This window comes from Nyctereutes procyonoides, unplaced genomic scaffold (genome assembly GCF_905146905.1).
Source record: "Nyctereutes procyonoides isolate TBG_1078 unplaced genomic scaffold, NYPRO_anot_genome, whole genome shotgun sequence".
NCBI lineage: Eukaryota > Metazoa > Chordata > Mammalia > Carnivora > Canidae > Nyctereutes > Nyctereutes procyonoides.
Window position 1 is genome coordinate 660,067 of NW_026575118.1, and position 121,372 is coordinate 781,438.

The 121,372-nt window shown below is 41.8% G+C and overlaps 2 protein-coding genes and 1 pseudogene across 3 annotated transcripts; all 3 read right to left on the reverse strand.

Annotated features, from left to right (window-relative positions):
- Positions 1-1,912: 1,912 nt before the first annotated feature.
- On the reverse strand, positions 1,913-60,399 carry PANK1 (pantothenate kinase 1). Of its 2 annotated transcripts, none has more exons than XM_055334433.1 (7): positions 59,955-60,399; positions 25,338-25,690; positions 15,831-16,084; positions 10,601-10,777; positions 9,977-10,100; positions 6,654-6,779; positions 1,913-3,428 (listed from the first exon to the last, which is right to left on the reverse strand). In XM_055334433.1, exons 1-7 carry the CDS (start codon positions 60,262-60,264, stop codon positions 3,369-3,371), a joined length of 1,404 nt encoding a protein of 467 aa, XP_055190408.1. In that variant the 5' UTR covers positions 60,265-60,399; the 3' UTR covers positions 1,913-3,368. The 2 variants fall into 2 exon arrangements, with proteins under 2 accessions (XP_055190408.1, XP_055190409.1); XM_055334434.1 differs by lacking the exon at positions 59,955-60,399 and adding an exon at positions 59,061-59,263.
- A 54,840-nt stretch (positions 60,400-115,239) lies between these two features.
- On the reverse strand, positions 115,240-115,617 carry LOC129515540 (60S ribosomal protein L37-like). The gene has a single exon (XM_055334437.1). It carries the CDS (start codon positions 115,591-115,593, stop codon positions 115,300-115,302), a length of 294 nt encoding a protein of 97 aa, XP_055190412.1. The 5' UTR covers positions 115,594-115,617; the 3' UTR covers positions 115,240-115,299.
- A 766-nt stretch (positions 115,618-116,383) lies between these two features.
- LOC129515503 (DNA-(apurinic or apyrimidinic site) endonuclease 2-like) lies at positions 116,384-118,138 on the reverse strand (annotated as a pseudogene).
- Between the last annotated feature and the right edge of the window lie 3,234 nt (positions 118,139-121,372).

Genomic DNA, 121,372 nt, shown 5'->3' on the forward strand with positions numbered 1-121,372 from the left:
TTCCCACCACTCTTCCCATTGTTTACTCCACACACACTTGAATGCTTGCAATTCCTCAAAATCTTCATTCTCATTTGCCAGGAATAAACAATGTTTTCCCAGGTATTTACATGGTGTGTTCCCAACTTCATCTGACTCTGCTCACACATCTCCTCTCATAGAATTTGTCTTTGACCACTCTACCAAAGAATTTTCTTCCCTTCCACTCTCTAAATATAATTACCTCCTCTCTAGCTCTTTACTTTACCTCATTTTCTCCTTATAATACTGATCTAGCAATATCTACTTAGTGATTATCTGTTTTCCTTCTAGAATGTAAGCTCACTGAGGATGGGTCTTTTGTTCACTTCTGTAAATATTGGTGAACGAATGAGTGACATCTGTGACACTTTATAACATGAACTGGCTTGAGACTTGTCTCCCTTGCTGAACAGCAGGGGTTATAGCCAATTCCTCTTGGTTTCCTTATCTCCTTCCTGGCACAAGGTAACTTCTTATTCATTGTATGACCAGATGATGTCGAGCATAAATTACCTATAACAACAGTTCCCAGCAAAGGGACTCTGAACCGATATATACTACCTAACCTGAAGAATACAACCATTCTTCCACAATCCCTTTATCTACAACTCTTGAGACCAGATGTCTTTCAAAATTCAGGACTGTTCACTACTTACCACCCCTAGTAGGGGCTGGGGCAGTACCCAATAACGAAACCTCAACCCATTAGTAGCTCTGCAACAAAACATGTGAAGAATCCTATAGAGTGTGATAAATAATGCTCAAGTCAGCTTTTTCTGTCACGTGACTATCAAGATACATTTTAAGAGCTTGGAATTTTGGAACTGCGGACACAGGGCTATGAACATGTACTGGCATGGGAGATCTGTATCTCTGTGCTAAAATGGGTTCCCCACATTCTAGAGGATTAGATATCGCTGATTTCACACATTAGTTTAAGATGTATTTTTCTTTTCCCAGTACAGCTAGCATTTACTATTTGTCAGCCTTTGTGCTAAGCTCTTTAAATATGGAGGGGAAAACTGTTTGCCCCATTCTATAAATGAGGAAGCTGGAGTTTATAGAGAGGGTTAGTGGCTAGCCCACACAGCTAGATATTGGCAGAGCTAGATCCACACTGAAGCTGTCTCACAATCAAAAGCCATGCTCTGGACTATCTACCATCTTGAATTCAAGATAAAAATTCTTTAACGTTGTCAAGTTTCTTCTTAATGTTGAGCCAAAGGAAAATTCCTATGATTCAAGTGAATGTAAAAATCCACAGACTACAAGTTTCTCATTATAAAAAAAGGCTGGCTATATGTAGCCAACATTTACTGAAATTTGCATAGTGGAAGAATTGATTTCCTCAGCTAACCCAATGTCTTACACATCTGCAATGAAAGATCAAGTGATTCCAGATAATTAAAAAGTTATGTATTTACATTAACTTGTCCTGATTCCTTTTGCAGAACCATAATCCCAGGTCTACTATTCCCTGATAGAGGAGAGTAGGATTGAATAGAAGGGAACAGTCAAAAAAGGCACTAATGTAGAGAATATGTACATTTTTACATTTATCTTTTTCAAGAACATCTTAGTTGCTTGAATTTTTTTAAGCCAGGTGGAAGTTGATCAAAAGTACTTGTGATGGCCAACTTTTGAAAAATTTTTCTTATTAGCAAATATAGGAATGGTATTTTGGCAATGAGTCAGTTGTATAACAACAATAAAGCTATTTTAAGAATCTCTGCATAGAGCTTGGGCTTCATTTGAAGACACCCTTATGTGAAAGCCTCAAATTATGAAATGTAGGGTAGCAAAAATACAACACACATTCATTATATGGCACAAAAGCAGATACTATGGACATGAAGATTAAGAAATGAAAATAACATATACACTAAAAACATCACAACAGAAACAGGCTTTATTTCAACCAGACAAGTGAATACTTCAATTAACAAGTTCTTCAAGACTTGAAGATAATGGCAATTAAAGATGGTGCTCAGGAGGCAGAAAAGGAAAGATTCATCATGGAGGAACTGCACTGCCTTCAAAAATCCCTTTCAACAATATGCTCAATTTGAAAGATTAATCAGTTCTAAATCATTAGACTTCATGCGTTTCAATATTTGTACAAGACTCTCATTTGAAAGTTACCCATTGGTTCCAATGACATCTTTCAAAAAAGAAAAAAAAATGTATAGATAGATCAGTATCATGATTTTTTTTTTTAAATATTAGAAGCTGGGATTGAAATACAGTTTTCAGTCTGAAATATTTCAAATGAAAAAATGTTATTACTTAAGATGCCTTGTTACAAAGCTCCTATGTACATATGTGTACAAAACAAATAGGTATTATTACCTGACACCTCAACCCATGACTTCTCCCCCATCTCCCAATGGGAACAGTTAATCAACTGGGAGACTTTACCTGGGAAGTTCCAGAGTCCTGCATAAGGATTTCCTGCCACTCATAGGCTGGGCATGAATCAAGGACATGTCATTAGAGAACATTTCAGTTTAATATAACCTAACATAAAATAAATCCAACAAAACATTGCGTATGCATAAGGTTTAAGACAAAATTGCCTATCATTTTCAACTTTTGCCTGACTCATTAAATTCATCAACACTTTCAGAGTTTTCTCATCAGGGGTACTTTCGAGAGCTTTTGATCTCCTGCTTCACTTCGCATTGAGTTGGTCAGCACCTTGATTGATACAATTAGGTTAAGGAAAGGTATTGGGGAGGGGAGGGAGTCACTTAAGGACAGAAATGGGGAAGGACTCTCTTTCTCCATAAGACATTCCAACAGGAAAAAAAAAAAAAAGACGAGAAAAGGTATATAAACAAACAAACAAAATCGTGTTCACAGTAAAACACGCCAGATTTGTAGTTTCATTTGAAACCAACAGCAAATCATGAAACGTCATGAAGAATATAAGTAAAGGTAGAATCTCCTAGAGTAATTACTAAATGAAGTTAAAATTACCACACTGATCAGTAAACCCCAGAAGAAAAATAAACAGCACTTACATTTCGGGTCCTTCTTAAACATCATACAACTTTTCAAGGTTAATGCATAAAATCCATACATAGGTTTGGCCTCGCTGCACAAAAATTTTTTTTTTTTTTTAAAAATACAGTATACAGAAAAAACTCTTGTATTCCCCATTTTGAATCATCAGCTCAAAACCCAAGAGTAAAAGATCGGCTAGAAGGTATTTTAAATTATTTACAAATCCAGCAGGTTCATCTGCCATAATGGCTTGGCTTCCGTCCCACAGCGGCATCTACCTCCCCTGACAGCAGTCCTCGGTTCCCTGTTCCCACAGAAGGCTCTTCCGCCGCCTGGCACCACTACTGGTCATCAGCCATCTTGAACAGCTCCAGCAGTGCTCCAACGGCTCCGAAATAACCCTGCGAAAAGCGAGGGGAAAACTTGTGCATGATGATCTCTAAATAGCCAAAGGCCTACTGTTTTTAACAATGCTAGGAATGCTGTCCCCTAATGTGATAGATAAGAAAAACTTAAAACCTGAACTCAGCCATGCACCGTAGAATAATAGTAATAATATTTATTGGATACACCTGTTTTTTTTATATGAACTAAATTAACTGCTGTATGTAAAGCGCTGAGGAAAATGTCTGGCACTTGGTGTGTACTACACGAGTGCTGGTATTGTTGGGATTGATCTTTGGCAAAATCCACACTATGACCCCCATTTCACTGATGAGAAATAGAAGGTAATGAAGGAAATTTCCCTTTCAGGGTCATACTCTTATGTCAGGGCTCAACCTCAAATCTGTATGTCTCCCAGGTATTTATCTCTAAGCTTCCCTCTGCAGATCTTGGAAAGGCATCTAAATCAGCCAGAGCTTCCCTTTGCTCATCTATAAAATAAAAGCCTGTTTTTGTGAAAGTGAAAGGAACTGAAAAATAAAAATGTTTAGGGAACTTGGTTTCCAAAAGGTCTGAGACTCCACTCCTGTTGCCTGATTCGACAGTCACCCACACAAATGGGTGGCAGCGTGCCAGGACAGGCACTCCATGTAGGACCTCTGCTTCTGCTGCTACCAGCTAACATTTATTGAGGTTTCATTATATGCTAGAAATTGTTTCTGAACACTTTACATTAATTCATTCATTTCATCTTCATAAAAAATTTATGAGGCAAATATTATTATCCCCCCATGTTACAGTGGCTAAAACAGATGGAGAGGTAAAGTCATTGTCTAAAGACTCCTAGTCAGTTAAGAGGCTGTGTCTTAACAGCTTGGCTGACGACTTCTCAATCCTGTTCGTTGAATGAATGAGACCAGTGAGTGAGGACTCCTGTGGCAGGACAGGAAAACCGCCACACGTGTGCCTCCCACAATTTTCTCTCCACAATATCCCCCAGGAAGACCTGCTTAAGCCAGAGGGAATCTAGGAATGCAGAACCTTTTCTGAGAGATATTTACAAGGGGCTATAAAAACACTCACTTTCATTGGCAATGAAGACCGAGTTATGATACGTGCATAGCAAAGCCAAGCCACAGTCCAAGGGGCCTTAGGATTGTACAAATAAATTCAGGTAACTAAGCTTTCACCTGCAGAAGTGAGTTTCCCCAAAATGTTGGATCTCACTCCCTACTTTACTGCTAACTAACTATCCATGTGACCGTGTAGATGGCTTTTAATTCCTGATGGCTTCTAGGGTTTGTTTTTTGCTTTAGTTGAAGAGAATCTGGACTTAGGGTTGCCAGATAAAATATAGATAAATGCCAGATAAAATAACCATGTCCTGTATTTTTAATCACTAAATATGGCAATTCTAGTTGAACTGGAAAAGCAGTTTTCTTTTTCATTTTAATTGCTTTTTTATAGCTTAGGTGCTTTTCCCCTCTTCAAACAAAATCTTACGTGGAAACGATAAATAAGCAGATAAAAATGGAGGGGCTCTGGCTGGGGAGAGAAAGTGAAAAATCAGGGACTCAAGTCCCTCAACCCCCCAAAAGTTCTATCACTCCATGCTTTAAGCCTACTTAAAAACAAACAAACAAACAAACAAAAAACAACAGGCTTTTTATCACTGGGCCTTAACTATTTAGCATTTGAGTTCCTATTGTTTTATCTGCTTTAAGAAAACAAAATATGGGCTTAGAAAACTCTAAATAACTTAGAAATGCATCAGCAGCTTTTCAGATAAATAATTTGAAGATAAGAAAATGCCACAGTAGTTATTCATTACAAGTCTGTGATATTAATTCTCTCAAAGTTTATTCTGCTACAATCCACATCAGGGATTAGGTACCCCCATGATAAATAAATAGTTGCTCTCTACAGTACTGATTTTATTTTTTAAAATTTATTTATTTATTTATTTTATTTATTTATTTATTTGATAGAGAAAGCCAGCACAAGCAGGGGGAGAGGCCAAAGGAGAGAGAGATGCATGTTCCCTGCGGAGTAGGGAGCCTGATATTGGGCTTGATCCCAGGACTCTAGGATCATGATCCAAGCCAAAGGCAGATGCCCAACCAGCTGAGCCACTCAGGCACCCCTATAGTACTGATTTTAAAGAAGGTGGCAGAAGAGGTAGGGAAAAGAGGGGAAGGTCCTCCACTCTTAGAAACCTGATTTATAGGATTGTAGAAACTCGATAGAAGGGACTCTCTCAATTAACTAATGTTCTCCATACCCTTTGCAGACAGGCTGCTAATGCCTAGGGACACCACCTTCTCTGGGCCACCAGGCTACCCTGAGCAGGCCCAGCACTTCTGTTCTCACCAGTGGAGTTGTCTGCTTGCCAAGAGTCAACTGTGTTTATCCTCAGATTTGTTTATGACAGTTTTATTGTTGATGTTATAATCTAAGTTAATTATATATCACCTAAACCAATAAAAAGAGTACAAAATAAATTGGTCACTTCTTTGAAAATCCAGTTAAGTTCTTGAAAAAGGTTGGAGAAGATGGTCACAAACCATTACTCTCTACTTGGGTGGATACTGCACATGAAAGGTTGAGAGAAAAATCTAGAAGGATTATGCCACCAACGTGCTTCATAGGTATCTTTAATCTCTTGATCCATTTTCAAGAAATAAATCACAAATCAAAGAAGGCATATAATACTTGTGGATCATGAAAAAAAGGATAACAGTGAATTCCAATCAGCAGAACCCATGGTCAAAAATAGCCTTTGGTGCTACATCAAAGTAATTGGTGAGATATTTTTAAATGATTACTCATTTTAGCTGATTTTTAAAAAAGATTTTATTTATTTATTCATGAGAGAGAGAGAGAGAGAGAAAGAGGCACAGAGACACAGAGAGAGAAGCAGGCTCCATGAAGGAAGTCTGATGTGGGACTCGATTCCGGGTCTCCAGGATCACGCCCTGGGCCAAAGGCGGCGCTAAACCGCTGAGCCACCCAGCCTGCCTTGATTTTTTTTTTTTTTTTAAACTAACCAGCTGCTGGTCCTGATTGTTGGAGAAGCAAGCTTCAATTTTATATAGTTCTTCTTTATCCTTTGTATAAATGGAAAGTTTAAATGCCAACTCTTTCTACTTGACCAATTTTAAAACTGAAAGACTCACTCAAAAGTTAGGTGACGCCAAATACACTCCATGCAGGGCAACTAATTCCATGCAGACTTGACCTACCTCATGTTCCAAAAACAGAGCTTTTAGCTGTCCTTTGGACCAAAAATCCATTGCATATGCTAGCAGCTTCATGGAGACCATATTGATTCTGAGAAAATTCCCAACAAACACAACTCTGTCAATATTCTGGAAAAAAATTAAAGAACAATTAAATAATGGTATAACTGTACTCCCAGGACCTTGCAGAGTCAACTTGTTTTTTAATTGAAATTGTTTCAGCATTTCCAAAATGAAGCCAAATAAACTTCATAGCGCATACCACAAGAACAAGAGGGTGAGATTCTGGTTGGACCAGGCAGAGACTTATGTTGGCCTTATTTGCAGGTATTATGTCAGACTGACTTAGGTCTGATATGAAATTCAGCTACAAACACACATATATAAAATTGTAACTTGAGTTCAAGTTCAGCTAAATTTGCCTTTGCATTCTTTCAATTACCCCAAACTTCCAACTATAAATTATTATAAGCAACTCATAAATGAAATGGCCATGGTATGGGTTTTTCATCTAACAAGCTTGCTCAGTTTGCTCTATGCCAAAAAGCAGGAATACAAAAATAAATGGTTCCCAGTCTCTATCCTTAGGGTATGTTTGGTCAACATGTGTGTGGGTTGAAATGTAACAGAAACTTTGTTTATATTTTTGTTGACATGGATTTGCATTCTGCACACACACTAAACACTGAGCTCAGCCTGTCTGCCATGCAGGGGCTGCTCCACCCACCCACTCACAGAGCCTGTTGCTAGGGCCACTTATGTCAAAGGGAAGAACTTCCTAGAAGCTGGCATCCTTTTCTGTCCAGTTGATCCAGACTCATCGGGGTCTAGGAACATGGCCTCTCAATTATCTCAAGTTTTGACAATGTTAAGTCGATGAGTCCATTAACTACTGTGAATATTTTCCATGGGTGGAGGGGCAGGAGGTGGTTTTAATAAGTGCCTAGACTGAGATGTAACAAGAAACAGTCAAGAGTAAGTAACTCAGATTAGAGAAGGATTTATCTAAATTTTGGAGTTCCATCTTTTCCCCTAAAACAAGGGAGTCCAATGTAGGGCTTGCTCAGAACCCCACTCCTGCATTACTCTGGTAATGAGCCAGAAGGAATAGAATGGCAATAAAAGCTGATGGACATTCTTTATGTCAAATAAATTCCAGGTGGGTCAAAGATACGACTGTGCAAAGAAAAAAAGACTAGAGGAAACCACAGAACTTTAAAAAAAAAAAATGTTGAGTCCAGTTAAAGGCTATTAGGAGGTTCTTCATAGTATCCTGCTCCTGTATGTATGTTTACCAATTTTCATAATAAAAGGATGATATACAACCAAAGCAAGACATAAAATAGTATGTAGAGGGTGAATTGCATGAGATGTAAAATTGGTGTTTTATTTAAGCAACAATGTGATACAGAGTTTGCTGCCCTTGGAAGGATAGGTTTCTGCTGTAGCGCAGACAATAGAGAGTAAGACCCCCAAAGTGAAAAACAACGGCTACTTCAAGTCAGGCTAACATTGTGGGAAAGGCACAAACGGTTGCCCACCTCCCTGGACACCCTTCTGTTGTCTTTGTAACTCTGTGTTTGTATTTTCTACTCAAAAATGTGAATAAAAAGTTCAATGTTGATGAAGAAGCATTTTACAGGGTTCCAATAATCACAATTTAAGTATCTATCTATCTATCTATCTATCTATCTATCTATCCATCTATCTAATCTTAGAGTCAGTGCATGTGGTGCCCCTGTATGAAATAGCTGAATTCAAGGACTCTCCACTCAGTGAGGGTGGTGCGGGCAGCACCAGCTGATGCTTGATCCCCAGAAACACCACTGCCACCTCCTGCTGTGCCCACTGGGAGCCTCGCCCAATGCGATCGCTGATTCCTCTCACTGGCCTTACTTTCAAACTGCCACTTTTGCTATCCTCCAGCAAAAACGGTATTGAAAGCAAAATGAAAAGTGACAAAATCTGTTGCCCTTCCCCTAGAGTGAATGTGATCATTGTAAAAAGACCTGCGGGCTCGCTCAAGGTCTGTGGAAAGCAGGGGAAAGGGTGGGGCAGGGATGTCACATCTAACTGACCTTTGAGAGTGCAGGAGGACAGCCCAAGACACACATACCAGTCAGGCCTTGTTTGGCTACTTGGAAAAACTCCCTTTAAAGGTTAATGTAAAAATAAATAAATAAATAAGCCCTCTGTTAAAATGAGTCCCGTGACCGAAGTGGACTTTGAAAGGCACGTGTCTGAGATACAGTCTTTCTTTGCATTTCAGCCTTGTATCTGAACTCCATTTCAGACAAGGCTGGAAAAAAGTGACCCCGAGCCATAGACTGGTGACACCTTCTACTCAATGTAAAGGAGTATGTTTCTCTGTAACCCCAGGGCTCAAAGACAGGGCTGGTACTGCCCATCATCAAGATTGCCTCCTGCCCTGTTTAAAACCCCAGGCTCAACTAGGAGGGGACAGGAGGCAGTTTCTGCAGTACCTGTAATACTCTATTTCTTGATCTGAGTGGTGCCTATACAGGTGTGTGTGTGTGTGTGTGTGTGTGTGTGTGTGTGTGTGAAAATCCAAGCTGTACACCCAGGATTTGATGATCTTCTATGTGTATTTCTATTAAAATCATATTTTTAAAAGCTCTATTACCGATGCAACTATGATTCTTTAACACTTCTATTACCTGTTGCATGTCCCAACCTCTTTCTTGTCTAACACAACTCAGTGAAAGCTATTGTACTTTACATGTCTTGTATTACGGAAAAGGGTTCTAGTTTCCCAACGGAATTTTGCAGTTTCAAAACATGTTCCCAAAGCTTTGTTACCAGCTCCACCCCACTCTTGTGCCTGGGGCTCTGGTTGGCCTCAGCTGCAGCAAGCTCTCTATGCTTTGATAGCCCTGTACAATGCTGCTTGAACTCCATGCCACAAGGCAACACTGTAAAGAAGCTGAAAGCAGAGAGAATATCAAATACTGCAAGTAGAACGTTTTACCTGCAATTATTTGCAAGGACGTGCAAAGCTTTTCCTCACACTTCAGTAGGTGGGTGGTTAATAATCATGGTCAGAGAGGCTATGGCATCAGTTGTGCTTTTACCTGGTCTCCATGGTTGGATGGTGTATCATTTGTTATCCAGTGCCTACTTAAAAATAAGATGCATATTCCTCTCCATTCCCCAAAACACAACCCTCATGGTCTACAAGATGTGTGTGACTAGGACAAAGGGCAGGCTTCCCAAAGGATCTATACTTTTGTAAGGGTCAACAGTTTTGCACTGTTAGAGACGATGTGCATGAATGACACGAGGCTTCCTCTGGGTTAAGGCCTTACCTCATTCAACGCACACATCCGTGCAATGGAGCCAATGTTGTTGGTGATGGTGACCAGTGTGGCTCGGGCGAGGTCTTCCTTGCTGATGGAATCTCGCTTTTCCTTACTCATCATGTTGCCAAAGCTATGTTGGAAATATTAGTGAGAATGTTCAAAATCATCCTCAGGCAGGCCCCAAGCTTCCACCAAAGTACTGTGGAAAGCTTTATGAATAACTCTGTTCAAACTTAAATGACCTGATTTGGCTACTATGGTTTACAAGCAGACAGGATTACAGTATGAATGGTTGGCTGCCCCCTTTTTTAAAGTAGGGTCAACGTAGTATGGCTATTAATGGGAAAGAAAACTTTTTAATGCTCTCTAGATATATTGACAAGAATGGAACAGGGGAAACTGCTGCAGTTTTCCAGAACCTTCTTTCAAAGTTGCCCTATTTTAAGCACAAGCATCAAAGGCTAAACATCTCAGTGCTTCATAAAGGGTGGGAGATCAAGTCTGAGCTCCAGTAACCAGAGATACTTGCACCAGGCTGGTGGGTTGACATCTTAAAAGTACTAAATGAATGGCCAGGGTGGAGAGGTTGCCTTGTTTACACACTACTGCTCCTAGCTACTTCGTCTCTACCTTGATGCTACAGCGGATCCTTGAAGGCCAAATCGTTCATAGTCTCCTCCGTAAATGTCCTTCACCAGCTTATCAACATTGGTGCTGTCGCCTTTAGCTGCCATTTCCAGAGCTTCTTCAAAGGTCTCACAACCAGTCAGCAAGCAACATAGGCCTAGGAATGTTCCACCTCCAAGACTGAAGGAACAATAAGGTTTATTTTTAAATTTTACTTTATTATATGCCCATCCAAGTCCCCAACTACATCAAGATCACTAATATGGGTTAATAAAAAGAGGGAAGAAAAACAAAAGGGCACTTGAATTAAAGTGTAGGGTGCAATAATCTTAGGGTAGATTAGATTTTTAAAAAGGGCAGAGGCTAAAAAGAAACATCAAGGAAAACTTGTCCCTGAATTTAAGAACAAAACCAGAGAAAGACTCTCACTGATTTCCGTTGTGAGACCTTCAGCTAGCTGCTAACCTAAGTACCTCATTCAACCTTCTCACCTATAAAATGGGGCCAAATCGGGATCTCTCTTAATTGGGGGGGGGGGGGTCTGAAAGCAGCAAATAACCAGAAAAATGGCTGCTATGAAAAAAACAACAACAAAAGAATGTAGCTGAATACAAATACTTGGGAAAAGAAATCATGTGTATGTGAAGTTCAGAAGTGCAGAGCCAGACTGACCCTAGGGCTGTTAGGAGCAGCCAGCCCAGGAGCCGGATCTTTTACCTCAACCTCGATTCTCTAGCAGACATTATCTCAAAAAATTTCTAAAAGGAAGCCACTGATTGCTCACATATGGGCTTTCTTCTGGTAGATTATGGGAAAGAGGGTTAATATTTTACCAACTACCCAATGATCAAAAGTATTAACAAAGGTCATAAAAAAGTTCCAAGGCTCAACTATGTTTTAAAAGCTTTCAGTCATTTTGGGGAAAATTCCTCTAAAATCATCTTTCAGACAAAATTAGAAACTAATTATGGTAGTTGGGAATGAATTTGTGTATTAATACCACGGTTATGTGACAGAGCAAAAAGGAGACTGAGAGTAGAGCTATCCCGAGTGACCTCCTGACAGGAAAGGGAGCACTGGCGTGGCCTTCGCTCTGTTTACCCGGAGCAGAGGCAGGAGAGCAAATGAAGAGCCAATGCACACATTAGTTTGTTCTCAAGCTCCAAGAGCTGAGAACATGCGTGTTGGACCGGGAATCCCATGCGTGTTGGGGTACTGGCTTTCAGTTCTAAGAGGAAATTCAAGTTGAGATTAAAGTTATTTTAAATTTAAATTTGAAGAAAGAATCTTTAGGGGAAATTATATTTACTGTCAATAACTGTTAACAAGAAGGTGCCAGACTGTAGACAGGCACACGGTTCTTCAAATTATATCTAAAGTGAAACTGTATGTAACATTTCTTAAGTAGTGATTGTTACAAAAATACTTGACTGAAATGATAGCCCCTCCTGGAAAATTCGGTAGCTAAGCACCACCGGTAGCAGCTACCCAACCCGGAGGTGTGGTACCAGATCAAGAGCTCCACAGACGTCACCACCTTGACAACTCAGTCACAGTAGAGAATTTGATTTCCTCTACTAAAGCTTATCATCACTTACATGTAACAGCATGTGTCATATTATCAGTTTCGGCCTGCCCTACAGAGCTCATGTATTTTAATAGGAACAATTTTTGGTTTGTGTGCCATCTGGGTTTGTCTCTGTAGATTTTCAAGGCTTCTCTCACACCTCTAGCTGCTTTCATCTACACTAATAACATCTCTTTGAACATCAGATATTCATATTAATCAAGGCATTCAACAATCTCCTCCAAACATAGGCAGCGGAAGACATTGGCTGACTTAGAAAGAAGGCAATTCATCAGCTGATGTGTTGGTATGAGTGAGGACGGACAAGTGCTTTGTGTGACTGGAAGATGACCGATGACTCCAGACAAAGCATGGGAGCTGCGTGGGGAAAGCAAGCATGCATTTGCACAGCTGGCACACTGCAGATAGGAGGAAAGAATGCACAATCGCAAAAGAGCACTTTATTCATATCCTCAACCTGCTAACCGTTGTTAAACCAATGTGGTTCTCTCACTCATAATCAGATACATCTGTTTGTTTCAGCAGACACAGTAAGACCCTCAGCATATCGGAGACAAAAGCATATGGCTTAGAGACAGCTGTTGAATAGCATCATTATTTTTTGAAAGACCCAACAACCTTGTAGTGAGGGATTTTAGGGAAAAGTAGAAGAAACCTTCAATTACTGAGTGCTTGTGCTCTTAAAATAGATTCCAAAACAATGAGACGAGCTGTACTACTTCTTTCACCAAAGTTTCAAAATTCTTTACATTCCTCTTTTAATAATCTGCACATTGCAACAGTGTTGGCTGTAAAGTCCTCTTTTTTCTCTGGCTGCTACAATAAAATTAGAGTACTGTCAATAGAAAAAAAGTGTTGCTCCTTAATCTAAAATGCAATAAAATCACACATAACACGAAACAAACCATTTAAAACCAGATGTCTAAAAGAAAACTGATCTTCTGGAATGACGTGGCTTCCTAGAAATAAAAATGTTCAAGGAGAGAATAGGGCATAATATAATAACAAAAACCCTGGAGTTACACCTGTCAGCTCACAATAGCAGTAATAAACGTAAAGCTGAAGCTATTTGCTCGGATCAGTGATTCCCAAAGTGTGTTCCACACACTGATGTTCGCTGTTCACCGTAATGGTTTGTATTAGTGGTTTTGTAACTTAGATCAAAAGAAGCCTTTGGCAGAACAACTCTGGTTGGACAGGGAGAAGCTGCAGCCCACAGAGTGGATGTTTCCTTCCCTTCCCCTGCCTGTGGCAGCTCCAGAAAGAGCTTTCTATTTACCTTCAGTCTGCTATAGCACTTACTAGTGCTATAATAGCCAAAATTACTAGTGCTATAATAGCCAAAATTACTAGTTGAAAAGCACTTGCAGGGTAACTTAGACATCCAGACAGGATTTGTTGAGGATTGCAAAACATTGATCATTAATGGGCATTTACCAAATAGCTGGAATTTATGAGCGTGATTACACATGTAATAGAAGCCAAACACCACAGTGAGTTCATTAGCTGCTGTTAAAGATGATCCAGTTTCATGGAACTTCCAAGTTTGAGAAAATACAAAATGTGATGTGATTCATGATTTCGCTAAGTGTTAATCAATGAAATGATAAATACCTCTCATTGAGGATAGTGTTTAGCTTGTTGTTACCTTGGGACTAGCTCTATCAATTCAATGACTCCTTCTGGGATAAAGTCTGGAGTTACTTCAAAATTGTACTCTAATGAGATCGCCATCTAAGGTAAAACTAGCTTGGTTGAAATATTCATTTATCTTTGATGCTCCTGACAGTCCCTGTGAAGCCCTGGGACAGTTGTGATTTTTCTGTTTGCAAGAAAGCTTAGTTCTGTATGCTCAGCGAGAAAAGGTATACCTAAGGGTAATTAACATCCTATATTCTGGGGATCCCTGGGTGGCTCAGCAGTTTAGTGCCTGCCTTTGGTCCAGGGTGTGATCCTGGGGACCCTGGATCAAGTCCCACATTGGGCTTCCTGCATGGAGCCTGCTTCTCCCTCCGCTGTGCCTCTGCCCCTCTCTCTCTCTGTCTCTCATGAATAAATAAATAAAATCTTAAAAAAAAAATCCTATATTCTGAACATAAGCAGGATTTAGTGAGGGTGTGTGTACGTGCACTTGCGCACCAGGGTTTCTCAATAGAAGTACTATATTGACATCTGAGGCTCAATACTTTTTTTTTGTTTTTTGTTGTTATCTGTGCATTGCAGATATTTAGCAGTACCCCTGACCTCTAGCTACTAAATGCCAGCAGCACCCACCTCCAATAGGGACAGCCAAAAAATGTGTCCAGGCATTGCCAAAATTCCCCCCGGGGCGGGGGGGGGGGGGCGGGCAGGGAGGCTAAATCTTCCCTTCCCGGGTGGTGAGTCACTGAGGCAGACCCATTACAGGTCATGGATATACAGTAGCAAAACTGTGCTGCTTCTCCTAATGGATGAGGGAGGAGTGCAGCAGACTTTCAGGGCTGGAAATGTCCACAGACACTATCTAAGAAATGACCCCCTTTGTGGTACAAACAAGGACGTGGAGGCCTAGAGGAGGAGTTACATGATATCTTCATCTTTAAAAACCAGTGGTTTAAAAAAACAAAACAAAACAAAACAAAAACCAGTGGTTTCTGGGACGCCTGGGTGGCTCAGCAGTTGAGCATCTGCCTTTGGATTGGGGCGTGATCCTGGGGTCCTGGGACAGAGTTCCACAGCAGGCTCCCCTCTGGGAGCCTGCATCTCCCTCTGCCTATGTCTCTGCCTCTCTCTGTGTGTCTCTCATGAATAAATAAAATCTTAAAAAAAAAAAAGGAAAAAAAAATGAATGGTTTCAACATCACGTCCCAAAGCACATTCCACATGGCACTAGTTCCTTAAGTCACTCCTCTAAAAACGGGTTCTGTGGTCTCGTAAGTGGGAGAAACACTTCATACCATATCCTTCACTTGTAAGTAAGAAAAACTTTTAAAAATTACATTTACACTAGGACGTCTCAAAAATTTCTGACCCTGGATCCTCTTCCCATGTTCGATCGCTACTAACAGGAAGCTGAGCGCCTCTGCCCTTAGGGCGTGCATGCGCTAACAACCAGGTACTCTGCCCCTCTTGCCACCTGTCTGTGGCACTCCGAAATTCCTTAAGAGGCATGCCAACTATTCCAGTTTTCAGATGGAACATTTAACTGAGGGTAAAAAACCTTTTTTTTTGTGGTAAACCCAGTTTGGTTTACTGGTTGAAATGACAGATGATTTCAAGCAATTCATCCTGTGCTAGGCACCAAGGAAATTCTAAAAGAAGGCTTCTTCTGAAGCCCTCTCTGACCATCCGAGGCATCCTTTCTTCTGGATCCTACTTTCTTACGGTCCCTGCCATTCATCTGGCACTTAACACATACTGCTTTTTGGGTTTGGTGGGTGTGGCCTTCTTCCCTCAACCTGACCAGTTTTCAGCAGGCTAAGGATTATGTTTTATGAACCTTCACATAAATTATCCTCTTGCTATGTTAACATATGCAATAAGTCCTTTTTAAGCTCTTTCTTTTAAAAGTGTGTTCAACACAAATAATCTTTTTATAAACTGGTCTTCAAGATAGAGGCCTGGGTTTAAGTACAGAAAGGTTCTCCTAGCAGAAACCATGTTTACCTGGTCCCTGTAACTCTTTTATAGTTGTCCTTGGAGTATACTGCTAGAATGCTGACACCTGAGCCCATGTTCACCAGCAACATAGGGTATGGGTTATCAAGGCAGTAAGGCTTTTTTTGACACAATTCAGGATTTGTGGGATTTTCAAAATAGTAACATTCCGGCTTGCCGTTGAAGCCGACGGAGTCAACATAAAGCAGGCCCTGAATCAGACAGTCCAGTTCATCCAGTTTATGGAGCTGCAGGTCAGCAATCTGAAAGAGAACAAAACCTCGTGAGAGAGGCTATGACTACCTTAGGGGCTTTTAGCTGTACTGAAAATATGTCATTAACAGTAAAAGCATGGAAACGTCTTTAAAACTCCAAGTTGTGAAACCTTGTTAATAATTAGCCACTCAAAAAAATAAATAATAATTAGCCACTCAGGGACGCCTGGGTGGCTCAGCAGTTGAGCCTTTGCCTGGCTCAGGGCGTGATCCCGGAATCCCGGAGTCCCGGGATTGAGTCCCACATCAGACTCCCTGCATGGAGCCTGCTTATCCCTCTGCCTGGGTCTCTGCCTCTGTGTGTGTGTGTGTGTGTGTGTGTGTGTGTGTGTGTGTGTGTGTGTTTCTCATGAAGAAATAAATAAAATCTTAAAAAAAAATAATTAGCCACTCTGCCAGAAAAGTAACCTTTGCTGGATATCATGTCTGCTCACAGTGGGAACTAAAGAACAGAAATGGCCTGGTTCCTGGTAAAGTATCCAGGAGCACATATAATGAGTTGAACTGGTGGGCCCTAAGAGGTATGGCCATGTCCTAATTTTTAGAACCTGTGAATGTTACCTGATTTTGAAAAAGGGTCTTCACAGATGTGATTAAGTTAAGGATCCTGGGATGAAGAGAACATCGTGGATTATCTGTGTAGACCCTAAATCCACTGACAAGCTTCCTTATGAAACACAGGAAAGATCTGATGGACAGAGGTGAAGGACATATGAAGACGAAGGCAGAGATTGGAGTACTCCACGACAGGCCAAGGGATGCCAACAGCCACCAGAAGCTGGAAGAGGCAAGGAATGGAACCTGCCTGAGAGCCTTGAAAGGAGGTGTGGTCCTGTCAATACCTCGATTTTGTTCTCTAGAACTATGACTGAATACATTCCTATCGTTCTAAGCTACTGCGTTTGTGGTTATTCGTTAGGGCAGCCACAGGAAACCAATACAGCATATACTAAGTCCAGGGCTCTCCTGTAGGGGGAGGAGAACGAGAATGTTCTGAAAGCAGAAACCCACACTTCCCACACACGAGGTCCTGAGCAAGGCCTGGTGAGCCTGGATCCTGGAGACAATTCCTTTTGAGCCTACACAACCCAACAGTCCTCTTCCCAAGCCTGGGCTTTGTAGGTAGATAGACCCAGCTTTGAATTCTAGCTCTAACACTTAACTGAGGTTTGTGGGGCAAGTTTAACTTGAGAAGCCTCAGTTGCCTCTCTGTAAAATGGGGATAATGCTCACTGTACAGTGTGGTTGTAAAGATTTCATGATAATAATATATGTACAAAGAGCTCAAAAAATGTTGGCTCTTTTATGAATAGTGGGGGTGGCCCAAAGTTCTTTTCATGATCCCATGAGAAAAACTCCCATTCTCCCAGGTATAGGGGGAAAAAAAAGTAGATGAGGATGAATTGGCTGTGAGATAGATGTAGAGGAGATAGAGTGGCCACTTTGCATCCTCAAAAGTTTAATTCTTGGTCTCCAAGAATAATATTATTGCCAGTCTACATGCTTGGGTTGACGATCATTTCTCATAGACAAAAAATAATAATAATATTAATCTATAATCACCAACATGACACTAAAGCAACAAAGGAAGACAATTTATAAGGACTATCTTAAATTAAAAAAAATCTTTAAGAAGGGCAGCCCCAGTGGCCCAGCGGTTTGGCGCCACCTTCGGCCCAGGGTGTGATCCTGGACCTCAACCCAGGATTGAGTCCCATGTCAGGCTCCCTGCATGGAGCCTACTTCTCTCCCTCTCCCTCTGCCTGTGTCTCTGCGTCTCTCTCTCTCTCTCTCTCTCTCTCTCTCTCTCTCTCTCTCTCTGTCATGAATAAATAAATAAAATCTTTAAAAAAATCTTTAAGAAAATAATACCTAATATTTATTGTTTATTACACTCCAAGAACATGTAGTATATCATTTAATTCTCAAAAAATTCTCTAAGTAGGTGTTTTATCCACTTTATGGTTAAGGCTCTCAGAGCTTCAACAACTTTCCCTGAGTGATATAACTAGCAAATAGCTCCCAGGGACTCACTGTTCTCTTGTCTTCATAATGTGTAGTGCTTCTGGGATCTGGAAACGACCTAAACAAGTACTACCCTAGGATACTTTGCCAAAGAGGCATCATCTTCATTACAAAAGTTAATAGCTGGAAGAACACTTCTGACTTCGTATCACTCATCTGAATGTCCCATTCAACTAACTCCACAAAATCTACATCTAATGAACAGAATTAGTTTGAATAGAATACCAGCATGATGGTATAAGTTTTCTTGATACAAAAAAACAACCATTCTGGTTTGTTTGTTTGTTTGTTTTAATTTAGAGATCTCACTGACTTTATTCAATGACTCATGAATTGGGCAGCATACCATCTAGCAAGTAGAAAGGAAATCCCTAGAAACAATCACCGTAAATGACACCTGCTGATAAAGTAAATCTATCTTATAAATGATTCCAAACTTTTCATTTTTTACTGAGTGAATATTTTGGGCGAGATCCAAGTAATTACACATGTCTTAAGGGGGTAATACTTTAGGTATAAAACTATCTGGAGACCTGAAAGGCTGTAGTGAGACACAGTTGTGTAAATGCCATCTTTGTCCTCCGTTCTTCAGCCCTAATTAACCTCTTCCACTTACAGCACTAATTAGAACCTGGCTAGTTTTCTGGTTCATCAGGTGCCCCTGAGCACGATGCTCAAAGGCCTGTCCCATAAAAATCACTTAATAAATATTTGTTAAGTGGGACAGGGAAAGTTGTCACTTCTTGGATCAAGCCAAACTGAAAAGTAGCAATTTCATCAGATAGTTGTGGGACCATAGGTTAACCTGCTTAAAAATTAATCAGAGGCCCATCAACAATATTGACAGCCAGGCCCAGAGACAACATCACAAACATAAGACAGAGACACAGTGTGTCTACCTAGACATCCTGAACCTATGCTGTGGAAAAAGAAAAAAAAACCTATCAAGGCAAATAAACTAAGCACATACAACTTTGATCTGAAAGGAAACAACACTTATCTTTCTCATCAAACTCAGCTTCAAATAAAGTGCCAGCAGCAAACAAACATCTGTGCTGTACATTTTACTGCAGGATGGATATTTCTGAAGCCTGGTCATGCATTCCCAAACTGGGAAAGAGAAATATTTGTCACTTCCACTGAGACCTTAGAGACCTCCCTCAAAAGTCATCACCATACAGAGAAAAGCCCAGGCTCCCAAGTGTAAGCAAAGAGTCAGATCATTACTTGGATATTCAAACAGGCCATCTGAAATTCAGAACAGGATGGGCATTACTCCTCACAGGTTGTAGTTTGTAAATACAACAGAACTGACTTTGTGGAACATTCAGCACATTCAAATCCTAGCTATGAAAAACCCTCTTTCTCTGGGCTTAGTGTTCTTTCTATCAAGGGTAAGAAATGCAAATGCCTACAGGAGACAGTAAGGAAACCCCTGGAAACCTCAAAAGGCAAGAAGAAAAAAGTGAAAGTGAGAACTTTGTTCATGGAAAGTCACTTTAATGGATATGGACAATAATAAATAAATGTACAATCTCTAAAAAAAAATGAAAAAGAAAACATAAGAGTGAAGCCCTTAGCTAGAATGATGGGGATAGTAGTGTACAGGGGATTGTTGTGCATACACATATTTACAATTTCACCTGCAGCTCATTGTTGCCATGTCAAAATGGAGGATCAGCGTAATTAATTAGCTGACACTAATTTATGGTTTTTTTTTTTTTTAAATATAGCAGGCCAACCAAACATATCTGTGGGCTGATTCTGACTTCCATCCTGTTAATTTTATAGATATTCTAATGCTAATTTCTATGATGGGCCTTTTTTAAAAATTTCATTCCCCTTAGCTACTTTTTAAAATTTAAATTCAATTAGCCAACATATAGTACATCATTAGTTTCAGAAGTAGTGTTCAATAATTTATCAGTTGTGTAAATACCCGGTGCTCATCACATCACGTGCCCTCCCTAAAGTCCCTCACCCAATTACCCCATCCCCTCACCCACTGACCCTCCAGCAACTCTCAGTTTGTTTCCTATGGTGAAGAGTCTCTCATGATGGATCTTAAATGATGACAGATCTGAAATATCAGATTCAGCAAACATGCAGATGAAGCTATAGCTAATGTGAACATAACCTTGTAACCAAGGTGTGCTTGTAAATGTTTAACAACCAGCTCTCTGGGAGCTAAAGCCCTGGTTTTGAGTATTTACCAATTTCTGTGGTATAATCGCCCCATGATGGCTCCACTCCTAGAAATTCTGACTGTATTTCTAACAATATCCCAGGTTATGTTGATGCTGCTGGTCCCCCGACCACACAGTATTAGGAGTTGAAGAACTGGGATTAGTCCATGACCCAGGTACAGTGAGAAGAGGCATTTGATAAGGTCACATACTGTCCCTAATAGCACTTGTCCTTGCTAATTCACAGGGCTAGCTTCAAAAATCAAATGAGATACCTATGTGAAAATGTTTTGAAGATTTTAAAGAACTATATACATGGATTCTAATTATGTGAGAAGTAAAATAATTCGAGTCTTATCTCAAGATAAAATGCACTAATCTGCTAATCAAAACATTATTTCCACATTGAAGATTCTAATTTATAGAGGGAGCTCAGTGATTCCTGTATGCTAATACTGGGAAAAATATGGATCCCAAACACAAAGCATGCTCAGAATACGTTGTAAAAGGTTGTCTGTATGTTCTTCAGCTCAGTCTGTCAAAAATAACTAAATAAAGAGTTAAATAAATAAATGTGGTAAAAAAAAAAATCCCAAGAGATTCCATAGCTACTCCTATGGGGGTATTCTAAGGACCTGTCCCAAACCAGTTATATTACTTCTCTGTAGTTGAGAAATAAGTCACCAAATTGTATTTCAGAAATGAATAAAATACATATTAGTATGATTCCTTATACTTCCCAAGGTGCTTTTGAGGACACTAGCTCCCTAAATCAAACCGGAAGTGGCAGAAAAGGTTATCTTACTAAGCCAAGAATGATTCACATATAAAATAGTTGATTCTGAATTACAAATTTTACTCAGGGCTCTTTTTTCTTCCCAAAGGAGACATAGGAGACCTGAGAGAGATGAATTTCTAACATGTTCTGTGAGTAAGAAATATGACAAAGCCTCAAAGATGGCTTCTTCCTCCCTGCACCCAATGATAAAGAGGCCAAGATGAGTGGTCAAGTATCAAGCCAGACCCAAGTGGAGAAATGACATGGTCTACCAAAAATTATGCTGCTACAATGACATGAATCAGTCCCTGGATTAATAATAGGAACCAAGCTAATAAAAGTCCTTGAATGGTCCATTTAGATTTAGAGATTCACATATCCACAATTGTCCTCCCTCTTCCTGAGATTTTTTTCCCAGTATTCTTAACTTTTTTAGATTGTTTCCTTAGAGATTTCTGGTTCAAGTTAAAAGGCCAATTCTTCAGCTCTCACACCCTGAGAAAATATAATAAAGCAACCAGAATATCCTTTTCTGTTCCCTAAATATCATTCAACCAATAAGATTATTGCTATTCCCCGTTTGTTAGGGGATATGTCTTTTTTGAAAAGTAAGACATAAAAGTAAGAAAAGTAAGACAGTAAGAGTCACTTCTAACTTCTAGTTAAAGTTAGTCTTACACTGAACAAAACTCCTAAGGAAAAGTATCTATTATAATGAAGATTTAGCTGGACAAAAAGGATGGGTTTTTTTTCCCCCATATGTTCTCTATTATTGGAATATTTTGCATTTTAAAGAACTCTTACTGAAGTTAGGAAGTGTAGTTGTGGGTGAAAATATTAGATTTGGTACATAAGATACTCTAGTGTATTCTTCAAAATAAAACTCACAGAATAGAGACAGGGGATAGCTAAGTCTTCCCCTTAAGGATCATTTTCTTCAATGGTGGGATTCCTCATTGGCTTTTCAGTTTTAGGCCATTTATAGTTAGATTACGTTTTTCTTTGGTGTTCCACTTTGGTGTATCATTAATTCAGAAAGCTAAATTTTGCCAGTCAGAAGTTTATTTGTGACAGTGATCCTAAAACATTAAAAGAAGCAGAAAGGAAACAAGGAAGGAAGAGAGGGAAGGAAAAAAGAAATGCCGTTTTGTTTGGTTGAAAGTCTTCTACACAGGGGTCTAACCTAATGCTTGTCTCGTGGTTTATAGCTCTCTCTTGTACATTTGAAATTGGATGAAGACTAGTTGACATTGTCTGAGGATTTAAGTATATTTACTATACATAAAAAGGACATAGTCATTAGATGTAATAATTGCTAATGATTCAGGGTCTGTTGAATGTCTTTTAGTTAGTTCTAATTACTCAGGTTTTTAAAACACTTCTGTAAAGCCATCTTATACCAAAAAGTGATTTTATAGCAATGACAGGACTTTATTATTATATATATGCGCATTGCTTTACTTTGTCAGAATGCTTACTGTATATAGTAGTAAATATTGATCATTTGCAACCATGTAAGCACCTTCAGTTTTCTATTCTGGAAAGGAGAGGTGGGAAGAGCTTGGCTTTAGCACACCTAAGGATCTTAGCACTTACTATTCCCTCTGCTTAAAATACCCTTCCCCGAATACTGGCCTGCTTTGCTTTGTTACTTCTGGTTCCTGCTCCTTACCTTATCTCACTAAAGCCCTCCCAACCCTCCTAACCCCTTTTACCCTGCCTTTTTTACCTTCACACACACACACACACACACACACTGGATATCCACTATACACACACACACACACACACACACACACACACATGAGATAGATAGATAGGATATATGGTATATTCTGTACTTTTATATTCATCTGTTTATTTAATTACTGACCAGCCTCCACACTAGAATATAAGCTCCTGGAGGGTGGGGCCTTTGTTTTGTTCATAACAGTACTTGGCACACAGAAGGAGCACAACAAATACTTGTTGGATGAGTGAATGAATGCCTAGGAAAGAGGATGATAAGACCTATCCATCTGCATAGACTTTGGAAGGATAAAGGCACATTCACTTAGTGCACTGACAAATAGGCTATAGGAAGAGATCAGTTCTGTCTTCACTTCGTCTAAGACTGAGCATGGAAACAGGAGGCAGCCCTCTTCTTTCTTTTATGGATGTATGTCCCTAGCAGGCCAAGCTGTTTGGTAAATACTCCAGACTTGCTCACTGCTCCAGTCTATTCATTAGAGTCCAGAAGCTGCCTGAAGGAGTAGAGGCTTCTTTACCTTGGTTATAAGAAAATATGACCTATCTCAGTTCAGAACCTTGAGAAACACCTTGCTCACAGCCAACATCTACTGAGTGACTTTCTCCCAGAATGTACATTGCCCTAATGAGGAACGGAGGCAGTGAGGATGTTGCATAAATGATCCAGGTCACCTGGGTTCACTCTAGGCTCTTTAGTGAAGGTGTCCCCTGATAGGGTAACCTGGTGAACTCCTAGCATTAGGCTGGGTGAGCATATTCTTCTGAATTAGAATTGAGCTGACACCCTAGCTCTGACTAGGAGGCATTACTAGAGCCTCTTAAGCTCTCCTTAGCTTTAATTTCCTTATCCAAGTAGCACAAGAATGCTATACTTCCCAGGCTCCAAAGGTGACTTCAGGTTCTAATGTCCTAAAACTCCCCCCTCCTCTCTTCACTTTACTGCCACCTTTTTGCAGATGATAATACTTGAAGGCTCCAGAAGGGATATGTCTCACCCAAAGTCATCCAGCTAGTTAAATGCAGAGACAACACTAGAATTCAGGTTCAATGCTTTTCCAACTATGAACTCAAATTTAATTTTCATGCCCCCCCCCAAAAATAATTTTCATGCCCCCGGACTTCAGCCTTTTCAGTTTCAAAACTCTTTGATCATTGGGCCCCTTTGGTGGGAAAAAGATGCTATGAATCCTTTAGGTGACACTCAAATTCCACTGATGTGTTGGGAAAAGGAACACAGGAGAAAAAGCCAAAACCTGGTATCATGAGTCTCATCCAGGATACTGTGCTACGACTCCGTTGCCAGCTCCTCTAGAAACTACTTGGTACAATTAATGAGATAAATGATGTTACTTTTTATGATACAAAAAAAATTTGCATTCATAGCTTTTTAAAATGCCATGAATAATGTATTGATTCATTAATTTATTCATTAATGATAGACTTTACAGCAAGACTGGATTACACTAGTTCCCTGACAGAATGTCAGTAATTTGCACTCCAGGCTTTGAAAAAGTGTATTTTACAACTTATCTCACTGTATTTTTCAACTTTCTGGCAAGACTAACTCCCAAATCTTCCAAACTTTTCTTCTCTAATGCCCAGTCATTTCTGTTGAAACTAGCTAACTATTTTCTCTTTGTTTTCTACATCTTTTATTGCACTTTATTCTCATTTTATTTCCTGTTAGTTGAGGCTGGACAGTGCAGAGATTATCTTGACTGTAAAGATGTAGAAATTGGAACACACAATTGTTAAGAGATTGCTAAATAAAGAGAAACATGAGATATCTTACTCATCCATGTCCTCTGTTTAGCCAAATTTGTCAAACGTAAATGAGCAATGCAGAGCTGGTATAGACTGCTACTCAGGAGACAGCATTGTTCTTATTATGTAAATCCACACACCTGAAATCTTACTATTAAAGGAAGTCACCTATAAATAATACCAAATGTTTTGCTTTTGTTTCAAACAAAACTTCTGAATGACATTCATAAAACAGAAAAGACACTTAGAGCCAACAACAGGTAGACAGCAGTAATCCTTTCTTATAGGAGTTACAGAAAGCCTTTCTGGCAGGCCTGCATCTCTGCAGCTATAAAAGCGGGATGATGATTATGCTTTTCATGACACCACGGTAAGAATCTGGAAAACTCTAAAACACTTCCGAAAGGGAATGATACCATCTTATCTGACTATCATAAATAAAAATAAAAAAAAAATTAAAAAAAAAAATGATGATGAGAGCTAATATTTATAAGCATTTGCTAAGAAGTGCTGGGTCCATAGGATCTCATGTTATCCACTCTGTGACACCCCTACAGGCACAAACTATTCATACACAGGAGGAACTGAGTCACAGAGAGGTGAAGGTACCCTGTCCAGAGTCCCAAGGCTAGCAGTCAAGTTCTTCCATATGAGAAGCCATGCGTTTGGACATGGGAGAGGCTTGCTTTCCTTCTCTGAGAGGGGGTTTTGCTGTGTAACAAGCTCAAACTTGACATACCGTTCTGAAGTCCTTTTCAAACTTGAAAGCCCCGCCTCCGGTGGCACAGAGGGTGGTGTGAAGGCTGGAGAAGTTCTTCTCGCTGCCCATCTGAATGAACCTGTGCATGGCACAGCTGGGGAAGCGGATGAAGTGCAGGTTCCCTTTGCGCCCACACATGGTCAAATTTTTCAGTTCTAGGTGAACGTCTCGGATCCCGGTTTTCCCATAAGCCGTATTAGAAGTCAAATACTTCCTGATGCTCTTCAGGTTCTCCACCTCCTCTTGTTCCTCTTCAGCTGTAATATCCTTCGGTTCGAAGTAGACCAATTTAACCAGCGTTCCACCGATATCCATGCCGAACCATGGGAATGCTGGAGGACAGAAAGACAGTACTGTTGAATTCTACGCTTTTAAAGAGATGCTCAGTTTCTGAATATTCGAAAATAAAATGCAGTGACATCACCTCTGTATGTGCACTGAACATCCAATTCCCCTTACTACCACGATATGTGCCTAAGAGACAAGCAAGGAGAAACCCACCATTTAGATGGTGCCGGGACTCCGTCTACACTCCACTCAGAGTCTGCCTCAGGAGTGAGGCTGAGAAGAGGAACAGGACTTTGCAGTGCCCTAGGCCGATCTCAATTCCCAGGGCTTCTCAGGGCTCGAGTATCTTCTCAAGCTGAGTACAATTCCAATTCCTAAAGATCTATTTTTGCATACATCACAGCACCTAAATGCTAGCTATTTTATCAGAATCTCAGCCAAAGAAACAGTGATCTGTTCCAAGCTGGGGAAAAACTGGCTATGCTAGGTGTACCACAAGGCGGGTTGGTCTCTAACCCACTTGGCCCACTCCTAGGGTACTTTTCAAAGACAACTGGTACAGCATTCAATTTTTGCCTCCACCAGCTGACTGTGTAAGACATGAGTCTGCTGCTTTAGTCTACAGAATAGGCAGGAAGGAGGAAGGGAGAGTAGGTTGAGAGAGATGATGACCCTATGGTGGCATAAATCTAAAAAGAAAAGTTCCCGTTATAGTGTGTTTCTTTTTCATGAAGCAGAAACACTACCTTCGCATCAAAATGGCCTGCTAAGGAGTCCTCAACCCAGCTCAACCCATGCTAGAATCGCCTTTAGCATCCCGAGTCTCCTCTTCTCTCCCACAGGTTGATTTAATTCAGCGGTGCAATTTGGGCATGAGTATTTTCTGAAAGTTCCCTCATGGTCGCAATCTGTAGGCTTAGGAATTGCTGAACCAGAAGAACCTTGGCCTCTGACAGGCAAGCCCACCAATAAGCACAGTTCCTGACCAGGTCTACAACATGAAGGCATGCCTTTAGGGAATGATGTGTGTGTGTGTACATTTTATATATATATAAAATCTACTCCAGATGTTTATCTATAACAAAATAAATCTCCATCATAGTTATTTTTATTGTTATCAAAAGAACAGGCTGAGCTCCCTGAAAAGGCCAACTTCATTTAGAGGTGACCTAGAAAGTTACTGCTGTGTTGTCAGATGCTCTGTGATGAACACACAGCAAACCCGAATGAGACTGCAGAATCTGGGGTCTCCCTTTTCATTTCCTTCAGCAGACTCCATGGGCTAAATCTGCAACTGTAATATTAAAGCAGAGTTTAAAGATACAGGGAGCTCAAATGACTTCTTTCCAAAAGTTTATTTTATTCAGCCCTGGAGAACTTCCATATGAGCCCTAGTCAAGTTGTGCATGTCACACCCAGAGATAACATTGCCAGGAACACAGGGGAGACCTCCAGAAGTTTTTTCTGTGCTGCCCTACTACTTAGCCCTTTAAATCAGTAAGTTAGGGAGGGTGGAGGGGGCGGTACATAGCAGGAAGCCATTCCTGTACATGCAATTATTTCTCCAGTGCTTCTAGCTGTCATTTTAGCTGTAATCCAAGCCAGCGGCTCCACCCTTGGAAGCAGTAATTCTTAACAAATATAGAAAAATAAGGGGAATCCCTGGGTGGCGCAGCGGTTTGGCGCTTGCCTTTGGCCCAGGGCTCGATCCTGGAGACCCTGGATCGAATCCCACGTCAGGCTCCTGGTGCATGGAACCTGCTTCTCCCTCTGCCTATGTCTCTGCCTCTCTCTGTCTCTCTGTGACTATCATAAATAAATAAAAATTAAAAAAAAAATTAAAAAAAAAAACAAATATAGAAAAATAAAATCCGGGCAGCCCGGGTGGCCCAGTGGTTTAGCGCTGCCTTCAGCCCAGGGCGTGATCCTGGAGACCCGGGATCGAATCCCACATCGGGTTCCCTGCATGGAGCCTGCTTCTCCCTCTGCCTCTCTCCCTCTCTCTCTGTCATGAATAAATAAATAAAATCTTTAAAAAATAATAAAAATAAAATCCCAAGTTCCCTAAAAGTTTAAGAGCAGCAGATTCCATTGACAAGACCAAGTTAACAAATCTCCTATTATAATTGTGGAAGTTTGCAAAGCAAATCCCCCACAGCCCAGTGCAGGTTGGGAAGCTTGCTTGTCCTAGCAGGGTAGTAGAAAACTGGAAATAGTTCATCCCTACCAGTCAATTCAACTCACAAATGACATTTCATGGTCCATTCTCTAAAACTCACATCAGCATGGCCCACAGTGTAAGGTAATAGGTAAAACCTCAAGTCAGAATTCACAGCTGCTTCCCATAAAGAGCAGTCAGTAACCAGCTCACTGTCACTCCCTCCACCTCTCAATTCCCTTATCTGTGAAAGGAATGGATTGCAGTAGAAAGGTCTCCAGTTCTCTTCCTACTATAAACTTCGATGGATTCCTTCAGAAGTTTAAAAAAATCACAACCACCTCCAATCATGTAGGCTGGCCAGAGCCCTAGTTTTAATCTCCACTGAAATACTTTATGACGTGTCAAAAAGTGCCTGGGCTATGCAATTAGCATTGCAGGTATAATCCATTCTTATCAGAGTAGGAAAGACACTACTGGACAGGATGGGAGAAGGGTATTCTGGAACATTGCTAGGCTAATCATTTTGAAGAACTTGGGGAAACTCCTATTAAAATTAAAAGCAGGGATCCCTGGGTGGCGCAGCGGTTTGGCACCTGCCTTTGGCCCAGGGCGCGATCCTGGAGACCCGGGATCGAATCCCACGTCAGGCTCCTGGTGCATGGAACCTGCTTCTCCCTCTGCCTATGTCTCTGCCTCTCTCTGTCTCTCTGTGACTATCATAAATAAATAAAAATTAAAAAAAAAATTAAAAAAAAAAACAAATATAGAAAAATAAAATCCGGGCAGCCCGGGTGGCCCAGTGGTTTAGCGCTGCCTTCAGCCCAGGGCGTGATCCTGGAGACCCGGGATCGAATCCCACATCGGGTTCCCTGCATGGAGCCTGCTTCTCCCTCTGCCTCTCTCCCTCTCTCTCTGTCATGAATAAATAAATAAAATCTTTAAAAAATAATAAAAATAAAATCCCAAGTTCCCTAAAAGTTTAAGAGCAGCAGATTCCATTGACAAGACCAAGTTAACAAATCTCCTATTATAATTGTGGAAGTTTGCAAAGCAAATCCCCCACAGCCCAGTGCAGGTTGGGAAGCTTGCTTGTCCTAGCAGGGTAGTAGAAAACTGGAAATAGTTCATCCCTACCAGTCAATTCAACTCACAAATGACATTTCATGGTCCATTCTCTAAAACTCACATCAGCATGGCCCACAGTGTAAGGTAATAGGTAAAACCTCAAGTCAGAATTCACAGCTGCTTCCCATAAAGAGCAGTCAGTAACCAGCTCACTGTCACTCCCTCCACCTCTCAATTCCCTTATCTGTGAAAGGAATGGATTGCAGTAGAAAGGTCTCCAGTTCTCTTCCTACTATAAACTTCGATGGATTCCTTCAGAAGTTTAAAAAAATCACAACCACCTCCAATCATGTAGGCTGGCCAGAGCCCTAGTTTTAATCTCCACTGAAATACTTTATGACGTGTCAAAAAGTGCCTGGGCTATGCAATTAGCATTGCAGGTATAATCCATTCTTATCAGAGTAGGAAAGACACTACTGGACAGGATGGGAGAAGGGTATTCTGGAACATTGCTAGGCTAATCATTTTGAAGAACTTGGGGAAACTCCTATTAAAATTAAAAGCAGGGATCCCTGGGTGGCGCAGCGGTTTGGCACCTGCCTTTGGCCCAGGGCGCGATCCTGGAGACCCGGGATCGAATCCCACGTCGGGCTCCCGGTGCATGGAGCCTGCTTCTCCCTCTGCCTGTGTCTCTACCTCTCTCTCTCTCTGTATGACTATCGTAAATAAAAAATTAAAATTAAAAGCACATCTACATTTTTAACCCAGCTAATTCCTCTTCTGGACCATATTTAAAAAGCATGAGGATTTGAGGATAGGTATGACCCAGCAATTACACTACTAGGTATTTATCCAAAGGATACAAACACCATGTTCCGAAGGGGCACCTGCACCTCAATGTTTATAGCAGCAATGTTCACAACAGTTAAAATCTGGAAAGAGCCCAGATGTCCATTGGCAGATGATGGATAAAGAAGATGTGATATAATATATACATTAAAATATTACTTAGCCACCAGAAGGAATGCAATCTTGCCATTTCTAATGATATGAATGGAACAAAAGAGTATTATGCTAAGCAAAATAAGTCAGAGAAATGCCATATGATTTCACTCATATGCGAAATTTAAGAAACAAAACATGAACATAGGGAAAAGGAACGAAAAATAAAATAAGATAAAAACAGAGAGGGAGGCAAACCACAAGAGACTCTTAACTCTAGGAAACTAACTGAGGGTCGCTGGAGGGGAGGGGGCTAGGGGGATGGGTGATGGGCATTAAGGAGGGCACTTGATGGAATGAGTTCTGGGTGTTATAAGCAACTGATGAATTACTAAATTCTACTCCAGAACCAATAATACACTGTATGTTGACTAAATTGAACTTAAGGAAAAAAGAAAAAACAAAACAAAACAAATGTTCATTGCAACACCCTTTACAGTGATCACATTAAAAAAAAATAAATAAAAACAGGGGCTTCTGGCTGACTCAATCAGAAGAGCACGTAAAGAGCAGATTCATAAATTCAAGCCCTATATTGGGTGTAGAGATTACTGAAGTGAATTAAAAAAAAAATCACAAAAAAGAAAAATCTGAAAACAAAGTACATGTGACAGGAAAAATGTTCAACAAAGTTTATTGTTTCCTTTTTTTAAGTTCCTTTTTTATTTTTTTTTAAGATTTTACTTATTTATTTGACAGAGAATGCAAGCAGGGGGAGCAGCAGAGGGAGAGGGAGAAGCAGGCACCCTACTGGGCAGGGAGCCCCACCTGGGGCTCGGTCCCAGAGTCCTGAGATCATGACCTGAACCGAAGGCAGATGCCTGAGCCACCCAGGCATCCCATACATTTATTATTTCCAAACCATGGAATACTGGGCACCCATTGAAAAGAATGAATGAGATCTATATCAGTTGTCTGAAGGGATATCCTTAAGCTTCTGTTAATGAGAAAAGTGAAAGATGCCTAGAAGTATAAATAATTTATTTACACCTTATTTGGTTTGAAAAAAAAAAGGAGGGAAGGAAGGCAGGAAAGAAGTAAAGCAGGTGGAAGGCAGACCACTATATTTATGATTGTATGAGCCTGCGGAAAGATATAGAAGGCTATTCCTCCAGGTTGTTAATATCTTTAGGAGGTGGAAGGATGGGCAGGCTGTATGGGTGGAGGCTAGAGATTAGGGGAGGGGATGGAGAAAATTCTACACTCAGACCATTTGGTAGATGCAGAAGTAAAACACAAACAAACAAAAGAACTCAGTGACAATAGAAAATAGGAGACATCTCAGCAAGGAATGGACAGAACAGGCTGTGTGAAACCCAGGAAATAATCTGGTTCTGTAGTAGAAATCCAGTATTCACCCAGCCACAGCTGTCACCAGTCCTCTGAAATGAAGACTCCCTCCATGACTTTTTATTTGGTTGGCTACTGGTAAGTACAAGCAACTGCGAAGAGGTCTCACTTAAAAATGTGGCAGGGGGGATCCCTGGGTGGCGCAGCGGTTTGGCGCCTGCCTTTGGCCCAGGGCGCGATCCTGGAGACCCAGGATCGAATCCCACGTCGGGCTCCCGGCATGGAGCCTGCTTCTCCCTCTGCCTGTGCCTCGCCTCTCTCTCTCTCTGTGACTATCGTAAATAAATAAAAATTAAAAAAAAAAAAAAATGTGGCAGGGGACACCTAAACATTTGGTAAGTTATTTAGAATCCTGCTGTCTTTCCTGCTTTACTTCCTGTTCATTTCAAAGCTTTTGTTGGCAACTCAACAAAACAGTGGGGAAAAAGTATAGAATTCTGAAAATTCAGTTATATCAGCAGTTTTGCTTAAGGTAAAAGGGAATAAAGATCGGAATGCTGCATTAGTTTAAATGGCAATAGAAATGCCTTTCACGTACTTATATTCATTTCTCACCTTCATGTAAAAAATAAATGAAATAAATGCTCTTCTATTCACATTTTAATACTCGTATAGACATTGTCAAAATTTCTTGTATAGAAACTGTAAGATTGGGCAGCCCAGGTGGCTCGGAGGCTTAGCGCCTTCAGTCCAGGGTGTGGTCCTGGGGACCAGGGATCAATTGAGTCCCGCTGTCAGGCTCCCTGCAGAGAGCCTGCTTCTCCCTCTTCCTCTGCCTGTGCCTGTGTGTGTCTCTCATGAATGAATGAATGAATGAATGAATGAATAAATAAATAAATAAATAAATTCTTAAAAAAAAAAAAGAAACTCAGATTTTGAATGCACAGTTTTATTCATCTTCCTGATGTCAAGGATATCAACCATAAGCCATGGATGGAGATAAAAGACCAGGGAAAGAAAGAATATACCAATGTAGCTATCAGCTATGATTCACGTGTTCTTTAATCCAGAATATCCAAATGCTTTGATAAATTCAGCTGAACCACTGATAAGTCTGTTCTGTGTTTGCCAGAAGTGATGCTGGTTCTAGATACAGAATGTCTGCATTCACCCTTTATTCCTTCAACCAGATGTCATTTTTTAAGAATTTCTAGAATATCCATCAAAGATGTTCAACAGGAGACAAGGCTTAAAGGACAAGGTGCTACAGATAAGTAGTGGATTTTAGGTCCATATTCTTTCAGCCTATTATAAAGAATAATAATAATAAGGAATAAAAAGAATTATTTCCTAAATAAGTTCTTGCACAGGTGCACTAGGAAACATACGCAAAGATGTTCACTGCAGCAATTTTTAGTAACAATGTAGACATCCATCACTATGTAAATAAAATGTAATATATGATGGAATACTACACAGCTATGAGAACCAATTAGATTTATAAGTCTCAAGATAGATAGAGTCCAGGGATGCCTGGGTAGCTCAGGGATTGAGTGTCTGCCTTTGGCTCAGGGCATAATCCCAGGATCCGGGATCCTTACAGGCCTGTGTCTCTGCCTCTCTCTGTGTGTCTCTCATGAATAAATAAATAAAATATATATTTTTTTAAAGAGTAGATAGAGCCCAAAACACAATGCTGAAGGAAAATTGCTTTAACAGTGAGCCAACGACATATAGGTTGTCACTCCCAAGTCAGAACATTTAATTACAAGCATGAGACCCTCCAGTGCTTTCTCACAGCGACGGGAAGCATTCTAGATGTTGGTTGATCTGTCAGTTTAGGTCCTGGAGTGAGGATGTAGGCCGTCTTAAATGCACATACAGCATTAGCACGAAATGAACCTTTGTTGATTAACCCATTCAGCTTTGGTTATGGTCTGTTACTGCAACACACTGAGATTTGACTGGTACTTGAAATGGTGTTGTTTCAACAGCATTTGGAAGGCCAAGCAGCCAGGAGGGAGGAAACGGATTTTGGAGGCTGGCAAAGCATTGGGTAAAACCATCATGTATGATAATTTAGAAGGCAGATAATATACCTAGATAATTAGTAGATATTGTGGAAGAGATGGAAAGCCAAATGTGAGTTGCGTGTGTTACCATTGGCTGCATTTTATTTTTTAATTCTTATTTATTTATTTTAAAGGAGGCTCCCTACTTTCAATTTACAACCCTGAGATCAAGGGTTGCATGGGCTTCTGAATGAGCCAGCCAGGAGCCCCTGTTGGCTGCATTTTAATTTTTTTTTTATTTATGATAGTCACAGAGAGAGAGAGAGAGGCAGAGACACAGGCAGAGGGAGAAGCAGACTCCATGCACCGGGAGCCCGACGTGGGATTCGATCCCGAGTCTCCAGGATCGCGCCCTGGGCCAAAGGCAGGCGCCAAACCGCTGCGCCACCCAGGGATCCCTGCATTTTAATTTATTTTATTTTATTTATTTCTGATAGTCACACACAGAGACACAGGCAGAGGGAGAAGCAGGCTCCATGCACCGGGAGCCCGACGTGGGACTCGATCCCGGGTCTCGAGGATGGCGCCCTGGGCCAAAGGCAGGCGCCAAACCGCTGCGCCACCCAGGGTTCTCTTGGCTGCATTTTAAAAGGTACACACAGAAATTGAGGGTTGCTGGAGGAGAGAGGGATGGGGGATGGGTAATTAACTGGGTGACAAGCTTTAAAAAGGGCACCTGATGTAATGAGCACTGACTGTTACATAACAACTGAACTCAGCCTCTGAAACTAACAATACACTATGTTAATTAATTGAATTTAAATATAAAAAATAAAAAGAAATTTACCGTTAAAAAAAGTGTGCCCAGAAAGTAATTGACTGGTTTACAAACAAAAAGAAGAGAGAATAGGGTCCATTAAATCAGACTTGCAGGGTTGGAAAAGCAGCTGCTTCTCTTCCCCAACAGATAAACAATGAAACAGAAATGAGAAAGGCTTTGCTTGCAAGAGGTCAATTAGCACTTAGTTGTGAGGCGAGGTTCAAAGCAGGAGAACTGGCTATCACACTCTTAACACTTTTAAAGGGTTATGAAGTCTCCAAGTAAAGATGCAGTTATGGTCAGGGCTTCTTAGTTAATTCTTTCAATTAGAATACTTCAGGGAAAAGAGATCGGAGGTGTGGCTTCCCCACCTAAGGCTGACAGGCTCAAAGTATCATCAATTAAGTCAATAAAGAAATGTTGAAAGCAAAACTACAAAAGCATCCAGTGAGCAGAAGTATGCCAAGGACAGAGGGCTGGGCATATGAAAATAAACTAGAGTTAAGTAGATAGGAAAAGAGTTGTACTGCCAGCGAACGCCTGAGCCCCCAATCCTCTAACGTCAGCTGAAAAAGCATAATCTTCAGTCTCACTTTAGTTGTGATCCAGGAGGTTATTGGAAAAGCCAAGTCCTAAAGAGAGCAATGGATTGGGGAGCCCCCTTCCGAGAAAACAATCAAGACCCCAGAGGAACATCCTCTACTTGCAAGTCAGGGAGCAATGGAGCATAGATGGATTTCAGAATTGCTTCGTCAGCATTTTAGAACAATGAGGACCAACGAATGGATGTCTCTCATTCACCTCTTTTCTGAGTAGGAATGTATATTGGGTTTTCCAATCATTTTTCACCATTATTTATTAATATACGATGTGGGGGAGGGGCGCCGCAGGTAACTGGCCTCTTAGTTCAGAAGTCTCTAGCTCAAGAGGACCCACATCCAGAGTTGATGTTGAAACCACTTTGTATCACCCCTTAACTTAGGTCCTCCTGCACATCATCCAGATGCCATGACTGGGTGCAGCTTCAGGGCTGTCTACTTTGGGGTGGGAATCCCTGTCTGTTGCCTGCAGTTGGGGAAAGCAAGGCAAGTATCTGGTAATCAGAGAAGTACATTGTGGTAGCCACTAGTGCTGCTGGCCAAGGATTTCTGGTTCTTTTCCTTTTGGGCCCATGGGGTCACACTGCAGGTCCTGGCCAGTTTATAATTGAGCTGGGCAGCGTGCCTCATCCAGTCAGTGAGTTATGCATGGACATGGTGTATGTCACTTCCAGGCAAGAGCACTTATGGCTGGGGTGAGACCCTTCAGAACACTTTCTTTGTTACCATGACCAGCAAAATCCAAGATAATGATTGTTTGATCATCTGAGTCAGAGTGATGATGAGCCAGAATGGAGCCCCCAGCCACTCCCTCAATGGGTTTATAGTGTGAATGAGAAATAAACCTTTATTGTTTTAAGGCACTGAGATTTGGAGATCATGATGCAGATGGTTTGCCTATCCTGACAAGTATACCCTCCATCAAAATCCGGCTATTTTTCCCCCCTGTAACCTTCCCTCTCCTGCAGAACCAGATCCAGAGACTGCCAATATGGCTGACAAACATGTGGTAGCTGTGTGTTAATAAAACATTTAACATTGCATTTATTTCGGGGATCCCTGGGTGGCGCAGCGGTTTGGCGCCTGCCTTTGGCCCAGGGCGCGATCCTGGAGATCCGGGATCGAATCCCACGTCGGGCTCCTGGCATGGAGCCTGGTTCTCCCTCCTCCTGTGTCTCTGCCTCTCTCTTTCTCTCTGTGTCTACCATAAAAATAAATAAATAAATAAATAAATAAATAAATAAATCTTTAAAAAAAAAAAAAACATTGCATTTATTTCTGTCTAAAAAAAATTTTTTAAAGATTTTATTTATTTATTCATGAGAGACACACAGGGAGAGAGAGAGGCAGAGACACAGGCAGAGGGAGAAGCAGGCCCCATGCAGGGAGCCTAACGTGGGACTCCATCCCAATCCCGGGTCTCCAGGATCAGGCCCTGGGCTGAAGGCAGCGCTAAACCGCTGAGCCATCTGGGCTGCCCTGTCTAAAAATTTCTCCAAACACAAACTGAGATTGGCAATCTGGTAGTAATTTAAAACTATGGAGCCTGCTTCTCCCTCTGCCTGTGTCTCTGCCTCCTTCTCTCTCTCTCTCTCTCTCTCTCTCTCTCTCTCTCTGTCTCTCATGAATAAATAAATAAAAATCTTTAAAAAAAAAAAAAAGCCTGTTTCTTAACGATTTTTTTGGAACACTTGAATAGTCTCTGAGAGGAACCTATACTTCCTGCAGTAAATTTAAAGGGTTACACAGTGAATTCCAAATAGCATCAATGAGCAAAGATCAAAAAACAAAACAAAACAAAAAAAACCCTCAACACTAGAACACAGAAAAGGTTTCCTACCAAGTCAAAGAAACAATTTTAAAAGGCTAAGGGAGCCCGACACTAGAAAATCTATGTCCTCTTGAACAACCAGCCAGAGCTTTAAGGTATTTCTGATGAGGCAAAGTTCACTAATACCAATATTTCTTCCTGTGTGCAAGATTAGTGCCTTTGGGCTCCCTGACTCAGCAACCAGTTGCTGTCTTGCACAGCTTAACACATCTCTCGAGGTTCCACCAGGTTGGAATTTGTTGAAATAATTATTAATAGGGAACAGTGGGATTTCTTTTCCCACTAACTTCTGAATAGATGTTTTTTTTTTTTTAAGATTTTATTTATTTGAGATAGAGTACGAGAGCATGCAAGCAGGGGGAGGAGCAGAGGGAGAGGAAGAAGCAGACTCCAAGCTCAGTGCAGAGCCCTACATGAGGCTCTATCCCAGGATCCTGAGATGATGACCTGAGCCGAAATCAAGAGTCGGATGCTTAACTGACTGAGCCATCCAGATGCCACACAGATAGATCTGTTGAGCAAATTAATGGGTAGAAAAGATATTTGACGTTTGTATAATCAACAGGAAAAAAAAAAAAGAAAACTTCTACAACACTGGTATTTTTACACTACATGAAGACTAATTATTTTGAAGTTGCTTAAGGACCTCTACCTGTTAAAAAAAAAAACCCACAAACTTTGTTAACTTAGATCTAAGTGTGTAATAGAATTGTATTTCTTAAAAGAATTAGTTCTCTGAGGGCTAGGCTTGCCTTCCCTATGTCTAAATTTAGTTGATAGTCTAATGCAGTCTTTGTTGATATACTCATAGAAACATTTAACTTTAATAGGTGAAAGAGACTTTAGGTCAAGTCCAACATCCTGTTTACAGATAAGAAAATTATGGCTCAGAAAGATCAAGGATTGCCCAAGGTCAGCCTCAGTAGTTTGGACCCATTTATTTTCAGCTTCATGAGCCATTAAGCTCCCCATTTTGCAAGACTTGTCTGAGTTGAGTTACCTGTCACTTCTAGTGACAGCAGCCCACCAGACAGGATGGTCATGGTGAGTTTTCCTTGAGCCACTGACTAAGCTATAAGGTGGAGGCTGGCTCCCTGGTCACTGAAGTCCTGCCCACTCACATCAGCCTAAGCACATCATCCTAGACACACAACACAAAGCCCTCCAAAACCATGCTTTTCACTGTGTGAAACAGAAGAGTGGAAAACCTAAGAGCTATTTAAGACTTTGAAGAAAGTGTAGAATTTAATAAAATGGTTTCTGTAACACTGTAGAGGAACCATAATTATTGCACATAGAGCAATAATTAAATATTCTATGCATTAAACATTAAATATTCTATGCAAAGAAACTTGAGTCATGTTTTCTTCCAAATTAATGCACACCAGGTTCCCTTCCTTTGAACTTTAGTCACGTGGCAATTCCTAGTGTTAGCAAGGGTTTAAGGACATAAGCACTTACAGAGCACCAGTGGGAATGGAAACTGGTGCAATCTTTCCACAGGGTTCTTGGAAATAGCTATGAAAAAGCTCCAGATTCCTCATATTTTTTATAATACATCAGTTCCACTTTACCCTAAAGAAATTATGCATGCATTCAAAAATTTATCTTAAAAAATCACTTCACTTTTACTAAGAGTGAGAAAATTAATTATTGTCCAAAAATACAGAATGAGTTAACTAAACTGAATAAACGATTACTGATTAACATAAAGGAACAAAATACCACCATTAAAATCATTTTGTAGGATGGCATTGAATGATGTGAGGAGAATGTTCTATGTTGTTAGGTGAGGGATCCCTGGGTGGCAGCGGTTTGGCGCCTGCCTTTGGCCCAGGGCGCGATCCTAGAGACCCGGGATCGAATCCCACATCGGGCTCCCGGTGCATGGAGCCTGCTTCTCCCTCTGCCTGTGTCTCTGCCTCTCTCTCTCTCTCTCTCTCTGTGACTATCATAAAAAAAAAAAAATTATGTTGTTAGGTGAAAAAGGCAGGTGACTCAATGGTACACTGTACATGATTACAATTTTGTATGAAAGTTATATAGCTATTTGTGCACAGAAAACAAGACTAGAAACTTCAGGTGGATATGTTAACAGCTGTTATCTCTGGGTCGTGGATTAGGCTAATTTTTTTCTTCTGGCTTTTCTGATGATGCTTTTCAATTGTTTACCATAATACATTTAATCTTAATAATCAGTTATTTTATTTATAACATTTTATTTATTTATTTATTTATTTATTTATTTATTTATTTATTTATTTGAGAGAGAGAGAGAGAAAGCATGATGAGGGGGAGGTGCTGGAGGAGTTACTTGGGGAGAGAGCAAGAAGCAGACTCCCTGCTAGTAGGGAGCCCAACCTGGGACTTGATCCCAGGTTGGGCTGAGATCATGACCTGAGGTGATCAGACACCTAACTAATTGAGCCACCCAGGCACCCAATAATCAGAGTTATTTTAGAATTCTCAATCCAAAACTTCACTCTAATGTTGCAAAAGAAAAAGAAATTATTTTATGTTTGCTTCAGTGAGCTGACAGCAGATCTGTAGTCCCACCTGTGTGCCTGCATTCCCCAGGTCAGCAGCCCCTTCCTACCTACACAATACCCTGCCCAGATCAAGCCTCTTACTGAAATCCATTAGACACAAGCTATCAATGACAAGGAAAGCCTGGGGAATAAAGTTATTGAATCAGTTAGACACTTGACAGGTGGGAAGTTAGGGTAGAAAGAGTCCTGATTTACCCACCTGCACTACGGGCAGGGCAAAACTTGCACGTTAAATTTGGCAATGCAAAACGCACTTATGGGGGATTATGGGGTGGCTCAGTGGTTGAGCATCTGCCTTTGGCCCGAGGCACGATCCTGGAGTCCCGGGATCGAGTCCCACGTCGGGCTCCCTGCGTGGAGCCTGCTTCTCCCTCTGCCTGTATCTCTGCCTCTCTCTCTCTATCGTGAATGGATAAATAAAATCTTTAAAAAACAAAAACAAAAACGCACTTATGGGGGCAGAGATATGTTTGTGGGAAAGGATCACCGTGGGAAAGGCCACACATCCCTGTGTGACAATAACCATTCTTCCACTGGCACAGCCTCTGACTCCTGTCAACGTTCTCCCTCTCACTGGGATAGAAACAAAAGGGCTGATCATATGATCATATTTTCTTATATGAGAGTGAAAAAGGGAATAGCAAGGATTCCTTTCAGAACTTCTGAGGCAGCAGAAATATCACATCAGCCACCAGAATTAAAGCCTGGATTTCACCAACTCCGCCCTGCAGGCCCAGGTGGTCTGTTCCGCACAAAGGCTAGGCTTGGGTGCCTAGGGCCTGCCATCGTTTTTGGGTACTCGTGAAAATGGTGTAATTTCTCATAAAACAAGAAGAAAACATATAAACTTTCAGGTCAAAGAAAATGTAATATGTAATATCAACACATTCATCTTTATACCAACAGTGTTGAAAATTACAACTTGAAATGTTTTATGGAAGAAGGAGCACATAGAGGCCAAAGTGCTAGGGGTTCATGAAAGTGAGTCTCTGTTTACATTTTGCTTCACAACCAGTCACAGGTTAGACCCGACAGGAGCCCCAGCCTGAGTCTGCTTTGCATTTGCAATGTGAACTAGGTAACTATGGTTTGTTTACAATAATTGTACTTCCTTAAAGCAACTTCAATTTTAGTATTTTGTGCAACTAAATTTGAAGTGAAAGCTTTATTGCACTTATTTTTAAAAACGACAGGCTATATTCAGCCACGTGCTTTCTCAAATTTGCCTTACTATAAAAACTGTCAAAGGCACTTGTTAAAAATATAGACTCCCAGGCCACAGCCTGGAGATTAAGATACAGAGGGACTGGAGAAAACGTTTTTGGGGTGGAGGGGGCGGTGTAATTCTCACTGGCCAAGTTCAAAATCCCTCTGAATGGGTTCCTCTTCCTGTAACTGTGAAGGAGCTCTGAGGTGGACGGCTGGGGGAGTGCCTGGTAATGACCTGGTAGATGTTCCCATTCCCCAAAGGGACCTGAACACACCTAATTGCTTGTTAGTGAAATTATTAATGGATAATTTATATCATGAGTGCTGCAGGTGATTTTTACATTTTAAATACAGCTTTTGAATTTCCAGGTATCATCCACTCATGATGAAACCCATGGCCATGGGTTTTCTAGAAACATTCCACAGATGATCAAATTCCGTCAGTGTGCTCCGCTCCCAGTGGCTGCCATTTTAAAGGTAACCATGCATTCCTCCATAAAGAAGTTAGCTCACACAACAGTACTGGTGTATTTAGGTCAGGTGAGCAGATGTTCTTTGATTTGCAACCCATGTGGATGACCTTGACAAAGACAACCACATGAAATCAGACAAACAGAAACACCAACATAAAAGCTGTGTTACTTTTTTTTTTTTTAGGTTAAGGTTGGAGAGAGGGGGGGAAAAAAAGGTCTTGCAGGGCTCCATTCTGGTGTTACCCATTAATGTTTCTCAGCTTGGACCTGGGCCAGGAGGAAGCAGGGACAAGGTGAAGCTACAGATGGGGGGATCCAAAATGTCAAACCCATGCGATTAAAACAACTTTTCCTTGAGTCTCTTTCTCAAGTTGCTAAGCAGCTCAGTGAGGTGCAGTCCCTTTCTCAAGGTCCTGGAGCCCCTCCCTGCCACCCTCATGAGAGACAATCAGAGCAAGAGGGATGTCACTCTAGTCACCCCCACAGTCAAGCCCTGGATCTCTGTCCTAGGTCATAAGGAGGGGAAATGATAGCCAAGTGAAAACTGTGTCCCATTCCGCAGTCATGTTGTCAGGCTGAGGAAGTGGAAGGGGGGGAAGGACACAATTACTGCCAAGTTCATTGTCCCTATTTCTCATCAAGAAGCTGTCTGTCCTGCCCAATATAGAGGCAACAGAAGGTATCAACCTTCCATGTGGTCCTTGACTCTAATAATGCCACGTTTGTCATCAGAAATACAGTCCCTAGAGACACCTGGGTGGCTCAGTGGTTGAGTGTCTGCCTTGGGCTCAGGGCATGATCCAGGAGTCATGGGATTGAGTCCCACATCGGGCTCCCTGCATGGAGCCTGCTTCTCCCTCTGCCTGTGTCTCTGCCTCTCTGTGTGTCTCTCATGAGTAAATAAAAATAAAATCTTAAAAGAAGAAGAAGAAGAAGAAGAAGAAGAAGAAGAAGAAGAAGAAGAAGAAGAAGAAAAAGAGAGAGAGAGAGAGAGAGAGAAATAAATAAATAAATAAATAAATAAATAAATAAATAAAGGCCCTGAACTAAAAAGAAGATTCTGCATAGATGTGCCGAGGGACAAAAAGTGGCCCTGTATTATTATCTCCAGTGTGATCATTTCAGCACCCAGAAATGATCGGAGCGTCCACCCAGGAATGGGTTCTGCCAGCTACCTAATGCCTGTACTGAGGCTCAAGAGGGCAATCTCATTACCTGCTTAAACAAATCCCGGTTTAAACCATCAAGAGGTTTAGCTTTCTGTCTTGACAAGCCACCAGAGCGTACTTACCTACTCTAGGGATGCTATTGATAATTTAATACCAGGGAGTGGTTAATTAGAGGCTTCGGGGAGAAGCACATTGCTAGTGGCAACACCGGGTGGAACAACAGGTTTACCAGAAATAGGCTCCATTCATTTAGTTCAGCCCAACCATGAAAGTCTGGCAAATTTTTAAAGTTGAGCTGAGTGGTGACTGAGGAAAGATGTGCAACTGCTCACATGGCATTGCAAGCTAAAAGCAAGAGGAGATCATAAGCCCCTCTTCAAATAATCTGAGAGCAACTACATGTTGATGGATCCACAGATTCAAAAAGAGACATTTATGCGGTATTGTGGCACAGTGCTGCGATATGGCAATAAGCCTGTCTCCCTTGGCACTTTCATTCTGGTCTGCAAAGACTGATTGTTAATCAAGAAAAATCAGGAAAGAGCAAAAACTTGCTATGAGTGAAATCTGCGTTGTCCTAGGACCAGACACCATTTAAAACAATCCTTTAGTATTTATGAATGGCAGCTCTGAGCAGGGTTTGCTCTCAGGCACAATAACCATCACAAAGTAAAGCTTGACACTTCCTAGCCATTCAAGAACCTTATCATTAAACTGGAGATGACACTCAATCCCACAAAAAAAGTTTAAATCCATAGGATGTGAGTGCTGGAGGGACATAAGAGCTGTTGAGCTACTACAGCTCAACATGCACATGTGCTGCTACATGCACATTAACATCACAATGAGGTATCACTTCGAACCCACTAGAGTAGCTATAATTTTTTTTAAAGATTTTATTTATTGGGGGATCCCTGGGTGTCTCAGCGGTTTAGCGCCTGCCTTTGCCCCAGGATGCGATCCTGGAGTCCCAGGATTGAGTCCCACGTCGGGTTCCCGGCATGGAGCCTGCTTCTCCCTCTCCCTGTGTCTCTGCCTCTCTCTCTCTCTCTCTCTCTGTCTGTCTCTCATGAATAAATAAATAAAATCTTAAAAAAAAATAGTGGGGTCAGTTTGGAAAACTGACAGTTCTGCAGGAGGTTAAAAGTAAGTTAGCATATGATGTTGCAAGTCTACTCTCAGGTACACACCCAAGAGAAATGAAAACATGTCCACATAAAAACATATGCAAATGTTCATAGCAGCATTATTCATAATAGCCAGAAAGTGGAAACAACCTGAATGTCCACCAATTGATGAATGGATTAATAACCTATGCTATCTCCATGCAATGAAGTATTATTCAGCAATTAGAAGGAATGAAATACTGATATGCCCAAAGGCAACATAGACAAACCTTGAAAAATACTATGCTAGGGGATCCCTGGATGGCTCAGTGGTTTAGCGTCTGCCTTTGGCCCAGGGAGTGATCCTGGAGTCCCAGGGTGGAGTCCCATATCAGGCTCCCTGCATGGAGCCTGCTTCTCCCTCTGCCTGTGTCTCTGCCTCTCTCTCTCTCTCTCTCTCTCTCTCTCATGAATAAATAAATAAAATCTTAAAAAAAAGAAAAATACTATGCTATATGAAAGGAACCAATCACAAAAGACCACATATTGTATGACTCCAATATATGAAATGTCCACAATAGGTAAATCTGTAAGAGACAGACATAGTGGTTGCCTGGCACTGGGAGTTGTGGGGGCAAAAAGGAGTGACTGCTACTAAGCTTTCTGGGGGCAGGGAAGGGGCAATGGAGTGTTCTAAAACTGATTGTGGTAAAAGTTCCACTCTGTGAATATGCTAAAAACCACCTAATTGTACACTTTAAATGGGTGAATTGCGTGTGAATTGTATTTTAATAAAGCAGATATTATGGATATATAAAGCTCTGGCCTAATCCCTTCATTTTATATATAACTTTTAAAGCATAAATGCCTGGGACACCTGGGTGGCTCAGCGGTTGAACGTCTGCCTTTGGCTTGGGGCATGATCCTGGAGACCCGGGATCGAGTCCCATGTCGGGCTCCCTGCATGGAGCCTGCTTCTCCCTCTGCCTGTGTCTCTGCCTCTCTCTCTCTGTGTGTGTGTGTCTCTCATGAATAAATAAATAAAATATTATATATATATATATATATATATATATATATATATATATACACACACACACCAAATTGGGGTACCAGGGTGGCTCAGTTGGTTAAGCAGCTGCCTTGGCTCAGGTCAAAATCCCAGGGTCCTGGGATGGAGCCCCATGTCAGGCTCCCCTGCTCAACAGAGCATCTTCTTCTCTTTCTCCCTCTGTCCCTCTCCCTGCTCATGTTCTCTCTCTTCCAAATAAATAAAATCTTTTTAAAAAATAAATAAAATATAAATCCAAATTATAATTGCTTTTGAAAAAAATCTAAAATGTATGACCCACTTTCCCATATTTTTAAAGAAAATAAACAAAAATTTTTTTAGCTCTTCCTGATGATTGATGGGCATATGAGAATCAATTTTTGTGTCCACTATATATACTGATGCCCTCAGGAACCACAGGAATCTGTGCTTGCCAGGCTGCTATGGCTTGAGTATTCTTTTGTCTCTATTATAGCTTTCTTTGTCTTGCTTTTGGGCTAATGCTGTTAATTTCTTACTGCTATCAATGTTACCAAGGTATACCTGTCCCAAACCTTCAGTATATGAATACAGAGAGACCAGAAAAGCAAGTCTGTTAAAAACTGTGCCTTTGGGGCAGCCCAGGTGGCTCAGTGGTTTAACACCACCTTCAGCCCGGGGCATGATCCTGGAGACCCCGGATCGAGTCCCACATCAGACTCCCCGCATGGAGCCTGTTTCTCCCTCTGCCTGTGTCTCTGCCTCTCTCGTTCTCTGTGTCTCTCATGAATAAATAAATAAAATCTTAAAAAACAAACAAACAAACAAAAAACCTGTGCCTTTGGTAAGAGTAAATAGACTCGGACAGAGAGCACAGGAAGTGCTCTGAATGCAAAATGCAAAAGCGTCTCCAATTTTATCTACTTTCCAATGCGGATTTTGGTTGCTTGGAAGCATTTTGCTTCCCTCCAGGTTCTCAGCTGCCTTCTGGCTTATCGCTGGCAAGTTTCTAGAAGTGATGATCACTGTAATAAGTAATAAGTGTTTCCTTTTACTATAACAATTTTTATCAAAGCACAGCTAAATGTAATATCTAACTGGAAAAAGAGGTTACAACTTTAAAAATATAAATATATTTAAAAATATAAATACGACCATTCAAAATATTTTATTTATCTGGTGACATTTAGTCTGGGGACAGAGTGCCCTTCTCCATCATTAAGGTGAGATTTTCAAACAAGTTAGCACTGGAAATTTTTTATTACATCTAAACTCTGGACCTCACATATGAAAGAGATAAGAGCGTGCAGCCCAGGTGGCTCAGCGGTTTAGCGCCGCCTTCAGCCCAGGGCCTGATACCTGGAGACCCAGGATGGAGTCCCACGTCGGGCTCCCTGCATGGAGCCTGCTTCTCCCTCTGCCTGTGTGTCTACCTCTCTCTCTCATTAATAAATAAATAAAATATTTTTTTTAAAAAAGAGAGAGAGATAAGAGCAACATCATTACATTGATTTATTTTACAAAACACATTACATATTTAACATAAAGTTCATCCATGAGAACAAAGCTGTTTTGATGAATGTAAAGACTGGCCAGTTATCACTTATAGATGATAGGTGTAGTCTCCTAAATTTCAGCATCCAATTTATCTTTCTACTTTGTTTGGATTACACAATATGGAGAAAAGTATGACTCACAGAGAGTAGGTGCAAATTCTAACTGTTTTTTGAACAGCTTTCCTTGCAATCCGGGGATTTCTGGAATCAAAACTGATTCAGTAACTTGGAAATAATTACTGCAAATGTTTCACAAAAAGCTAAACACTAAAAATAACAGCTCAGTTTGCTTGTAAAAAAACATAAAAATCAGACAAAAGCATCTAAACCTTAAAGTGAGTGCTAAAACTCTAAACTGGACAGGTTATTCATTTACTTGTTATTATATAAGTGACCTATGCCAGAGTGAGAGCATTTGCCAAGCAAAGAACTAAGCCTTGCCTAAAATTTAATTGAGTGTGGTACATTTGTACTGAAGTGGTATATTAGCTTGTGCAATTTTATTTTTTTTATTAAAGATTTTATTTATTCATTCATGAGAGACAGAGAGAGAGAGAGTGAGGCAGAGACACAGGCAGAGGGAGAAGCAGGCTCCATGCAGGGAGCCCGACATGGGACTTGATCCGGCGTCTTCAGGATCAGGCCCTGGGCTGAAGGCAGTGCTAAACTGCTGAGCTACCAGGGCTGCCCAGCTTGTGCAATTTTAGATGGACATATGTACACAAGCCAAACTTTTTAAAAGACTTCAGAACTGGGATGCCTGGGTAGCTTAGTGGTTGAGCAGCTGCGTTCGGCCCAGGGCGTGATCCTGGAGGCCCGGGATCGAGTCCCATGTCGGGCTCCCTGCATGGAGCCTGCTTCTCCCTCTGCCTGTGTCTCTGCCTCTCTCTCTGTGTCACTCGTGAATAATAAATAAAATCTTAAAAAAAAAAAAAGACTTGAGAACTAACAACGTGCCGATCAATGGTCTGTTTGTAAAAATTCAGAAGAAGATTATTCCAAGGTCTGTGCTGAAGCTTTACATGCAATATTTAATTTTAATTAAACAATAAAATTTTAATTTTATTCCAGCATGGTAGGCATTCTTATTATGCCCATTTTACAGATGACAGACTGAGGATGAGACGTTAAGGAACTCACCCAAACATTAGTTAGGTGGTTTCCAACATGCTTTTTAATTACAGCTCTTAAAGAGGCAAAAATATTCTTAAGGAAGAATTTTGAATAATATATCTGGGCCTTTTTATGAGTTCCATCCTGTACATAGCTGATGCATAACAAATATCCATTAACTAAAAAACAAAAGAGCAACAACCATTTGTACATCATCACTTATACAACCTAGTATAAAAACAGATATCAGCAATATCCCTAAGTTATTAGAAAATGTCACATGATACTCAGTATTCTGTCAAAGAAGACAAAAATTTATAAAATGCATATGAACCCTTTTTTCATAAAATTGAAAAACTCATAATACTGACAAGAAGTAAGCCAGTCCTGGCAGTTATACAGATAAGAATTCACCGATGTTTAACTGTTTTGATCTCCAGGAATGCTTGACAAATAAGAGTGATATACTAAATAGATTCAGGATCTTTTTCTTTGCTTTTGTGGTTAATTTGAAATGCATAGTCATAGGTCTAAAGATTGTCTGGAATGGCAAATCTCACAAATTTCAGCAATACCCTTCCTGTCAACCTCCTGTAAATCCCAGGTTCAACCCTGAATGTAGCACATCCAGACTTGGTACCTGAGCCCAGTCCTGGTTCCTATCTGTCTTCAGGGTGAGTGCTGGCTTGCCTGCTCTCACCCTAGTAATGCAGAAGAAAGAAGGTTGGAATACTGTTCCCAACCCTCAATCTCAAAACAAAAACTACATAGGAGATACAAATCTAATCTATGGATTCTGGGGTGATCCCCAAGCACCTTTATGGCACAGGATTATTTCATTACAAGAATGAAGCTTCAACTCTCAGACCTTGAAGAAATGGTTAAAGATTAATCATAAACAAATAATAACAGGAACTGGCAAAACAAACAAACAATCCTCTTCCCCAAACTGAATCCTTCCAGGAAACACAATATCAAATTTTCATCTATCAACAAACAAGATGCAACAATTTTACCTGTGCTTAGGTAACTGAATTTATTCCTCTAATTGTGCATCATAAAACATTATCATTTCAGCTGAAAATAACACTTGTTAACTTTTTCAGGAATGAACAGATTGGGGTTATGTTTTTAAAAGGAGTTCTTTATCTTTTAGAAATACATATGAAAACATATACCATCAAAACGGCATATCTGAGATTTGCTTCAAATCATCCAATTTGAAAGGAGGGGGTTTGGATGTAATAGATAAAATAGATTGGACATGAATGGACGGGTAGGCTAAATGATGAGTGATTAGCACTTCTTGGGTATACACTTTGGTTTTGTATAAGGTTTGAAATTTTCCTAGATAAAAAGCTTTCTTTAAAATCCCAACACTGGGGATCCCTGGGTGGTTCAGCGGTTTGGTGCCTGCCTTCAGCCCAGGGCGTGATCCTGGAGTCCTGGGATCCAGTCCCATGTCGGGCTCCCTGCATGGAGCCTGCTTCTCTCTCTACCTATGTGTCTCTCATGAATAAATAAATAAAATCTTTAAAAAAATAAAATAAAATAAAATCCCAACACTTGGGCAGCCGGGGTGGCTCAGCGGTTTAGCGCAGCCTTCAGCCCAGGGTGTGATCCTGGAGACCCAGGATCGAGTCCCACGTCGGGCTCCCTGCATGGAGCCTGCTTCTCCCTCTGCCTGTGTCTCTCTCTCTTTCTCTCTCTCTCTCTTCCTCTCTCTCTCTCTCTCTCTCTCTCTCTCTGTGTGTGTGTGTCTCATGAGTAAATAAAAACTTAAAAATATATTAAAAAAATAAAATCCCAACACTCTCCAAATATTCCTACAAGACAGTGAGTGGACAGTGGAGCATTCATTCATGAGTCACCTTTGGAGTAAAATTTAAATGGGAATGAATGGGGGAAATCCCTTTCGCCCCACAGATCCTTCTTGTGAAAACAAACATACCACACTCCTTGGCTGAGACAAATTTCAACCTGCCCGCCCTAACCAGAAACATGAAGATACTCTAGCAACTCCACCCTGCCATTTCACCAACAATAGATTAACTATAAATCACCCTAGAAAGGTGCAAAGCTCATTGTGGCCAGACTTAAACCAATTTTAAGAAGAAATGTTGGTTCCCAACACACATGTAATGAACATGTAGCTCAAAACAATTCAAGTCATTCGAAATAAAAACAGTAGTAAATCATAAAATGAGTATAAAGAATCCCAAAGTTATTATTTTCCTGTGATTAGCACTTTGGTGCATGCATAGATATATACCAATTAGTCATATATACTATTTTCTTCTTTCCTTAATTCTCCTGTTTCATTGCTGGTACACTAACACCTGCTTGTTCTAACTACTGGGTGATCCAGCACTGATTCCCAACCATATTTGGGGTAGGAATTTTTTTTAATTTTTATTTATTTATTCATGAGACACACACAGAGAGAGAGGCAGACACAGGCAGAGGGAGAAGCAGACTCCACACAGGAAGCCCAATGTGGGACTCGATCTCGGGACTCCAGGATCACTCCCTGGGCCGAAGGCAGGCACTAAACCGCTAAGCCACCCAGGGATCCCCATAAGGGTAGGAAATTAAGAGGGAGAGAGGGAGGCAAATAACAATGTGATTAAAAATTCTACCCTTACACCATAGTGGGCCCTCAGATATTTGTAGAATACTTCTTTCCTGAGAATGAAGCTCCGTTGTCTAACTCCTCATCATCTGGCACTGTCCTTACTTAGCAGAGGACATGCTGACCTCCCCTTCTCTGACTCAAATGCCTTAATAATTCAGCTTGTATTACTGATGCTCTCTGGCACTTTGCTCTGCATGACCCAGGACCTGTTTTCTAGTCAGTGGTGTACTGGTAAATGTTTAGCAACTGGCTTTCGAAAAATAAAGCCTTGATTTTCACTGTTCACCAATTTCTCTAAATGTAAATACACCCACCGTAGCCAAGTTCAAGCTACCAACACAAGGATACTGAATGCAGAGTTAGGAAGTAACGTGTACAGCCGACTCACAGAGCCTGTTGGAGCTGGCACTAGCACACCATGGGACTTGTCATGGTTTGCCTAGGATAACCCCAGTTTGTGCCTGTGGTCCTGGCATAATTATTCATGATATTCCTTACCACTTCTTAAAAGTGTAGATGATAGCACTGGGGCTCAGTGGGTTGACTGGCTGCCTTTGACTCATGATCCCAGGGCCCTGGGATGCAGGCCCTTGTCTGGCTTCCTGCTCCTCGAGGAGTCTGCTTCTCCCCCTCCTCAGCTAGTGCTCTCTCATACACGCTCTCTCTTTCATAAATAAATAAATAAATAAATGCTTTAAAAAAAATTAAATGTTGGGATGCCTGGGTGGCTCAGCAGTTGGGCGTCTGCTCTGGCCCAGGGCATGATCCTGGAGACCAGGGATCAAGTCCCACATTGGCTCCCTGTGTGGGGCCTGCTTCTCCCTCTGCCTGTGTCTCTGCTTCTCTCTCTGTGTCTCTCATGAATAAATAAATAAAATCTTTAAAAAAATACAATATACAAAAATTAAAATTTGATGATATGGGCCTAGGTGGCTCAACACATCAAGTGTCTGCCTTCAGCTCAGATCATGATCTCAGACTCCTGGGATAGGGCCTTACGTGCTCCCTCTCTCTCTCACTCAAATAAATAAATAAATAAAATCTTTGAAAAACAATAAGTGTTGATGACATATTATACAGTCATTCCAAAGAATAGATCACATTTGGGCCACTTCCTTACAGTAAAAACCTTCCATAAAAGATAAGAAGTATCCTCTTGACCTAACGGATATTCCTTTCCTTCCCCTAAATACGTAGCATGTCTTTAGATGTTGTTCACCAACCATTGGTAGCTGGGAAAATATGAATAGTAAATAGAAAGCCTCAATTATGTTAAAGTCCTTTGATGCATACACAGAGTTTAGGGACTTTGGAAATGCCACAGTATTTGAGTAAAATCAAGCCAGGCAATTGGCATCAGGCTACACTCCAGCTTGGGATCACAGGGAGCCAAGTATCACATCCTGTGGGCAGAGTGTGGCCCACAGGAACAAAAACTGGTTAGCCTCCATGGGACCCATAGGCTTACTAAATCTCAGTGCTTGGGCAGCTTGGGTGGCTCAGTGGTTTGGCACCACCTTCAGCCCAGGGTGTGATCCTGGAGACGCAGGATCGAGTCCCACATCAGACTCCCTGCATGGAGCCTGCTTCTCCCTCTGCCTCTGCCTCTGCCTCTGTGTGTGTGTGTGTGTGTGTGTGTGTGTGTGTGTGTGTGTGTATAATAAATAAATAAATAAATAAACTTTCAAAAAATTAAAAAATAAATAAATAAATCTCAGTGTTCAAGGTTACCCAGCCCAGTACTACCTAATCCCCTTTCTGACAATCCCAAGAGGCCATCATCCTGTCTAAGCTTTAATACTTTTGGCAACCCAGTACAACCAATACTGAATCACAAAAATGATGGCATCTGGCAGGTGAGTGTGTGGGTCTTGGTTTTTCAGAGGGTAGGACCCCAAGGAAAAGTCAAGATAAAATAACTGTCTTTATTTTTTTTAATATATATTTATTTATTATTTATGATAGACATAGAGAGAGAGGCAGAGACACAGGAGGAGGGAGAAGCAGGCTCCATGCCAGGAACCTGACGCGGGACTCGATCCTGGGACTCCAGGATCGCGCCCTGGGCCAAAGGCAGGCGCCAAACCACTGAGCCACCCAGGGATCCCCAATAACTGTCTTTAAATATCCAGTGAGCCGTCACATAGAAAAGGGACTGGATATAATGGACTATCAAGGTAGAAGTTGTTATGGGAGTATGATTTGACTTCATGTAAGGAAGGGCATCTTAACACCACCAGCCATAAGAGCTAACATTTATTGAGGCTTCCACTGGAAGCCTCATCACACTGCTGACCCATATCAAGCTTTAAGTCACACAAGTCTACTCCTGCCTCTCTCAATCCTGGACTGTCTACCTCAGGCTATAAAGGAGTTGTCTGTCCAGAAGCCTCAGACGATTCTTAATAACTGACACTACCCAGGCTGGACCCAGCTCACAGAGGCTCATGCGGGCTCAGACCGTCCAGAGGTGCAAGCTAAAGGCCCTGTGGCCCAGACTCAGCATAGAGTCAAGGCCAGGTGCAACAGAAGGTTCACACTCCAGTCCCAAAGACAACAAGTACCCAGAAATAGCCATTTCATCATCTGTCAGAACAAAGTTTGCTGGGCTGCAGGGTAGAAAGGCCTCAAAATTCCATGCAGCTGTTCTGAACTCTGAAGCCTTGTCCAACTCATGCAGCTTTTATATAAAGGCAAAGTGCTCCCTTTCTTAATTCTTCTCATCTCTTTTGTGCATGAACTGCCTCACTCAAGGACTGAGGTATAAAACCGTAAAGATCAAAGGAAGAAACTTCCTTTTTTAAAAATAACTTTGTCCTGACACTAGTTTAGCAGTAAAATGAATGACAGTCTTCTTAGTCCACAGTTGCCAACATTACCCTCAGATGGGCCATGCTGTATGTGTTCCATCTCTGGAGCTGCAATAAAGCAATTTACGAAAGTGACAATGAGGTCATGAATTGTGACACAAGCCATGTGTCCTGCTTCTGGAAATGTCAGAGGGAATTAGGGGAGCTTCCACTCAGGATATGTTGTTAGGCCAGTCTGGAAGGTACCCTGAAACCCCAGCCCAATCTCAGTCCAGGCAAGATGAGTTCAGTCCAGGAAAGATGAGTTCATGGAAATTCTGAGATTTCACGAAGTTTTGAAAGCCTCTGTGATAAATAAGAGCAATAATATTGATATTAAATGCCCTTTATTAATAGTTGCTCCTGATAATAGCAAAATATCTTTTACTATGTACATACCAGGGTCCAACCATTCTCTTCTACACTTATCTGCGTTTTTCATATTTGGTCCTCACAATGAATAAGATGGGCACCATTTTCTCTATTCAAGAAGTACTCCCAGAAGTTGAGGATCTCACCTTAAGGCTATACTGTTATAAACAGTGCTGGAGTGCCTGGGTGGCACAGTCAGTTGAGCACCCAACTCTTGGTTCGATCCCATGGTCCTGGGATGGAGCCCCACGTTGGACTCTGTGCTCACTGTGGAGTCTGCTTAAGACTCTCTCTCTCGGGGATCCCTGGGTGGCGCAGCGGTTTGGCGCCTGCCTTTGGCCCAGGGCGCGATCCTGGAGACCCGGGATCGAATCCCACGTCGGGCTCCCAGTGCATGGAGCCTGCTTCTCCCTCTGCCTGTGTCTCTGCCTTGTCTCTGCCTCTCTCTCTCTCTGTGTGACTATCATAAATAAATAATTTAAAAAAAAGACTCTCTCTCTCTGCCCCCCCTCCCCACTCTCTCTCTTTCTCTATCTAAAATAAATAAATTAATCTTAAAAAAAAAAAAAACCTACAGTGCAATGAGGCTCTGAGTTTAGGTCTGGTGGCTCTAAAGCTCTCTGCACTGCAGAACACTACTCATACTTCCTGAGAGTCCTCTAGGATCCTGAGTCTACCCCAGCAGAGTCAAAATCTGAACTCATATAGTTTTACCCTGAGCCCTTGTACCCTCTCAGTTTCTTCACCTGAAAAAGGAAGAGGATGATAGTATCTGTCTTACCATAGTCTGAATATCTTATAAACAACAGAAATTTATCTTTCACAGTTCTGAGAGTCTAAGGTCAAGGTTCTGGTGGATTTGGTGTCTGGTGACAGCCTGTGTCCTAGATGGCTGTCTTTTGGCTGTAACCTCACATGGCAGAAGTAGGGATGGAGGGGGGGCTAGCTTTCTGAGGTCTCTTTTATAAGGACACTAATCCCAATCATTAGCGTTCTAGTGTCATTACCAATGACTACAGGTTGTTGGGCAGGATACTTCATTCAATTTTCTGAGACTCTCTTTCCCCAACTGTAGAATGGAGAGTGGGGTTGGTAATTTGCATGCTTTCATAAGAACATGTACAAAACAATGGGCAGATAGCTGTTGCTCAATAACAGCTACTCTGATTACTCAAAGTGACTACCGTAAGTACTCACTATTGTCATGAGTTTTTCCATCCTCTTTTCAAACTATAAAGAAATCTGCTAAAGGTCCAGATCATTATTTTGATGTAACTGCCTCTAAAACTAACATTACCTACCTCACTCCTTCGAATCGACAGCTCCTTTCAAATATATTTCCAAGAGAATATGAACACACACACACACACGATTACCCAGCTCTAAGCATTTAAGAGATGTCATGAATTAAGTAATGAGATACCAAACTTGACAGTGGCACTATCTAGAGAAAAGGTCTACTTAGAAATTCTGTGCACCACACTGGGTACACTATATCTGATTCAGAATACTGCCATCCCAAGGTGAATACCGGCCTACCTATTAAAGCTAAAGCACATATAACTAAATATCACAGAAGTCAAACCTTGATTTACTTTTACTTTCATGGCATTTGGTTTGTATTAAAACCATACACATGCATACAAGCCAGGCTACCACAAAAAACAAATCAAACCAAACTTTAAAACTGTCGATTAAAACCTTTGTTTCCCTACTAATTCTGTTTCTAAAACCATGATGGATTTTGTTTTATACACTTCTTAAGTGTCCCACATGCTAAAAATGAGCAGCACTCTTTCCATTTTTGGTTACTATGACAAACAAATATGCTTTGTTTTAATGTTGAAATTTACTTACTGGTCTTTTGAGGAAAAGTATTCACATTCTAACAGATCCTGATATTTGAATTAACCACTCAGATGTTGGACACTTGGGCCTTAAATTCTTTTTTTTAAAGATTTTATTTATTTATTTATTAATGAAAGACACAGAGACCAATTGACCATGTCCCAGAAGGTAGCAATACTATAGTGTGCTCTTGCCTTCCATTTTTTTGTCTTTTGTTCTTGAATTTGCAATGTTTCCCTTCCATCTAGAAGCACCGAATATGTTGTCTTTTTAAAAAGCACATATATCTACACTCTATGCAGATATAACTGGAAAATTCTACCTATTACCTTTGTATCCTGGTTTTTCTAATTAGCCTGATTCAGAGTTAGTGGAAAGCCTAAATATCAAAGCTAAATAACCTAATGTTTAGAAAATTAAAGACTTGTACTTTCACCATGGTGGCTAGCTAAAACTGTTAACAGATTTGGTTTCTTCACGGGATGCTTAGGTGGCTCAGTGGTTGAGCATCTACCTTCAGCTCAGGACATGATCCTGGAGTTCCGGGACTGAGTCCCACATCTGGCTCCTGCATGGGGCCTGCTTCTCCTCCTTCTGCCTATGTCTCTGGCTCTGTGTCTCTCATGGATAAATGGATAAAATCTTAAAAAAAAAAAAAAAAAAAAAAAAGATTTGGTTTCTTCAGTTTGTAACCATGAGTATGTTATGTGTATAATGAACTCTCACCCATTTTCTGCTAGTATTCTTCTACCTAAATGATTTGAGAAGCCAGACCTACCCACTCCCACCCCACAGGAGGCTGCCGGCATTGATCCAGTCCTTATTTCTGCTTGTTGCCACACAACAGAAGAGGGAATGGACAGGGCAGCACTCACCCTCCTGACTTCTGATGATGCCCAAATATTTGCCTTTCTGTAGCATAGTGTTCAGTGACTCCAACAATCTCCTTTGAATTTTTTTCCTCCTTCCACTAAGGTGGCTCATATAAGTGTCCTTGTGGTCTAAAATACCCAGCATTTCAAGGCAACATCTAAATACTACTTTGTTCCATTTCTGTTCCTCCTCCAAAAAAAAAAAAATGTATTCACATTCTCAAAATGTATTTACAAAAATAACTTAAGGAGCGTCTAGGTGGCTCAGTTGGTGGAGGGTTGGACTTCTGTTTTCAGCTCAGGTCATGATCTCTGGGTGGTGAGATAGAGCCCCAAGCTGAGTTCCTGCTCAGCGGGTGTCTGCTTGACATTCTCTCTCCCTCTCAAATAAACAAATTTTTTAAAAACAAACAAAAAATACTTAAGAAAGAGTTTATGTACAAAGTTGTTGCTGCAGCACTATTTATGGTATAGAGACCCTCATAGCCTAAAGCTATGAGAGAAAGGTTAAATAAATAATGGTATATCCATATCATGAAAATTGGAAATATAATACAACTATTAAAATGATGTTTTAATGCCATAAGAAAATGTTTATGCTAAAATTTTATTTTTAAATAAAAAGTTATCAAAATGTATTTTTTAAAGATTTTATTTATTTATTCATGAAAGAGAGAGAGAGAGAGGCAGAGACACAGGCAGAGGGAAAAGCAGGCTCCATGCAGGGAGCCCGATGTGGGATTCCACCCTGGGACTCCAGGACCACGCCCTGGGCCAAAGGCAGACGGTCAACTGCTGAGCCACCCAGGCATTCCTGTTACAGCTTATTAAATAAAACACTTTGGTCTTTCTTATTCTGAGCCTGTATTTTTTTTTTTTATACTAAGTCAGTCTGAATTGTCTCTGCCAGTTCAATTGTCCTGTCCTATGGATTAATAGTGGACAGTATTTTGTATGGAGGTGATGACAGTTGGCATTCGCTGAATAACTGCTATGTGCCAAGCAGGAATCTAAGTTCTTAATATACATTATCTCATTTAATCCTCACATCAACCCAATGAGAGAGTACGATTATTGATTATCCCCATCTTATACTGGAACTGAAGCAGGAAGGTAAGATAACTGGCTTTAGTCCATCCAGCTGCAATTCAAACTCAAGCTCTCCCAACCCGGGTGGCTCAGCAGTTTAGCACCACCTACAGCCAGGGGTGTGATCCTGGAGACCCAGGATCAAGTCCCAAGTTGGGCTCCCTGCATGGAGCCTGCTTCTCCCTCTGCCTGTGTCTCTGCCCCTCTCTCTCTCTCTCTGCCTCTCATGAATAAATAAATAAAATCTTTAAAACAAACAAACAAACTCAAGCCCTCCTGGGTATGAATGGCTACACCATTTACAATACATTAGGTCCTCACAGCATTTTATTAGGACTATTATTATTTGTTTCAAAATATTTGAGAAATGTACTATCTCTATAAGGTGTCATTTATGTGTGCTTTGAAGAATCAAAGTGCCAAGAGCAGGCCAAAGGAATCTCCCAGTTGATACTTTATGGAAAATCCACTGAAGGACTTTTGCCAAAGTCTATCTTATGGATGGAGATGGCTTATCTCAATGAGGTGGGAGTTAATGTCATTTGTACTTTTTCTCTGTGACATCAATCAAATGTTCATATACCCAAGGTGCAAGGCATAAGAGAAAAAACTATGTTATCTATAGTCAGACTTCCAACTTAATAGAGGAGATAAGACAAATAACACACATGAAACAATTGGCGCAAGTCAAAAAAAAATTCCCCAAACCCCCAAACATAGTTAAATGCTAAAGCATGTGGCAGAGTGGATAACTAGTGTAGAGTCATGTAGAAAGAACTATCAGCTCTGAAGTGTCATAGAATTTGAAAGATATAAGAAACCACACTTGAAGATCATCTAGCCAACTCCAATACCTCAAGATGAGAGCTAGTAACTTAGTTAAGGTCACACAGCTGCTGAGTAGCAGAGGGAAGTCAAGTAACCAAGGAAGCCTGATGAAGCAGTTAGTCTTAGAAAAGCTTTCCAAGGACAACTAGTAAGGAAATAGTACTTTCAATGAAAACAGTGGACAATGTTCCCCTTTCCTGGCTTAGCAAAATCAACCTGCCACAGGTCTGGTGTTTAAATTATAAGCTTGTGAAGAGTCCCTGCACTGAGATTTAAATTTTTTAAACAATTAGAAACTATTGAATTATTTGTTTCATTCTGCTCAATGAATGTTTTTTTTTCCTTATTGTTTTTAAACATAAAGAATTTCAATATGTACTGCACTCTAACTGCAATATTACCAAGCAGAAACATACCTACTCACATAAGCATTCCAGATGCTTATCTGAGAGAAGTAAGATCTGGCTGTCTTTAGCACACTTCTGGTTTAAATAAAATCAAGTATCTAATGTTGTAAACTGCTAAGTAGGAATTATTTGCCTAGCTTCAGGGCTTCCACCCCAACATACTCTTACATTTTATTTAAAGCATCCAATACTTTGTTATAGCTGCTCACAGAAAATCTATCCGTCATTAGAAAATAGGGATATACTTAACTCTCAGTGTATTAGAGAACCTAAATATGAATGATTGAGCATATCCTTTTTCATAAAAAGATACCTAAATATTAAAAAGATACGCAAAAGGTAACTTAGGCAAGGTATAAAGACATTAAAGTGTCTAGTTTTTACAGAGAAATTTTGGTGGTGAACACAGCAGATGTGACTCAGAACACATAAAATTTATTTCGGAAATGTCTGTTCAAATTTGAGAAAAGAAAACATGCATGGTAGGATAATAAAAAGTCAGTTTCGATGGATCCCTTTTAAAAGTTTATGTGTCCTGGTCACTGAACTTAAAATAGCTAAGGTGTTTATTTTTTAAGATTTTATTTATTTCTTCATGAGAGACACACAGAGAGAGAGGCAGAGACACAGGCAGAGGGAGAAGCAGGCTCCAAGCCGGGAGCCCGACGTAGGGACTCAGTCCCTGGACTCCAGGATCACGTCCTGGGCTGAAGGCGGCGCTAAACCGCTGAGCCACCCGGGCTGTCCAGGTTTTTACCTTTGTAAAACATACAAACCACTTTAATTTTTGACACCAAAGATACAGGCATAAAGTCACATTTTCTTGTATTCTAAAATAATAATCCCTGTAGGTTTGCAAGCTCAAATTAAGGCTCAAATTATTTTTTCTATGCTTCCAATCTATTATTAAGAGTGTACTTTAAATTCCTCAAAACTTATTTCAAAAGGTGTTATGCCCTCATAGACCATATAAGCTAGCTGTATACACAAAACTCAACACAGTTCTCTTTCAATATATTTTAGCTATTTACGTTGCAAATTGTCATGCAATTTGTACATGTAGATCAGAGAAATAACTAAAATGTTGTTTCGAAAGAACTAAAACCAGTTAATAAATCATAAGTAATCAATATTAAGTCAATAAAGAAATTTTCTAACAAGTCTCAAAAAGAAAAATAATAAATAAATAAAATAAATTCAAGCGCTAAATAGATGTCCTCCTTACAACCATTACCAAATCTTCTGTGTGGCTTCAAAGTTCCAGACAAGACTTTAACTTTCAACCTAAACATTTCAGATCTACAAAATACAAGTATCAGAGTCAACGGCCCCGCACATCACAATACCTTCCAAGTCCCATAGATTTTAACTGAGCGCAGGAAAACTAAGAGTCTAAGCAGAGACACCAAAGTTGGCCAAATATCAAGCTTTTATAGATAAATCCAAAACCTATACTAGCAATTTCTCCGTATCAGATATACGTAAATGGTGTTTGAGTGCAATCACTAATTAGTATGCATTCTACTTACTTTGCTTTTTGCCATTTATAAGCTTCATTAAAGACACCAGTTGAATGAGGTTCGGCTCAGATATGAAAAACCAGTTGTAAACTCGATCTACAAATTTACATCTCACAACGTCCTGCGGGGAAGGTAGTCTTTATAAACTAACATCATATGCAAGCTCGGACCGTGAAATAACGCATTTCAGCCTTTTACGCTGCACAGTACCATTAGAAATCCTCAACTCTCTATCTCCTCAGTTCCCGAAAAAAAAAAAAATCCACCTCCAATTCTCATTGGTCCACATAGTTCCGGCCCACATGGTATCAGTGGGTGTGTCATTGCCGACAGGTCCTCTCATTGGCTACGAGGGAAAAGCCTTTAAGAGGCTGTGATTTGGGGGGTTGTCAAACTCCACGCCTCCAGGCCTGGCGCTTGCCAATAGACCCGAGGTACTGGCGGCTAGTCTGCGATTCAAAGGACAAGGTGGCTGCCTGAGCGCCATCCCCAGAATGATGAGGGGCAAGGAGATGCGAGAGGGTGGCTCCGGCTGTCCCTCCAGTCTGCGCCTACTCCCGGACCCCGAGAAACGTTCTCACACGTGCATTTTCCCAACAACGAATTAGGAAGGCGGGCAGAGCAGTAGCCTTTTTAGAGCCGTGACTGCAGGAGCAGCGCCGGATCTGTATTCGATCGGCCCATTCTGCAGACCGAAGCAAGCAAGAGTGAGGCTCAGGCAGCGATCTCTAGTGCCTGGAGCCCCTGGGGAAAGAATCGGTCCCGGGAGCCCCCCCGCACAGCCCCCGCCAGCGGGCGCCGAGGCTCCCCCGCGCGCTGCGGTGCCTGCCCCGCGGCTCCCCGGTGCCGGGCCCGCGGGGTGCGCCTGCCGCGCGCCCGCGCTCCCCTGGCCGAGGGACTTACGCGGCCTGTGCTTCCTCCCAGAGTCCATCCTCCTCCGCAGCCGGCATTTCTTGGCCGGGGAGTCGTGCTGAGGGGGCGGTGGCTGCGGCTGGAGCTCGGGCAGGAGCGGGAGGCGCGGGGGCGCCGCGTCGCCACCGCCCGCGGGGCCGCGGCTGCAGAGGCGCGGCGGCTGGAGCGGCGGCGGGTGCAAGCCGTTGTGCAGCAGCCCGTTGACGGCGGCGGCGCCGGGGCCGGGGCCGGGGCCGGGGCCGGCGGGGGCCCCCGGGGCGTGCGTGGCCGAGGGCTCCGGCCGCCCGCCCCGCTCGCCCATGCCCGGGGCTGGTGCGGCGGCGCGCGGCCCGCGGCTCAGGCGGCCTCGCTGGAGGTCATTCTCGGGCGTCTTTATTTCCCCGGATCCTCCCTGCGGTTTCCGATTCAGCAGCCGCAGAGCCGGCGCCGGCGGACGGCGAGCCCGGCGCTCCTCCCCTTCTCCCACCGGCTCCCCCCGCGCGCCCGCGCTCTGCCCCGCGCGCGCCCGCCCCGCCGCGCCGGCCCGGAGCATGCCGGCTCCCCGCGCGGAAGCGGGGATCCCCGCCGACCGCCAGCCGGGGCCCCCACAGCCCGCCTCCCCCCGGCCCCCCGGCCGCGCGACTTCCAACGCGGCTTGCTTGCCTCCCGGCCCCAGCCCCGGCCCGGCCCCGGCCCGGCCCGGCCCCGGCCCCGCTACTGAGCATGCCCAGTGCTGCCCGCCACCGCCACCGCCACCGCCACCGCCACCGCCACCGCCACCGACGAGTTTCAACATGGGGACCGAAGTTCTCAGGGTCTGCAAGGAGATGGGCGGGTTGGGCTTTGTGTCTCGGAGCAGGAGAGGGGACTGGGCGAGGCTGGCGCCAGAGGAGCCGGCAGCTTGGGGACGAACACCGAGGACCCAAGGGTTTGTAGAGGTTTCAGGTCTGCTAGTCCTGCCCGCAGTGGGCTAGACACCTTTGCAAGGTCATTCACGGTGTCCCCTACGGCGCCCCTCCTCGCCTTGCTTTGCGAGTGTGCGTGTGTTCGGTTAAGTGACCAAACTACTCACAGGCCTGAGTGGAGGGAGGAGAACGATTATTTATAGAAAGGCAGGCCGATCTGGGAAGCAGGGGGGTGAGATCTCTTCACTGGCACACACACAGACACCATGTGGTTCCTGGAGTTGCCTTTGCAGGGAGGAAGCCTGGGAATACAGTGTAAGGACAGCGAAGGACACAGCTGCACACAGGATGAACCCGTGCTGGAAGACACCACGTAAACAGAAGCGGTCCCAAGCTATAAAAAGCACTTTCCTCACCCAGAAAGGACGTCAAGAGACAATGTCATCCTATTTATAGAGTAAGGAGTTGCCTGTGTTTGAAGGAGGGAAGGCAGCATGGCAGGGCGGTCAACGCCATAAGCTTTGGAGTCAGAGCTGGGTTCAAATGACGGCTTAGCCACTGAGCAAACCCATGGAAAATTGCTCGGGTTAACACACCTGACAATAGGAAACAGGACTGGACATGCTCAGTAGGCAGGACAGATTTGGGTGGTGAGGACCTCACCGAAGTTATGTAATGCCTTGAGGCCTCAGCTTTCCAATCTAGAAGGAGCTGTTCTGAGAAATCTACCTAGTACGATCCCGGCACACAGTAAATGCCTCAAAGAGGTAATTATTTTAATTACGTTGTTATTAGCAGTTCATCCCTCAAATGAGGGGAGCAAACCATGCTCACAGCCACATTTACTGTATGATTTCTTTTTTCCCCCCCATTTGAAAGCAGTTGTTTATTAACTGACCAGATTACAAAAATAATCATGGTAGATACCTTAGTTCATCCTTCCAATAAGCCTATTGGTCTGGTCTTCCCTGTTGCCAGCATCTCCACCTTCTACAAAATGAGTGGTCTTTTTCTTCATTCTGCCTCGTGGAGAAGATAATTTGAAAGGCCATAAAAACTTGTTTGCTTCTTTGAAACGTTTTCCAACGATATAGATCTCGTGACTCAGATCCTCCATGCAGATGATGCCATATTTATCAAGAGATCGGGCAATCAATGTGTTATCATCTCTCAGGGCAATTCGCTTCTTATTGATCCTGCCATAACCATGCTCATAGATCAATTCACTCACTGACTTCAGGTTTGGGTACCCCCATGCTATGTAAGGTTCCACAATCCTTAGCATGTTAACTGAAGCCATTGAAGATCTGGCGTAGGCGAAGAAGCTGCAACACCTTTCAAACCTTTGGGCTCACACCATTGATACCTCTGATCCTGATGACAAATGCCAATTTGGGTTCTGCAGGCATGTAGAAATTGCCAGCTTTTCGAATTCGAATGACATCCTCGCCATTCGAATCTCAGTTCTGTACATCTGCCTGTATGCTTTGTGGTAATGCTTAGCTTTTTCATAGATAAGCTTCCTCCTAGACTTTCTTTTTTTTTTTATTTTTTTATTTTTTTATTTATGATAGTCACAGAGAGAAAGAGAGAGAGAGATGCAGAGACATAGGCAGAGGGAGAAGCAGGCTCCATGCACCGGGAGCCCGACGTGGGATTCGATCCCGGGTCTCCAGGATCGCGCCCTGGGCCAAAGGCAGGCGCCAAACCGCTGCGCCACCCAGGGATCCACTTCCTAGACTTTCAAAGCATCTTTTGGGCAAACTTTTTTCTCAGACGCTTGATATTCAACTCTGCGAAATTCCTTCGCGTTTTCTTAAGGGTTTCTGGCACAACAGGAACCTTCTTTTTCTTCTCTGCACCCTCCATGGTTCCAGCCCTGTGTGATTTCTTATGTATGATATTCTCCATCATTTGTATTGACTAAACCTACAGAAGAGTCAGAGGCCAACAAGTGCTTGCTTGCCAAGCCCCTGGGCCTCAGTGCATTCAGCAGCAGCCGGAGCAGGCACCTTGGAACGGCAATTGCTTCCAGGAGAGCCCTACCCAGAACCACAGCTTTCGAAGCATAGGGGCCACTTGAGAACTCTAGTCCAGCTACTCATTTTTCCAGATAAGGAAATTGAACCACAGAGATGGCTGAGATTATTAAGAGCAAAACTAGGGCTAAACCCTAAATCTTCTATCCCTGACCTTATGATACTATTTGAGACAGAGAAAAACCAGACTTGGGTGCAATGGCCCCTGCCTACCTCTCCTGCCTCATCTCCAGCTCCCTATGCTCCTGCTATAGGGCAGCCTGCCAGTTGCTCAAACAACTTATTATCCCTTTGCACTTGTATTTCCATTGCCTGAAATTCTCTTCTCCCAGACCTTTCTTTCTTTCTTTCTTTCTTTCTTTCTTTCTTTCTCTTTCTTTCTTTCTTTCTTTCTTTCTTTCTTTCTCTTCTTCTTTTTTAAGATTTTACTTATTTGGGCAGCCGGGGTGGCTCAGCGGTTTAGAGCCGCCTTCAGCCCAGGGTGTGATCCTAGCGACCTGGGATTGAGTCCCACATTGGGCTCCCTGCTTCTCCCTCTGCCTGTGTCTCTGCCTCTGTGTGTGTGTGTGTGTGTGTGTGTCTCATGAAGAAATAAATAAAATATTTTAAAAAAAGATTTTACTTATTTATTTTGGAGAGAGAGCTAAGGAGAGAGAGATGGAGAGCATGCATGAGTGGGGCAGAAGGGTAGAGGGAAAGGGAGAAGTAGACTCCTCACTGAGCAGGGAGAATGATGTGGGACTTGATCCCAGGAACCTGGGATCATGACCAGAGTGGAAGGCAGACACTTAATGACAGAGCTACCCAGGCGCCTCAACCCTCAGACTTCGTTGTCCACCAGATTCTGACTCAATCTTCAGACCTCTGCTACAACCTCTAATATTTGGAGAAATCTTCCCTGACCCTCAGGACTAGGATCAGGTGTTCCTATTCCCTACACTGTATCTTCATGACTCTATTGGTTTGTAATTCTACAATGTATCTGTCCCCTTGTCAATGGGGATTATAATAGGATATCCCTGAGTTGTTAGAATGATGAAATGAATTAACATATGCAAAGTACCCAGCACATCATAACTGCTATGAGAAAGCTAGATATTGTAACCAGGGCACAGGGGTGCAAGAGCTTGGCTCAGAGGGTCCCAAACAGACCAGGCCTAGCCACTTGCTGCTGACAAAAATCCAAAGGCAGAGAGATGAGTGGTGGTGCAACAAGAAAGGGATTTATTTCAGTGAGGCCAACACCAGGAATACCTTGGGCTAAAGTCTCAAAGACTGTCTCCAAAGTGCTAAAAATACTTCCAGGTTTATATAAGGAAAATGTGGGACAGAGGTCAGTGGGTAAATGCTGCTGGGTAGTCAAGGTCAAGTTGATCAGGTTTTCTTGAGGTCAATCATTCAGGCCTTGTTGGTACAGGGCAATCCTTACTGCTTTAGGAGTTTTGGTTCCCATCAGGGGATGCTTGACCTAGAGGGTCTTTTGCCTGACTTAAGAGATAAAGCTGGAAAGAAGAACTTAATCAATAAGAAAGTTTGAGGTCAAAATGGAGGGAGTTGAACTCCTCTTTAATATTACTATTTGACTGTCTGTATCCACTACCCCCATCCTCACCCTCCCCACAACACACACACACATACACACACACACTGTGATCACCATTAATGCAGATGACTCTTGGGGATCCCTGGGTGGCTCAGTGGTTTAGCGCCTGCCTTAGGCCCAGGGTGTCATCCTGGGGACCCAGGATTGAGTCCCACATCGGGCTCCCTGCATGGAGCCTGCTTGTGTCTCTGCCCTCTCCCTAATAAATAAATAAACAAATAAACAAATAAAAGGCAGATTACTCTTATTCCTCATGTAGCCTTAGGAAACTTCTGGTAATTATCTGTGACTAAATAAATGACTTGCATGATATTTTACCCAGGATGTCTCTATTTTCTACTGTAAATTTGCTAAAAAAATGTCCATTGCTATTCCTAAATATTCAAAGATACAGTTTTCAAGTTCCCACATAACTTGAGCTGAGTAGTTTAGGAAACAATTTACATCCGAGATGCAATCAGAAGCTTTAGCAGTGCAGTATCTCCAAGGACAGACTCTCTCCAGCTTGATTCCCAGGCATGGTGAGGAAGGCCTGAGCCAGGTGGCTCAGACCCAGGCAGGGCAGTACTGGTACTGGGACAGAACGTCCTACACCTGTTTCCTTTTTCCCCTGTCCTTGTCAGCCTGGTGTCCTGGATCCGTCACACTGGGCATGTGGTAGAGAGGAAGTCAGGTGGTATCTCACAGGATTATTCAGGATAGGTGTATCTTGGAAGTGTAACTTTGAGGTATGACCTCTCGTGCTCTAGCAGGGGCATGGAATAAATGTTTGGGAAAGAGTAAAGGAGGAAGGAACCCAAAAGCCACTTCTTCTCTTTCTTTGTTCATTCATTGATTGACTTGCCAGTCATTCATTCATTCTGGACTACGTAGCAGGCAGTAAAACAGATGGTGGGAATATGAGACAAAACAGATGCCTTCACTGCCCTCTATGAGTTTATAGTTTGTAACAAGAGAGATAAGTCAATGGTTCTCCATCAGTGTACACAAAAATAACCTAGGGAGTTTTTTACTTTTTAACTCTTCATTGAAAATAACTTGTGTACAGAAATGTATGTATATCCTGAGGGTAGAGCTCAGTGAATTTTGCACAAATAAACACTCTGTGTAATTAGCACCTGATCAAGAAACAGAAGTTACTAATAATCTAGAAGACTTTTAAAGAGCAGATTCTAGGCCCAGGTCCATGCACTGCTTTGGAGCACAGGAGTCTGCATGGTGATGATGATAATGATGATGATTAAGTATTTTTAATTTAATTTTTTTAAAGATTTATTTATTTGAGACAGAGCGCACGTGTGCATGTGCGCACAAATGGAAGGGGTTTGTGGGAGCAGAGGGAAAAATTTCAAGCTGATTCCCTGCTGAGCATGGAGCCCCACACGGGAGTGGGGGGGGCGGGGGGGTGGAATCCCACAACACAAGATCACAATTTGAGCTGAAATCAAGAGTCGATCACCCAACGAGCTGAGCCACCCAGGTGCCCCTATGATAAGTATTTTTTTAATTAAAGAAGCAAAACAGTAGCAAAAAAACTTTAAAATTAAAAACAAGATTATGTTGTAGATAGTCCTTGCTTGGAAAAACAATGAACAAAGCAAAGTGTATCACCTCTGCCACAACATAGACATAACCGCAGAGGACTACAAAGAGTGAGCTCCTAGGAGGAGAGAGAAGGGAGGTATGCTAAAATGGAGGTTAACACTGGCTTCAGGGAGGAGATAACCCTTAAACTGAATTTTGAATAATAATGGGATTTCTTTAGGAAAGGTTGAAGGAAATCCATTCCGGAGGGAAACGGAGACTCTGTGGGTGGATCTGAAACCTTCTGGCCTGTTTGGGAATCTGCCAGGAGTTCAACAAGGTTGAAGGACAGGTTAGCAAAGGGAGGAAGTGAGTGCTTGCAGCTGAAAATGTTTAATGGGTCCAAATCTCAGGTGGCTTCCTGCCAGTAGTAGAGTTTGAAATTTTTCCTGAGGCCACAGGAAACCATTAAAAAGTTTTAGGCTATAGAAAACTATGAGATTTGCATTCTGGAATGGAAAGATCTCTGGTAGCTGACAAGAGAACAGATTTGGGGAGGAGGTCCTTATTTAGGAAGATGAGATAGAAGGTTATTGGAAAAGTTTAGATAAGTGGTGATAAGGGTCTGAGTGAAGGACAGCAGTTGGAATGAGAGCATCGGGTAGATTCAATCATTTTTTAAGCGTAGAATCCATAGGACTTTGGTGGCCATTTGGAAGGTCCGGGACAGGTAAAACTTGGATGATTTCTGTTTCCAGTTTGGGCAACTGGCAAAATGGTGGTTTCAACACGCAAGATAAAATACACAGAAAAGGAGCAAGACCTTCTACCTATATTCTCTCTGGATCTTGCATTTTTAAAAAGATGATCCTTTTTTTTTTTTTTAATATTTTCTTTATTCACCAAAGACACAGAGAGAGAGGCAGAGACACAGGCAGAGGGAGAAGCAGGCTCCATGCAGGGAGCCTGATGTGGGACTCGGTCCCAGGTCCCCAGTATCACACCAGTGGCTGAAGGCGGCACTAAACCGCTGGGCCACAGGGGCTGCCCTAAAAAGGATGATCCTTTAGGGATGCCTGGGTGGCTCAGCGGTTGAGCGTCTGCCTTTGGCTCAGGGCATGATCCCTGGGGTCCTGGGATTGAGTCCCACATGGGGCTCCCTGCTGGGAGCCTGCTTCTCCCTCTGCCTATGTCTCTGCCTCTGTGTGTGTGTGTATGTGTGTGTGTCTCATGAATAAGCATAAAAAAATCTTAAAAAAAAAAAAAAAGGATGATCCTTTGAAAATATAGATCTGACCCTGACATTTTTGTACCTAATTTCCTTCGTGGATGACCAACAATTCATAAATTCTAAACTCTTATGGGGCTCATCCAGATCCTTCATTCCCTGCCTTCCTCATCTCTAAATATTTCTTGCCATTCACAGTTACACTCCATGTTCCTATGAGATCAGCAGATTCCCCCCCACCCCAGGATGGGTATGTGTGGGGGGGGTGCTCCTCTGGTGTAAGCCGCATCACTTAGTCTCTATCTCAGTCTAATTCACACTTACTACATTTCATTGCAAAACAAGAAATTTTTTTTGGTCTCCTCAAGGATGAGCAAAGAAAACAAGCCCCCTTCCCATCCAAGATGTGTTCTTTTTGACCACCTGGGTGTTTGTAAGTTGAAAGTTTGGATTAGAAAGCAAGTAGGCTACATGGTACATATATACAATGAAATATTATCCGGCCATTAAAAAGAAAGACATCATACCATTTGTGATAACTTGAATAGGTCTTGAGGCCATTATACTAAGTGAAATAAGTCATACAGAGAAGACAAACACCATAGGATCCCACTTTATATGCAATCTGAAAAACAAAAACAAACAGAACTCATAGATACAGAGAACAGACTGGTGATTGGAGGTAGTACGGAATGGGTGAGGGTGGTCAAGAGGTACAAACTTCCAGTTATAAAATAAATAAGTCATGGGGATGTAATAGTAACTAGGTAAAAGTGCTGTGTTGTATATTGGAAAGTTGCTAGGAGAGTGGATCTTTCTTTTGTGTGTGCGTTTATTTTTTAAAATATTTACTTATTTATTAATGAGAGACGGGGGGGGGGGGGCAGGGACATAGGCAGAGGGAGAAGAAGGCTCCATGCAGGGAGCCGGACGTGGGACTCGATCCCGGGACTCCAGGATCACACCCTGGACCGAAGGCAGGTGCTAAACCGCTGAGCCACCCGGGCTACCCTAGGAGAGTGGATCTTAAAAGTTCTCTTTACAAGCAAAAAATTTGTAACTGTGTGTGGTGATAGATGTTAATTAGATTTATTTGTTGGGATCATTTTCCAATATGTACAAATAATATAGTCATTATGTTGCATAACAACAACAAAACAGGCAAGAAAGGAAGTAGGCTGCATTTACACATGTGTGCTACCTACCTGGCCCCTGAGGCACTTCTGACAGCTCTCAGCCTCCCAAATCAATTGTAGGGGCCACCACCTTTGAATCCCCAGGACTCAGTGCCAAGCACAAGTGGGTTCCCATTTCAGTTCTGAAAAAAAACGTGAGTGGAATCATCGGAGAATGTAGTTCTCATGGAGCAGGGGAAGGTGCTGAGGCTTCAGAGTGGGAGGCGAGGAGAGGCATCAGGTATGGGTGAGCAAGGGCCACAAGCTTCCTTGAGGAAGTGGGCAGGGTTTCGGAAATCAATAATGATTGGCCTATGTCTGTGATTGACTTTGGAGTGGACAATGAAACATGGAGAAAATCTGGGGGGACTTGGGGGAAAGATTTCCTTTCAGAAAAATAAGGAGGTCAACGATGTGGATTTGTAACCTAGATTTTAATTACTCTAAGTAAGACTGGTTATTTTCTAAAGACAAACAAAACCTGCCTGCCATGCCGTCATAACATGTTATCACTGCAGAAATTCTAGTTATTTGCCAAAATGGAGATAAAGTCAAACATGCTCAAGCTTTCATTCAGGTAATTACCACATTGATGCTATAGTGTGAGCATGGAAATAAGGTACGACTCAAGATATGGTGTTGTAAAAAGAATTACTAGGGGTGCCTGGCTGGCTCAGTCATTGGAGCATGCGACTCTTGATCTTGGAGTTGTGAGTCCAAGTCCCACATTGAGTGCAGAGATTACTTAAAAAAAATAAAATCTTAAAAAGTATTATTAGAATTTTAGCTGCCAGAATATTGAGCAAAGATAAACTGCTTAATTTCATTTTTGCTTTTGTTACAGGTGTTGGTGGTCTGCTTAGAGATTTGCCATGAGGTCACCTCATATAAGAGATACAAGGGAGGTGCTCGCTTCGGCAGCACATATACTAAAAAAGAGATACAACGGAGGGGAACCTTGGTGGTCTGCCTGAAGAAACCTCCCCCCTTGTAAGTAGGGCCAGCCCTAATCCAGAAGCAGCCCATCCAGGCGCCTTCCTGAAATTTTAGCAACTAAAAGCATTCTGTTCACAATAAGAAAACCATTTCCCCCCACACCCTGATTGGAACGTCCCTGAATAGGTTCATGTTGGCCCTCCCCGAAATCAACCTGGATGCCATGCGACTCCCGGGGTTCTTTTGCCTTTAGGCGGTTTCTTTCCTTTTGCCTTTAAAAGATCCCTGTAATTGCTAATCCGGGCTCTTTTCCTCCTTGGAGGTGGAGAGCCCGTTTGCGCAAACGTTCAATAAACCCTCTTGCTGACTGCATCTGCCTGTCTGGGGTCTGAGTCTCTGGGGCGTCCACTGGGACACGTTGGCACCCGTGAGCCAGGGTCCAACATTTGGGGGCTCGTCCGGGATCTGAGACGCCCCAGACTCAATCCTAAGACCGGTAGGAGGTAAGACCGAGCTCGCTAAATGTCATGTCTGTCTCGTCCGTTTGTCTGACTGGCCGGGTCTGTTTTGTGCCGGGTCTATATTGTGCCTGCAGGACGCTGTACTCTGTATTCTGTATTTGGACCAGCGGGGGAGGCAGACGTGCCCGAGACCCCTGGTCCCCCTCCGGAGTCGGACTCCGGAGTGGTCTGGAAGAGGAACGGAGCCCCGGCACTCCCTCCTCTTCGGGGAAGGTCGTTGTTGGCGACCGCTCCCATCTGAATCTGCCGCGCCAGTCCTGTCGTTCGTGTGCGTCTGTTCGTTCCGTGTTTCTCTTCCTTTCCTGTCCTCCTCCTCACCGCTCACCTCTTCTCTACACCCATGGAGCAGACTGTAACCACCCCTTTAAGCCTCACTCTAGATCACTGGAAAGAAGTCGCCGGCCGGGCACACAATCTTTCGGTCGAAGTCACAAGACGAAGATGGGTCTCCTTCTGCTCCTCAGAGTGGCCGGCTTTCAACGGGTGGCCCAGGAACGGAGCTTTTAATATTGACATTATCTTGCAGGTGAAGGCCCTGGTCTTCCAGCCAGGACCCAATGGGCACCTCGATCAGCCGACCTGGGATGACCGCCAACAGCTCCTGCAGACTCTCCTCACCACGGAGGAGAGACAGCGCGTCTACATCGAAGCTCAGAAAAACGTCCCAGGGGCGGATGGGAGGCTGACCCAGCTGCCTAATGAAATTGAGGATGTTTTCCCCTTGGTTCACCCGACCTGGGACTACGACACTGTTGCTGGTAGGGCGCGGCTCCGTCTGTATCGCCAGGTACTCCTAGCGGGTCTCAAAGGGGCAGGGCGTCGCCCCACCAACTTGGCAAAGGTACGTGCTATAGTGCAGGGAAAAGATGAGACGCTGGCAGGTTTTCTGGAGAGGTTAATAGAAGGCTATACTGGCCACCGTAGTACAGGGCTCAGGGCAGAGTAAGTCAGGACAGAGTAGGGACCTGGGAGACAAAAGAGGACCACGGGTTGAACGAGACCAGTGTGCCTACTGCAAGGAAAAAGGACATTGGGTTAAAGATTGCCCAAGGAAGGGCCAAACGCAGGGACCTAAAAAGAAGCCCATTCCTGTTTTGTCCCTAGAAGATGAAGATTAAGGTTGTCAGGGCCAGGAACCCCCCCCCCCAGCCTCAGATAACCCTTAAAGTGGGGGGACAGCCGGTGACCTTCCTGGTCGATACGGGGGCTCAACATTCAGTTTTAACTGAGGCAAAAGGACCCTTGAGCTCTAAAACGTCTTGGGTTCAGGGGGCAACTGGAGGCAAGTTATATCAATGGACAACCGAACGGAAGGTCCACCTGAGCACTGGGCAAGTAACGCATTCCTTCTTACTGGTCCCAGACTGCCCTTACCCTCTCCTAGGCAGAGACCTTCCTTCAAAAGTAGGGGCCCAGATACATTTTCAGCAAAAAGGGGCCACTATTACTGGCGCAGAAGGGCAGCCCCTCCAGGTATTGACCTTGCGCCTAGAGGATGAACACCGGCTGCACGAGGACTCTCCACCATCCCCTAGATTCTGAATGGCTCACTAACTACCCTCAGGCCTGGGTGGAAACGGCCGGAATGGGACTAGCTGTAAACCAGCCGCCCATAATTGTAAACTTAAAACCCTCGGCCACCCCCATATCGATCCGGCAATATTCAATGAGCAAAGAGGCCAAAGAAGGCATTCGGCCACATATACAGAGACTATTACAATTGGGCATTTTAATACCTTGCCAGTCGCCCTGGAATACTCCTCTATTACCCGTAAAAAAAACCCGGCACAGGAGATTACCGGCCGGTACAAGATTTACGAGAGGTTAACTGGAGGACAGAGGACATACATCCCACGGTGCCGAATCCCTACAACTTGCTCAGCACCTTATCCCCGAGCCCTGTCTGGTATACGGTGTTAGATCTAAAAGATGCATTCTTTTGCCTAAGGTTAAGCTCTCAAAGCCAGCCTATTTTTGCCTTTTGAATGGAAAGATCCTGAGACGGGATTCTCAGGACAACTCACTTGGACAAGGCTGCCACAGGGATTCAAAAACTCCCCCGCTTTGTTCGATGAAGCCTTGCATCGGGATTTGGCAGATTTCCGAGTTGGCCATCCGGACCTTGTCCTCCTGCAGTACGTGGATGATTTGCTCCTGGCAGCTAGGACAGAACAGGATTGTGTAAAAGGTATGGGGGCCCTGCTTGAGAGACTGGGAGAACTGGGGTATAGGGCCTCCACCAAAAAGGCCCAAATAGGCCAGAGACAAGTGACCTATCTGGGATATCTCCTGGAAGGAGGCCAGAGGTGGCTGACGGAGAGCCGCAAAAAGGCTGTAGCCCTGATCCCAGCACCCACTAATGCCAAAGGACTACGAGAGTTCCTCGGCAGTGCTGGGTTCTGCCGCCTCTGGATACCCGGGTTTGCGGAGATGGCGGCTCCCCTATATCCTCTCACGAAATCCAACACCCCCTACCACTGGGGAAAGGAGCAACAATTGGCTTTTGACAAAATAAAAAGGGCCTTATTGACCGCCCCTGCCCTGAGCCTCCCAGATGTAACCAAGCCTTTTACGCTATATGTTGATGAACATAATGGAATAGCCAAAGGGGTCCTAACTCAAAAACTGGGACCCTGGAAAAGGCCCGTGGCATACTTTTCGAAAAAATTAGACAGCGTGGCTGCAGGATGGCCCCCATGTCTCCGAATAATAGCGGCTATGGCAGTCCTGGTAAAAGACTCAGACAAGTTGACTTTTGGCCAACCCCTCACTGTGGTGGCCCCCCACGCCGTAGAGACAGTCATCCGCCAGCCCCCTGATCGGTGGCTCTCAAACGCCCGGGTCACCCATTATCAGGCCATGTTACTGAATTCTGAGCGGATACGGTTTGGAACGGCTACATCTCTAAACCCGGCCACCTTGCTTCCAGAAACCGAGTCCGCCTCCCTAGTAATGCATGATTGCCACCAGATCCTAGCTGAAGTCCATGGCACCAGAGGGGACTTGACGGACCAGCCTTTGCCAGATGCTGAAGCAACCTGGTACACCGATGGGAGTAGCTTTCTACGAAATGGTGAGCGTAAAGCCGGGGCAGCCGTGGTAGATGGGAAAGCTGTCATTTGGGCCAGTGCCTTAGAGCCTGGGACTTCAGCTCAAAGGGCAGAGCTTATAGCCCTAACTCAGGCCCTAAGAAAGGTTTGGACTGCCCAAGGTAATAGGGTCGGACAACGGCCCCGCCTTCGTCTCCCAGGTAAGTCAGTTGGTGGCCAGATTACTGGGGATAAATTGGAAATTACATTGTACATACAGACCCCAGAGCTCAGGTCAGGTAGAAAGAATGAATAGAACAATTAAAGAGACCCTAACTAAATTGACATTGGAGACTGGCACTAGAGACTGGGTCCAACTCCTCCCTATGGTTCTGTTCCGAGTCCGGAACACTCCCGCGCGCCATGGGCTAACTCCTTACGAGATTCTCTATGGAGGTCCCCCACCAGTAACGGACTTACTAGATTCTGCTCTTGACCCTCTTGCTAACACTCCCGGTTTACAGGACAGGCTAAAGGCGCTCCAGATTATCCAGCACCAGATCTGGAAACCCCTTGCAGCTGTCTACCGCCCCGGAGACACAACCGGCCCACACCCGTTCCAGATCGGTGACTCCGTCTACGTCAGGAGACATCAGTCCCGGACGCTTGAGCCCCGCTGGAAGGGCCCATATACTGTACTACTGACCACCCCAACCGCCTTAAAGGTAGATGGCATTGCTGCTTGGGTCCACGCCTCACACGTCCAGCGCGCCCCATCAACGAGCACCGCTGACGCCAGCCAGGACGGACGGGACGAGCCACTCCAATGGAAGCTCCACCGCACCCAAAACCCGCTCAAGATAAGACTTTCAAAAATTGGGTATCCCTGGGTGGCGCAGCGGTTTGGCGCCTGCCTTTGGCTCAGGGCGTGATCCTGGAGACCCGGGATCGAATCCCACGTCGGGCTCCTGGTGCATGGAGCCTGCTTCTCCCTCTGCCTGTGTCTCTCTGCCTCTCTCTCCCTCTCTGTATGACTATCATAAATAAATAAAAATTAAAAAAAAAAAGACTTTCAAAAATTGTTCAATGACAGTTGTTATATTCCTACCTCTCCTAGCGCTCTTCACCTCCGCCAAAGGTGACCCTCATGCCCTCAAAAGGTTAACCTGGCAGGTACTAACGTCTGGGGGTGACGAGGTCTGGTCTATAACTAAGACCGCCCCCGTGGGAACCTGGTGGCCTAACCTATATCCTGACCTATGCAAGCTAACCATAGGGGCCCCTAGCCCATGGGACCTAGAGGGATACTTCGACACCTCTAGAGCCCCTAACCAAGAAAGCCCTCCAGGGCGACTGGGATTAGACCCATGGGGAGGATGTGGCACGCCTGAAAGAAGGGCCATGCTAAGCACTCTTCCCTTTTATGTCTGTCCCGGGCACCACAGAGATCGCAGGCTAAATCCCACCTGTGGAGGAGGGGAATACTTCTATTGTAAAAATTGGGGGTGCGAAACTACGGGGGATACAGAATGGAGGCCCTCCTCCTCCTGGGATTATATCACTGTCAAGGCTAACTATACTCACCCGACATGTAGCAAATGGAAAACCCTTAATTATGGGCCCTGCCAAGGGTGGTGTCATCCCCTACGGATATCCTTCACGGAGCCCGGAAAAAGGGCTACTTACTGGGCCAATGGATATACGTGGGGACTCAGGTTATACAAAGAAAGAACAGATGATGGTTTTATATTCAGAATTAAACTAAAAATAGAATCCCCAGACCCTGTGGCGATCAGGCCTAACGCGGTCCTCGGGGAACAAAGAGCTGCCCCGGCCCTAGCCGCAGGGAGTGCCGCACCCACTAACTTCGCGGTCACTCCAACCCCTCGGTCGTCACCCGAGGCGGGACAACGACTGTTTAATCTTATCATAGGGGCATTCCTGGCCCTTAATCGAACCAGCCCCGATGTAACTAAATCCTGCTGGCTCTGCCTTGCTTCTCCCCCTCCCCCTTATTATGAGGGAATTGCTACTTCAGGGACCTATAATAACATCACTAGCACTCAGGGATGCACACCCGACTCCCAACCACAATTCACCCTTACAGAAGTTTCAGGACAGGGAACCTGCATAGGAACACCCCCCCGGGGCTACCAGAGACTCTGTAACACTACCACCCCGATTTTGGGGACTGATTCTTACCTGGAGCCCCAGCCGGGAACTTGGTGGGCATGCAACAAAGGCCTCACCCCCTGTGTGTCGGCTAAGGTTCTAAATAGCTCAAACGACTTCTGTGTCCTGGTGCAGATCATACCCAGGGTGTTCTATCACCCTGCTGAAACTCTAGAAAATCAGTATGATAAACATCCCACCCGTTTTCGGCGCGAACCTGTCTCCCTAACCTTAGCCGTTATGTTGGGACTAGGGGTCGCTGCTGGGGTGGGTACTGGCGCAGCTGCTCCGATCCAGGACTCACAACGTTATATAGAACTCCAAACAGCTGTAGATGAGGATCTACGGACACTAGCGCAGTCCCTTTCTAAGTTAGAACAGTCCCTCACCTCACTTTCAGAAGTAGCACTTCACAACAGGAGAGGCTTGGATTGACTATTCCTGAAAGAGGGAGGACTGTGTGCGGCCCTGGGAGAGGAATGCTGTTTCTATGCAGACCACTCTGGAGTCATCAGAGACTCCATGGCCAAACTCAGGGAAAGGTTAAAGGTTAAATAAAAGACAAAGGGACCGGGAGGCCCAGCAGGGCGGGTTTGAAAGCTGGTTTAATCAGTCTCCCTGGTTGACCACCCTAATCTCTACCATTCTGGGCCCTCTAGTTATCCTGCTCCTGCTGCTAACTTTCGGCCCCTGCGTCCTCAACCGGCTGCTCCAGTTCATCCGAGAAAGATTGTCTATTACCCAAGCTCTGGTATTAACTCAGCAATGTCGGGCCCTCCAAACTGAAGAAATAAATGTTCCCTAAGATTTTAAGGTTAAAATCAGCCCAAACAAGAGGAGGGAATGAAGAAACCTCCCCCCTTGTAAATAGGGCCAGCCCTAACCCAGAGGCAGCCCATCCAGGCGCCTTCCTCAAATTTTAGCAACTAAAAGCATTCTGTTTACAATAAGAAAACCATTTCCCCCCACACCCTGATTGGAACGTCCCTGAATAGGTTCATGTTGACCCTCCCCGAAATCAACCTGGATGCTATTCGACTCCCGCGGTTCTTTTGCCTTTAGGCGGTTTCTTTCTTTTGCCTTTAAAAGCTCCCTGTAATTGCTAATCGGGGCTCTTTTCCTCCTCGGCGGTGGCGGAGAGCCCGTTTGCGCAAACGTTCAATAAACCCTCTTGCTGATTGCATCTGCCTGTCTGGGGTCTGAGTCTCTGGGGCGTTCACCGGGACACGTTGGCACCCGTGAGCCAGGGTCCAACATGCCTATGTCTTTGCCTCTCTCTCATGAATAAATAAAATCTTAAAAAGAGAGAGAGAGAGACATCTGGGTGGCTTAGCGGTTGAGCATCTGCCTTCAGGCTCAGGGAGTGATCCTGGAGTCCCAAGGATCCAGTCCCACATTGGGATCCCTGCATGGAGTCTGCTTCTGCCTCTGCCCGTGTCTCTGCCTCTCTCTCTGTGTCTCTCATGAATAAATAAATAAAATCTTAAAAAAAAAAAAAGTGAGATACAGGGGACTATTTTGGAGTATAATGCTATTTTCTGTAACAGTGATTTTCACACTGCTTTCTGCAGGACCCTAGGGAGCAATGCTGCCTGGGGGAGTCAGAGGCCACCATAAACAAGCCAAAACTGCCTGAGTCTCAGGATGGCTCAGTCAGTTAAGCATCTGACTTTGGCTCAGGTCATGATCTCAGGTTCTGGGACCGAGCTCCACTCAGTGGGGAGTCTGCTTGACCCTCCCCCAGCTCGTGCTCTTTCTCAAATAAAAAAATAAAATCTTAACAACAAACAAAACCTGCCCTGGTGAATTAATAGTGTTAGAGTGAGGTTCTGATGACCCCTTCATCAGGGCCTCCATCTTTTCCTTTCTTCAGAATTGAGCAGCTACTACAGAGCAGACACCAAGCAAAGTACCAGGGATACATTCTTGACCAAAACCAAAGTCCCTGCCATTGTGCAGATTACAGAAAAGACATGCAGTAAGCACATAATCACCAAAAAAAAGCAAAGGCCTAAAGTACTTTCTGACAAGTGGAAAAAGGACTTTCAGTGCCATGAGGACACATACCAGGGTGACCTAGCCTAGTCTGAAACTTTAGCAGAGGAAATGGTATTTGAGCCGAATTCTACTTTTTTTTTTTTTTCCAAATAGGTCCTATGTCCAATATGAGGCTTGAACTCATAACCCTGAGAATAAGAACCCATTTGCTCTACCAACTGAGCCAGGCAGGCACCCCTGTGCTGAATTCTAAATATTAAATAAAAGCTAACTAAGGTTGGGGTGAATGTAGCCTATTCTTTCTACATCACAAATTTAGTAGGCACTTCATAAATACTTGCTGAATGAAAGAATGAATTGAAGGGCACCTGGGTGGTTCAATGGTTGAGTGTCTGCCTTTGGCTCAGATCATGATCTCGGGGTCCTGAGATCCAGTCCTGCATCAGGCTCCCTGCAGGATCCTGCTTCTCCCTCTGCCTATATCTCTGCCTCTCTATGTCTTTCATAAATAAAAAAGATTTTTAAAAAAGAATAAATTGACCCTATCCCTCAACTGAACAAAACAAATATAACAAAAATTATTCACTGGAATGAATCACCCACGGAAAGATTTAGGCCAATCCTTTTTTCTTACTGTTCTTTTATATTGGTTGCTTTTCTCTCTGATGATGGAGTATTTTCCACCCAATACTCTCATTGCTTGTTTAAGTTTCTTATTTGTTTTGTTTTGTCTTTGGTCAACAGAGATGGAAAAATATAGCAACAGCACCACCAAGAATAACTGTGTATACAAGAATGGAACACACACATAAATAAACTTCCTGTCAGTCACTAATATTTTTTGAGCACCTGCTAATTATGATTTGGTGAAGGGGGATAGGGTGTGACTGCTAGAAATTTAATAGGCTATAATCAGAGTAACCCCAAGTATTGGGCATAATTTCAGGAGTGGAGCTGGGTTTAACAAAATTATTGAGTTAATTGAGGACTCAACATTTATTGAGTTGTTACAGGTCATACATTGTGCTAAGCATGTTATAAGTATCATCTTTTCTTTTAATTTGCACAGTAGGCATGCGAGTTGAGCACTATTATTCTCTTCATGCTCCAGACAAGGGAACAAAATCGAGAGCTCATTAACTTGCCCAAATTCACACAGCAGCAATGTAAAACTGACATTTAAATTCACATTTAGGTGGCTCTAGAACATGTACACTTCATAACTCAACCACAGTGCCTCCCAAAAGGCAGTGTTTCTACTTCTTATTGCCTAGAGTTTATGCCATGGTTGCAAATGTCTGCTACATACTCCACTACCTGCACGGTGTTGCTTTTCATCATAGTTGTTGGGTCCCTTTATTTCTCTGCAGTCTAGATTAAATCTTGTTTACAAAAGAGACTTTTTCCCTTTTAAAAAATTTCTGAGAGGGACACCTGGGTGGCTCAGTGGCTGAGCATCTGCCTTTGACTCAGGTCGTGATCCCAGGGTGCTGGGATTGAGTCCCAAGTCTGGTTCCCCATAAGAGCCTGCTTCTCCCTCTGCCTCTGTCTCTGCCTCTCACTTTGTCTTTCATGAATAAATAAATTAAAATCTTTTTAAAAATTTCCTAGTTATAAGTAAGAAATTTTCTATTTTCTCTTTATTCAATAAGTATTTTTAAATGATGCGACCACGTGCAAGCCACTGTTCCAAGTCATGAGGTTGTAGTGGCGAACAATGCAAAAAAAGGTCCCTTCCATCATGGAGCTTACATTCTTCTGGGTGGGAGGTGGAGGACAGGAGATGGGGACAGGGGAAGACAGAAAATAAACAAGTAAATAAATATAGATTGTGTTAAGTAATGTAAAAATTATTTTTAAAAAATATTTTATTTATTTATTCATGAGAGACACACAGAGAGAAAGGCAGAGACACAGGCAGAGGGAGAAGCAGGCTCCATGCAGGGAGCCAGACGTGGGACTCCATCCAGGGTCCCCAGGATCAGGCCCTGGCTGAAGGCGGCGCTAAACCACTGCGCCACCCGGGCTGCCCAAGTAATGTAAAAATTAAACAAAATGTTGTGAAAGAGAATAACTTGAAGTGGGGGCCAGTTTAGATGGGGGAATTTGGGCAAGCCACAGTTGATGCTGGTACCTGAAGTTTGAGAGATGAAGATGGGAATGTCATTTGATTTGAAAGAACATTCCAGGATATGGAAGACAAATTGTGTGTGTGTGTGTGTGTAGACATTTCTTCATAATCAAAGTTCCAGTATTTGGGGAATGCTGGTGACTAGGGTATATGCACCTTCCTTTAAGAATGACAGCAGCGCTAGGGAGAGTTTTATATATTAGGGTCTCAGAATTCAGGACACTCAGATTTGTTGTATAGCCTCCTTGTTTTCCAGAGGAAATTCCTGCTGAAGAGTGAAGGTTCTTTATCTGCAAATAATAAAAGTCACTTGAATTCACTTCAGCATAAAATGAATTAATACAGTGAACTGAGCATCATGGGAAAGGCTGAAGCAGCAGCCTCCAGGCTATTTCCAGTAATGACTCCCAGAATTCCACTGCAGAATCAGGTTACTCAGGGAACTGCGATATGGGTGGGAGCTGCTACTCCTGGTACAATGGGAAATCGAGGAATCATGGAGTTATTCCTTCTACTGCTAGTCCTAGGACTGATTGGCTCAGGCTGGATTGACACCTGCAAAATGCATGCCAGTATTCTGTCTCTCCAAATCCATGCTTACATGAGTTTGACTGTTTTAGGTTCCTCATGTTAAGTCATACCAGGTAGTATTGTCCTTCTGTGTCTGGTTTATTTCACTTAGTATAATATCATTTAGGTTTATCCATGTTGCTGCAAATGGCAGGATTTCCTCTTGTATAAGGCTGAATAATATTCCAATGAATTTATATATTAATTTTAAAAAATTATTTTATTTATTTGTTCATGAGAGACACAGAGAGAGAGGTAGAGACACAGGTGAGGGAAAAGCAGGCTCCTCACAGGGAGCCCAATGTGGGACTTGATTCCTGAACTGGGATCACGCCCTGAGCCAAAGGCAGATGCTCAACAGCTGAGCCTCCCAGGAGTCCTATACATTTTTTTAATCCATTTGTCTGTCAGTGGATGTTGCAGTTCTTTCAATGTCTTGGAAACCATGAATACTACTGCAGTGAGTACAGGGAAGCAGATAGCTGGCTAAAATTCTGATTCCTTTGGATACATACCCAGAAGTGGGGTTGCCGGATCATATAGTAGTTCTGTTTTTAATTTTTTGAAGAACCTTCACATTGTTTTCCATAGTAGCTGTGCTACATTAATTGAAATAGCAACATGTGGCTAGCAGCTACTTTATTGGACAGTATTGTATACAGTGGAGATAATAGTTGTGTCTACCTCATTTATTCAACAAATACTTACTGAGTATCTTCCATGAATATCTGCAGGTATTGTGCCAGGGAAGATGCCATGAAGCTTACAATCCAGTAAGGTAGTCATAACAAATAAAATAACCATAGAGTTTATGGTCTGTAGTTTAAAGGAAGTCGGTAGGATAGAGTTCTGCAGAACAATAGGGGGTGAAGTCTTTAAGTAGGGCCCAAGGGAAGCCTCTTTGAAGAGGTGATGAATGACCCAAACTTCATCCACCATCATCATCCGGCTCAGGGTGGCCATATGACATAACTCTGGTCAGTGAGATAGAAGTTGAAACTGGCCAAGTGATGTTTCAGGAAAGCTTCAGTTTTTCTGATAGAAAAGGAAGTGGTGAACCAATGTAAGCATACCCCCAAAGGTCAAAGTATGTTAACTGCAATGTATTAAAATATGTCAAATATGTTTATATCTATAAATTCATGAAGACAATTTTTTAAAAAAGGATCTCTGATGTTGGAGGATGCTAGTGAATCAACTCATAATTTTGAAAACTAGCAAACTAAAGAAAAGAATCAAGTATTTACTTTTTCTTTATTGTCTGTATCCATCGAGTAATCTAATAATAGAGGAAGGAAGTTTCTCTTTTTTTTTTTTTAAAGATTTTATTTAGTTTTCATGAGAGACACAGAGAGAGAGAGAGAGAGAGGCAGAGACACAAGCAGAGGGAGAAGCAGGCTCCATGCAGGGAGCCTGACATGGGACTCGATCCTGGGTCTCCAGGACTACACCCTGGACTGAAGGTGGTGCTAAACCACTGAACCACCCAGGCTGCCCCAGTTTCTCTTTATAAAAGTATTCCTAAAAGAAAAAAAAATTTAAAAAAGTTATTCCAATCAATACATGAAGAAAGAATGATAGAATTAAAATATCAAAATTTTATAACCTAGTGAATTAAGGTCTAGATATTAATCATCAAAAGCTGCTAATATCACAAAAAGATAGACAATCAGACATTAGGTGACTCCAGAGAGCAGAACACACTACCTCCTACAAAGTGGTCTTCAAACAAACGGACAAGCAAACACGCAAACAACCAAACAAAAACTACAGTTAAATAAAAATAAGCCTGAGTCTAATTAAAGCTGTAGATCCAACTATTATTTCACAAGATACAGTAGGCAGAGCACATCATCAGGATTAAATCAGGAAAATCCTGATTGTAAGAAACTCTGGAGACAAATGACCTGGTTTCTCAAAAATAAATTGAGAGGGGGAAGAAAAGGATTCTATAGGTTATAATTACATATCAATTGTAAGTATTGGTCTGATTTGGATACTTTAAACTATTAAGAAATATGAATTTTCTGGGACAATTGGGAATTTGAACACTGGTTCAAATGATATTCAGGAATTATTCATTTTGTGATGATAATAGTATGATTATATTTAAAAAGAAAGAGCTTAATATTTTTTAAAAATTATTTTTATTTTTATTTTCATTTATTTATTCATGAGACACACAAAGACATAGGCAGAGGGAGAAGCAGGCTCCCTGCAGGGAGCCTGATGCAGGACTTGATCCCCACCTGGTATCATGACCTGATCCGAAGGTAGACACCTAACCACTGAGCCACTCAACCGTCCCAAGAGCTTTATCTTTTAGAGATACGTAATGCAACACTTTGGGAAAAAAAATAATACAATGTCTGGGGCTTGCTTCAAAATACTAAGTGGAGAGGGAGAGGTATGTGGAGAGGGTATAGGTGAAACAAGATTAGCTGCAAGTTAATAATTATTGTGGCTGCATGATGAATCCATGAGAGGCTGTTACACTATTATATTTTTTATATCTGAAATTCTGCATAATAAAAAGTTAAAAAAAAATAAAAAGCTTTAACCCCTATCTCCCCTTCTTCTCCCTGGGATATGGAGTTAAGGCCTTAAGGTGCAGGAGCCATCTTCTGACCGTGAGGCAGTAAGGATGAGGCCATACATGGGAGGTCAATATATGAAAGATGGTACAGCCAAAATCTAGGAGGAGGCTAAGTCCCTCTGATCACATGGAGCTGCTGTGCCAGTCCTAGAATACTGACTTCTGGAAATGTTATAAGAGACAAACCTCCATGTGTTTAAGCCTCTCTTAGATGGAATTTCTTTTATTTGCAGGCAAGGACATTCATAATAGATACAGTTAAGATCCAGGAGATGAGAAAGTGCAATCTAGATGAAGAGCAAAGCAGAGGGCACCACAGTCCAAATGCTGTGGGATAGGAGAGAGTTTGGAACTTCCTGAAGGTCAGGGTGGCTGAAGTGTCATAAAGGAGAAGAGTGGGGTAAGATGCAGTTGAAGGTGTAGGCAGGAGCTTGCAGGCTAGAAGCCTGGCAGTCCATGGCAAGCAGTCTGGATCATTCTAAGCATAAGGGAAACCACTGACAGTTTTGAAGTAGACAGGTGACAATAACTTATTTATGGTGAGAAAGATAACTCTGGCTGTTACATAGGGGGAGGCCAGCAAGCAGGTGCAAGAGGGAAAGCATGGAGAGACTAAGCAGGAGGCAGCTGTTCAGACGAGAGGTGACGGGAGTTTGGATGCAGAGATGGACAGACAGGACAGTTTTGAGACCTACTTTGGAAGTAAAATCGGCAGAAATTATAAAATTAATGGGGAAAATTAAGGAAAGGAAAAGATCTAGGATAATATCTGATTTTCTGATTGTAGCAAGAAAATAGAATTGGAAGAAGTAAGCTTCAAAGTAGTTACATGAACTAGGCAGGCAGATATGTGAGTCTGGAGATGATAAGACAGACCTGAACTACAGATAAATATTTGAAAGCATCAGTGTAAATTGTATTTTTGTGGTGGATGAGGTCACCCAGGGAAATAAGTAGGAATAGAAGAAAATAGGATCCAGGATCAAATCTTGAGAAATATCAACATTTATACATGGTGTTGAGAAAGGGGAGGAGACTGAGGACTCACAAAAGAGAAGGAAAGCCAGGAGATTATGGTTTCACTGAAATTGAGAGAGGTGAGCCTGCTGCCACTGAAAAGTCCAGGTGAGCCTGCTGCCGCTGAGAAGTGGACAAGAAAAGAGTAAAGTGGACATTGCTGTTGACAATAAGAAAGTCACTGGTGATCCTGACAAAAACAGTGTCAGAGAAGTAGTAGAGCTGGAATCCAAATCTGGGTGAGCTGACGAGTGAAGAGGTGATGGAGCAGAGATGGTGTTTGTAGAAATTTCTTTGAGTCTGCCAGAAAGGGAGCAGAGGAACAGGGTGGTGTCTGGAGGGAGTTCAGAGGCTCAAGTAAGGTTTCCAAAGATAAGAAGAGATAGTGGAGCCTATTTGAATGACCACAGAATGATCACTGGAGAGATGGTGGGATCTAGAACACAAAGGGAAGGACAGGTCTTTAATAGGAGGAGGGGGCCTTCCTCCACTGTTGAAAAGAGAAATAAATGCAGATACAGGGAGAAGTCTAATGAGGTAGTTTCCCCCTCTTTTATCAGTGAAACCTGAGGTGAGGTCAGCTTGGAGTCAGGGTCTGTGGGAAGTTCAAGGGAGGAAGGTGTGAATGTGAAATAGCACAATATTCAATTTATTCTGAAATTGCTAGGCAGTGTTGAGCGACCACTTGAGGGTAGTGATAAGAAATTTAAAGTCATTTTTGAGGCTCAGTAAACATTAACTGTCATTATGATGAAACACCAGGTGGGTAAGGCTCATTGAACCCTAACAACACACTAAGTTCAAAGAGGAGAAAATCCAGTGCCTCTAAGTTCATTAAGTTGCTGAGAATTATACTAGTTTCGGTGGTGGAGCTGGGATTTGATCCTGCATTTGGTTAACTTTAACGCCAGAGTCTTCCCTACTCAGTGAGGCTGAGGTAGCATTGTCTATCAGGCAGTAGAGTGGCTGGAGCGTCCTCTGGGAATCCGGGGAGCATTGGCTTTCACAGATCACCCCTGGTCCTCTGGGGGTAAGGCAGAGGGAGAAAACTTGGCCAGGAGAAGCCTGCTGCTGCTGCTCCATAGAGATCACACCTGTGACTTTGGATCTAATCAATGGCAACGGTGAGGAAGTGCTTTTTACACAGGAGCCAAGTCAGCAGTTAGAGGAGGAATAGCACTTATTTTCAGCCAGCGTTTCTCACTCACATATCTTTTTCAAATTCCATTGGGGATAAGGAAGATTTTGTTTGTTTAGCAGCATTAAACAGCATTTGTTATGTTCCTGATTTTGTGGATCTGGAGTTCAAACTGCACTCAGGGGAAATAGCTTATCTATTTCAGATGCCTGGGTGGCTGGGGTAGCTCAAATAATTCCAGATGGTGGGATGGTTTAACTGGGGTCATCTATCAGAGGCCTGAATTCTGGTTGCAGTCTGTTTCCGCCATCTATCTCTACACAATGTCTTCTGTGGCTGAAATGTCCACAGTAGCTCCTTCATTTCCATGTCTGGCACCTAGGTTGGAACGCCTGATGTGGTTTGGGCTGGCTGGCTATTGCTCTGTCTCCAAAGGCTATCCCTGCTAGGCTAGCCTGGGCTTCCTCACAACACAGAGTCTCAGGGTAGTCAGACTTATGTGGTGGCTGGCTTCAACAATGTATCTTCATGAATGGATAAAGAAGATGTGGTCTATGTATACAATGGAATATTACTCAGCCATTAGAAACGACAAATACCCACTGTTTGCTTCGACGTGGATGGAACTGGACGGTATTATGCTGAGTGAAATAAGTCAATCAGAGAAGGACAGACATTATATGGTCTCATTCATTTGGGGAATATAAAAAATGGTGAAATGGAATAAAGGGGAAAGGAGAAAAAATGAGTGGGAGATATCAGAAAGGGAGACAGAACATGAGAGACTCCTAACTCTGGGAAACAAACTAGGGGTGGTAGAAAGGGAGGTGGGCAGGGAGGGGGGTGACTGGGTGACGGGCACTGAGGGGGGCACTTGATGGGATGAGCACTGGGTGTTATTCTATATGTTGGCAAATTGAACACCAATAAAAAATAAATTTAAAAAATGTATCTTCATACTGCTTAGATTAACCTACTTTGTGACATGAAAGAAAAATCATTGAGAAGATTGGTGCTGTAATTTGGCTGCTAAGTCATCAATGTGTGTACACTTTTGAGAAGAAACAACACAGAAGTGTTTTCCATTCTTTCATCCTAAAATGAGATGGGAGATTGTGTTGTGAAGCTAGGCCAGCTGCCAACCAAGGCTGGTCCATACCAGGTTGCCCCTTCTTGCACTTGTCTTGCAGCCACCTTCAATCTTCAGAGTACTTGACCCCATCTGCCTGATGCTGTATCAGCTGGGATGGCTGATGGCCTTGAAACTTCCACCTCCTTAGCACAAGCTATATCATGGTAGTAAAGTTGCTATTAGACATATGAAGATCCAAAAAATGTCCTCATCTTTTTTTTAGAGGGAGATCAAATTTCTTTCTTTCTTTCTTTCTTTCTTTCTTTCTTTCTTTCTTTCTTTCTTTCTTTCTTTTTTTAGATTTATTTATTTAAGAGAGAAGAGAGCATGAGCAGGTGGTGGGGAGGGGCAGAGGGAGAGAAAAAATTCTGAAGCAGACTCCCTGTTGAGCTCAGAGCCCAATGCAGGACTGGATCTCAGGACCCTGAGATCATGACCTGAGCTGAAATCAAGAGCCACTTAACCAACTGAGCCACCCAGGTGCCCCAAATGTCCTCATCTTGTAATGCATCTTTATACTTAGGGATTTATTTTGAGCCAAATTCAAAAACGGAAAATAAGCTATACATAGAATTTTGTGATAAAGTGCTATCTATATCAGAGAAAGAGACAAAGAGAGGGTGGGAGGGAGGAAAGGTAGGAAGAAGAAATAGATTACAAGTAACCTATGAATATGACAAAAAAGGAATGATTTACTTTATTTGTTCAAGGGTTAGTACAGTGTAGTGATTAGGAGCATGAAATCCACTGCCTAAGTTAGAATCCTGATCCTGCCACTTACTAGCTGTGTAATGATTTGGGGGAAGTTATTTAACCTCTTTAGTTTTCTCATCTTTAAAATGGTAATAATAATGATACTTTATTAGGTTGTTTACAGGATTAAATAAGATAATATGTGGAAAGTGATTTGAATACTGCCTGGAACTAATGCTGAATTAGCACAGTAATAATTTTTAAATTATTGAAATAACATTTCCTGAGATGTACTATGTGCCAGATGCTAGAGTGCTGGAAGTAATAAGTTGAAGAGAGCATAATACCTACGCTGGGGAGAGAGCTAAGCATGGAGCATGCACGGGAAGTACAATATAAAATAGAGGCATGTACAAAGATATCTAGGAGTATGGAAGTGGGAGCACCTCCCTTCTTTTGGGTAGGATTGGAGATGCTCAGAGGAGGAGGCAATGTTTATGCCAAGGCTTAGAGGATAAGTAGGAGTTTGCAGAATGGAGAGGAGAGGGGAAGGGTGGTGGGTGAGTTCTGGGCAGAGTAAACCCTATAGAATACACTGTGTGCATTTCGGTGAACACAGGGAATATGGATTGGGGAAGGGGAGGGGCGGAATGAGGCTGAAAATGCAGACAACAACCCAAACCTGAAGGGCTTTGTGAGCCATTGGAGTGGTTAGGCCTCTAACACATAGTTGGTTGGGAATCATTGAAGACACTAGTTTTAGGCCTGGCTGCTGTGTGGAGGATGGATTGTTAGAAGACCACTAAAAAGCAAGGATACCAGTTGGAAAATCTTTGTAGTAACTTAGGCAAGAGAGTATGCTGTTCTCACTAGAGTAGGGGCAGAAGCAACATAGGTGTATAGGTTTCTGGCATGGGTGTCCGAGTGGATTGGAGGAATATGGTTAGTTAGGTGAATGTCATATATTTTTCAAAGTGATCACAAGGAAGACTATGTAGCAAGATGGAAAAATGTTCATCATGTAATATTAACTGATGAAAGCAACCTACTAATCATGTCTGTACCATTGATGACTTGGAACCAAGCAAACATATTCAAAGATGAGGTGAGGAAGGGACAAGAAATAAAAGAGTTTGCTTTTTGAGGATATTAAGATTGTGGATGATATTTTTCTGTTTTAATTTATAGAAATGCTCTTGTATCTTTGAAGAAAAAATAGTATACAAAAATTATGATGAAATATTGTTGTTGAAATTTTGCCTTGTTGTAGATTTCCTTTAATTCCTGAATTAGTTTTTTGTTAAGAGCTTAATGGAGATATAATTCATATGCCATATAGTTCACCCACTTAAAGGGTACAATTCAGTGGTTTTTAGTATATTCACAGAATTGTGCATGCATCACCAAAATCAATTTCATTTTTTTAAAAAGCTTTTTATTTATTTGAAAGAGAGATAGAGAGTGTGCGCACAAGCAGGGGGAGGGGCAAAGGGAGAGGGAGAAGCAGACTCCCTGCTGAGCAGAGAGCCCCAACCCCAAGACTCTGGGATCATTACTTGAGCAAAGGCAGATCCTTAACCGACTGAGCCCAAGTGCCCCCAAATCAATTTTAGAACATTTTTACCACCCTGTAAAAAAATCCATACCTGTTTGTAAACACTCCCCATTTCCTCTTAACCCCTGGTCTCACTCAAACATTAATCTATTTTCTATCTCTATAGATTTGCCTATTCTGGATATTTCGTATAAATGAAATCATACAATATGTGATCTTTTGTGACTGGTTTCTTCTGCTTAACATAATGTTTTCAAGGTTCATTCACGTTGTAGCATGTATCAGTATATTTCTTTTCATGGCTCAACAATATTCCACTGCATGAATACATCATATTTTCCTTATTTATTCATTAATTGATAGACATTTGGATTGTTTCTACTTTTGGGCTATTATGAATAATGCTACTATGAACATTTACGTACAGGTTTTTGTATGCATGTATGTTTTCATTTCTCTTGGGTACATATTGATTCAAAGTATAAAAGTGCAAAGGGGCACTTGGGATGAGTTTTGTGGCAATGGATATATTCTGTATCATGATTGTAGTAGTGGTTACATATCTATAAACATCGGCCAAAGCTCATTGAATTGTATGTTTACCTTGATGATATTAATTGCATTTAATTTATATCTCAGTAAAGCTGACCCTTAAAATAAAGTATGGAATGGTAGGGAGTCAGATTTGGAGGCATATTAATATATGTAATGTTTCAAAATTATATAGTGCTTTTCTAAATACCAGTATTTCAGATACATTGTCTCATTAAAACCAACCAACCAAACAAATGTACACAAACTATGATTATTACAATAAGTCAATGAGATAAGTAAGGTGTTATTGTGTCCATTTGAGAGACGAGGAAAATAGACCTGCAGAAGTCAGTTAAGTGGTCTGCTCAATATCACAGAGCTGCCAAGTGGCAGAGGCTGACTTTCTTCCACCTTTCACATCGGCAGTTGCCAAATGTTTAACCAAATTTGCTTATAAGAGTTGAAGGAGAAAGAGGCTACATCTGACTAGATTTCATATTTGGACATAAGAATAAAGTTCCCCCACACACTGGCTCTTCCATGACCTAGAATGATAATAAAAAAGTGATAACTTAAATCACAACAACTAAAATGGAATCTCTGAGAAGCAAGAACATTTAAAAATGTTCCACCTTTGATTGCAATGCTCTTTTAAGTTGCCCTAACCCTTGAGCTTTGATTTTGAGAACAGAGTGTTCTACATTCTTCCTGTTTTTCCAAGTTTCTGTACGTCCTGTGCTTTCTTGTGCTTAGATCCTTTGCCTATGCCCGCCTACCCTGCAAGTAAGGGTAGGACTGGCTCCTGTAAGGCTGTCTTTCTCAGATCCCCAAGTCACTTGCCTTCCAACTGGCGTTAGTCAGTGAGAGGCACTAGTGATGGGATCATAGAATCTTCCTTTCCTTTCCTTGGGTGGCTCTCCAAAGCTGCCACCCCTCTTCCGAGCTCTCCAGCACCGATGGGGATATGTCTGCCTTGACACCGATGGGGATATGTCTGCCTTGACTGTCTCTTCTGCTGGGTGATCTTAACTCCTGGGCTCCAATTAAACCACCTTCTCTCTGTGTTTTACAGTCTAAGGCTAGTGGTGGTTTCATGCTGTTGCTAATGTCTGCGTTGCCTCACTGTCCTCTGATTGATTTTTCTGCCTCTTCTTTCCCTCACTATGGTGTTGCTCTTCTAAACAACCAGGGTGGTTTCTCTCCCCTGGTTGAACTTTGGATGATAGACCATCTGTGATCATGGAGTCAGGATTGGATTTAGGCTTTATTCACTTTAAGGCTTTACCCATTTCAGTTGACATCACTTTCTAGCCCACCCCTCAGGCACATTCAGACATGACATCATTATTTCATTATGGGTGGGTATATCTGTGTCCAAAAGGCAACCTTTAGAAAATTAGAATTTATTTATCAAATTGACTGGTCTGCAATCATCTAACTGAAATAATGTATTTAATAGGCCTAGAATCTCTAGATAAACATTTAGCTGCCCATTTGTTGTACAACAGTTATCATGTTAAACTAGTACAATGGAGATTTTATTAATCAGCATAATTAACACTAGTTTCTGTAGTAAATAATTTCAAAATCTCACTGGCTTAATACAATAAACATTTATTTGTTGCTCACAAAGAGTTCAGTGTGATCAGTTGGGAGTTTCTGCTTTGTATAGTCTTTTAGGAACCTAGTATGACCCTAGATGTTGACATCAGGCTTGCAGATAAGGGACAAAAAAAGAGCATAGAGGATTGTGGGAGATGTTTTATGGGCTAGGCCTAGGAATAGCGTATAGCAACTCTGTCCACATCTCACTGGCCAGAACTTAAGCAAGTGACCCCCATTCTATCATAGAAGAGGCTGAGAAATGTAGTTTAATTTAATTCCTAGGAGGAAAAAGAAATGAGCTTGGAAAACACACGGTAGGTCTGTCACAATTTGTTCTCTGGCAAATAAATTTCCCTTTCACTCTTCCTCCCATATATAGGGTAAATTCCTCCCACCCCCTGAGAATGTTATCCCAAGTCACTGAATCCAGCTAAAAGCCTTGGGAGATGCTCAAGCATCTCCATCTGGTATACATGTGGTTATTTTTGGTTGAGTACTTTAAAGCTAAGAAAAAGAGCTGTCTGTCCCCTGCTGCTTTCTCATCCTCAAATATACAATAGCAAGCAGAGACAAATAACCTTAATGCCCATACGGAGAGGGAAAAAATGAAAGACACAAAGTCAACACTGGTCCAAAGCTGTAGAGCAGACGTTCTTTTCTCTGACCAGGAAACATTGTGAAATTCTTTGAATATACTCTATGTCCCCTCTATGATATGAATTACTTCATCCATATTGGATGTTTGCTCTGCCATATAGATGGTGCATTCAAATAAAATTTGTCTCTGCTAATAACTTTTGTTCTAGATAGATTCTAATTTAGATTCTTCTACATGGTTAAAAGAGAGGCAAAAGTTTCTCTTGAGCCCACAAGGTCTTGACTGCCTTCAGCTCAAAACAGTCTGCATGCTAAAGTGGCATTTTAGGGAAGACTTGTCCTTAACCCTTTTATTACAATAATAATCTTTATCATTATAATAATAGCTATATTTTACTGAGTATTTATTGTGTTCCAAACACTGTACAAAGTGCTTTATGTTTATTATATTCATTATAAAAACTCTATAAGTTAGGCTCTATAATCTCTATTTTACTAATAAGGGAATTGATGCTCAGAGAAGTTAATTTGCATATAATCGGGGATCCCTGGGTGGCGCAGCGGTTTGGCGCCTGCCTTAGGCCCAGGGCGCGATCCTGGAGACCTGGGATCGAATCCCACGTCGGGCTCCCGGTGCATGGAGCCTGCTTCTCCCTCTGCCTGTGTCTCTGCCTCTCTCTCTCTCTCTCTCTCTCTCTCTCTCTCTCTGTGACTATCATAAATAAATAAAAAAAAATTAAAAAAAAATTTGCATATAATCACACAGCTAATACCCAGTGGAGCCAATATTTGAGTTTGGGTCAGTCTGACTGCAAAACTCCTGCTCTTAGTCAGTAGATTATACTCTCAGATTGCAAGATGTTTCTCACCTATTTCTGGAGAGTCTTTCCAAACTTAGTTCTAAAGCTCAAATCTTGACCTCACCATTTGGCCAATACCAAACTAATAATTGCTGTAGGTAAGAATCACCAACAGGTGGTAAAATTGGTGGGACAAAGTTTGATAAAAAATAGGATATATGCATATTTTCAAATATCTCAAACCAGATATTTATTAATTATAAAAAGAGTAAGAGTAACATTATAGTGGAGAAACCAGGCACACAGCACTATAATGAAAGTTAACATATTAACATGTGACTCCTGAAATGATGTAGTGAGAAAGGCACAACATCACTTCTGTGGTATTCTTGCCAAAAATGTATAACTTGAATTTAATCATGAGGACATTAGGTATACCCAACTTGAAGGACATTCTACAAAACAACTGACCAGTACTCTCCAAAAGTGTCAATGTCATAAAAGACAAATACTGAGGAACCATCTTAGATTGAAGGAGACTAAGAAAATATACATTGTGTGATTCTGGATTGGATGCAGAATCATTAAAAAACCAAAAAACATTAGTGTGACAATAGTAACACTTAAATAGGATCTGTATATTAGTTAATAGTATGATATCAAAGTTAGTTTCCTGATTTTCATAATTGTACTATCTTTATGTAAGTTGTGAATCTCAGTGGAGGAACATGAGAACTGATTTTTATGTTTTGGTTATGAGTTATTGCTTGGATTTCTGTTTCTTTCTTTTTTTTTCCTTTGGGAACTTTTTTGTAAGTCTGAAATTATTTTAAAATAAAAAGTTAAAAAAGCCTTATCTCCTCAGTTTACTTGTTAAAAGTTGTTTACCTATCAAAATCATTTCTGAACTAAAAGTAAATGGACTGTAAGTACGTCTCCACCAGCTTTCTCATCTGTTCTGCATTCTGTGTTCTCTCTCTAATAGGCTGTCACGTTCCTTTGTCCAGATGGTGCCATGCTCAATGGTGCCAGATCTAAGAGAGAGCTATTTACACCCTAGATAGCATACACTTGTATATTCATTATGACAATTTTCTGGCAAATGAAAGAAAAATGTTTTGTGCTAACAAAATCACTGTCTTATGACAGTTTACCATCATATGGAAGTAGTATCCTGGGATGCGCATTTCCTCTCCTAATTCACATAATAGAACATTATGGGCCAGCAGTACACCTGCAGGTACTCCACTCCCTCCAAGGCTACCACCAAGTTACAATCTTTCCTCCTCTCCATTAGATCTTGTCACAGGCTATCTCCTGGCAGGAGGGATAACCCCTTTCCTCACGCAACTATCAGCAACAGAATGGAAACCTTCTGTCAGATTTTGAATGTCCTGAGGTGTGATGTCCCCAGGTTGGTTGTGGGACCAGACAATGTATAAAGAGGAATTGCAACAGGAGCAGTTATTAGACCTCAGAGTTGGGAGACAGTTGATTCTCAAAGTTTTTTCCCCCAAAGGTTACATAGCAGCAGAGAGTGTTATATTGGGTAGGATGCTGTGGACTGCCAACTACAGAAAAATCCAGTTTGAACTAGCTTAAATATGAAGAAGTTTATTAACAGGCAGTCTAGAGCTCAGAAGGGTTCCAGGCCAAACACCATGAGGGCTCCACTCCATTTATTTGATATTCTCTTAGCTTAGTCTTCCTTTGTGTATCAGTTTTGTCTCCAGACTAGGGCTCTCATTGTTAATAAATGCCTTATAAGAACCAATGAGGCCATATGTTTCTTTGTTCATATTCCACAGAAGGAAAAGAAAACCTTTCACACAGTCATACTACAGAAACCTTTCCCTTCAATCTGATGCAACTTAGGTCACCTGCCTGCTCCTCTAGCAATAATACTCTTCAAGGGAAAGCTATACTGTGTATGACTTAAGTCCAAGTTCCTAAGCCATTCAATGGCAAGGTAGTAGGATTATCAAGAGGGGTTTAGAGTAAGCAAGATACACTTCCAAAGCTGAGGATAAGGTCAAGGCCCATTGAATCTTCTGAAGGAAGAGTGAACACCTGATCCATCATGGCTTTGTCAGGAAAAGGAATGGAGACAATGGAAGCTGAAAAAGTGAATTCCTGCCTCTTGTGAATCTAGGGTATTGGTCCAACGTGACCCTCTATAAACAGAATATGTTTTTGCCATTTCTTCTTTTTTTAAAAAAATGGGTTATGCCACTGTGGAAAATAGTGCAGAGGCATCTCAAAAAATTAAAATTAGAGCCATCATATGACTCTACAATCTCACTGCTGGGTACATATCCAAAGTAACTGAAAGCAGGATCTCAAAGAGATAATTGCACATCCATGTTCACTATTCACAATACTCAAGAGGTAAAAACAACCCAAATGTCTACCAATGAATGAATGAATAAACAAAATTTGCTATATATAAAAAAGGAATATTATTCAGCCTTAAAAAGGAAGGAAATCCTTGTCACAGGTTACAACATGGATGGACCTTGAGGACATTATGCTAAGTGAAATTAGCTAGTCACAGACAAATGCTGTAGGTTTCTATTTATATGAAGTATCTAAAGTCAAATTTATAGAAAAAGAAAGCAGAGGGACACCTGGGTAACTCAGTTGGTTGAGTGTCGGACTCCTGGTTTTGGTTCAGGTTGTGATCACCTTGGTTGTGAGATTGAGCCTTGCAGGGGCTGCACACTTAGCAGGGTGTCTGCTTAGATTCTTTCCCTCTGCCCTACCCCCCACTACGTGTACACCTACGCATGCATACACAGTCTCTCTGAAATAAATGAACAAATCTTAAAAAAAAAAAAAAAAAAAAGAGGGCAGCCCGGGTGGCTCAGTGGTTTAGCGCCGCCTTCAGCCCAGGGTGTGATCCTGGAGACTCCGGATGGAGTCCCACGTCGGGCTTCCTGCATGGAGCCTGCTTCTCTCTCTGCCTGTGTCTCTGCCTCTCTCTCCGTGCCTCTCATGAATAAATAAATAAAATCTTAAAAAAAAAAAAAAAGAAAGAAAGCAGAATAGGGATTCCGAGAGGCTGGGGGAGGGGACAGGAAGAGTTTTCCAATGGGTTAAGAGTTTTAGATTTATAAGATAAAAGTGTAAAAAAAAAGATAAAAGTGTTCTGGAGATCTATTTCTTTCTTTCTTTTTTTTTTAATTTTATTTTTTATGAGAAACGCACAGAAAAAGGCAGAGACATAGGCAGAGGGAGAAGCAGGCCCCCTGTGGGGAGCCTGATATGGGACTAAATCCCAGAACTCTGAGATCATACCCTGAGCCAAAGGCAGACACTCAACCACTGAGCCACCCAGGTGTCCCTGGAAATCTATTTCATAACTATGTAAATATACTTAACACTAGTGAATGTAGACTTAAAAACAGCTAAGAGAGCATATTTTATGTGTTTTAAAAAATAACAGTACAATCTCTCTCTTTTTTTTTAATTTTGGAAAAGAACAGGTTGTAAAAGTCCCGTCATAAATCTATTTTAAACATAAACTATGTTTCTGATAAAGAAAGCAAAGATACAGAAAAGGAATAAAACTCATTTCAAATAATACAAAAAGAAGAAAAATAAAGAAAATAATGCCAACATGCTTAATGATAAACTCTTTTCTTATTTTATTAAATAAAATACAAGCACAGGATTACACATACTTAAAATGCAGCATGGAAGCAGATACACAGTCCTATTATAATGCAGCCAAATGATAGACTATTAGACATCCATTAAGAAGGCTTGTGAAGCCTCTATTTTTTTAAAATAGGAGAAACACTTATTTTATAACAATAAGCAAAAAAGATGGGGTGACAGGGTAGCTCAGTCTGTTAAGTTTCTGCCTTTAGCTCAGGTCATGGTCACGGGGCCCTGGGATCAAATCCTGCATTGAGCTCCCTGCTCAGCAGGGAGTCTGCTTGTCCCTCTGCCCCTCCCCTTTACTTGCACCTGCCATCTCTCCTATATATAAATAAAATCTTTAAAAAAAATAAGCAAAAAAGAAAAGAGAGAATGCAACAGTTGCCCATGACTACAAAAGAAACGGGCAACAGTAATGATGGTGGAAATGTGAAACATATGTATACAACACTACTCCAAAAGAGAGATGAAAATACAAACAGTGTTATTCTTTGGGTGGTAGATCTTCAGGCGAGTTTTTCTTTGTATTATCGCTTTTCTTGAATTTTGTCCATAATTTATATGAATTTATACGTTTAAGATGTTTAGTTTGAGATGTTTAGAAATAAGGTAAACACAAAGAGTGTGGTGGGTCCAACAGTCTCACTTATGAAAACCTGAATGTTACAAACCCTATTTTGGCTGTTCAGAGGGCTCACTCCACCTTGCCCATCCCTGCTTTTTCATTTTTAATGTGTTTTTGACTGTTGAGGTCAATATAGAAATATTATTTTTTAAATATTTAATTTATTTATTCATGAGAGACACAGACTGAGAGAGAGGCAGAGACACAGGCAGAGGGAGAACCAGGCTCCATGCATGGAGCCTGACGTGGGACTCGATCCCGGGACTCCAGGATCACACCCTGGACCGAAGGCAGGTGCTAAACTGCTGAGCCACCCAAGGATCCCCTAAAAATACTATTGTAAACACAAAAATAAAGACGGTTCCAAAATTCAGTGGCTGTTTTCTCAGTGATTTAATTCCTTAGCAATTAAAAAATTGATTTCTGGGGCACCTGGGTGTCTCAGTCTGTTGAGCATCTGCCTTCAGCTCAGGTGGTAACCTGGGGTCTGCAACAGGCTCCCAGCTCCATTGGGAGCCTACTTCTCCTTTCCTCTGCCCCCTTCTCTCTCTGTCTTTCACAATTAAATTAATAAAGTCTTTTAAAAAATTGATTTCTGAGTAATAACAAAAATCACAAATAAATTAATTTAGAACAAAATAAAATTCTTGGTTGAAACAGGATTAAAATAAGTCTTCCATCTAGAAATATGAAATTATTGTTCAAAGGAATATAACTCAAAAATCTCCTGAAAGCACATCCATATGTAAAGTCATTTCATTTACTCCTCTTTTTACATAATGCATGTATTACAATTTGATAAGCTGCCTGGGTTTGTTCCATTTAAAAGCTCTTTGATAGCGTTGTCACTGTGTTTCTGGCAAGCACAGCTTTACGTAAGCATAAACCATATGGAAATTCCAAGATTAGAATAATTTGGATTCTATCCTTGGGACACACTGTTTATCAGCGTAAGATGATGGAATGTCCCTCTGTAAGGTGAGATGGGTGTGGGTTTGGATTGCAAACCTCTCTCTGTGAAGACTCAACTTGCAGGATCTTGTCCACTGGCGATTTCTGTCACAGAGTAGCCAGGGCTGCTCCCAGCTGGAATCTGCAGCTGGGGCTCTCCTCTGCCCCGGGGCCTCCTGTCTTGCAGCACCTGGAGCACACATGTGTTCTATTTAGGTGGGTTACAGACCTGGGAGAGTGTGGTGAGTCCTAGCTCTGCCTTTTACTGCCATGGGCATCAGATCGTTCATTTACCCAATTTTTGTGGTAGAAAAATGTATTGAGAATCAATTTTTCATGTTCTCCATATCCTGTGCTCACCACTCCCTTACTAAGCAGGCTCTTGGTATTTTCTTGCCTCAGAGATTTTTTTGTTTGTTTTTTGTACAAGAAAAGCAGACATTTCCATGGAGCAGCTTTTCTTCTATAAAAGTTCAAACTCTGCTAGATTCTGCTAGGTGTTTCTAGGAAGAAAGGAGAAACGGGGACTCTTTGAAGACAACAGGAAGGAAGAGGCAAATACTTACTCCCTGTCACTAAAAAAAGGATGTCAGGGGAAGAGAGGTCTCCCCCAGAGGAATCTGTGTGAGCTCGGTGCAGAGGCTGGAGGAGAAAGCCAGTGCTCAGAGAGGATGCTTGTGCAGCGAGGTGTATCTCGAGATACTGAATCCCAGGGAATGGCACTCCTGCCCCTCAAAGATCCTCAACATCCTGTGTCACACAGAGCCAAGGTGTGTCCCAACCCGGAGAAAACTTTTCCGGTACAGTAAGCAGGCATCTAGTGGACTCTTGTGCCCATTGAAAAGACGTCTCTATGCTGTTGCCCATGGGGCAAGATCCAGAATCCTTCAAGGAAAGCCCCTGGATGGCTTAGATGTCATTTCCTGCCATTGCAGTGGAATCATGCTAGGAGTTGGTTTGAATTCAATTGAAAAAATAAAATAAATGGACATTTCTTACACATTTGGTGTTGTGCATATCCCTGCTATGTGTGTCTGAGGTTCTATTGCTTCATCAAGTCCTGGAGATCAAAACACTTGCCTCACAGGTCATTGAGGGGATTGAGGTTAACAAGTGAGGCCCAGGAGAATGCTTAGGCATATTTACTAGGTGCTCACTTGCTGCTGATTCTCTAAAATATATATATATATATATATATATATATATATATATATATATATATATATTTTACTTTCTTCCAAGAAAGTAAAACAAGTACAAATGGCAGAAGTTAGTGCTAGGACTTGTGGAAGGTCTTGGGCTGGGGAAGGTTGCGAGGCAAGGTTTTTAATAGTAGCAATAATGATGGCTGCCATTTATTAAGAACCTATTATGGGTCGGACACCCCTGGACTACAAATCATGTCAGTGATTCTTAAACTGTTCTGCAGAGTTGTAAGATGGAACCCATGGAGGGTTCAGAAGCTACAGTGGAGTGCAAGAGGGAGACCAATGAGTTCATATTCTCTACTTCAACTATATTGATTTTGCTTTTACCTGTCCATTACACTGATCCTCTACATATGATTTTATTTGAAATGTAGTGTGTCTGTTTGTCTCCCCACTGAGACTCTCCCTTCCATTTCATGCCTCTCCCACACAGCTTTAGCTCACTGGCATCCAACAGCAGTGCTCAGTGGAGAACGGGAACCAATCACCAATCAGGTTAGAAATGGGTTCCCATGAGGGTGAGGATTAACTATTCCTTCCAAGAGCATCTAGGAGAGAGCTATGCCATGAGCTAATGGGGAATAAGAGGGACTGTTCTGATGGGAGAGCAGTGAGGACAAGGGGGAAAGGAAGGCTGATCAGGCAGAGAGGCTGCTGGATACTGTCACCTGGGGCCCAGGTGGAACAAGTCCTAGAAATAAAAAGGATCAACTGAATGCAGTGTAGGAAATCAGATTTGGTGAGATCAAATTGGAGAGATATGGGAAAATGCTCCCAGTATAGTGTTAATTAAAAATAACATGGCCACAACCCCCCTGTGAATATAGGTTGGTCCTTGAATATGGGAGTGTGTGTTTACTTTAAATCCATTCTATGCCTGCTGCTGTGAGGTGCAGAACACACAGTGGAGCACAGGAATGGATGCACATGGTTTCTACCCTCACAAGGTTCACAGTTTAGGACAATAGATAGCTTTGAAGGGAAACAAACATTCAAAGTGATTATCACTGGTTGTAAGATTAGAAGTGAGTTTATTTTCTTTTTCATAAGTAATATTTTCTCTATATTCTACATAGTTATTTATGCCTTTTGTAATGAAAGAAAAGCACTAAATCTTATAGACACTACACATTTATAAAACAAACTTTAAAAAACAAAATGACAATTTTATTTATTTGGCTATGTTCAAGGTTTTACAATAGCAGCTGAGGGTATACACAGAGGGCTTAAAATAAATCTGTGCACACAAGGAAGATTAAATCATTGATTATGATTAAGTCAGAAGGAACTGAGGAAATGGTTAGCAGACAGATAAGCAATTATGTTTCTTTGTCAAATAAAATAAAGGCTGACTGGAGGTGTATGCATTTTATAAGCCACAGTATAGTTTGTTGTAGTGGAACATTTTTCTATCCTCCAGTTTGGGAAAGGCTTCCATCTCTTAGATGAAGATTTATAATATACTCTAGTGCATACTAGCAGCATATTGCCAAAGGATCTCTTAGGGTGAGAAAATTTGAAGAATTCTTATTATTACCTATTCAAGGTCAACTTATTTTTTTTTTTTTATTAATTTTATTTATGATAGTCACAGAGAGAGAGAGAGAGAGAGAGAGAGAGAGAGAGGCAGAGACACAGGCAGAGGGAGAAGCAGGCTCCATGCACCGGGAGCCCGACGTGGGATTCGATCCCGGGTCTCCAGGATCGCGCCCTGGGCCAAAGGCAGGCGCCAAACCGCTGCGCCACCCAGGGATCCCTCAAGGTCAACTTATTAACTTCAAAAAGACCCTGTCCTACATTTTCCTTTTAAGAATAGGGGAATGGAGCAGTAATAACAGCAATTACATTTTTTAAAAAGACTTTATTTATTTACAGTGGAATATTACTCAGCCATTAGAAATGACAAATACCCACCATTTGCTTCAACGTGGATGGAACTGGAGGGTATTATGCTGAGTGAAATAAGTCAATCGGAGAAGGACAAACATTATATGGTCTCATTCATTTGGGGAATATAGATAATAGTGAAAGGGAATAGAAGGGAAAGGAGAAGAAATGGGTAGGAAATATCAGAAAGGGAGACAGAACATAAAGACTCCTAACTCTGGAAAACGAACTAGGGGTGGTGGAAGGGGAGGAGGGCGGGAGGTGGGGGTGAATAGGTGACGGGCACTGAGGGGGGCACTTGACGGAATGAGCACTGGGTGTTATTCTGTATGTTGGCAAATTGAACACCAATAAAAAATAAATTTATTATTAAAAAAAAGACTTTATTTATTCATGAGAGACACAGAGAGACAGGCAGAGACATAGGCAGAGGGAGACGCAGGCTCCCTGCAAGGAGCCTGTTGCGGGACTCGATCCTGGGACTCTGGGATCACGACCTGAGCCAAAGACAGATGCTCAACTACTGAGCCACCCAGATGCCCCCCCAGCAATTACATTTAATGAGCATTTACTCTGTGCCAGGCATTTTACATTAATTATCTTATTGGGTCTTCACAAAAATCTCCAAGGTAGGTATTACGGGTCCACAATGTCTTATCTAAAACCCTGGGGACCCGATATGTTTTGGAAATCTGAATTTTTTGGAACTTAAAAAGAAATTTGGAAGATGGAGCATATACTACTAACTTTGTAATATTCCAAATTGTTATGGAGCACAATATTTCTACAGAGAAATGTATGAAAATTTGCACTAAGTGGAAAAAAGACTATAAACAATGTTACAATTTATTTACATAAATAAATTTATTGGAAAATGAAATTTGTTAGTAAATAAATTTATTGGTAAATAGAATAGCAAGATAATATAGACCGTAAGTAGTTAAGCTTCTTGTTTCTTATGTTGCTTATGTAAATATTTTTTGTAAAATCTTTTTTTTAAAGAACCACTTATTTTTTATTATTTATTTATTTTTATTTTTATTTTTATTTTTATTTTTTTAATTTTTTAAATTTATTTATGATAGTCACACACACACAGAGAGAGAGAGAGAGAGAGGCAGAGACATAGGCAGAGGGAGAAGCAGGCTCCGTGCACCGGGAGCCCGACGTGGGATTCGATCCCGGGTCTCCAGGATCGCGCCCTGGGCCAAAGGCAGGCGCCAAACCAGTGCGCCACCCAGGGATCCCTATTTATTTATTTTTAAAGATTTTATTTATTTATTCATGAGAGACACAGATTGAGAGAGAGAGGCAGAGACACAAAGAAGCAGGCTCGATGCAGGGAGCTGGATGTGGGACTGGATCCAGGGACTCCAGGGCCACGCCCTGGGCTGAAGGCAGGCGCTAAACCGCTGAGCCACCCAGGGATCCCACTTTTTTTTTTTTTTTTTTTAGTTTTTATTTAGTTATTCATGAGAGACAGAGAGAGAGGCAGAGACACAGGCAGAGGGAGAAAGGCTCCATGCAGGGAGCCTGGTGTGGGACTCATCCCAGGACCCCAGTATCATGCTCTGAGCCGAAGGCAGACACTCAACCACTGAGCAACCCAGCTGTCCTATTTTTCTAGACTTTCCCCAGTGTAACTGGCTTCCTTAACTTAGGTTTCAGTCTAAGCAGTTTCTCTTTACTTGAATAAACTGCCATTATCTCTTGGTCACTGACAAATGCACATTGTTCAAGGCTAGCCATTCATCGGTCACATGTTTTCACCATATGCTCTATGGAGATTTTTTCGCACATGCTCATAGCATCATCATTATTACCTCTATCTTCATAGTACTTAACACCATCCATATTTAACACCATCTCAGCAATTTTCCCATCACTGAAAGAACATATGATGGGCACATTATTATCAGCATTCAGCATTTCTTCAATGTTAGCTTCTTCCAACTTACTTTCGGCTGATAAACTTTTGGCATAAATAAAGAGTTTTGATAATGTCTTCTTCTCATTGCAATCTCTGAATCTTTTAAAATCTTCATTGGCCAGGCCATTTTCAAACATCACTGGAACCCAAAGCCTGTGCCAAGCAGTAGTTAATGTTGACTTATCAATGTCAATTCCACGCATTAGCAACTGCATCAATGGCGTCTTTTTTTTTTTAAGATTTTATTTATTTATTCATGAGGATACACAGAAAGGAGAGAGAGAGAGGCAGAGACACAGGCAGAGGGAGAAGCAGGCTCCATGCAGGGAGCCTGACATGGGACTCCATTCCGCGTCTCCGGGATCACACCCTGGGCTGAAGGTGGCTCTAAACCGCTGAGCCACCCGGGCTGCTCCAATGGCATCTTTAAGACTAATTTTGAAAGGAGGTCTTGGATTTCCAGGCATCTGTTAGCTGAAGCAAGCATGGTGTTCAGAAAAAAAAAGTACTTATACTTGCTCTTCTTAGAGTATAGAGTTCCTTGGTTACAGGCTGTATTTTGGATGTCATGTTGGGGAAAAAGTAAATGCTATTAAATTAATAAATTAATTAAATTAATTAATATTTTTATGTTACTTTCCATGAGAATTTCAGGAGGGGGATGTGAAGAACAGTTGTCTAGGAACAATAAAATTTTGCATCTGTCTTGCATCCAGCTTGCTTGTAGTGACTTTGTGCCATTGACACAAAGTGCTTATTGAATCAATCAGAAAAGATTTCTCGTTACCAATGTTTTCTTGTTTGCATAACGATGCACAGGTAAATTGCACACACCTTTTAAACACCTTGGATATAGGTTTTTCCCAATCACTGCTGATCTTATCTTGTGTGTGCCTGTACCCTTAGCACACTTGATAGTAAAACTTTTGCTTGGCATTCTTGAAATCTGTTGGTGCTCTTTTGTCAGCCATTGTTAAGGTTTTCTAGGAAAATAGTACCAGGACAGAGCTGTTTCATCAGGATTGAAAAGTTGTTCAGGACTAAGATTTTAATCAGATAGTATCTTAGCAAAATCATCAATGTAATTTTCAGTGGTTTCATGATCAGTAGGAGCTTTTCCACAAACTTGATACCAAGACACTTTTTAAATTTCTGCAGCTAGCCTTCTGAATATTCACACTGACTTCCAATGCTCAGTTCTTCATGGTATATTCTTGTTTGTTTAATGACCAATAAACCAGTCAGTGGCATATCTTTACTTCTTTATTGTTGAATCCATTCAATCAACACATGGACAAGATTTTTGTCTTTGGCCTTATGTTTTTCTATTTTTCATCACTTCTTGGTTATGACTGTCACTACACAATTTCAACAACTCATCTTTCTGCTTCTTGAAGTCACAGATGGTGGTGGTTTCCACAGCATATTCTTCAGTAAAACATCACACAGACACACTGGCATCAATCTTCTGTAGTAATTTCACTTTCTGAGCTCTGGATAAGGACTGATGCTTCCTTTTCTCCTTTTCACTGTTAGCCATAGGCATATCTTTAACTCCTTTGGGCAATTTCACAGGAAAATTAATCCCCAAGGCACAAAGTGTCAGCAAACAGCAGAGGATGTGTGTGAACAGGAGTGCTGAGACATAATTGAAGCTTCATGTTTGTCCACAGTGGGCCTTGTTGCCAAATAGTCCTGGTGCCAGACTTACAAAAATACTTGTGGGTTTCAGAGAGTTTTTGCTTTTTTTGTTTTTATCCTATTTTGGAATTGTGGAGTAGAGAGTATGGACTTGTATTAAAAAATATCATTTTAATGATCTTTTCGACTGAGGCTCAATTAGTAAGTTGCCGAAGGTAATGCAGCTATTGTCTTTTTTGCCTCTAGTCAGTCTCCTAAAATTTGGTCACTTTACTGAACTTTTTATTTTGGTATTATTGTCTGCCAAGATGATTTGAGTTGAAATACTTTTTTTTTTAAAAATAAGTATGATTATTTTTCTCATTTTTTTTCTTTTTTAAGATTTTATTTATTTGAGAGAGACAGAGACAGAGACACAGGCAGAGGGAGAAGCAGGCTCCACGCAGGTAGCCTGACGTGGGACTCAATCCCAAGTCTCCAGGATCACACTCTGGGCCGAAGGTGGCGCTAAACCGATGAGCCACCTGGGCTGCCCCGAGTTGAAATACTTTTAACAAAGGAACCTAATACTCTTGGCTCTTTGGCACAGTCAGTAGCTGAGCCCCACTGTTAGATAATGTGAAGATGTCTTGGCAAGAAGTGGTTAGAGATGCTACATTTATAGTCATTGAATACAGAGGTTTATTTTTGTACCAAATTATCTGTTTGGTACTTATCTGTCTAGTTACTATTGCCCTACAATGAGCAATCAGGAAAAACAAAAGGAAACCATTCATTTCCGATTACCTCCCAAACACTTCCACAAATTTCCTTTAAGTATTCACTCATTTGAAAGGTTTTTGGTTTGTTTTTTAAACTGTTCCACAAATTATATATCCCAAGGGAGACTCAGAATTATTGTTAATCAAGTTCAGAATTAAAACATATTTTAGACATTCTACTAATATATTTCCTTCAATTTAGAATTCATGAGAATTTTGAATGACTTCTGTGGTTTGGGCCCTATTTCACGTGTTATTTTACAAGTTCTTTTTGGAGAGCCAATTTTTGTTACTCATTCTCATCACCTCCATATTTATCTAGATGTTTATCAAAAGTCTACTATGAACTACAGGTTTCCCCTGCTATCTGAAAGTAGAGCATTCCTATGAAACCTTTCATAAGCCAAATAGCATAAAGCACAGATACAATTATCATTAATTTGTATGGAAAATTTTTTGAGTATGTTCAGACCCCAAAAATAACCTCTCCTAGGCTTTTCTGATACCTCAGGATACAGCTAACAAATGCACAAAATAAATCTAGATGAAGCACAAATGCTCACAGACAAGGCCATTCAAAGCTATGGTGGCTGGAGCTTGAGATGCTAAGTGTAGTTTCTGGGGGAAGGAGCTTTGTGGTGCCACTCTCAGCACTGGGGCCACTGCTGTCTCTGTAATGACTAGCTCTGAAACAAATGCTGAATGCTATTTTTGCTTTTTCTCATGACAGCAAAAATCCTCGTTGGATTTCTTTTGGTTAGCAAGAAGAGGTGCTAGTAAAGATCTTTTGTTAAAAGTGAAGCAGCAAAATGTAAACTTTCAGGGGCGCCTGGGTGGCTCAGTTGGTTAAGTGGTTGCCTTGGGCTCAGGTCATGATTTTGGGGTCCTGGGATGGAGTCCCTGCATTGGGCTCTCAGCTCAATGGGGAGTCTGCTTTTCCCTCTTCCTCTGCACCACAATCACTGCCCCCTACCCCACCCCACTCATGCTCTCTCTCTCAAATAAATAAATAAAATCTTTTTTAAAAATGTGAACTTATGAAAAGTGAGGGGTGCCTGTAGAAGATTGAAGACTGTTGATTCAGTCCCAAGTCCTTTTCCAAAATTTTCCCATTAGGTGCAAGAGCAGTCCTTAGGACTGTGGGATTTATGAATAAGTAAAGCACAGGTCTTGTAATCAGAGAAAAATTTAAAATCTAGTAAATAAATATGAGACATGTATAAAGTCCAATGAGGATCCTCTCCCTTGGGAGAGGAAGAGATCATATTTGCTAGGTGGGGCAAGATCACTGTCATCATTTTTCAACACTAGTCTCTCCTGTAAAATTGTAATGATGACTACCATTTATTGGGTATGTCCTGTGTGCCAGGCTGGCACACAGAGAAGCTGGCATTTTAAGAAGCATCAAATTCAGTAAGGTCTGTTGACCTTGCCTAGTATCACAGACTTCTAACTGACAGAGTCTGGAAACTGTCTCTTTGACTCTAACACCCTACTTACTTTTTCCTTTCACTTCAACATACTCTTTCCTTTTTCTTGAGCCTCTCCCTTCACTATAGTCTAATCTCCTACTCTATGATGCATTGTTCCAAGGAGTGAAAATCTCCTGGTATTTGCCCAACAAAAGAATAATTCAAACGACTGGTTTGGGGAAAGTCCCCTTGAACAATTAATCAAAGCATATAGAAACCGTCCTGATGCTTATCTTTCTTATACACGTTTCTATTAAGGGTTGCTTTAGAAGCAGAGTATTTTGGCCAGTGCTGGGATATTCTGAATTAGATTAGAATGGGCAGTAGTGGTGACTGTGTCTCTGGCTCTTCTTGGACTACTATCAAAGAATGCGATGCTCTTGAGAGAGAGTTCTATGGTAGCAAAGGAAAGAGTTTTTTTTTTTTTTAAAGCCTTTTTTTTTTAAGATTTTTTTTTAATTTATTTATTTATGATAGTGACAGAGAGAGAGAGAGAGAGAGGCAGAGACACAGGCAGAGGGAGAAGCAGGCTCCATGCACCGGGAGCCCCACGTGGGATTCGATCCCGGGTCTCCACAGGATCGCGCCCTGAGCCAAAGGCAGGCGCCAAACCGCTGCGCCACCCAGGGATCCCTTTTTAAAGCCTTTTTAAATGTAAGCAATTCTTTTCAGCTATTTAAAAAATACTCCTCTTGGCACTTGTCTTTCGCTGGAAAGAAAAGCACCTCCAAACAACCTGAACAGTAGTGGTAGCAATGCTGATTATTTCTTAGTGTAACTGAAATGTTTTTTAGAAATACCAACTTTTATTATTACTACTTTTTTAAAAAAAGATTTTTCAAAATTTATTTATTTATTACAGACACAGAGGCAGAGACAGGCAGAGGGAGAAGCAGGCTCCATGCTGGGAGCCCGACGCAGGACTTGATCCAGGGACTCCAGGATCACGCCCTGGGCCAAAGGCAGGTGCCAAACCGCTGAGCCACCTAGGGATCCCCCACAGATAACATTTTTACAAGATTTCTCACAGATTAGTTATGTATTATCCAACAACGAAGTTAAACCTTTTTTTTTTTTATCAAATCAGATCATGCGATATTTATTCTGATTATAGTCAATTTCCATTTTATTTCATCTTCTCAATTATTTAATTTTTACTATCTCTTAATAACAACACGTGAATTTGCTAGCTGCTGGCCCAATTAGTTACTAGCTACATGACAGAATTTGGCTATATGCTCATCATCTGGGTTTCCTCTTCCTGAGCGTGTAGGAAAACCGCAGTTCCCAATCTCCCCTGCAGTCAGATTGGGTTCCTTCCAAAGAACACAAGCAGCAGTAATGTACATTACTTCCAGGCCTAGTTAGAAATCCTTCTGGCACCCTTACTTAAAGTTCTCTCTTCCCTTCTGCTAGGTCCATAGAGGTCAATACTGCAGATCACCAACTGAAAGGAATAAAGCCAGAATTTTGAAGGCAGTTGCCCGGGACAGTCACCCTACTCACAATGGGGCTATGTATGAAAAGAATGAGAAATAAAACAGTGTGGAGTTTTTACAGTACCTGGTTTTATTTACTCTAACAGTATGTACCTTTACCTTTTATTAAACACATAAGAAAAGTTTAGTTGTGATATCTAATGCAATTAATGACTTTATCTCTGATTTTTAAGCATGCTTTCTATGAATGCTAAAAAATTTAATATCAGAATTCAAATCTTGCTTCATCAATAAGTTCTAGTTTTAGGTGGATACTATAGTGCATTACTGCAAATTAATAAAAATATATTACTTTAATTAATGTAAAATTAATTATATTAGATCTGTATCATTTTGATCTTTTAAAAAATGATTTATTTATTTATTTTTGAGAGAGATGGAGAGAGACAGAGAGAGAGAGAGAATGAGCATTAGCAGGGGGGACAGAGAGGGAAAGAGAATCCTCAAGCAGACTCCCTACTGAGCATGGAGCCTGACTTGGGGCTTGATCTCACAACCTGAGATCATGAGCTGAGCCTAAATCAAGAGTCAGCCATTTAACTGATTAAGCCACTCAAGCACCCCAGTGTCCTTTTAAGCTTGACTGCTTTTGGAAATATATTGTATAGCACAGATTCTATAACTTCTCAGTGTTTTTGATATTATACTTTAAAAAGACAGTAACACATTTATTTAAACTGAAAAATAAAATCAGACATTTTCTGACAGAAAATAAGTCTTAGAATGTGTCTTACAAACAGCCTGACAGTAAAGACTCACTTTGTCAATTAGGTTATATGACTTTTTCCATACATTCAATAAATCTTGGCATAAATATACTTCAAACGTGATGAAAGAAATTTTATAAAAATATTGCTTTTGCATAGATATTGAAAACAATATTTCCAATTTTTACTGAGTATGTTGGTGTTTTCTTTTTTAGATTTTATTTATTTATTCATGAGAGAGAGAGGCAGAGACATAGGCAGAGGGAGAAGCAGGCTTCCCACAGGGAACGACTTGATCCCAGGACTCCGACCTGAGTCAAAGGCAGATGCTCAACCATTGAGCCACCCAGGCACCTTGAGTATATTGGTTTAAATGCATGCCACTGAGTAAGAATAAAAGATATAATTAGTAGTTATTTGTTAATTTTTGATAAAGGCTTTTTGGTGTAGTTTAAGAGATCGAGACTTTAATATTTGTGTAGTAAAACTCTTTCTAAATTAGAGCTTTCAATAAAATTAAAAAGAGGACCTAATCGAACTGTTACATGTTAAGTCTTTAAAGATAAATTCAGGTAATAAGTCACTATTGTTTTTGGCATCTAATTTGAAAGACATTTAAAGAATTGGGTAATGTTGTCATAAAATCTTTCTATTCCTACATTATTTTTGTGTGTAAGGCAACATTATGGCTTACATATATAAAAATGAAAAACAGCAATAGAAGTGGTCCCATGTTAGATATAATATTCTTCCATAAACACATGGAACTAACAGAAAAATAAATCTCCATTAATCTCAATAAGAGGGATCCCTGGGTGGCGCAGCGGTTTGGAGCCTGCCTTTGGCTCAGGGCGCGATCCTGGAGACCCGGGATCGAATCCCATATCGGGCTCCCGGTGCATGGAGCCTGCTTCTCCCTCTGCATATGTCTCTGCCTCTCTCTCTCTCTCTCTCTCTCTGACTATCATAAATAAATAAATTTTGAAAAAAAATCTCAATAAGAGGTACATTTCTGAAAATTTCTACTTAAATGTTAGTAATTATAAAAAATATTTAATATATTTATACTGTTTTAATTACTTATATAGTAATTGTCATGATAACTAAGAACCACTTTTAACTTAGAAGAAATAAAAAAATTAAATCTATATAAAGATTTTTGAGAGACATGATAAGGTGATTAATAAAAGTCTTTTTAAACATGAACACTTCGTTAGGGTAAAAAAACTTATATTTTTAAAATTCTGGGGGAAATGGGATGAAAGGAGTTCTGGAAGTAAAAAGAAACAATGCGGATTTTCTGATTGTTAAAGAGGAGCTTGTTCATGTATTTTTAAAAACTGTGTGCCACTCTCAAAATTGCTAACATGAGATCATGCTGTACTAATTGGTATTTTTTCTTGTGTATCTATTTTTGAAAAAAATTGGTTTTGTGCTGTGTATTCATATTGTGACTTTGCCATTCACTAATGATGAATATTTGGACATGTCACTTAATTTTTCAGAATGCTGTTTTATTGCCCGCTATAAAATGAAAAAGTTGAACCAGATCCTTTGTCCCTTACATGTCCCTAATATTCTATACCTCTGTGACCAAAGACTCAAAAGTATTCCCTTAGATAACTGAAAACAAAAAGTATGTAAATATGTATTTTTCTTTTTCTTTCTTTCTTATTTTCCTTCTTCTCTCCCTCTCCTTTCTTCCTCCCAATATCACTAAAGACCTGTTGGCATATAGTGAAGATTATATTTTTTGAGGAATTTACTGAAATTGGTCTATTTATCATCAATCAATCACAGTAATTTAACGGCTTTCATTAACCAAAAATAGCCATACTATGCATGACATCATTATTTTCTCTAGTAATTGAAATCTGAAAAGTGTAATATTTTCTAAAATAAAAAGTTCATTTTGGCATGACCCTACTTCCTCCTTCTGATGAAGCTAGAATCTTAAAATAGGTCATCAGAAATAAAACTCTTTGGAGTAGATAAATGCACCAGAAAGTCTATAATTATTGTTGAATATGCATGTGAGGTCCACTAGCGCTGCCTCCTCTGTGCTATTTTCAAAAAAATGCAAGATATGATCTATAAATAGTACCACTTTGGTTTTAATTAGTTCCATTTTGGTAATGGAATGTTGTGGTTTTTCTAATTTGCTACATTGTGGGTAGTGACAAAAGGTTTTGAAATGTTAGTGCTGAGGTTTTCTTTCTTGCCCCACACTTCCACGTGGTTAGATCTGTCTCTGTTGACTTGTAGAGAACTAAGAGTGTTATATTAGGAATACAAAGAGAGAGAAACAGTTAATATCCAATTGACTGACTTCCTAAAAAGGGAAGAGTAGAAAAGAGAGCCCATGTGAAGAGACGGTTGCTGGTCAGTGCCTGCAGACAACACCAACATTTGAATGAGTATGCCACTCTGTGTAGAGGAGCCATAATTGCTGTTGTAATCGCCGGGAGGCCCTTATAGCACTTGTACTTGGCTTCTTGGATCATCCAGGTGAAGTCCCCTAAGACTTTGTTAGGCTCCCACTTGAATTGCTCTCTGTGGACTTCACCCTTGTCAATAGGACACACTTTTCGAAACAGTATAAATTCATTCACCACCAGAAGACACTGAAGATGGAGTGGAAGCAGAAGCCCCAGCTTTGGCACTTGGAAGGGTCTAGACAGTGGGAAACCCATTTTTGGTTAAATGTGTATATATTTTTATTAGGAAATAATAGGGTCTTAAGGCTAATGAGATGGCATATAAGAAAGTACACACACACACACACAAAGAAAGTACACAGCATTAATTCATTTATACCTTCAAACAATAGACTTGTATTGAATATGTAATGAAAACTTATATAATAGCTCATATTTTGAAACAGGCCCTGTGCCTGGATACTAGAGATACAAAAAGAAAAAAAAAAAAAGGCTAAACCATCATAGTCTTCAAGGACGTTATAGAATGTTAGAGGTGGGGAGAATACCTGTAAGACTTCATTCACTGAACAAATATTTACTGAGCATCTACTATTTACCAGGCACTGTTGTGGGTACTAGGGATATAGTGGTGAACAAGATGGATGAAGTCCCTGTCTTATAAGCTTACATTATGGTGGGGAAGATATAGCATAAACAAATAAATAAGGTAATTTCAGTTACTATAAATGCTATGAAGAAAGTAAAATAGGCCAATGTGATAAAGTAACTGGTTGGGGAGTGAGGGGGGCAATTTTAGGTAGGGTGAGCAAGACAGCCTCATTGGGGAAGGTACGCTTGAAATGATCACTGAATAAAAAGAAGGAGTCTCACCAAGACATTTGGAAAGAACAGACAGAGGGAACAGAAAGTGCAGGAGCTTCCAGACAAGTGTTAGTCTAGTGTGTTCTAGTAAGATGATCAATGGTATTACCTCTGCAGGCTCAGGAGTGGGGAGCTTCATTCACTTAGGAGATGATGGGGTCGTTACGGCTTGACATACAGTAAGTACTTAATAAAAGAATGGTATCTTTCCTCTGACGGTTTACCTTTAAAAATGTTTATTGCAAATTTAAGAAGAGTTTATAATACCCTTTCCTATTCCATACCTCTGGTCCTGCTTCCCAGAGGCAACCACTTTTACAATTTGTTTTTACTTTTGGCAATTACCACACATATCTTTGAATAGCATGCTCCTAATCTGATTTCTTCTTGTGTCAATTAAAGATATCATCTATTCACTTCCTGCAATAAAAGCATTTAGCTCAAGATTCTTATGGTTATTTTTTCTTCCTCTACTGGTTATCTCTGCACCTATATGTAATAAACTTCTGTCCTGATCCTTCATCTTTTGAGTACCTCATTGTAAGCCTGAGATGTTATACACCCAGTTCTCCCCATTGCTTCTCTTTCTCTACTTTTCCCTGCATGTGTCTACAACCTCCTGTGGCTCATAGAATATAATTCCCACTCTCTTTAGCATGTCATACAGGGCCCTTTAGGATCTAGGCATAGCCTACTTTTTTCATCTGTCGTCATTCATGTTATCAACACTCACAGTCATAGTGAACTATATACTCACAGTAGTACGTAGTTTTAGAAACATCTGAGTGCTCTTGTCTTTGTTCTCATTGCCTCATATGTTTTCTTTTCTCTCTCTTTTTAAAGATTTTATTTATTTATTTATTTTCGAGAGAGTGTGCATGAGTTGGGGGAGGGGCAGAGGGAGATGCAGGCTCCCCACTGAGCACCAAGCCCTACATGGGGTCCCATCCCAGGGCCCTGGGATCTTGACCTGATCTGAAGGCAGAAGCTTAACCGACTGAAACACCCAGGTGCCCACCTCTTGTGTTTTCATTGTCTGAAATGGTCTCCCTTTGCAGTTCCCTGCAAATCCCATTCATTCATTTTGGCTTACATGGCACTTTAAGAAATCTTCCTTGGTAGATGAACTTTATTAAATTGAAAAATGTGTATTGAGCAGCTGTTTCATGCAAGGCACTGTTCTAGGTGTCAGGGTTTTAGTGGCCCAAGACACATATTCATGAGCTCACATTCTAGTGACTTAAGAGATAGATTTAATAAAAATAACCATTATTATAAAACCCACTACGTCAAGATTGTACTGAAAACTCGCACATGCTATTTATATCTGTAGAACTTCATGAGACTTTTTTTTTTTTTTTGAACTTCATGAGACTTGAAGTAAAATATTCTTCCTGAGGAAGTCACTTCCTGTAAGTAAGCTTCAGAGCTCTTACTCTTAAGCTATACTCACTCTGCCTCCAATTACTAATTGTGCACTTCTATCACAACATTTGTCATACTGTCTTTAAATTGTGCATGGGGTTCCCCACAGAAGTCACAGGGCATACAACATTATTCTTGTTGATTATTTTCTTAGTGTTCTCAGACGGTACAGAAGTGGTACCATTCTAGATGCGCAGGAGAGAAATTAATGCATTACACACATTGGATACCTTAGAAATTAAAGGTTAATTCTTTCTTGAAATCTCAGACTGAGAAAGGCTTGCTTTAGACTGAAGGCCTCTTAAAGATAGAAATGTTTACTGCATATTGGGTACTTGACAAATTTTTGTTGAATCTGTCACTCAAACCTTTGTAATCAATATATACTCCATTTCGGAGCTGGAAAACTATGGTAGTCCTCCTTTTGGAAGTGGCTTTGCACAGAAGCTAGGCACTGGGACTTCTAGTAGAATTATAGGGGTGTTGGATCTAAACTTTGAGAGGCCGTACACAGACCGTAGTGGTTAACTGTACACACTCTGGAGCCAGGCTATCCAGATTCCAATTCCAATTCCATTATTTACTATTTATACACATTTAAGAGGTGACTATTTAACATGTCAGACACTTTTATAAGTACTCTACAAATACTACCTGACTTAAACTTCTTAATGCTTTCGTGTTAACCTCTGTGGTAACTTTATTCTTCTTTAATAGCTCTATGCCTCAGTTTCTCTCCCATTCAAGGGGGATAATAATAACAAAACACCTCACAGTGTTACTGTTAAGATTGAGTACAAAGTGCTTAGAACAGTATCTGGCACATGGAAAGTTAGTTGTGACTGGTAGCCACTACCCGTAGAGACTGTGATGAGGAAAGGAAACCAGCTTGAGGTATCATAAAATTTCTTCATCTTGTGCTAATGCTCACTTCAAGGGGACAGATGGAATTATTTGGAATAGGGATGGAATTTGAAGCATCTCCCAGTCAAGTTGGCTCTGTTTCTAAGGGAAAACCCAGGGGCTGGTGCTGAAATGGAAAATACAGGGGAAAAAATACCTCTGAAATCTGTCCAGTTTGCTGTATCTGCTCTGCCATCTCCTGAGTCCATATTATTATCTTTTGCTGGGATATGTGCAGCGCGACTCTTCCTTGGCTGCCCCCAGGAGATTAATCTTTTCTTTTTCTTTTTTTTTAAGACTTTATTTATTCATGAGACACACACACACACACACACAGAGAGAGAGAGAGAGAGAGAGAGAGAGAGAGAGAGAGAAAGAGAGACAGAGGGAGAAGCAGGCTGTATGCAGGGACGCCTGATATGGTACTTGATCCTGGGGCCGCAGGACCACACCCTGAGCTGAAGGCAGATGCTTAACTGCTGAGTCACCCAGGCTTCCCAAGATTAATCTTTTCAAAACATAGAAGCAAATTAGATTGTATTGTGTTCATGCTTAAAACAGTCTCCTGGTTTCCTATTGTTCTTAGAATAAGGACCCAAATCAGTACTTTGTTGAGTGAGTCTTACACGATTCAGTCTTGGCTCCTGCCTCCAAACTTGCTTCTGGCCATCCCTCCCCATGGTTTTCCCTCACCAACCCCCATCAGCTTTCATTTGTTGTGTGATAAATATCTATTTGATCACCGTGGATTTACATTGTCATTGAGGACACATCAGTGAGCAGGAGAAACACAGTTCTTGTACTCAAAGAACTTATATTTGAGGAGGTGTGTGGGGGGTGGACAACAAAAGCCAGACGAAATATATTAACTGCTAGTTGTAAATATGAAAATAGAATTGAGCTTGCATTGAGATAATGTGGACAGGAAGTCTTAGTACTATTCTAGAGAAATCTAAAGGAGGATGAGCAGGGAGCCATATCATGCATGCGGAGGAGAGAATTAGGTGGAAGGAACAATCTATGCAAAGGTTCACGTATGCTAGGGAGAACCTGGTGTGTCTGAGGTACCTGGAGCGGATTGCCTTATTGCACAAAGAGAAGAGGGGAAATGAAGTTGGTTGGTGGGGATCCAGGGCCTGGTGGGCCACAGTAAACAATTAGAAATTTTTTCCCTTTTATTTTTTTAGAAAACCTCAAAGTTATTTTTAAAAATTCAAAGTGTGGCACAATGTACACCGTTCTACCTTTCATTTAGATTATTAACCTCATTTCACCTAGATTATTATACCTTCCATCAATTATTAACTTTTTACCACATTTGCTTTTTTGGTCCTATTTTCCCCATTCTTTCTATTCCTATCTTTTGTTCCTCTTCACATCCTGTTTTCTTTTTGTTTTGTTTGTTTTTTTTTTTTTGCCAAATCTTTTTTTTTAAGATTTTATTTATTTATTCATGAGAGACACAGAGAGAGAGAGGCAGAGGGAGAAGCAGGCTCCTCATAGGGAGCCTGATGTGGGACTCCATCCCTGGACCCGGGATCACACCCTGAGCCCAAGGCAGATGGTCAATCATTGAGACACCCAGGCATCCCTTGCCAATTTTTTTGAAGGTACGCTGCTGAATATCGAAGCAAATATCTTCCCAAAACAATTTTCTACATAGTCACAAATTATCACATGCCAAAAAATTTAATACCGATTCAGTATCATTTTATAGTCCATATTTAAATTTCTCCAATTGTCTACAATATGTTTTTCTGTAGTTACTTCTTTAAAAAAAAACCCAACTATGAAACTATGAAGCAATTAAGATTTATGAATTCCATTTTTTTTTTTTTTTACTTTTTAAAACCAGAACGTTTATTTTGACTAATCGTTGAAATCCTTAAGATGAACTGGATGCTGCAACAGCTGCCCTCTTGGGCTTAGGTGTCGTTCCTTCACGGAATCCATGCCTGAATCTGCGGTATACAATTTTTAGGTGCCTCATTCGACCGGTCCCAGTGGTATTCCGTCTTTTAGCCTTGGCACTCCAGTTATACTTTCTCTTCCGCTTGGCAGGGTAGCCACACTTGCCGCAGGTGGACTTCTGAAGGTGGTAGGCCTTAGAGCCACAGCGGCGGCACAACGTGTGCGTCTTATTGCCACACTTTCCGAACGATGACGTCCCCTTCGTCATCTTGTTTCCGCGGCAGACCCCAAAGATGAATTTCATTTTTAACATTTGTCTCCTGACTAATGCAATCCTCCACCTTGGTTTTTTTTTTTTTTTTTTTTTTTTTTTCCCTGATACTGACACTTTTCCTCTGACACTTATTGAAGAACCTAGGTCTGCTATCTTGTAAAGTGTTCTATGTTCTTTTTGTTATGTTTCCTCATAATTAGATTTAGGGTAAACATTTATGGCACAGATATTATCAGGTGATATATTGCTTTGTTATTGGTGATGCTAAGTTGCTCATTTGGTTAAGGTATCTAATAATAAATCTCTATGTTGTAAAATTACCCTTCCTCTTTATGATTATGAATTAATCTCTAGGACATTCTTAGAGATAATGTTAATGTCCTGTTCCCCAACAACGTTTCAGCCCATGATTTTGGCATCTTTTTTTGTGGTTGTTGTTTTGTTTGGTTTAGACACAGATATATTTCTCAACAAGAAAGGGGTTTAAAATCAATTTCCTGGGACAATTGGTTCCTGTGCACTTCTGACAGGAAGGTGGGAAGTGGAGTGGAGAGCTGGGTCACAGCATTAAGGAACAAGAAGCTCACCAATGAGTAGGAATTAGGCAGGAGGAAGAGAAAGAGAGGCCTTAAAGGAAGAAGAGTAAAAGGAAAGGGAAGGGTTCTTCAGGAAGTAAAGAGGAAGAGGAGTCTTTGGGGAAGGAGAAATAGTCAACTTAGGAGGGAGCTGGCCTCAAATTACATACAGGGTTGACGATGCCAGACATCCCTAGGCCTGGGTTGGTTCAGCTGGGCCTGCTCCAGAGGAAGAAGTTACAGTGGGAGGAAGGGTCAGTGGGAGGATCTTGGGGCCTAGCACACATATAGAAGTGGCAGCCCAGATTGTGTCCTGGCTTCTTCACAGTTTGCATCACACATGGCTCCCTGTGGCCCCCACAGAGGGGCATGGGTAGGGGCCCCCCAAGCAAAGACTTCCAAAAAGAGGTCCATACCTCCTTCTCATCCTTGGCCTCTGAAGCACTGACTTGCCCCTCCACCACTTTGGCCATTACCTCCTCTTCTGGAGTCTTTGGGGTCATGAGGGCACCCACACTAGGAAGCTCCAAGTTAGGAGAAGCTTGGGGATGATTAGAGAATGGCTGGAAGTAGCTGGTCAGGTTTTTTTGGCCTCTGCTAGAGCCAGTTTGACTTAGCCGAAGCCTGGTTGAGCACACATGGGCTTTGTTTTGGTGCATCTGTACCTGGGTTTGTTTGCTGAGTTGCAGCACTGATTGCTTAAACACAGGATCTTGTTTGTGATGAACTAGGAAGCAAAGGATCTTGAGCTGGGTGCCTGCAAACTCAGGGAGGTAGTGAGTGCACAGAGGTGGGCACTGTTTTGCTGGCACAGAGGACACACTCAAGACTGCACCCACAGGGCAATGGTCAGAGCCCATCACCTCAGGCAGCAGGAAGGAGTCCTGGAAGGTGTCAATTACTAGGGTCCTGTCCCGCAGCACATAATCAAACCGGGAGCCATAATTCAGATGGTGGGCACCACTGACTGCTGACTAGCAGGTGAATGCCCCCTCCTGCTTTGGCTGGAAGCAGCGGTAGCTATCAATGAAGGGCTGGACATGGGACCCAGCCTGGCATCCCAGGTTACTGAGCAAGCTGTCCATCCACTTGCACCTTGGGTCCTCTTCAAAGCATTCCAGGTTGACTGCATCTCAATGGTAAATGGGGGCAGTGGGCTGTATTCAGGTCACCCAGAATGATCACATGGCTGCCAGCTGCCAGGAGGGCTTCTGCTTGGATCTGCAGCAAGCGATAGAAGCACATTTTAAAGGTCAGCCGCTCAGGTTTCCCAGCATCTGCATGAGAGCAGTACACGTTGATTAGGGTCAAGGTCTTCTTCTTTCCATGTCTGGATTTTTTTTTTTTAAGATTTTATTTATTCATGAGATACACAGAGAGAGGCAGAGACATAAGCAGAAGAAGAGAAGCAGGTGCCATGCAGGGAGCCTGATGTGGGACTCAATCCCGGAACTCCGGGATCACGTCCTGAGCCAAAGGCAGATGCTCAACCACTGAGCCACCCAGGCATTCCCCCCATGTCTGGATCTTATGCTGTGTCAGGAGGGCCTGGCCCTCACTATCCAGAGCCCAAAGCTCCTCTTGGGTGAATTCTTCCATGTTTCCATAGCAACCCACGTCCCCATTATGAGTGGCAAGTAGGCCACTCAGGCCTTCTTCAGCAGCCATGGGAGTAGTGCTGTCCTTACAGAAGGCAGCTATACCAGAATAGCCACTGCGGTTGCGGCTGAAGCTGAAATAGGAGTTATAGACCTCAATGACAGCCAGGAGCTCTGTCAACACTGACCAGTGCTGTCTGACCAGTCTCTGATCACTTTGGTCTCCTGAAGGCAGACGATGTCAGCATCTAGCTTGTCCAAAATGTGCCCCATGGCCATGGCGGCACAGTTGCTGGGCTCCTTATATAGCATCCCTTGCAGGGGGCTCCTGATCCCATTGATGTTCCAGCCCACCACACGCAACATCTTGACGGCCAACTTCAAAGCCTCACAGTTTGTGCCCAATGTAGGGGACACAGGACAGCTAGGCGCCCCCAACCTAACCAGATCACGCCTTCTGCACACATTCGGTATCTTTCATCCACTATTCAGTACATATTGATAAGGCTTACCCATATCAATTTTTATTTATTTACTTATTTTTAAAAGATTTTATTTTTTTCATGAGAGACACAGAAAGAGACAGAGAGAGAGGCAGAGACCTAGGCAGAGGGAGAAGCAGGCTCCATGAAAGGAGCTCGATGTGTGACTCGACTCCGGATCCTGGGATCATGCCATGAGCCAAAGGCAGACGCTCAACCGCTGAGCCACCCAGGCATTCCCATATCAATTTTTATATTGGGAGTTGCAAAATGGGGATTTTCTATTTATTGTTTCATTTGTATTCATGAACTGGCATTCTCATGGAAAGAACTTTTCATTTTTATTTCAGTTCTCCCTCTTTTTTTCATGGAGAGAACTTAAAAAGTCTCTCAGGACTTGTTTTCGGACAAGAACATTCTGGGCTCACTTTGTAATTTCCTGCTGCTCCAGATGTGAATCAGTCTTCTCTCTAAGGGGCACTGATTCCTTTTAGTGATGAATGGTGTTTAGAAACCATGCGGGTAGCTTGATGCTAGGTGTGCTTGTTCTTACTGAGGTGTCAGGCTTTCCATGCCTCAAGGCTCTGTCAATGGATCAATTAGGATTAAAGAAAACAATGTAACTTTATTCTATTACACCAGTTCAAATCCAACACTATGGGATTCTTCCTCAGCTTCTATCAGTCCATATTTGTTATCTTCCTTCTCCCACAGTGAGAACCTAGGTTCCAAGTAACATGAATATACTTACTAGTTTGCTTCTTCATATAATGCATGCATGGTAGTTTCAAAATTACTACATCAATATCCCTTTCAACGTCAAATCCACTAAGTGAAGTTATTAATTTCTTTGTACTTTCTTTTGCTCTTACGCTGTATCTCACAACTCCTAACTCCGGTTCAGTGGGTATTGTGCTCAATTAATTGACTGAACATTTTTTTCTCTGTCTGGTTATACTGGCAATTTGATACTCAAGTATGTTCATTTCTCCTTTCTTTCATTTCCAAGGCTTTAGATTTAATGTTTTGAAAAGGCAAAATTATATTTAAAAAAAAAAGATTACTCAGAGAAGCCGCTCTGTGATTACTAGCCCTTACAAACCGTCCCACCTCCATAGGTAACCATTTTCAGCTAATTTTTCTTTCTTTCTTTCCTTCTTTTTTTTAAATTTTTATTTATTTATGATAGTCACAGAGAGAGAGAGAGAGAGGCAGAGACACAGGCAGAGGGAGAAGCAGGCTCCATGCACCGGGAGCCCGACCCGGGATTCGATCCCCGGTCTCCAGGATCGCGCCCCGGGCCAAAGGCAGGCGCCAAACCGCTGCGCCACCCAGGGATCCCTCCTTCTTTTTTTTTAAAAAGATTTTATTTACTTATTTGACAGAGAGCACAAGCAGAGGGAGAGGCAGGCAGAGGCAGAGGGAGAAGCAGGCTTCCTGCAGGGAACCCAATGTGGGACTTGATCCCAGGACCCTGGGATCACAACCTGAGCCAAAGGCAGATGCTCAACCACCGAGCCACCCAGGCATCCCAGTTATGTGTATTTTTTAACTTGATTGTCTCTCATTAGAATGTAAGCTCCTTGAGGGTTAGTGTCTATTTTGCTTGCTCTCCTTAACTGTTTGCCTAACTTACAGCCTAGTTTTTGGTACATAGCAGGTTTTCAAGAGCTGGAATCAATAACATCTAGTAAAAGCAATAAAGATAGGGGCCCTTGGGTAGCTCAGTCGTTAAGCATCTGCTTTGGGCTCAGGTCCTGACATCAGGTCCTATTATTGAGTCCTGCCTTTGAACTCCCTGCTCAGTGTGAGGCCTGCTTCTCCCTCTCTCTGCCCCTCCCCACAGTTTGTGCACGTGGGTACTCTCTCTCCCAAATAAGTAAATAAATACAATCTTAAAAAAAAAAAAAAAAAGTAGGGCAGCCTGGGTGGCTCAGCGATTTAGCACTGCCTTCAGCCCAGGGTGTGATCCGGGGGACCTGAGATCGAGTCCCGCATTGGGCTCCCTGCATGGAGCCTGCTCTCCCTCTGCCTGTGTCTCTGCCTCTCTCTCTCTCTCTGTGTCTCTCATGAATAAATAAATCTTAAAAAAAAAGTAATAACGATATCATGAGGTAGGACAAGAAACACAGATTTAGAGGTAGACTTGACTGAAAGAACAATGGAGACTTTGACACAGAGCCTGCTAACGACTTGAGTTCCAGCCCGGACAGGAAAATATAGTTTTTATTTTATTTTTCCTCCTTTCTTCCCTTTTACATTGACTTTCTCTGTTCATTTTAACTGCTGGCCCTGCATCCTCTCCTTTGCTCCAAACGGGTTCACTTCAAATGATTATTTTTGTGGGGGAAAGAAGGTGAACTGAATGAGGAGATAGTGGGAAGTTGGCTAGGGGAGGGGGAAATTGAGGGCGATATATAAAATGATAAGCTCATTAGAGTAGGTATTTTAAAACTTCTCCTAACCAGGTAAAATAGTAAAAAATAAAACCACATGTAAGAGGCTGAGTCTCTGAAATCATTTTGCTGACTTCAAATCCAAGCTCCTCCATTAACAGCCATATGCTTTTTATTTATTTTTTTTTAATTTATTTTTTATTTTTTTATTTTTATTTTTTTTAGCCATATGCTTTTTAATGAATTACTTAACCACATGAACTCAGTTTCCTTGGAATCTACAAAATGCAGATAAAGTACCTATCTCAAAGGGCTGTTCTCAGAATTAGTAAAATGATCCATTTTATATGCTTAATACCATGACTGGCACAAGGTAAGCGTTCAATTAACCTTAGCAGTTATTTTTCTTTCTTTCTTTTTTTTTTTTTAAGATTTTATTTATTTATTCATGAGAGAGAGAGAGAGAGAGAGAGAGAGAGAGAGAGAGGCAGAGGGAGAAGCAGGCTCCATGCAGGGAGCCCGACGTGGGACTCGATCCCGGGACTCCAGGATCACGTCCTGGGCCAAAGGCAGGCAGGCGCCTAAACCGCTGAGCCACTCAGGCTGCCCCAGTTATTTTTCTTTAAAATCAAGCATAGATGGCCTAAATAATAAATGCTTGTCATGGATATGACAGCACCACCCTCGAAATAAGAAGTTCACTTTAAAAGAAGCAGATACGG

Excerpts from the sequence above, each read along its gene's own strand:
- PANK1 (XM_055334433.1), bottom strand. The coding sequence starts at position 60,264 with ATGGGCGAGCGGGGCGGGCGGCCGGAGCCCTCGGCCACGCACGCCCCG. Across the intron at positions 16,085-25,337 it reads TTGAAAAGGACTTCAGAACG|ATTGCTGACCTGCAGCTCCA; the intron begins GTATGTCAAGTT and ends GTTCTCTTTCAG. Across the intron at positions 3,429-6,653 it reads CTCTGTTTTTGGAACATGAG|GGTTATTTCGGAGCCGTTGG; the intron begins GTAGGTCAAGTC and ends CGCTTTTCGCAG.
- LOC129515540 (XM_055334437.1), bottom strand. The coding sequence starts at position 115,593 with ATGACGAAGGGGACGTCATCGTTCGGAAAGTGTGGCAATAAGACGCAC.